General features: G+C 46.9%; 6 protein-coding genes and 1 pseudogene across 6 annotated transcripts; 3 read left to right on the top strand and 4 right to left on the bottom strand.

The window, feature by feature from the left end:
- Nucleotides 1-39,365: 39,365 nt before the first annotated feature.
- LOC136957854 (zinc finger protein 91-like) lies at nucleotides 39,366-48,896 on the bottom strand. Its single transcript, XM_067252069.1, has 3 exons — nucleotides 48,836-48,896; nucleotides 46,698-48,255; nucleotides 39,366-40,728 (listed from the first exon to the last, which is right to left on the bottom strand). The coding sequence occupies exons 2-3, from the start codon at nucleotides 48,015-48,017 to the stop codon at nucleotides 39,595-39,597; spliced, it is 2,454 nt and encodes an 817-aa protein (XP_067108170.1). The 5' UTR covers nucleotides 48,018-48,255; nucleotides 48,836-48,896; the 3' UTR covers nucleotides 39,366-39,594.
- A 4,612-nt stretch (nucleotides 48,897-53,508) lies between these two features.
- Nucleotides 53,509-54,457, top strand: LOC136957844 (collagen alpha-1(X) chain-like). The gene is made up of 5 exons (XM_067252058.1): nucleotides 53,509-53,559; nucleotides 53,652-53,759; nucleotides 53,835-53,981; nucleotides 54,118-54,225; nucleotides 54,327-54,457. The coding sequence occupies exons 2-5, from the start codon at nucleotides 53,666-53,668 to the stop codon at nucleotides 54,440-54,442; spliced, it is 465 nt and encodes a 154-aa protein (XP_067108159.1). The 5' UTR covers nucleotides 53,509-53,559; nucleotides 53,652-53,665; the 3' UTR covers nucleotides 54,443-54,457.
- A 1,617-nt stretch (nucleotides 54,458-56,074) lies between these two features.
- LOC136957865 (zinc finger protein 91-like) lies at nucleotides 56,075-69,158 on the bottom strand (annotated as a pseudogene).
- Nucleotides 63,887-64,818, top strand: LOC136959262 (collagen alpha-1(X) chain-like). The gene is made up of 5 exons (XM_067253548.1): nucleotides 63,887-63,937; nucleotides 64,030-64,137; nucleotides 64,213-64,359; nucleotides 64,496-64,603; nucleotides 64,703-64,818. Exons 2-5 carry the CDS (start codon nucleotides 64,044-64,046, stop codon nucleotides 64,816-64,818), a joined length of 465 nt encoding a protein of 154 aa, XP_067109649.1. The 5' UTR covers nucleotides 63,887-63,937; nucleotides 64,030-64,043.
- A 2,955-nt stretch (nucleotides 69,159-72,113) lies between the features above and the next one.
- Nucleotides 72,114-80,885, bottom strand: ttf2 (transcription termination factor, RNA polymerase II). Its single transcript, XM_067256902.1, has 23 exons — nucleotides 80,810-80,885; nucleotides 80,493-80,601; nucleotides 80,311-80,397; nucleotides 80,040-80,109; nucleotides 78,895-79,821; nucleotides 78,663-78,783; nucleotides 78,347-78,520; nucleotides 78,050-78,207; nucleotides 77,819-77,900; nucleotides 76,645-76,761; nucleotides 76,303-76,453; nucleotides 76,042-76,147; nucleotides 75,663-75,847; nucleotides 75,142-75,295; nucleotides 74,933-75,024; nucleotides 74,718-74,797; nucleotides 74,414-74,547; nucleotides 73,942-74,112; nucleotides 73,762-73,820; nucleotides 73,520-73,673; nucleotides 73,098-73,180; nucleotides 72,884-72,958; nucleotides 72,114-72,631 (listed from the first exon to the last, which is right to left on the bottom strand). Exons 1-23 carry the CDS (start codon nucleotides 80,835-80,837, stop codon nucleotides 72,487-72,489), a joined length of 3,462 nt encoding a protein of 1,153 aa, XP_067113003.1. The 5' UTR covers nucleotides 80,838-80,885; the 3' UTR covers nucleotides 72,114-72,486.
- Nucleotides 80,886-81,350: 465 nt separating this feature from the next.
- On the top strand, nucleotides 81,351-90,176 carry cenpj (centromere protein J). Its single transcript, XM_067256891.1, has 17 exons — nucleotides 81,351-81,421; nucleotides 81,941-82,362; nucleotides 82,497-82,620; nucleotides 82,997-83,179; nucleotides 83,522-83,669; nucleotides 83,757-83,862; nucleotides 83,978-85,523; nucleotides 86,496-86,631; nucleotides 86,928-87,093; nucleotides 87,271-87,528; nucleotides 87,687-87,774; nucleotides 87,860-87,999; nucleotides 88,131-88,220; nucleotides 88,664-88,804; nucleotides 88,922-89,006; nucleotides 89,265-89,385; nucleotides 89,573-90,176. The coding sequence occupies exons 2-17, from the start codon at nucleotides 81,955-81,957 to the stop codon at nucleotides 89,757-89,759; spliced, it is 3,927 nt and encodes a 1,308-aa protein (XP_067112992.1). The 5' UTR covers nucleotides 81,351-81,421; nucleotides 81,941-81,954; the 3' UTR covers nucleotides 89,760-90,176.
- Nucleotides 90,176-107,252, bottom strand: rnf17 (ring finger protein 17). Its single transcript, XM_067254569.1, has 37 exons — nucleotides 107,183-107,252; nucleotides 106,573-106,685; nucleotides 106,336-106,433; nucleotides 106,173-106,242; nucleotides 105,889-105,999; nucleotides 104,532-104,635; nucleotides 104,257-104,425; nucleotides 103,261-103,337; nucleotides 102,741-103,006; nucleotides 102,603-102,638; nucleotides 102,167-102,262; nucleotides 101,900-102,061; nucleotides 100,765-100,936; nucleotides 100,481-100,622; nucleotides 100,190-100,380; nucleotides 99,818-99,968; nucleotides 99,549-99,720; nucleotides 99,082-99,197; nucleotides 97,794-97,914; nucleotides 97,528-97,642; nucleotides 97,132-97,374; nucleotides 96,350-96,497; nucleotides 96,042-96,154; nucleotides 95,292-95,382; nucleotides 94,979-95,100; nucleotides 94,449-94,609; nucleotides 94,197-94,360; nucleotides 93,978-94,097; nucleotides 92,899-92,979; nucleotides 92,634-92,753; nucleotides 92,131-92,184; nucleotides 91,886-91,993; nucleotides 91,683-91,803; nucleotides 91,450-91,585; nucleotides 91,177-91,363; nucleotides 90,498-90,627; nucleotides 90,176-90,275 (listed from the first exon to the last, which is right to left on the bottom strand). The coding sequence occupies exons 1-36, from the start codon at nucleotides 107,250-107,252 to the stop codon at nucleotides 90,532-90,534; spliced, it is 4,617 nt and encodes a 1,538-aa protein (XP_067110670.1). The 3' UTR covers nucleotides 90,176-90,275; nucleotides 90,498-90,531.
- Between the last annotated feature and the right edge of the window lie 35,229 nt (nucleotides 107,253-142,481).

The raw sequence follows: 142,481 nt of genomic DNA, 5'->3' as shown, positions 1-142,481 counted from the left end.
TCTCCACAGCTTCGCTCGTTGTAAACCAACCAATCAGCGTGCAGCTCATCTAAATATTCATATTGCATTAGGGCGCATAGAACAGCACCCGGGCCATTTTGAGCCCAACCAATGTTATATACCCTATTTGGAGACCTTAAGGAACAGTGTGAAATACCCTATAAAATCATTCTATGACCCCTTTAATGTATGCAGTTGTTTATTTAGGTAGGCTAAATTGTTTAATCATATGCGCTGTGACTTCAATGTGTCAGGTTGAATAGATGTTTGGGGTCAGAAAAAAAGTACAGGGTATGTTCGGGGACGGGTCAGAATAAAGGGTAAACGTCCCTTGTGATGACTATGGGGACTTGAGAGCTCCACCTATGATCTCTCTGATGACTCTCAACCACTTGAGAATGGTCCTGGGAGTTATGAATTGAATAGACATGAAGTTGCTTGAGAAGACTAATTCACAGCTACCAGGGACGTTTACCCTGTACTTCTCTTGGCCACGAGAAAATGAACGAATCACTCTCTGAGACTACTCGTTAGGCCAATTAATCTTGTTGAACTAACATTGTTGCCGCCTTTTTTCTACCTGTCTGTGTCAACAAAGTATTTTGATATGGGGTTTGCATTTTTTCGTTTGTTGCGTAGGCTAGGCTATATATTATAATAGTGTAGTCTACAGTAGACTAGTAGCCTAGTAAAATGTAGATTATGGACATAATTTAGATTAGATGTTTTGAGATTCTGTGTTTTGAGATCAAGCAGGACATCCCCAGTTAGCTGGGGTTCTACCTCTCAGATCTGACTCCACAGGTGATCCACCTCAGCAGGGACTCGCCAGCTATGTCTTATATTGATCATATTAAGGATTAAGAAGGTTGTTGTGTGGTTAAAAGTTACATTTGTTCTGTGCTTACTTGCCTCAGTATGTCAATGTGTATGCAGCCAGTATTCATATTGAAACAGGTAACCTATTTCATGCTAATAGATAGATACATCGTCTCAGCCAGGTATTCTGTTATAAATAAAATAATTTCTGTTGACACAACCTGATACAGAGGTGCCATTAACACTGTAAAAGTAGTATTGCCAAATGTTGTTGTCAGACACAATAAGGTGTATGCATAAAATAATCAAAAAGCGACATATTTTTCTAATGTGTTTATTGTACGTTGTGCATAATAATTGATCATGTTCATGCAATGTAACAGGGTTACTTGTCTACTGGGACACAGGCCCCTCATAACTCATATTAAAATATATATTTCAAGCTTGCTGTGTAGGCCTAGCCTGGTCCTAACCAGACTCTCGTACATTTCATTTGTACAGTCTGGGATCGCTCCATTGACAAGCGTTAACTTCCTTGAAGGCGGGTACTCTGTTGAAGTTTAAAACTATTGGATCTACCCAGAGCCACTCTGATCTGCCATAACCAATCACTAGTGTTCGCCTTAGCCAACTCCTTCACCACAACAGAGCTAGCTGCCGTAGCTGGAAAATCAAACTTTTCCCGAACCCCGTGGGGAGGAGGGCCACAACATCATGGCTGCCAACAAAACTCAGCAAAGATTGTTTTTGCTCCGGCTTTTACTTCTGGATATTTGGCAATTAACTTCTTTCTCTTTTTTTCGGACAGCGTGCGTGGTTGCCTGTCGTAGCTTAACACATTTATATTTTATTTATATTTTTATATCAATATATTGGGGGGGGACACACATTTTGACCAGATTTGAATATTGGGGGGATATATATTATGATTACGGCCCTGGATATATATTATGATTACGGCCCTGGTTTAATTCTAAAGGAGGAGGAGTCAGTTGGCTGAGCGGTGAGGGAGTCGGGCTAGTAATCCGAAGGTTGCCAGTTCGATTCCCGGTCATGCCAACTGACGTTGTGTCCTTGGGCAAGGAACTTCACCCTACTTGCCTCGGGGGGAATGTCCCTGTACTTACTGTAAGTCGCTCTGGATAAGAGCGTCTGCTAAATGACTAAATGTAAATGTAAAAAAGATGATTGGTAGGCCTATTACTTAGAAACTTTCTGTCACGATTCCCACGGCGTCAGAGCGCCCTCTGAAGGCGTCTGAGCGCCGAGAAGTTTCAAGACCTCCCCGAGCTCGGAACTGTGTCAAGGCTTCCCCGATCTGCTTCACCTGAATATTAGACGCACCTGTTTTGTATTAGGTTGTTAGGATGACTATGTACGTTGATCTGTTTCTTACCTCGTTGTCAAGTCTTATTCGTTATTTCATTGTCGATGGCCGTGTGGCGTGTAGGCCCTATCCTTAGTTTTGTATTATCCTACGTATATTTATTTCTCAGTAAAGTTTCTCGTGCACTTGCATCTCAAAACGTCGACTCCTCGACTGCTTTGTCACACTTTCTTTAGTTTCATAATGTTTTCTGAGACTAGTAACGCTACCTCAATTCTTACTTGTTTGCCGACACCTGGACTTATGTGGCACTGCAGATATTATAGCAAGCACAGGAGAAGAGCGCGCGGACATGGAATTCTGTGGGCACGAATCAGTTTGTTTTCGATTAAACTGCGTTGATTTCTCAAACGTTGACTTGGATATTGTTTCTTTTGATTATCAATCTACATGAATGCACTGACAAAGTAAATTGTTAAAACTCATAATTGAGAATGTGCTGGGGCAAGATCGGCTATTGGGCAGCGGCATGTCCTGATATGCGCTCTCAATTATAAAAAGTGAAAGTAGTATTTGGATAGCATTAGGTACAGTACGTAGAATCGCTGTACAATTCACATTGTCAACGATTTCCCTTCCTATTTAGTTAAAAAACTTTAGTTTACTTAAAAACATTGCAATTGCACTTTTCTGCCAGAAACGCATTGTTTGGGGAGAGACGCCGCAAGGTCAGGTCAAATTATGACGTCATACGGCATACAGGGATTGTGACGAATTTAACCAAATGATGAATAACTAATCCAAAAAAATCACATCTGTCAGTTATGAAGGAAATGCTCCATAGTCGAGAAACGTTTTATTGAGTTGAAGTGATTTTCTAATTTGTCATCCTTACTGAGTGTAAAAACATGGATGACATCTCAAAACATAAAAAAACTACTAGTATGGAGGCCTAAACAGAAGGTTAGTCTGATTATCTTGAAGTAGCCTAGCTAAAATGATTAAAACACGAAAATATTTGGTTCTTTAGATTATTGAGAATGATTTCTTTATTGGGAGTTTAACAGTTGTGTTTAACACTGACCTAACTTGATAAGTACTGTAGACCTAGTCATATTTCCAAGTTATATTTTTTTAATAAAAAGATTAAACAATTATGTTCAAGGCACCTCTCTCTTGCTGTGTTTCACTGCTAATTGTAACCTCAATCCCACCTACCCCACCTTGTTTGTGTGTGTTTACATGGTGTGTGTGTGTGTCCAGCCTGCGCGTCTCCGTGACACAACTGTATCCCAGTTGCCCCTGCCACCCTGTAGGCCAGAGCCTGGACTGAAGTTTCCTACCCTGCAGCCATCTGACAGGAAGTCCCCAGAACAGCAGAACCTCCTCCAGGTAAGAACAGCTGCCTGGAGAAACTCAACACATTCAATATTATATTCATTTAGCAGTCTCATTTGATCCAAAAAGACATGCTAATAGTATTTCAATAAAGTAAGTGCAGCAGATAATCAATAATCAGAAGTGTAGTGTAGTTGAACAGTATTCCAGTGGTTACAGCCAAGGAATGGCATCTGTATTTGACCAGATAGTGTATTACATTTACATTTAGTCATTTAGCAGACGCTCTTATCCAGAGCGACTTACAGTAAGTACAGGGACATTCAGTATCATTAACATAATCTCAAATACAATATTATATAATTCTGATAATAGTGTTAGTGCTTTGGAAACACATGCCTCACCCATGTGGCACAGAAGAACCAATTTAAGAGTTTTAATCTATGCCTGAGGACTTATCAGAGCATTTTGTGATTGTAAGCAGTTTCACTCTATGGACCTGTAGGTTGGTGGAGGAAGTTGAAGCATACAATCTAAGTATGTTGTTATGGTGATGTAACATCCTCCTTTGCCATTAATATTGTGGTTCTTGTATCAGGACCTGGTGCCAAAGCCTCCTCAATGCACTAAGGCCGGCCGCAACACCAAGGCTGGCAGGAAGGCTGCAGGATCTGACAAAGCTGGAGGGGCTAACAAGGGGCCCCAGGCAGAGTCCTGGAGGGTTGATGTGGGTACTGGAGGCCGTACGCCAGCTGCAAAACAAGGTTCACACCTGGCCCAGAAACTGTCAGGACCAGGCAGGATGGTGAGTAAACGGCCCTCATCCCCTCACTGAGTACTACAGACACCACCTACTTCCCCTCAACTTAATCTACCTCCACGTCTCCAACAACTCTGATAACTTCTCTGTTACTATGCCTTGCTAAGCGCTTGTCTTGCCTACAGGTGATTGGTGGTGCATGTGTGAAGATGCCTCTCATGTCCCAGACCAGCTACTGTGAGTATTGGTTTATTAATGTATCAAAAGTACAACATTCGTGATTGAATGATCACTTTCTATCGAGAGGGATCCACCAATTACACTGTGACTTTCCTCTACATGTAGGTGTTCTTCCACCAATAAGACCATCAGCCTCTGTGCCATTCAGCCCAGAGGAACCCAAGACCCTAAGCTGCAGGTCCACACCAGATGATGGGGAGAGAACAAACTCCTCTCTACCTCCACTTTCATCTCCACCCACATCACCTCCGTCTCCACCTCTAACTCCACGCCGACCTCAGGCTCAGTCTCCACCGTCTTCCCCTCCCACCCTGGATGACCCAGTGACCCGGGAGACCACGCCCCAGCCTCTGTTAGAAGCTATGGCGTCCCATTCGTAAGTGTCCCTGTTAACGTCCTCTTTAGGCTACTGCCCTGATGAACACAATGTTACGATGTCTCGTTAGTTGTCATTGTACTGTAGAGTGTAACACATCCGTTCTTGTTCTTGTTACAGTCAGTGGAGACTCATCAAAAAGGTCCTTTTGAGAAAGGTAGATAAAATAATTCGTTTCAAACTCAAAATATTTTTTTACTCCGCTTGACAATAACTATGTGTATCTGTACGGTGATTTAACTTTAACCCTTTTTTTTTCACGCTGCCTTTCTCTTTCACGTCTCTTTTCCTCTCACCCTTTTTAAAATTCTCTCTCTCTCTCTCTCTTTCTCTCTCTCTCTCTCTCTCTCTTAGAACAAGAACATAGCTGAGCTGGAGAAGCATTCAGAGGAGATGATTGAGTGGGTTCTCCATGTGGTCGATGAGGGGGTGCTGCCCGCTATGGCCCTTTACCAGGTCCATCACCTCAGCCAAGACCCGCTACCTGCCGCTTCCTCCCACAGCAACTGTGTCTCCTTGAGCAGCAGATCTTCTTTGCCAGTCAGGTCTGTAGTGTTGAGTGAGATGATATGTTTCAGCCCTGTGGCTACTCCAGACCTCAGGAGGGAGAGTTCATGCTCTCGTCAGTCCCAGGTCCAGACCTCTTCTCAGGGCTCCGACCAGCCTGATGTCCGCCAGGGTGTTCTAAGAAGCAGGAGGAGCAGTAGCAGCAGCCAGGGAGAGCTGCTGGGAAACATGGTCCAGGGAAGGGAGGAGAAGGAGGCTTGCACACCCTCGTGTCAGGAAAGCCTCCCTCTCTACACCCAGCAGGAGGAGTGCAGCTCTGCCAGCAAGGAGGAGCAGGAGGAAGAGAACCTGCAGAAGGAGGAGACCACTCCTCTCTTCTCCAAGTCAGCCACCAGGAGCCCTAGTCCCAGGAGTGAGGCCAACAGTGTTGCCAGTTGCCACAACCTCAACCTCACTGCTCAAAAAATGCTGGACACCGTTGTGCAGATGGCACACTCAGCCTCCAGATCCGTCTCTGATGACGAAGACTGCGAAAGTGACGAAGGCTCCTCTGTCTCATCCTTCGACCAGGCCGAGTACAACCTGGACCGCCTGCTGGTGTCCCAAAGCACTGGTACAAGGGTGTTGCAGGCGAGGATCGACTGCTTCTCCGAGGAGCTGATTATTCAAATATATCATCTGCTCCTGGAGACACAGATGGGACGATTCCCCTCGGCAAGCCGCTGCCACTCCCAGCCCAACGTCCAGAACCTGGAGGCCAAGCAGTGCCTGGACTGGGAGCTCTTCAGTCCTTTGATGTACAACTTCCTCCACTTGGCATTCAAACAACTGATGGAGAACTTCCTTGGCCTGGTCATCTTTCTTCCGGATGAACGTGTCTCGATGAACGATCACCTCAAATGGATGTGGAAGGAGGACAGGGCCGACTCCGACAGCAATGCATCCTTAGACGACAGTGACAGCAGCGACTCGTCTCTGGACTGGTCCTTCAAGTTTCCGCCGGGCCCCAGCCAAGGGATTGTTGGTAGAAACAGCTCACAGAGCAGGCTGCGGCCATCTTCCTCTGCCAGCCAGGACCAGAGGGGGGCACTAGAGGCCATATCTGAGGTGTTAACCATGAAGGTGGGAGGTGTCCTTCACTGTACCTGCAATGACCCAGAAAAAGCCATGGCCATGGTCAACAAAGGTAGAGACATTTTTTACTCAATCACTATATTGACCCCGAAGGCAATTCAGGTGTTCAGGCAACTAGTAACACTGTGTAACTAGAGTTGTAAGTGTTACAGTACTGCTGAATGACAGTGTAGGTATAGTTAATAACTATAATATTAATGTTAGCGATCAAAGTCAATCACTGTTTAAAGAAAAGTATAGGTAATAGCTATAATAATAATAATAATAGGATACTTAAAAGGGTGAGTGTGTTTTGTTGTGCTAGGCCTTGATGCTGAGGCCATGGCCAGGCTGGCGGATCTCCTTAGCAGCTCCTCTTCTGAAGCCACTGACCAGGAAGGGACAACAGGAAGTCCCAACCCAGAGTTGAGTTTAGGTTTCACCAACCAGGAAGTTTGCCAGTCGGAGAAAGCTGATATCATTGTCCCCAACAACGATACGGTTGGTTACGTTTATGATTTCCACAAAGAGGAAGAAATGTCAGATTGCCTGACCAAAGCCATCAACGTTGCCACGGAAATGAATATCGAGGAAGATGGGAAGGATGATGGAGCTTCAGGTTTCCCTAAGCAGGTCCAGGTGCTTTCCTGGTTGCCCCCAAGGCCCTCTGAGACCCCCTCCCTCCAGCCCGGGGAGGTTCTGATCCAGGAGAAGGTTTGGACACCCTCCGGGCCCAGTGCCCTGCACCACCAGACCCTGCGGGACCTCCTGCACGGGCTGATGGTACGCTTAGCCCTCCAGGAGTCCCCCTCGACCTCCAGCGCCCCCACCCCCTCGAAGCTAGAGGCTACTCTCCTTCAGGAAGTGGGATGGATTCTTTGGACCCAAGACGGGATCAGCCTCATCCTGGATCACCAGCCCCAGAGCCCGTTCTTCAGTGGCACAGACGCCCTTGAGGCCATGTTGGAGGCGGCCTACGCTAAGCTGTCACTCAGCTATAAAAGTAGCAGGGCCCAGCTCCGCTCTGCTCGCCACGGAGAAGCGGGAGCCATTTGCTGCCTGGCCGAGACCATCGCCACGGTGATCTGCCGCCACGCCGAGGACTGGCGCGCTCCTGCTGTGTTGGATGTTACCGTCCATTTTGAAACAGGTTGTGAGGAGAAGGAGAATGCTCAGGACTCTGCTGGCTTGGAAAAGGTCAATGGAAGCTCCAGCTTCAGAAGAAATGTGAGGATCGATGATGGATCTGAGCTATCTGACGATAGCTCCTCATCCGCCTCCACCTCCCGGTTCTGCCACTCCTCCTCTTCCTCCACCTCTGATTTATCCTCCTCCACCTCCCAGTTCTGCCACTCCTCCTCTTCCTCCACCTCTGATGTATTCTCCTCCACCTCCCAGTTCTGTCACTCCTCCTTTTCCTCCACCTCTGATGTATCTTCCTCTTGGCCCTCCCAAACCTCCAACAGCTCCTCCATCTCCAGGAGCTCCATGGCTCTGGTCCCCTGCCCAGATGGGGACAATCTGGGCCATCTTGGAAAGACCAAACCCTCCAGCCTCCAAAGATGGTTCACATTGGTAAGCTGAAAACAACTCCACACACACTGGCACTGGGTAGACCTGATCTGAACTGAGTCTAGGACAAGAAAGGTTTAAAGGTATGCATGTGTAGAATACATTATGTATTAGTTGTAAACAGTAGAAATGATTAGCAGACTTACTGTATTTATTCAAAGCCACACACACAGAGAATTTGAACATCTGACATCTTGATCCACAGCCAAATGCTGTACCACATAGCTACACCCATCCCACCCACATTAGATAGATAGTTACAGTTAATGTTTTTCAGTCAAGACACTCACGTATTATATTTGAGCATTTATTGATAACTACAGACATGGAAATAGATTTGACTTCGGCAGTGTATGTGTCTAGGGGACCCAGTCCCTGCCTCTAGCATTAGCGAGCAACATACATACATAGAATATGAGGCAGGGAGCAAATAGATATATAATCCCCCTGATGAATAGAACATAATTTTTTTTATAATTTAAAGGAATTATGTTTGTCTTTGCTCTCACTTCCATCCCAGATGAGAAAGAAGACCAATGCTGTCACCAAGGGTACACAGAGTACTGCTGCCAAAGGACAGAAGAAGACCAACTCAGTTACTCCCCTCAACTGTGGAAGTGAGATCATGATATATTGTCAGATTATATTTGTTCATTTAGGCTTTCCCACTTTAATTGGCTCTCCCACCATTTCACACACACACACACACACACACACACACACACACACACACACACACACACACACACACACACACACACACACACACACACACACACACACACACACACACACACACACACACACACACACACACATACTATTTTCAAGTAAATGGACAGTGTTGGTTGTGTGTGATGTCATCTTCTGTTGTGTGATGGTGTTTCCTGTCCAGGCCCAGATCCTGTTGAGTCCTCCAGTGTCCTAGGAAAAGAGAAACAGAAGAAGAAGTCCGTTAAAGGCTTCTTCCGCAGGATATCTGCAGCTCTCTCCAAGGCGTTCTGTTGTAGCTGCATGACTCACCAGTAGAGGCAGCCGCCTGCTTCCTGACCTGACTTCCGTGACAGAGAGGACCTGTCCCTTCATCAACCACCGTAGCCATGCCTCTGAAATGCATAACAAAGCTATTCATAATTTTTGTATTAATAAATACAATTAAAAACATTGTCCATTATGTCATACCTCTCTTGTAATTGCTAAGCTGTTTGTGTTTAGGGTTGTGACATCTCCATATCAGGACTGCAGCCACACAAAGGCCAATTATTGTGTGTCACATTAATAGGACACAGCCACTTTACTTCAGTACTTCAGTATAACAATGAGATAAAACACTAGCTTTTCTAAAGTTTTTAGATACATATAGTTTGGTCAAGTTTGTGTTGAGAATGTTAGGAATTTGAGTCAGGTGGCTGAGCGGTTAGGGAATTGGGCTTGTAATCACAAGGTTGCCGGTTTGATTCCGGGCCGTGAAAAATTACGTTGTGTCTTTGGGCAAGGCACTTCACCATGCTTGCCTCGGGGGAATGTCCCTGTACAATCTGGATAAGAGTGTCTGCTAAATGACATGAAACTACTACTAGCCGGTGCATAACCTCAATTACAACACATGGTGTCAGTACAGATCTCTCACCCGAAGACTTTCTGGAATTATTTGATCACAAAATCTGTGCAATCTGGGTAAAACTACAGACTAGTCCTAGACAAATGCATATGAACACCGAATCATCCTCCATACCAACCATGCTGCATGCTGAGGCTTTCCCTCACCTCAACCCTATCTCTATGGAAGCATTCCTCAAGCTAATAGAATCATCCAAACACATCAGCTGCCTCCTCGACCCCCTTCCTAGGTTAACGCCACAGTATATGGTTAGCACATGCATTCAATATGTTATCAACTGGTGGTTAGCAACATAGACATAATAAAGTTAGCAATGTTACATACAGTCTGCAGGTAGGCCCTACCTCCGCGACTACTTCACTCAGAGCAGCTGTCAATCATAGCTGTCAATAATAACATCTCACCCCCTTTTTATATCGTCAAGTAATAGCTTAATTGAAAACAAACTGTTGTTTGACTTTTATCAGACTATGTAAAGGACAGGTATGGAACATCAGTAAAAAGGAAATGTGAACACTATAACTACTTCATACAGGAGAACGTGTAGGCCTACTATTTTACATGTAAAACATGTTGAGAGGGTACCCTGGCTCCGTCTGTGGACTTCCTGCACGGCTAGAGCCCCCTACTGAAGAACGTTATATTGTAGGCCTACCAACCCAGTTGAGAGGGTCCTTGCCGTGGACCACGGAATGGGGCGGGGTCAGATATATAGGAAGGTTCAGACGTCCAACCCTGCCCTGTAATACTTCTGATTGGACTGCCATTCCCTTCACTAAAAAACATTGTTGCTGCCTTTTTTGTAGTGGTCCGTTTCAACAAAGAAGAATATTTTGATACAGGGTTTGCATTTTTGTGTTTGTTGCGTAGGCTTGCCTATATATTATAATAGTGTAGCCTACAGTAGACTAGTAGCCTAGTAGATTATGGACATCATCTCGATTAGGTGTTTTGAGATTCTGTGTTCTGAGATTGAGCAGGTGTGTTCTACCTCTCAGGTCTGACTCCACAGGTGATCCACCTCAGCAGGGACTTGCCAGCTATATATCTTATATTGATCATATTAAGGATTAAGAAGGTTGATGTGTGGTTAAAAGTTACATTTGTTCTGTGCTTACTTACCTCAGTATGTCAATGTGTATGCAGCCAGTATTCATATTGAAACAGGTAACCTATTTCATGCTAATAGATAGATGCATCGTCTCAGCCAGGCATTCTGTTATAAAAATCATTTCTGTTGAGATATCCTGATAAAGTGGTGCCATCACCACTGTAAAAGTAGTATTGCCAAATGTTATCGTCAGACACAATGGTGGATGCATAAAATAATCATAAAGATACCTATTTTTCTACTGTGTTTATTGTATGTTGTGCGTAATTATGGATATTCATGCAATGTAACAGGGGTGTTGTTACTTGTCTACTGGGGCACAGGCCCCTCATTGCTCATATTAAAAATATATATATATATATTTCAAGATGGCTGCGTAGGCCTACATGAAGTGTGAAAAATGAAAAAACTTTCCCTTGCTTAACCCACTATAATTACAGTTCGGGGATGTACGTTTGATATCAGTTTGGGCATATCCTCAATAGTTAGTCCGAGCGTAATAGACCAGACGAGACCATTTTTTTCGCAATAATTTAAATGCTACTGTTTTTTGAGCTTCATGTAATATCACATTTTGGACTCATGTTGTTATTATGCTGAAGTCTAGATAAGATGATTGGTAGGCCTATTACTTATAAACTTTCTTTAGTTTCATTATGTTATCTTTGCCTACCTCAATTCTTATTTTCTTCTTAACTTCTATGTGCATGCTGCAGATATTATAGCAAGCCAGAAGAGCGCGCGGACATGGAAATGTGCGGGCAGAATTTCAGTTAAGCTGCGTTGATTTCACAAGCGTTGATTTGGATACTGTTTCTTTTGATTATCAATCTAAATGAATGCACTGACAAAGTAAATTGTTAAAACTCAAACTTGAGAACTTGCTGGGGCACAGCAGATTTATACTGGGGCGGCTGCCATGTCCTGATGTCCTCGCAATTATAATGCGATAACCAATGAGATGCGATGATGAGATTGACATGCAACCCATGAATGTAAGCGTGCGTGTGTCAATAAAGCCAGTCTTTATATTTTAACTGCAAAGTTGATTCCTCACCGTGTGTTTTTTTTTACGTGAAAGTAGTATTTGGATAGCACTGGGTACAGGACGTAGTAACGCTGTACAATTCACACTGTCAACGATTTTCCTACCTATTTAGTTTAAAAACTTTAAAAACATTGGAATTGCACTTTTCTGTCAACAACGCATTGTTTTGGGAGAGACGCCGCATGGTCAAGTCAAATTATGACGTAATACAAGGATTGTGACGCACTTTACCAAATGATAATAACTAATCCAAAAAAATCACACGTCTGTCAGTAGTAATGAAGGAAATGTTCATTAGGCAAGGAGTCGAAAAACTTTTCATTTTGTTGAAGTGATTTCCTTTTTTGTCATCCTTACTGAGTGTAAAAACATGGATGACATCTCAAAACATAAAAGACTACGAGTATGGAGGCCTAAACAGAAGGTAAGTCTAGTTATCTTTAAGTAGGCCTAGCTAAAACGATTAAAACACAAAAATATTGGGTTCTTTAGATTATTGAGAATTATTTCTTTCTTTCTTTATTGTGAGTTTAACAGTTGTGTTTAACACTGACCTAACTTGATAAGTACCGTAGACCTAGTCATAATTCATATTTCCAAGTTATATTTCTTAATCAAAAGATAAAAACAATTCTGTTCAAGGCACCTCTCTCTCTCTTGTCATGTTTCACTGCTAATTGTAACCTCATTCCCACCTACTCCACCTTTTTTTTGTGTGTGTGTGTGTGTGTGTTTACATGGTGTGTGTGTGTGTGTCCAGCCTTCGCGTCTCTGTGACACAACTGTATCCCAGTTGCCCCTGCCACCCTGTAGGCCAGAGCCTGGACTGAAGTTTCCTACCCTGCAGCCCCATGACAGGAGGTCCCCAGAACAGCAGAACCTCCTCCAGGTAAGAACAGCTGCCTGGAGAAACTCAACACATTTGATATTATATTCATTTAGCAGACTCATTTGATCCAAAACGACATGCAAATAGTAGAATCAGAAGTGTAGTGTAGTTGAACAGTATTCCGGTGGTTACATCCAGGGAATGGCATCTGTATTTGACCAGATAGTGTAACACTAACATCATCTCAAATACAATATCATATAATTCTGATAATAGTGTTAGTGCTTTGGAAACACATGCCTCACCCATGTGGCACAGAAGAACCAATTTAAGAGTTTTGAACTATGCCTGAGGACTTATCAGAGCATTTTGTGATTGTAAGCAGTTTCACTCTATGGACCTGTAGGTTGGTGGAGGAAGTTGAAGCATACAATATAAGTATGTTGTTATGGTGATGTAACATCCGCCTTTGCCATTAATAATGTTGTTGCCTCATCAATGCACTAAGGCCGGCCGCAACACCAAGGCTGGCAGGAAGGCTGCAGGATCTGACAAAGCTGGAGGGGCTAACAAGGGGCCCCAGGCAGAGTCCTGGAGGGTTGATGTGGGCACTGGAGGCCGTAAGCCAGCTGCTGAAAAAGGTTCACACCTGGCCCAGAAACTGTTAAGACCAGGCAGGATGGTGAGTAAACGGCCCTCATCCCCTCACTGAGTACTACAGACACCACGTACTCCCCTCAACTTAATCTACCTCCACGTCTCCAACAACTCTGATAACTTCTCTGTTACTATGCCTTGCTAAGCGTTTTTGTCTTGCCTGCAGGTGATTGGTGGTGCATGTGTGAAGATGCCTCCCATGTCCAAGACCAGCTACTGTGAGTATCGATTTATTAATGTATCAAAAGTACAACATTCATGATTGAATGATCACTTTCTATCAAGAGAGGGATCCACCAATCACACTATGACTTTCCTCTACATGTAGGTGTTCTTCCACCAATAAGACCATCAGCCTCTGAGCCATTCAGCCCAGAGGAACCTAAGGCCCTAAGCTGCAGGTCCACACCAGATGATGGGGAGAGAACAAACTCTTCTCTACCTCCACCTTCATCTCCAACCACATCACCTCCGTCTCCACCTGTAACTCAACGCCGACCTCAGGCTCAGTCTCCACCGTCTTCACCCCCCACCCTGGATGACCCAGTCACCCGGGAGACCACGCCCCAGCCTCTGTTAGAAGCTATGACGTCCCATTCGTAAGTGTCCCTGTTAACGTCCTCTTTAGGCTACTGCCCTGATGAACACAAGGTTACGATGTCTCATTAGTTGTCATTGTACTGTAGAATGTAACACATCCGTTCTTGTTCTTGTTACAGTCAGTGGAGACTCATCAAAAAGGTCCTCTTGAGAAAGGTAGATAAACTCTTTATTTTATAACTCACAATATTTTTTTACTCAGCTTGACAATAACTATGTGTATCTGTACTGCGATTGAATTTTCTCCCCCTTTTTTACTCTGCCTTTCTCTCCTCTCTCTCCACGTCCTTTTCTCTGTCTCTTTTCCTCTCCCCCTTTTCTCTCTCTCTCTCTCTCTCTCTCTCTCAGAACAAGAACATAGCTGAGCTGGAGAAGCATTCAGAGGAGATGATGGAGTGGGTTCTCCATGTGGTCGATGAGGGGGTGCTGCCCGCTATGGCCCTTTACCAGGTCCATCACCTCAGCCAAGACCCGCTGTCTGCCGCTTCCTCCCACAGCAACTGTGTCTCCATGAGCAGCAGATCTTCAGGTCTGCTGTCTCCAGTCCGGTCTGGGGTGTTGAGTGAGAAGATATGTTTCAGCCCTGTGGCTTCTCCAGACCTCAGGAGGGAGAGTTCATGCTCTCGTCAGTCCCAGGTCCGGGCCTCTTCTCAGGGCTCAGACCAACCTGAGGGTGTTCTAAGAAGCAGGAGGAGCAGCAGCAGCAGCCAGGGAGAGCTGCTGGGAAACATGGTCCAGGGAAGGGAGGAGAAGGAGGCTTGCACACCCTCGTGTCAGGAAAGCCTCCCTCTCTACACCCAGCAGGAGGAGTGCAGCTCTGCCAGCAAGGAGGAGCAGGAGGAAGAGAACCTGCAGAAGGAGGAGACCACTCCTCTCTTCTCCAAGTCAGCCACCAGGAGCCCTAGTCCCAGGAGTGAGGCCAACAGTGTTGCCAGTTGCCACAACCTCAACCTCACTGCTCAAAAAATGCTGGACACCGTTGTGCAGATGGCACACTCAGCTTCCAGATCCGTCTCTGATGACGAAGACTGCGAAAGTGACGAAGGCTCCTCTGTCTCATCCTTCGACCAGGCCGAGTACGACCTGGACCGCCTGCTGGTGTCCCAAAGCACTGGTACGAGGGTGTTGCAGGCGAGGATCGACTGCTTCTCCGAGGAGCTGATTATTCAAATATATCATCTGCTCCTGGAGACACAGATGGGACGATTCCCCTCGGCAAGCCGCTGCCACTCCCAGCCCAACGTCCAGAACCTGGAGGCCAAGCAGTGCCTGGACTGGGAGCTCTTCAGTCCTTTGATTTATAAGTTCCTCCACTTGGCATTCAAACAACTGATGGAGAACTTCCTTGGCCTGGTCATCTTTCTTCCGGATGAACGTGTCCCGATGAACGATCACCTCAAATGGATGTGGAAGGAGGACAGGGCCGACTCCGACAGCAATGCATCCTTAGATGACAGTGACAGCAGCGACTCGTCTCTGGACTGGTCCTTCAAGTTTCCGCCGGGCCCCAGCCAAGGGATTGTTGGTAGAAACAGCTCACAGAGCAGGCTGCGGCCATCTTCCTCTGCCAGCCAGGGCCAGAGGGGGGCACTAGAGGCCATATCTGAGGTGTTAACCATGAAAGTGGGAGGTGTCCTTCACTGTACCTGCAATGACCCAGAAAAAGCCATGGCCATGGTCAACAAAGGTAGAGACATTTTTTTACTCAATCCCTATATTGACCCCGAAGGGAATTCAGGTGTTCAGGCAACTAGTAACACTGTGTAACTAGAGTTGTAAGTGTTACAGTACTGCTGAATGACAGTGTAGGTATAGTTGGGTGTGCTCAAGCCTTCGGCGAGAGCACAACCTTTGTTCTCTCACATATATATTATTGGGTGTGCTCAAGCCTTCGGCGAGAGCACAACCTTTGTTCTCTCACATATATATTATTATTATTATTCTTTTTGCCCCCCTAAAACTCAGTCAATATTTGGCCTACATAGACAAAGTAGGTGTCAAAAGTTTCGTCTTCGTAGCGATTGAGTTGCTTCTATTGGAATTTACGTTCCGTTGCATGGTTTAGGCTGAAGTTAAGTTTTTGTGGCGAAAAGTGAAGCTAACGGTGGCTAATTTGCTAGCCACAGTCACTGACGTTACTAACGTCACTAACGTCACGAAAACACGCGTGACTACCTTTGGCAGAACATTCGTTTCGCATCTGTTAACTTGGGGGATAGCTAGGCTAACTATAGCTTTACTGCAAGGCAGCTGCAGGAACGCCACAAGCAAAGAGGCCAGGGTGATAACTATTTACTAATTTTACTTTGTGATATGACACACAATTCGGAAACAGTAGTCTACTATTTCACTGAAGTATTAGCATCATGACATTAGCCTGTGTTGCCCGGGCAACACATACTACAGTGGTCTATGATGTATCTGTTTTCAATCGTTAAAATAAACATTCCTCACATATACATTTTTGTTGTAGGATTTATTCTGACATTAGTAAACGATTTGTTGGTGAAATTACCATTACCTGTGGTTTCAAACCAGTGTAGCTCACTGCAACGCTGTAGCTTACGCGAGACACACTACAAAAACATCTACAGTACACAGCTGTTTAGGAACTCCCCTTACTTAAATCAAAAGTCTATCTAACTACTAACCTGAACTTCATTGCCACAGCCTAAACGTTGTCAATCTGTTCATGAAAATAATTAATTTCAGCCTGAACCGTACAACGGAACGTTAAATCCAATTCAACCAACGCAATCGCTACCAAGACGAACACAGCAGTAGTCTACTAGTACTGTACCGTAGTAGTACAATTTACCGGGGCAGCTTCTCCACACAGGGCTATATCGCACTTGGCGTTGTTACTGACAATGATCGCTACCAGTGAGCTTTTTATGAAAGCGATTTTCCACTAAATAAATGTCAAGCTTATTTACGTTTTTGGGGGCATATTTTCAGTTAGCAGATGGTACTGTTTGAATCGCGATTCCATCTTCTACTGCCGGTAACGTCATAGAATAATCTTCAAAGGGGGTTCTTTATTAATGAATGGATGCAATATGAGTAGGCTAAATGCCTTAAAATATCACGAGAAGGGAAAAACTTAAAAGGATGTTTAAGTCATAGAGATTATGTCAATTTTTACACCGGTCTGCCAAATGTATTCGTTTTGATTCAACGATGAGGCTGCCTCTTGCAGGGGAAATGAGAAGACATCTATTTCATTCTACACTTCACTGGTATTTTCAGTTGTAAATGAGCAGCAAAAAAAACCTTTTAAATCTATGTAATCTTTATAAATAATAAGTATGCATTTTTATATAAAATATACAGAAATATCAGTTGTAAAAATGTCATCCAAAAACGGACCCCTGTGCAACCGAAGCAAGCAAGCACACCCTACAATTTCCCCAGAAATTGTACCCTCTCTAGTTATTATTATTCTTTTTGCCCCCCTAAAACTCAGTCAATATTTGGCCTACATAGACAAAGTAGGTGTCAAAATGTTCGTCTTGGTAGCGATTGAGTTGCTTCTATTGGAATTTACGTTCCGTTGCATGGTTTAGGCTGAAGTTAAGTTTTTGTGGCGAAAAGTGAAGCTAACGGTGGCTAATTTGCTAGCCACAGTCACTGACGTTACTAACGTCACTACGTCACTAACGTCACGAAAACACGCGTGACTACCTTTGGCAGAACATTCGTTTCGCATTGTTAACTTGGGGGATAGCTAGGCTAACTATAGCTTTACTGCAAGGCAGCTGCAGAAACGCCACAAGCAAAGAGGCTAGGGTGATAACTATTTACTCATTTTACTTTGTGATATGACACACAATTGTGATGTGTAATGTACAGTATAAGCTGATATTATTAAGGAAGTACATCTACTTTCGGAAACAGTAGTCTACTATTTCACTGAAGTATTAGCATCATGACATTAGCCTGTGTTGCCCAGGCAACACATACTACAGTGGTCTGTTTTCAATCATTAAAATAAACATTCCTCACATATACATTTTCGTTGTAGGATTTATTCTGACATTAGTAAACGATTTGTTGGTTAAATTACCATTACCTGTGGTTTCAAACCAGTGTAGCTCACTGCAACGCTGTAGCCTACCCTAGACACTAGTGTGAGTAGCTAACAAAAACTCCTCAGCTGTTCAAGTCAAACGGCGACAGAACATGTTCGGCACTCCCCTTACTCAAAAGTCTTTCAATAGTTGAAACAATCTGACTACTAACCTGAACTTCATTGCCACAGCCTAAACGTTGTCAATCTGTTCATGAAAATAATTAATTTCAGCCTAAACCGTACAACGGAACGTTAAATCGAATTCAACCAACGCAATCGCTACTAAGACGAACACAGCAGTAGTCTAGTACTGTACTGTAGTAGTAGAATTTACCGGGGCAGCTTCTCCACACAGGGCTATATTGCATTTTGCGTTGTTACTGACAATGATCGCTACCAGTGAGCTTTTTATGAATGAGCGATTTTCCACTGAATAAATGTCAAGCTTATTTACGTTTTTGGGGGCATATTTTCAGTTAGCAGATGGTACTGTTTGAATCGCGATTCTATCTTCTGCCGGTAAAGTCGTAGAATAATCTTCAAAGGGGGTTCTTTATTAATGAATGAATGCAATATGAGTAGGCTAAATGCCTGAAAATATCACGAGAAGGTACAACTTAAAAGGACGTTTAAATCATAGAGATTAGGTCAATTTTTACACCGGTCTGCCAAATGTATTCGTTTTGATTCAGCCTGTCAGCTGCCTCTTGCAGGGGAAATGAGAAGACATCATATTTCATTCTACACTTCACTCGTATTTTGAGTTGTAAATGAGCAGCAAAAAAAAGATGCTTTTAAATCTATGTAATATTTATAAATAATAAGTAGGCCCGATGCATTTTTATATAAAATATACAGACCCCTGTGCAACCGACGCAAGCAAGCACACCCTACAATTTCCCCAGAAATTGAATCCTCTCTAGTTAATAACTATAATATTAATGTTAGCGATCAAAGTCAATCACTGTTTAAAGAAAAGTATAGGTAATAGCTATAATAATAATAATAATAATAATAGGATACTTAAAAGTGTGAGTGTGTTTTGTTGTGCTAGGCCATGATGCTGAGGCCATGGCCAGGCTGGCGGATCTCCTTAGCAGCTCCTCTTCTGAAGCCACTGACCAGGAAGGGACAACAGGAAGTCCCAAGCCAGAGTTGAGTTTAGGTTTCATCAACCAGGAAGTTTGCCAGTCGGAGAAGGCTGATATCATTGTCCCCAACAACGATACGGTTGGTTACGTTTCTGATTTCCACAAAGAGGAAGAAATGTCAGATTGCCTGACCAAAGCCATCAACGTTGCCACGGAAATGAATATCGAGGAAGATGGGAAGGATGATGGAGCTTCAGGTTTCCCTAAGCAGGTCCAGGTGCTTTCCTGGTTGCCCCCAAGGCCCTCTGAGACCCCCTCCCTCCAGCCCAGGGAGGTTCTGATCCAGGAGAAGGTTTGGACACCCTCCGGGCCCAGTGCCCTGCACCACCAGACCCTGCGGGACCTCCTGCACGGGCTGATGGTACGCTTAGCCCTCCAGGAGTCCCCCTCGACCTCCAGCGCCCCCACCCCCTCGAAGCTAGAGGCTACTCTCCTTCAGGAAGTGGGATGGATTCTTTGGACCCAAGACGGGATCAGCCTCATCCTGGATCACCAGCCCCAGAGCCCGTTCTTCAGTGGCACAGACGCCCTTGAGGCCATGTTGGAGGCGGCCTACGCTAAGCTGTCACTCAGCTATAAAAGTAGCAGGGCCCAGCTCCGCTCTGCTCGCCACGGAGAAGCGGAAGCCATTTGCTGCCTGGCCGAGACCATCGCCACGGTGATCTGCCGCCACGCCGAGGACTGGCGCGCTCCTGCTGTGTTGGATGTTACCGTCCATTTTGAAACAGGTTGTGAGGAGAAGGAGAATGCTCAGGACTCTGCTGGCTTGGAAAAGGTCAATGGAAGCTCCAGCTTCAGAAGAAATGTGAGGATCGATGATGGATCTGAGCTATCTGACGATAGCTCCTCATCCGCCTCCACCTCCCGGTTCTGCCACTCCTCCTCTTCCTCCACCTCTGATTTATCCTCCTCCACCTCCCAGTTCTGCCACTCCTCCTCTTCCTCCACCTCTGATGTATTCTCCTCCACCTCCCAGTTCTGTCACTCCTCGTTTTCCTCCACCTCTCATGTATCTTCCTCTTGGCCCTCCCAAACCTCCAACAGCTCCTCCATCTCCAGGAGCTCCATGGCTCTGGACCCCTGCCCAGATGGGGACAATCTGGGCCATCTTGGAAAGACCAAACCCTCCAGCCTCCAAAGATGGTTCACATTGGTAAGCTGAAAACAACTCCACACACACTGGCACTGGGTAGACCTGATCTGAACTGAGTCTAGGACAAGAAAGGTTTAAAGGTATGCATGTGTAGAATACATTATGTATTAGTTGTAAACAGTAGAAATGATTAGCAGACTTACTGTATTTATTCAAAGCCACACACACAGAGAATTTGAACATCTGACATCTTGATCCACAGCCAAATGCTGTACCACATAGCTACACCCATCCCACCCACATTAGATAGATAGTTACAGTTAATGTTTTTCAGTCAAGACACTCACGTATTATATTTGAGCATTTATTGATAACTACAGACATGGAAATAGATTTGACTTCGGCAGTGTATGTGTCTAGGGGACCCAGTCCCTGCCTCTAGCATTAGCGAGCAACATACATACATAGAATATGAGGCAGGGAGCAAATAGATATATAATCCCCCTGATGAATAGAACATAATTTTTTTTATAATTTAAAGGAATTATGTTTGTCTTTGCTCTCACTTCCATCCCAGATGAGAAAGAAGACCAATGCTGTCACCAAGGGTACACAGAGTACTGCTGCCAAAGGACAGAAGAAGACCAACTCAGTTACTCCCCTCAACTGTGGAAGTGAGATCATGATATATTGTCAGATTATATTTGTTCATTTAGGCTTTCCCACTTTAATTGGCTCTCCCACCATTTCACACACACACACACACACACACACACACACACACACACACACACACACACACACACACACACACACACACACACACACACACACACACACACACACACATACTATTTTCAAGTAAATGGACAGTGTTGGTTGTGTGTGATGTCATCTTCTGTTGTGTGATGGTGTTTCCTGTCCAGGCCCAGATCCTGTTGAGTCCTCCAGTGTCCTAGGAAAAGAGAAACAGAAGAAGAAGTCCGTTAAAGGCTTCTTCCGCAGGATATCTGCAGCTCTCTCCAAGGCATTCTGTTGTAGCTGCATGACTCACCAGTAGAGGCAGCCGCCTGCTTCCTGACCTGACTTCCGTGACAGAGAGGACCTGTCCCTTCATCAACCACCGTAGCCATGCCTCTGAAATGCATAACAAAGCTATTCATAATTTTTGTATTAATAAATACAATTAAAAACATTGTCCATTATGTCATACCTCTCTTGTAATTGCTAAGCTGTTTGTGTTTAGGGTTGTGACATCTCCATATCAGGACTGCAGCCACACAAAGGCCAATTATTGTGTGTCACATTAATAGGACACAGCCACTTTACTTCAGTACTTCAGTATAACAATGAGATAAAACACTAGCTTTTCTAAAGTTTTTAGATACATATAGTTTGGTCAAGTTTGTGTTGAGAATGTTAGGAATTTGAGTCAGGTGGCTGAGCGGTTAGGGAATTGGGCTTGTAATCACAAGGTTGCCGGTTTGATTCCGGGCCGTGAAAAATTACGTTGTGTCTTTGGGCAAGGCACTTCACCATGCTTGCCTCGGGGGAATGTCCCTGTACAATCTGGATAAGAGTGTCTGCTAAATGACATGAAACTACTACTAGCCGGTGCATAACCTCAATTACAACACATGGTGTCAGTACAGATCTCTCACCCGAAGACTTTCTGGAATTATTTGATCACAAAATCTGTGCAATCTGGGTAAAACTACAGACTAGTCCTAGACAAATGCATATGAACACCGAATCATCCTCCATACCAACCATGCTGCATGCTGAGGCTTCCCTCACCTCAACCCTATCTCTATGGAAGCATTCCTCAAGCTAATAGAATCATCCAAACACATCAGCTGCCTCCTCGACCCCCTTCTTAGGTTAACGCCACAGTATATGGTTAGCACATGCATTCAATATGTTATCAACTGGTGGTTAGCAACATAGACATAATAAAGTTAGCAATGTTACATACAGTCTGCAGGTAGGCCCTACCTCCGCGACTACTTCACTCAGAGCAGCTGTCAATCATAGCTGTCAATAATAACATCTCACCCCCTTTTTATATCGTCAAGTAATAGCTTAATTGAAAACAAACTGTTGTTTGACTTTTATCAGACTATGTAAAGGACAGGTATGGAACATCAGTAAAAAGGAAATGTGAACACTATAACTACTTCATACAGGAGAACGTGTAGGCCTACTATTTTACATGTAAAACATGTTGAGAGGGTACCCTGGCTCCGTCTGTGGACTTCCTGCACGGCTAGAGCCCCCTACTGAAGAACGTTATATTGTAGGCCTACCAACCCAGTTGAGAGGGTCCTTGCCGTGGACCACGGAATGGGGCGGGGTCAGATATATAGGAAGGTTCAGACGTACAACCCTGCCCTGTAATACTTCTGATTGGACTGCCATTCCCTTCACTAAAAAACATTGTTGCTGCCTTTTTTGTAGTGGTCCGTTTCAACAAAGAAGAATATTTTGATACAGGGTTTGCATTTTTGTGTTTGTTGCGTAGGCTTGCCTATATATTATAATAGTGTAGCCTACAGTAGACTAGTAGCCTAGTAGATTATGGACATCATCTCGATTAGGTGTTTTGAGATTCTGTGTTCTGAGATTGAGCAGGTGTGTTCTACCTCTCAGGTCTGACTCCACAGGTGATCCACCTCAGCAGGGACTTGCCAGCTATATATCTTATATTGATCATATTAAGGATTAAGAAGGTTGATGTGTGGTTAAAAGTTACATTTGTTCTGTGCTTACTTACCTCAGTATGTCAATGTGTATGCAGCCAGTATTCATATTGAAACAGGTAACCTATTTCATGCTAATAGATAGATGCATCGTCTCAGCCAGGCATTCTGTTATAAAAATCATTTCTGTTGAGATATCCTGATAAAGTGGTGCCATCACCACTGTAAAAGTAGTATTGCCAAATGTTATCGTCAGACACAATGGTGGATGCATAAAATAATCATAAAGATACCTATTTTTCTACTGTGTTTATTGTATGTTGTGCGTAATTATGGATATTCATGCAATGTAACAGGGGTGTTGTTACTTGTCTACTGGGGCACAGGCCCCTCATTGCTCATATTAAAAATATATATATATATATTTCAAGATGGCTGCGTAGGCCTACATGAAGTGTGAAAAATGAAAAAACTTTCCCTTGCTTAACCCACTATAATTACAGTTCGGGGATGTACGTTTGATATCAGTTTAGGCATATCCTCAATAGTTAGTCCGAGCGTAATAGACCAGACGAGACCATTTTTTTCGCAATAATTTAAATGCTACTGTTTTTTGAGCTTCATGTAATATCACATTTTGGACTCATGTTGTTATTATGCTGAAGTCTAGATAAGATGATTGGTAGGCCTATTACTTATAAACTTTCTTTAGTTTCATTATGTTATCTTTGCCTACCTCAATTCTTATTTTCTTCTTAACTTCTATGTGCATGCTGCAGATATTATAGCAAGCCAGAAGAGCGCGCGGACATGGAAATGTGCGGGCAGAATTTCAGTTAAGCTGCGTTGATTTCACAAGCGTTGATTTGGATACTGTTTCTTTTGATTATCAATCTAAATGAATGCACTGACAAAGTAAATTGTTAAAACTCAAACTTGAGAACTTGCTGGGGCACAGCAGATTTATACTGGGGCGGCTGCCATGTCCTGATGTCCTCGCAATTATAATGCGATAACCAATGAGATGCGATGATGAGATTGACATGCAACCCATGAATGTAAGCGTGCGTGTGTCAATAAAGCCAGTCTTTATATTTTAACTGCAAAGTTGATTCCTCACCGTGTGTTTTTTTTTACGTGAAAGTAGTATTTGGATAGCACTGGGTACAGGACGTAGTAACGCTGTACAATTCACACTGTCAACGATTTTCCTACCTATTTAGTTTAAAAACTTTAAAAACATTGGAATTGCACTTTTCTGTCAACAACGCATTGTTTTGGGAGAGACGCCGCATGGTCAAGTCAAATTATGACGTAATACAAGGATTGTGACGCACTTTACCAAATGATAATAACTAATCCAAAAAAATCACACGTCTGTCAGTAGTAATGAAGGAAATGTTCATTAGGCAAGGAGTCGAAAAACTTTTCATTTTGTTGAAGTGATTTCCTTTTTTGTCATCCTTACTGAGTGTAAAAACATGGATGACATCTCAAAACATAAAAGACTACGAGTATGGAGGCCTAAACAGAAGGTAAGTCTAGTTATCTTTAAGTAGGCCTAGCTAAAACGATTAAAACACAAAAATATTGGGTTCTTTAGATTATTGAGAATTATTTCTTTCTTTCTTTATTGTGAGTTTAACAGTTGTGTTTAACACTGACCTAACTTGATAAGTACCGTAGACCTAGTCATAATTCATATTTCCAAGTTATATTTCTTAATCAAAAGATAAAAACAATTCTGTTCAAGGCACCTCTCTCTCTCTTGTCGTGTTTCACTGCTAATTGTAACCTCAATCCCACCTACTCCACCTTTTTTTTGTGTGTGTGTGTGTGTGTGTTTACATGGTGTGTGTGTGTGTGTGTCCAGCCTTCGCGTCTCTGTGACACAACTGTATCCCAGTTGCCCCTGCCACCCTGTAGGCCAGAGCCTGGACTGAAGTTTCCTACCCTGCAGCCCCATGACAGGAGGTCCCCAGAACAGCAGAACCTCCTCCAGGTAAGAACAGCTGCCTGGAGAAACTCAACACATTTGATATTATATTCATTTAGCAGACTCATTTGATCCAAAACGACATGCAAATAGTAGAATCAGAAGTGTAGTGTAGTTGAACAGTATTCCGGTGGTTACATCCAGGGAATGGCATCTGTATTTGACCAGATAGTGTAACACTAACATCATCTCAAATACAATATCATATAATTCTGATAATAGTGTTAGTGCTTTGGAAACACATGCCTCACCCATGTGGCACAGAAGAACCAATTTAAGAGTTTTGAACTATGCCTGAGGACTTATCAGAGCATTTTGTGATTGTAAGCAGTTTCACTCTATGGACCTGTAGGTTGGTGGAGGAAGTTGAAGCATACAATATAAGTATGTTGTTATGGTGATGTAACATCCGCCTTTGCCATTAATAATGTTGTTGCCTCATCAATGCACTAAGGCCGGCCGCAACACCAAGGCTGGCAGGAAGGCTGCAGGATCTGATAAAGCTGGAGGGGCTAACAAGGGGCCCCAGGCAGAGTCCTGGAGGGTTGATGTGGGCACTGGAGGCCGTAAGCCAGCTGCTGAAAAAGGTTCACACCTGGCCCAGAAACTGTTAAGACCAGGCAGGATGGTGAGTAAACGGCCCTCATCCCCTCACTGAGTACTACAGACACCACGTACTCCCCTCAACTTAATCTACCTCCACGTCTCCAACAACTCTGATAACTTCTCTGTTACTATGCCTTGCTAAGCGTTTTTGTCTTGCCTGCAGGTGATTGGTGGTGCATGTGTGAAGATGCCTCCCATGTCCAAGACCAGCTACTGTGAGTATCGATTTATTAATGTATCAAAAGTACAACATTCATGATTGAATGATCACTTTCTATCAAGAGAGGGATCCACCAATCACACTATGACTTTCCTCTACATGTAGGTGTTCTTCCACCAATAAGACCATCAGCCTCTGAGCCATTCAGCCCAGAGGAACCTAAGGCCCTAAGCTGCAGGTCCACACCAGATGATGGGGAGAGAACAAACTCTTCTCTACCTCCACCTTCATCTCCAACCACATCACCTCCGTCTCCACCTGTAACTCAACGCCGACCTCAGGCTCAGTCTCCACCGTCTTCACCCCCCACCCTGGATGACCCAGTCACCCGGGAGACCACGCCCCAGCCTCTGTTAGAAGCTATGACGTCCCATTCGTAAGTGTCCCTGTTAACGTCCTCTTTAGGCTACTGCCCTGATGAACACAAGGTTACGATGTCTCATTAGTTGTCATTGTACTGTAGAATGTAACACATCCGTTCTTGTTCTTGTTACAGTCAGTGGAGACTCATCAAAAAGGTCCTGTTGAGAAAGGTAGATAAACTCTTTATTTTATAACTCACAATATTTTTTTACTCAGCTTGACAATAACTATGTGTATCTGTACTGCGATTGAATTTTCTCCCCCTTTTTTACTCTGCCTTTCTCTCCTCTCTCTCCACGTCCTTTTCTCTGTCTCTTTTCCTCTCCCCCTTTTCTCTCTCTCTCTCTCTCTCTCTCTCTCTCTCTCTCTCTCTCTCTCTCTCTCTCTCTCTCTCAGAACAAGAACATAGCTGAGCTGGAGAAGCATTCAGAGGAGATGATGGAGTGGGTTCTCCATGTGGTCGATGAGGGGGTGCTGCCCGCTATGGCCCTTTACCAGGTCCATCACCTCAGCCAAGACCCGCTGTCTGCCGCTTCCTCCCACAGCAACTGTGTCTCCATGAGCAGCAGATCTTCAGGTCTGCTGTCTCCAGTCCGGTCTGGGGTGTTGAGTGAGAAGATATGTTTCAGCCCTGTGGCTTCTCCAGACCTCAGGAGGGAGAGTTCATGCTCTCGTCAGTCCCAGGTCCGGGCCTCTTCTCAGGGCTCAGACCAACCTGAGGGTGTTCTAAGAAGCAGGAGGAGCAGCAGCAGCAGCCAGGGAGAGCTGCTGGGAAACATGGTCCAGGGAAGGGAGGAGAAGGAGGCTTGCACACCCTCGTGTCAGGAAAGCCTCCCTCTCTACACCCAGCAGGAGGAGTGCAGCTCTGCCAGCAAGGAGGAGCAGGAGGAAGAGAACCTGCAGAAGGAGGAGACCACTCCTCTCTTCTCCAAGTCAGCCACCAGGAGCCCTAGTCCCAGGAGTGAGGCCAACAGTGTTGCCAGTTGCCACAACCTCAACCTCACTGCTCAAAAAATGCTGGACACCGTTGTGCAGATGGCACACTCAGCTTCCAGATCCGTCTCTGATGACGAAGACTGCGAAAGTGACGAAGGCTCCTCTGTCTCATCCTTCGACCAGGCCGAGTACGACCTGGACCGCCTGCTGGTGTCCCAAAGCACTGGTACGAGGGTGTTGCAGGCGAGGATCGACTGCTTCTCCGAGGAGCTGATTATTCAAATATATCATCTGCTCCTGGAGACACAGATGGGACGATTCCCCTCGGCAAGCCGCTGCCACTCCCAGCCCAACGTCCAGAACCTGGAGGCCAAGCAGTGCCTGGACTGGGAGCTCTTCAGTCCTTTGATTTATAAGTTCCTCCACTTGGCATTCAAACAACTGATGGAGAACTTCCTTGGCCTGGTCATCTTTCTTCCGGATGAACGTGTCCCGATGAACGATCACCTCAAATGGATGTGGAAGGAGGACAGGGCCGACTCCGACAGCAATGCATCCTTAGATGACAGTGACAGCAGCGACTCGTCTCTGGACTGGTCCTTCAAGTTTCCGCCGGGCCCCAGCCAAGGGATTGTTGGTAGAAACAGCTCACAGAGCAGGCTGCGGCCATCTTCCTCTGCCAGCCAGGACCAGAGGGGGGCACTAGAGGCCATATCTGAGGTGTTAACCATGAAGGTGGGAGGTGTCCTTCACTGTACCTGCAATGACCCAGAAAAAGCCATGGCCATGGTCAACAAAGGTAGAGACATTTTTTACTCAATCACTATATTGACCCCGAAGGCAATTCAGGTGTTCAGGCAACTAGTAACACTGTGTAACTAGAGTTGTAAGTGTTACAGTACTGCTGAATGACAGTGTAGGTATAGTTAATAACTATAATATTAATGTTAGCGATCAAAGTCAATCACTGTTTAAAGAAAAGTATAGGTAATAGCTATAATAATAATAATAATAGGATACTTAAAAGGGTGAGTGTGTTTTGTTGTGCTAGGCCTTGATGCTGAGGCCATGGCCAGGCTGGCGGATCTCCTTAGCAGCTCCTCTTCTGAAGCCACTGACCAGGAAGGGACAACAGGAAGTCCCAACCCAGAGTTGAGTTTAGGTTTCACCAACCAGGAAGTTTGCCAGTCGGAGAAAGCTGATATCATTGTCCCCAACAACGATACGGTTGGTTACGTTTATGATTTCCACAAAGAGGAAGAAATGTCAGATTGCCTGACCAAAGCCATCAACGTTGCCACGGAAATGAATATCGAGGAAGATGGGAAGGATGATGGAGCTTCAGGTTTCCCTAAGCAGGTCCAGGTGCTTTCCTGGTTGCCCCCAAGGCCCTCTGAGACCCCCTCCCTCCAGCCCGGGGAGGTTCTGATCCAGGAGAAGGTTTGGACACCCTCCGGGCCCAGTGCCCTGCACCACCAGACCCTGCGGGACCTCCTGCACGGGCTGATGGTACGCTTAGCCCTCCAGGAGTCCCCCTCGACCTCCAGCGCCCCCACCCCCTCGAAGCTAGAGGCTACTCTCCTTCAGGAAGTGGGATGGATTCTTTGGACCCAAGACGGGATCAGCCTCATCCTGGATCACCAGCCCCAGAGCCCGTTCTTCAGTGGCACAGACGCCCTTGAGGCCATGTTGGAGGCGGCCTACGCTAAGCTGTCACTCAGCTCTAAAAGTAGCAGGGCCCAGCTCCGCTCTGCTCGCCACGGAGAAGCGGGAGCCATTTGCTGCCTGGCCGAGACCATCGCCACGGTGATCTGCCGCCACGCCGAGGACTGGCGCGCTCCTGCTGTGTCGGATGTTACCGTCCATTTTGAAACAGGTTGTGAGGAGAAGGAGAATGCTCAGGACTCTGCTGGCTTGGAAAAGGTCAATGGAAGCTCCAGCTTCAGAAGAAATGTGAGGATAGATGATGGATCTGAGCTATCTGACGATAGCTCCTCATCCGCCTCCACCTCCCGGTTCTGCCACTCCTTCTCTTCCTCCACCTCTGATGTATCCTCCTCCACCTCCCAGTTCTGCCACTCCTCCTCTTCCTCCACCTCTGATGTATCCTCCTCCACCTCCCAGTTCTGTCACTCCTCCTCTTCCTCCACCTCTGATGTATCTTCCTCTTGGCCCTCCCAAACCTCCAACAGCTCCTCCATCTCCAGGAGCTCCATGGCTCTGGACCCCTGTCCAGATGGGGACAATCTGGGCCATCTTGGAAAGACCAAACCCTCCAGCCTCCAAAGATGGTTCACATTGGTAAGCTGAAAACAACTCCACACACACTGGCACTGGGTAGACCTGATCTGAACTGAGTCTAGGACAAGAAAGGGTTAAAGGTATGCATGTGTAGAATACATTATGTATTAGTAGTAAACAGTAGAAATGATTAGCAGACTTATTTATTCAAAGCCACACACACAGAGAATTTAAACATCTGACATCTTGATCCACAGCCAAATGCTCTACCACATAGCTACACCCATACCACCCACATTAGATAGATAGTTACAGTTAATGTTGTTCAGTCAAGACTGTGGGGAGTCAGTTGGCGTGGGGAGTCAGTTGGCTGAGCGGTGAGTGAGTCGGGCCAGTAATCCGAAGGTTGCCAGTTCGATTCCCGGTCATGCCAACTGACATTGTGTCCTTGGGCAAGGCACTTCACCCTACTTGCCTCGGGGGAATGTCCCTGTACGTACTGTAAGTCGCTCTGGATAAGAGCGTCTGCTAAATGACTAAATGTAAATGTAGGACACTCATGTATTATATTTGAGCATTTATTGATAACTACAGACATGGAAATAGATTTGACTTCGGCAGTGTATGTGTCTAGGGGACCCAGTCCCTGCCTCTAGCATTAGCTAGCAACATACATACATAGAATATGAGGCAGGGAGCAAATAGAGATATAATCTCCCTGATGGATAGAACATAATTTTTTTAATAATTTAAAGGAATTATGTTTGTCTTTGCTCTCACTTCCATCCCAGATGAGAAAGAAGACCAATGCTGTCACCAAGGGTACACAGAGTACTGCTGCCAAAGGACAGAAGAAGACCAACTCAGTTACTCCCCTCAACTGTGGAAGTGAGATCATGATATATTGTCAGATCATATTTGTTCATTTAGGCTTTCCCACTTTAATTGGCTCTCCCACCATTTCAGACACACACACACACACACATACACATACTATTTTCAAGTAAATGGACAGTGTTGGTTATGTGTGATGTCATCTTCTGTTGTGTGATGGTGTTTCCTGTCCAGGCCCAGATCCTGCTGAGTCCTCCAGTGTCCTAGGAAAAGAGAAACAGAAGAAGAAGTCCGTTAAAGGCTTCTTCCGCAGGATCTCTCCAGCTCTCTCCAAGGCGTTCTGTTGTAGCTGCATGACTCACCAGTAGAGGCAGCCGCCTGCTTCCTGACCTGACTTTGGCGACAGAGAGGACCTGTCCCTTCAACAACCACCGTAGCCATTTCCCACTCTGAAATGCATAACAGAGCTATTAATACTTTTTGTATTAATAAATACCATTTAAAAAACATTGGCATTTATTTCATACCTCCCTTGTAATTGCTAAGCTGTTTGTGTTTAGGGTTGTGACATCTCCATATCAGGACTGCAGCCACACAGAGGCCAATTATTGTGTGTCACATTAATAGTACACAGCCACTTTACTTCAGTACCTCAGTATAAAACTGAGATAAAACACTAGCATTTCTAAAGCTTTTAGATACATATAGTTTGGTCAAGTTTGTCTGTAATGAGAATGTTAGATTTTTCAGGATAACTTTTACTGTTTCCCAATTAACATTGTTTACGTGCTTTTGTCATGAGATTTCAAAACACCACCATACTTATTGATTCCAAGTGGTCTCATCTGCTCACACATCTTTGCCCACACACAGGCATGTATTTGTATGCAAAGGTGGTCCTTTTATCAAGAGGAAGATGAGGAAGAGGACAGCAGGAGGGAGAACCAGAAGAAGAAGAGTGCAAGGGAGAAAGGGCAGAATGAGTGATGAGGGGAAGGCAGAGAGAGTGGAAGGAGGGGAGAAACGGGGGATTGTTAAAGGGGGTAAGGGGGTTGTTATCAAACAGTGGTTCTCACACACCATAAATCAACGTAGACTACACCGGTTACACTTGGTTCCGTGACCTTTTTTGGATCATCGGATCAGAACTTCGCCGATCGCCGTGCTTGTAGGACGACCCGCCTGCTTATCTTCTGGTTCCCCACAGCTTCATACATGATGGACTCTCAGATCGGGGATGCTGTCCATGGATTCCCCTGAAAGACTGGCAACGAGCGCTAACTGCTACTTCAATTGGTATTCATAGATGCCATCTACGTCACTTCCAAACAGACCGCCGTCATATGCATGACCAATCTCGCTCAGTATTGCCGCCCACACTGCCGATTTCAATGAGAGAGAGACAGAGATATGTCGAAAAAAATCTATTTTAGGCTCTGATCCTTATTTGTTACCCCCAGTTTTCTTTTGTTTGTCCCTTATTATCTGCCCCACGCTTACCCCAATTGGCTTTCCATGACATACATTTATCTTGTACATAACCCCTCCCCATTAGGGATGGGAAGATTCACCGGTTTGCATCCGTGCATCGGCATAAAAGCTCACAATGCGATTGCCCGGATCAAAAGTGTGCACCAGATACAATGTGGGATAAAATCGCGATGCATCGTTTCCAAATTTTTTGTATAATCCGATGTATTTATAGAATCGTGTGTAGGCGAACACATTTAGTATTTAGAAATGTGACCAATGATTTGTGACCAATAATTTTATATTTTGATAGATTCCTCCTCTCTAACTGTTTCTTAACCCTTGTGTTATCTTCGGGTCATTCTGACCCATCAGTCATTGTGACCCACCGTCGTATTGCGACAAATTTACCTCCTACAAAAACAAAGTGAAGCATTTTCTTTTAACTGTCGGGCTGTCTCAGACCCCCCACATTGCAATGGTTAAAAGAAAATTATTTTTATTTGTTTTTGTATTGGGTAAAATTGGGTAAACACAACAGTGGTTCGTTATGAACCTTTGGGTCATGTGACCCGAAGGCAGCACGAGGGTTAAGCGTGCTCTCATCTCCACTCACTTCTTTCAGTGGCCGATTCTCGTCAAGTCGCCAAGTTTCGCGCGAGTTGGAGGTGTGTTCGGGCGAGTGTTATCATGGCGGAGGAAGAGTTACACGTTCCTACGAATTGCAATAAATCCAAGGTTTGGCAACACTTCGGATTTTACAAGAAAGATGGACAATTTGACAAGACCCATGCAATTGGCAAGATATGTTGTGCTGCTGTAAAGTACGCTACACAGGCAGCACGGCTAATTTACAGGGCTTCCAACTTTTCCAAAAACCTTGGCGTGAGATTTGGTAGCAACCCCAGACCCCCCCCCCCCGGGGCGAGCTATCACGAGCTTCACCCCCCACAACTCCCCCAGGCGAGTTTACACGGCTGTTTGCGCGTCAATGATGCTTCACTCCGTTAAAGATCCTGTAAAGTAAATTCCATGTTTTGCTTCTAAGTACATTATATACGTGTGAAATGAGTTCCTGAAAGCATGTGCAAAGCGCTAAAACTTTGTCGCACTGAAGAGTTAAACCGAAGAACAGTTTCTCTTCCGTTTTTCTGATCAGGTTTTAATTGGCGGAGCCAGAAAATGCCCTATCTACGTCATTTCGCCCTATCTACGTCAGATCACTGAATGGCTCCTCCTGCTGTACTGTTATTGTAGCCTACATCAGCTAGCTAGCTAGCTTCAGGGTGTCTCCCACTAACCGCAACTGCATCTTCCCTGGATGCAAGAACTCCAGCTGCGCTGCAACGCCATTTATGTTCCCTATTGATAATGAAAGGAAAAACAGGTGGATAGATTTTGTGAAGAGCCACGCTGATGGAAAGCTTCGGATAAACTCCAACAGCCGCCTCTGCAGTGGATAAGAGAGTCTGCTAAATGAGTAAATGCAGTGACCATTTCACAGCAGATAGTTTTAACATGGACCAGAGACAGACAGGGTTCGCGGACACACGGCTTCTCTTGCAGCACGGAGCCGTACCAAGCATCGCCCTCCCGGCCGTTCCTCCTCCCGGTCGCACCTGGACAATCCACCGCCACCAGTAGTTCATCACTCTGTTCTGTGTGCTTGTTATAATTATACTAGATAACTTTTCCAGAGGTATCTCTGCTATGAGTTAGTGCAAACCGCTAAATTGATATTAGGCTACTCGGTGTAGAATGATGGTATTTTGGTGAAATGGTAGCTAATGTGTTAGAAGTAGCCTAGTTGGAGAGCTCACTGTCTGCTGTCTCTGGTGTCCATTTTTACTGTTACAGCTCAGGGGAACATTTCATTTATATGCATCTGTATGTTTCACTCATTGAACAAATAAATTCTAATTCTAGCCCATTTGGTTTTGTTCGGTTTGACATAGCGTCTATTATCTGGGTCGGAGGTAGGCACTAGGCAGCGAGGGGCGGAGCTTCAGCTCCTTCAGGCGACACGCCCCCCCCAGTCTCAAGCAGAGAAGACTGCTGATTTTTTCACGATTTCAAAGCCTAATTTAACATACTTGTCGGTGTTATTTTTTTCATTCAAATTTGGATGGGTAGTTAATAACACATTATTCTGTGGTGTGGCGAACTTAAAACTTGTTTTCAGGTCCACTTTACAGGATCTTTAACCTGCACCTCGTCCGTTACTGTCAAGCCCCCACCCCTCACCCCTCGGCTTGAAGCAACGGCCCCGGTGGATGTAGGTGGTATTGCATTTCGTGTTTGACTTCCGACTCTTCCGGTCGTTTTTATTCTATTAACTCCAGTAAACATTTACAAAACTATATCCCCCAATAATTTTTGTTTTCTCGAACCTGGCTCATACTACTAGCTTTTTCATTTTTCCTGATTTTTGCTAAGTTTGAAACCAATCCGAAATGGGTAAACTAGCACCCCATTTATTTGCTTACGTCAATAAAAGTTGCCTGCAAATGTGCTCGCGGATACTAACAGGGCACGAGCACAAAAGTTCACATTGGCCGATAGCCGATTTACCTGGAGCTGAAAGAAATGGCTTGAGTTGCCTGCCCTGTTGTAGCAAGTTTAGCAAATGGTTGTCACACATACATGAAATGTTGTTAATATAGTTTATTCCCGTTATTTAAAAATAAATTTGATTTTTCGTAAAAACGTTCATGACATGATGGCAAATATTATATTATGTTAATCGTGAGCATAGATTGTTGACATGTCTATCTATGTTTAACTGATAACCACAATAGGAAATGATATATATATATATTTAAATAATATTAGTCTTGCCTTCAGAAGCTTTTGTTAAACACACTCATTCTTTTTTTGATCATGTCAAAGCCAGACTGCTTTTGTGGGACAATGAAGGTCCTCAGTGACTCTATGTTTCACCCCCACTTACATCTGATGGAAACGTCTTGTATATAGTTCTGTTAATATTCCCCTTTCAAAGGCACGTTCAATAAAGTAGATTATATTTTAGACACACTTCTCAATTTATTACATTATTACCAAGTCTTGTTAGATCACGTTATATCCATTAATAGGCGTTTGCGTTAGGGTTAACCCTACAAAACCAATTGGTTTTGTAGGTTGAACATATAAAACACAAGCCACATTTCTACACTGATGTTAAATTGAAGGCAGTGTGATTTTCGTGGCATTTCGTTTGAATATAAAGTTGACAGTAAGCTATGGTAAGTCTGCATTATGGAATATTTCTGTTACAAAAATAACTATTAAGCCTTGTGCTGCCTTCGGGTCACAAGACCCAAAGGTTCATAACGAACCATCGTTGTGTTTGCCCAATTTTACCCAATACAAAAACAAATAAAAATATTTTTCTTTTAACCTTCGCAATGTAGGGGGTCTGAGACAGCCCATCAGTTAAAAGAAAATGCTTCACTTTGTTTTTGTATGCGGTAAAGTTGTCGCAATACGATGGTGGGTCGCAATGACTGATGGGTCAGAATGACCCGAAGATAACACAAGGGTTAAGCTTTCTTTGCCTGGCAAGAACAACGACGGAGCTAAGTGTTCATGTTAACAGTTTATTTAATCCAATACAATGTGTTGGAAATCATACTCAAATCACGAAGAAAAAAAACAACATATGTGATGAGTTCCATCTAGAATAGCCCTATATTTAGCCCTATTTCTAAAAAACAAGTGAAAGGAATACTATACAGTAACAGCATACATTTCCGTAAAGTTTGCATCATGCATCTGATTCTTATCGGACTTGTACCCCATTCTGCCACTGCAATGCCTTAGCTCACGCTCGCAACCATATAAATCTATGCTCGCGACTGGTTGTCGCAAAGTATGACGTGTACAGCTAGTTGCAAGCGTGCACGAGGTCTCGGAGCTAGGGGAAAAAAGAGCCACTGTTTAAAGCTAGACCGGAAGAGTCGGAAGTGGAAAGATGGCGCGGTCCAGTTTCGTACTCTCGCTTGCCTCACTGCGCCACTGAGCACTTTTCATAGAAATGAATGGGGACGCCATCTTGGAAGACAAAAGTTGCTTCCTCTAGTTATATTACCTCTATGGTTACTGTTTACAACGTTAGCTTGGCTACTTGTTTGGCGTTGCCTTTTCAGCGTGAGATATACAATGTGTGGCGTGAGAAATGGTTGAAATGCGTGTGTCACACGGCGAAACCATGAGAGTTGGCAGCTCTGAATTTAGGTAGTCACCTGAAGAGGCTACATGGTATTTGTGTGGAGACGTCGGCCTCCCCCTCGGATTCAGCTATGGCTACAGTCAGTGGCTAGCTCCACCGGTACTGTCAGGCCAAAAACTGACCTAGTGCCAAAAACCATGTCTTACGGCGGAGTCTATAACGTCCGCACAGGGCGGCCATCTTGTTACAGTCAACTTGCTCACCAACAACATTGTGTTGGTGCTACATGTACTTTTTAAATAACCATAACTTGCTAAATTTTCAACCGATTTTTTAATGGTTTGGTTTGTTATCAACGTCAGAGATGTCGTTATGCCACCGCTTGCGGTTGTGATGAACATAAGGTCGAAACGCACCTCTTTTCAGCAACAGCTTCATACCAAATCCTGCTTTACATTGTCCCAGGTTTTCAAAACCGTCCTTGGTGAAATGGTTCGAGCAAATGAGGGTCGAACTGCACAGGGATCTTCTACGCTACTGTATAAACAAACATCAGCCATGCCCGTCGAGTGAATGTTGGCTAGACTCTAGCTCATCTGATTTTTATTAACGCTGATTCTGCAAGGAATGCAAGAACAGCTAGATAGCGAAACACCTAGACTGTAGGCATGTAAACTAGTTTAGCTTGCTAACGCAAGACTAGCATAGGTAGGATTTCATGTCCCTGACTGTGTTTCATTCGAATAAATAACCCTGTTGTCATGTAAATCTACAATCCACGATGCATGTTTGTCCAGATCTTTGTCATTTTTATTTTTCAGCAAGATATCTAGCTAACTGAAGCTGAGTTGAATCACGATATAGTTTGGTTTCTGTAACGTTACCCACCTAAGTCGATCCCGTTTGCTTCGACAACAGAAGTGGAAACAACTAACGTTATCATTTCAAAGGATAAGTCGCAAATCCTGGATGCAACGTCAATAGCAATAATGCTAGCCACTTACCTTCATAGCTGTTAGAACTACAACAGAGCTTTGATCAAATACATTAGGTCTCAAAATAAATGTTAAAACGTAGGGAAACGTATTTACGTATGATAAACTACATTGATTTAGAGCTCACGTAACCGTGGATACCAAGGCCGTAGCCATGGAGTCAACATTGGGGGGGACAAATACATTCTTTTATGATAATTTCGGACAGGGTGCGTGGTTGCCTGTAGCACATTTATATTTTTATATCAATATATTGGGGGGGACATTTTATATATATTATGATTACGGCCTTGGTGGATACCAATGACTAAAATACTTTCAAAGTCCATGATACAAACACTCGAGATGCAGTTGCACATTTGAAACACCTGGTGGCACAAGAATTGTAAAAAGGGCTACATGAAGAGAATGGCTTTCTAATTATATAAATATGCGTGATTATTTAAGGAAAATTATTATCAAGAATATTTCAAACAGCAATTTTTACAATAATCTTCTTTTTCAACCACTTTGATTAGCTACAAGATAGAGGAAAACTTACAGCATATCAAGATACATAAGTATGTGGGCAATGTAGAACAGCTGACAGATTATAAATATATCCTTTTGTTTAAAGGTTATGACCATTCTAGTGATAACTACAAAAAGCCGAATCCCCCCCCAAAGAAACTTGCTAGCGCTACTCCTCTCCTTAAAGATCCTGTAAAGTGGAATTGAAAACGAGATTTAAGTTCATCACACCACAGAAGAATGTGTTGTAGGGCTATAGGCCTACCTATCCAAATTCAACAATTTTATGTGTTAGTTACTTTGTCTTTGCATCGTACCAGCTCAGTAACAGAATGCAACCGTCTGTGATCTGACGTAGATAGGTCGCTGTGACGTAGATCGGTCGGGTTTTGGCTCCGCCTACTCAAAACCTGAGCTGAAAACGGAAGAGAAACTGTTCAACTGTGTAACTCCACATTTCAGTGCTACAAATTTTCGCGCTTTGCACATGCCTTCAGGAACTCATTTCACACATATAGCCTATAATGTACTGTAGAATTTATAGGATATTTAACTAAAAAGGCTTTCCTTTTTTCCACCAAACAAATTGGCCAAACAAGTAATAGATATTTAGCTTAATCTATTACTTGTTTGGCCAATTTGTTTAGCTATCTACACTATGCATAGTGTATATAGCTAATGTTTATTTAGCAAGTTTCACATAAATCTGCAAAAAACGAGTACGCTCAGTAGCTGCCTGTCAGTGTCACAAACGCATAAGCACACTGATCGTATAATTTTGTCCAAAACTCACGTTACTCCTACAAACTTGCTTTGTAAATGCTTGGTAAAGTTTAGACCTTTAATTGACAACATATAAACTTTTATTTACTCGAAATGTTGCTTCTGTTTTCAATTTGAATCAGTAAATGTAACACTAGGAATTCTCCCATCCTCTCAGGGCTCCATTTGGCAAAAGATGGATGACGATACATGTAATAATTCACGCCCAGTACCGCCTGAACAAAATTAAATGTGTTCATAATTCATCAATTCATCATTAAAGGTTTAAGACGCACTTGTTCCGAGAGTACAACGGATTTGCTGGACCTGATGCTAGTTTCCTCCAAGATCACAATGACTCGGATTGAGAGACTTGTTGCTCTTGTTGGTTAGTTGTAGTGTGGAATTCTTGTACTTAAAAAAAGTGCAAGAGTGTACCTGTAGAAAAAAGAATCTACAGGTACACTCTTGCAGTTTTTGAGTTTCATGTTGTTTAATTGTAACTTGTTTAACTGCATGCTCTTATGGTTCTTCCCTTTGGCACTTACTTGGTTTTTCACAATGCTTTATGTTTTGGCTGCTCGCAATGTTTGGGACTATCTTGTTCTCTTGTTGCTCTCTCTTGGAAGTCGCTTTGGATAAAAGCGTCTGCTAAATGCATACATGTAAATGTTCATAGCATGCCTGCCGTAGCCTACTCCATCCAAATCCGGCCGAGTGCGACAGATTATTGCCGGTGCGGATTGCGTTGTACTGAAACAAATGGACAAAAGCTCATATCGTGATATTAGCCCACCGTTAACGTTCGTGCTACAAAATTATACAGTGATTACATAAATTTTAGGACATATATGGCTGGGTCTGGGTGGTAGGACTAAGTTTAACACAACTCTGTTCCAGTCTTCATCTTCCAGTGAAGTAAGAGAGAAGGGTGTAAACGCCCTGTTACCAGGCTATCATCTGGTAAATATGACAATAAACCCTTTTGTTTCAGAACCATCCAGTCTCTTGGCCCTTTACTTGCAAATGTAAATTCAGAGAAGTGTGTTGTATTCTTCAACAATGGATAAAGATCAGTGTGCATTGGATGACTGATCATTAAGTTCAAATCAAGTTTATTACAAGCAATGTCACAGAGGGCTTGAAATACGCCCATAGAACTGCCCCTAACCAACCTAAACCCTCTAGAAGGACAAGGAAATTTTGAGAACAAATAGAAAAATCCTTGGGAGGAGCAGTTCAGTGCCCCCCTCCTCCAAAGACAGTTGGTGAAAGAGAGGTGCAGAACACAGGCTGTTCCCTGTCCCTCGCCCGGTTTGCATGTGTGTTCTGTCTTGTGTGTTTGTCTAGTGTTACGGCCTTTCCCCCTAAACAAGGTTTGTAAGACAGGCTAAACATTCTTACATCAATAAAAGTTAGACAACAAAATGGAAGAAACCTTGGGAGGAGCAGTCTAACAACAGAGGATTTTAGATTTTTTAGTTGTAGTTCTTCCAGCTGTGGGTCATACAGAAGTTCTCTCAGGTGGTGACTGCTGGGACAGCTTGGCCCCAGACATCACTGCTTTGGGGGTTTTCTATTGTGGACACGCAGGTGACGCTTCAGATGGCTACTTGTTTTACCTGAATAGTCACAGAGGTCACAGCTGTAGGGCTTCTCTCCAGTGTGGATCCTGCGGTGAGTTCTCAAAGTGGAAGCCTGGCTAAAGGTTTTACCACAGAGGTCACAGTTGTGGGGCTTCTCTCCAGTGTGGATCCTGCTGTGAGCTGTGAAATTGCCAGCATGGCTAAAGGTTTTACCACAGAGGTCACAGCTGTAGGGCTTCTCTCCAGTGTGGATTCTGAGGTGAGTTCTCAAAGTGGAAGCCTGACTAAAGGTTTTACCACAGAGGTCACAGCTGTAGGGCTTCTCTCCAGTGTGGATCCTGCTATGAGCTCTGAAAGGGCCAGCCTGGCTAAAGGTTTTACCACAGAGGTCACAGCTGTAGGGCTTCTCTCCATTGTGGATCCTGCTATGAGCTCTGAAAGGGCCAGCCTGGCTAAAGGTTTTACCACAGACATCACAGCTGTAGGGCTTCTCTCCAGTGTGGATTCTGCGGTGAATTGTGAAACTGCTACCACTGCTAAAGGTTTTACCACAGAGGTCACAGCTGTAGGGCTTCTCTCCAGTGTGGGTTCTGCGGTGAATTGTGAAACTGTTAGCATGGCTAAAGGTTTTACCACAGAGGTCACAGCTGTAGGGCTTCTCTCCAGTGTGGATTCTGCAGTGATCTGTGAAACTGCTAGCACGGCTAAAGGTTTTATCACAGAGGTCACAGCTGTAGGGCTTTTCTCCAGTGTGGATCATGCGGTGAACAGTGAAATGGTTAGCTCTGCTAAAGGTTTTATCACAGAGGTCACAGCTGTAGGGCTTCTCTCCAGTGTGGATCCTGAGGTGATTTCTCAAAGTGGAAGTCTGGCCAAAGGTTTTACCACAGAGGTCACAGCTGTAGGGCTTCTCTCCAGTGTGGATTCTGCGGTGAATTGTGAAACTGCTACCACTGCTAAAGGTTTTATCACAGAGGTCACAGCTGTAGGGCTTCTCTCCAGTGTGGATTCTGCTGTGAATTGTTAAACTGCTAGCACGGCTAAAGGTTTTACCACAGAGGTCACAGCTGTAGGGCTTCTCTCCAGTGTGGATCTTCATGTGCATCTTGAGGCTTCTGGATGAGGAAAGGCTCTTCCCACAGGTATCACAGTGATGTGTCTCCATAACTCAGCTCTCTCTTTGTTCTCTGTCTGGTCTCTCTGGATCCTGTATCTAGTCTCTGGAAGCTTGTTTCTCTCTGGTTGATCCTCTGTCTGGTTACTGCTGTGTCTGGTTGAGTCTCTCTATGGTTGAGTCTCTCTCTGTAGTCTCTCTGATTGAGTCTCTGTAGTCTCTCTGGTTGAGTCTCTCTGTAGTCTCTCTGGTTGCGTCTCTGTAGTCTCTCTGGTTGATCATCTGTCTGGTTAGTGCAGTTTCTGGTTGAGTCTCTCTCTGTAGTCTCTCTGGTTGAGTGGCTGTAGTCTGTCTGGAGCCTTAATGTGTCTTCTCTGTCTCCGCCCATGATCAAGAATGATTGGCCAGTAGGGGATCTGGAAGAAACAGTTCCAAGTTAATGATAACTCAGATTACACATATGAAGGAAACCTTTTGTCTGTCATAATGTCCACTTTGCATATGTAATGTTGATCATTTGGTGAAAAGTGTATGTTTCTCTGATTTATTTTTACTGGAAAAACAAACACAATACTTTGATAAAAATGTAATCTGTGGCATACAACTTGGAACTGTTTTCACAATGTATGCTTCATGTTTTGGCTGCTCGCAATGTTTGGGGCTATCTCGTTGTTATGATCAGTGACCTATGCACTTTTGTAAAGCTCTCTCTTGGAAGTCGCTTTGGATAAAAGCGTCTGCTAAATGCATAAATGTAAACTCCTCATAGTAATTTGGTTTTCTTTAAAATAATAATAGCCTATATGATTAATTTCTACACAATAAGCATGTAAATTAACAATAAAAGGACTTTGGATTGGAATTGCAAAGTTTTAAATCCAACAATATTATTATACTCTATATTGCATGCGTTTCATTTTCTAAAACTGATAGTTACAACATAGAAAATAAATTACGGAATGCTTATGAGCACTCAATTTATATTGGCTCCACAGCAGCAATACAGAACACAGCACACAATATGCTGACCACTAGGGTGGTGTTATGGCAGTTTTTGACATAGTTACAATATCTATGTTTCTTTAAGCGGTAAAAAGTAAGTTCCTTTGTTATAGACAGACGAATGTAAGACACTGAGGCTCTGTGGTGTGGTTTACTCTGTAGAATGGACACTCAGATTGTCTTAAGGTATTTATGATGGGGGTTGGGGGAGATTGTTATCTCAGTTGAGCGAGCTGAACTAACCTTTTGGCCAAGGAGATTGTGTCCTTAACCATCTCCTCATTTAGAGAGGGAGCTGGGACATCAAAGAACTGTGGGACACTTGATGTGGAGTCAAACTGTCACTGAGTAGTGCTGGCCAATCACAGCTATATTGATGGATTGACCATCAGAAGAACCATTTGTTCTAAGTTTATATAAGGCAGGGTTTTAGGGTTGTTCTTCACCACTCTCTCGAACGACCTGTAGGTTACATCTGCATGTCTTTCGTTAGAGTACTCTGTTAATTCTTAAATTGTACAAACTAAATAAATTATATTGAAACCGCCATCTTGACTATTCAGATCTACACAGTGCCACTTGAATTTCCGCCATGTCAGCGGTCAAATTAACGTTCACAAAACTGGAGTAAATACCGTCTGCATCTACATAACATTAAATCCGTACAATCGTACATTTATTTTCAACCACTTTTATTACAAGATTGAGACAACTTAAAGCATATGAAACATACATAATTATGTGGGCAATGTAGAACAGCAGACAGATTTGAAATATATCATTTTGTTAAAAGTTATGACCATTGTAGTGATAAGTAACTCTCTTCTCGCCGGTCTCCCGGCATGCGCAACCCGCCCTCTCCAGAGGATTCAGAACACAGCAACCTGCCTCATCTTCAACCTACCCAGACGGTCCCAATGTTACCCCGCTCTTCATCTCCTTCCACTGGCTACCCATCACGGCCCGCATCAGATTCAAGACTCTGGTACTGACCTTCCGAGCGGTGAACAGGACTGCACCTGACTAAATCCAGTCTCTTGTCCAGCCTTACACCCCCCCCCCCGCCACCTACGGTCTTCTTATGACAACCATCTGGTGGTCCCACCCCTCAAGAGCGCCCGCTCCCAACCCAAGCTCTTCTCCTGTCTGGCCCCCCAATGGTGGAATCATCTCCCCACCTCCATCAGAGATTCTGACTGTCTCTCCACCTTCAAGAAAAGGCTAAAGACACACTTGTTCCGGGAGTACAACGGTACTTAGGAAATATTTGTTGGATCAGATGTTAGTTTATTTCCTCCAGGAACACAATGACACTAATTGAGGGACTTGTTGCACTTGTTAGTTGTAACTGATTTAACTACTTGTAGCCTACTCGCTGTGAATTATATTTTTGTTGCTTGCTTTCATCCAGGTACACTCTAGCACTTTCGAGGATCACGTTGTTTAATTGTAATTTGTTTAACTACATGCTCTTCTGGTTCTACCCACTGCCACTTATTTGCTTTTCACCAGGGGTGATTCTAGGATCAGACCTTTAGGGGTGCTCAGCCCCCAATGAGAATGTGACATGAATACAGTGCCTTGCAAAAGTGTTAAACCCCCTTGCTAATAAATTCCTAATTTCACTGGATAACAATTAATACATTTATGTATTATTATGCAAAATATTGAATGAATGAAAAAACTAAGGATGTCCCTTTCTTCATGAACTACCAGCATCAAATGATAATAAACAATAATAATTTTATTTTTTTGAATTATTATTTTTAGGGGTGCTGAGATGAAATTTAAGGGTGCTCAAGGAGTTTAAATCGCCATTGCTTTTTACAATGTATGCTACCCGCAATGTTTTGAATAAATGTCAATTTAATGTAAGTGGAAAAAAACTGAATCCCCCCCCCCCCAAAAAAAGAGAGCAGCTAGCGCTATGCACCTACACTCCTCTCCATAACTAAAAAGGTTTTACATTTTACCACAATCAAACTGGCCAAACAAGTAGTAGATATTCAGCTTAAGGGGTACATAATGTAGCTAGTTAATGTTTATTTAGCAAGTTTCACATAAATCTGCCAAAAACGAGGCTACAGTTAGGTCCATAAGTATTTGGACATTGACACAATTTTCAGCATTTTGGCTCTGTATACCACCACAATGGATTTGAAATGAAACAATCAAGGTGTGCTTTAAGTGCAGACTTTCAGCTTTAATTTCAGGGTATTTACATCCAAATCAGGTGAACGGTGTAGGAATTACAACACATTTTATATGTGGCCCCCCCCTTTTTAAGGGACCAAAAATAATTGGACAAATTAACATAATCATAAATCTAATTGTCACTTTTAATACTTGGTTGCAAATCCTTTGCAGTCAATGACAGCCTGAAGTCTGGAACCCATAGACATCACCAGACGCTGGGTTTCGTCCCTGGTGATGCTCTGCCAGGCCTCTACTGCAACTGTCTTCAGTTCCTGCTTGTTCTTGGGGCATTTTCCCTTCAGTTTTGTCTTTAGCAAGTGAAATGCATGCTCAATTGGATTTAGATCAGGTGATTGACTTGGCCATTGCAGAACATTCCACTTCTTTGCCTTAAAAAACTCTTTGGTTGCTTTCGCAGTATGCTTCGGGTCATTGTCCATCTGCACTGTGAAGCGCCGTCCTATGAGTTCTGAAGCATTTGGCTGAATCTGAGCAGATAATATTGCCCGAAACACTTCAGAATTCATCCTACTGCTTTTGTCAGCAGTCACATCATCGATAAATACAAGGGAACCAGTTCCATTGGCAGCCATACATGCCCACGCCATAACACTACCTCCACCATGCTTCACTGATGAGGTGGTATGCTTTGGATCATGAGCAGTTCCTTCCCTTCTCCATACTCTTCTCTTCCCATCATTCTGGTACAAGTTGATATTGGTGTCATCTGTCCATAGGATGTTGTTCCAGAACTGTACAGGCTCTTTTAGATGTTTTTTGGCAAACTCTAATCTGGTCTTCCTGTTTTTGAGACTCACCAATGGTTTACATCTTGTGGTGAACCCTCTGTATTTACTCTGGTGAAGTCTTCTCTTAATTGTTGACTTTGACACAGATACGCCTACCTCCTGGAGAGTGTTCTTGATCTGGCCAACTGTTGTGAAGGGGTTTTTCTTCACCAGGGAAAGAATTCTTCTGTCATCCACCACAGTTGTTTTCCGTGGTCTTCCGGGTCTTTTGGTGTTGCTGAGCTCACCAGTGCGTTCTTTCTTTTTAAGAATGTACCAAACAGTTGATTTGGCCACACCTAATGTTTTTGCTATCTCTCTGATAGGTTTGTTTTGATTTTTCAGCCTAACGATGGCTTGCTTCACTGATGGTGACAGCTCTTTGGACTTCATATTGAGAGTTGACAGCAACAGATTCCAAACACAAATACCATACTTGAAATGAACTCTAGACCTTTTATCTGCTCCTTGTCAATGAAATAACAAACTCCCTTTATGAGAGAATAACATACACCTGGCCATGGAACAGCTGAGCTGCCAATTGTCCAATTACTTTTGGTCCCTTAAAAAGGGGGGGGGCCACATATAAAATGTATTGTAATTCCCACACCGTTCACCTGATTTGGATGTAAATACCCTGAAATTAAAGCTGAAAGTCTGCACTTAAAGCACATCTTGATGTTTCATTTCAAATCCATTGTGGTGGTATACAGAGCCAAAATGATGAAAATTGTGTCAATGTCCAAATACTTATGGACCTAACTGTATATAGGCCTACTGCACGGTCAGTAGCTCACTGGTCGTATAATTTTGTCAGAAACTCGCGTTACTCCTACACATGCTTCGTAACTAAAAAGTTTAGACGTTTAATTGATAAAATGGACAACACATATAAAGAAACTGAATTAATGCGACAAACCTGATGTAGCCTACTCGATCTAAACCCGGCCGGTGCGGATTACATTTTATTGAAACAAGTGGACTAAAATGTTTAAGAAAAACTCATATCATGATATATATAGCCTACAGTTACTGTCCCCAGCTACAAAATTATACAATTTTGTAAAATTTAGGACATAGGTCTACCGCCCAGCCCTATGTTTAACACATCTCTGTTCCAGTTTTCATCTTCCAGAGAGGTAGGAGAGAAGGGTGTAAACTGCCCTGTTATCGGGCTATCATCTTGTAAATAGGACAATAAACCCTTTTGTTTCAGAACCATCCAGTCTCTTGACCCTTTACTTCCAAATGTAAATACAGAGAAGTGTGTTGTATTCTTCAACAATGATGAAGATCAGTGTGCATTGGACGACTTATCATCAAATTCAAAATGTCACAGAGGGCTTGACATACCCCCATAGAACTACCCTTAACCAACCTTAAAACGTTTAAAAGACAAGGAAAATTTGAGAACAAATAGAAGAAACCTTGGGAGGAGCAGTTCAGTGCTTCCCTCCTCTTAAGACAGTTGGTGAAAAAGAGGTGCAGAACACAGGCTGTTACCTCCCTCGCCTTGTTTGCATGTGTGTTTGTCAAATGTTACGAACTTCAACCCTAGACAAGGTTCGTAAGTTACAAATCGTAACACATGCTAAACAGTCTTACATCAATAAAAGTTAGACAACAAAATGGAAGAAACCTTAGGAGGAGCAGTCAGACAGCAGAGTTTAGATCTTTTAATTATAGGCCAGTAGTTCTTCCAGCTGTGGGTCATACAGAAGTTCTCTCAGGTGGTGACTGCTGGGACAGCTTGGCCCCAGACATCACTGCTTTGGGGGTTTTTCTATTATGGACACGCAGGTGACTCTTCAGATGGCCATTTGTTTTACCTGAATAGTCACAGAGGTCACAGCTGTAGGGCTTCTCTCCAGTGTGGATCCTGCTGTGAATTGTGAAATTGCTATACCTGCTAAAGGTTTTACCACAGAGTTCACAGCTGTAGCGCCTCTCTCCAGTGTGGATTCTGCGGTGAACTGTTAAACTGCTACCACTGCTAAATGTTTCATCACAGAGGTCACAGCTGTAGGGCTTCTCTCCAGTGTGGGTTCTATGGTGAATTGTGAAACTGCTAGCCTGGCTAAAGGTTTTTGCACAGATATCACAGCTGTAGGGCTTCTCTCCAGTGTGGATTCTGCGGTGAACTGTGAAATTGCTAACACTGCTAAAGGTTTTATCACAGAGGTCACAGCTGTAGGGCTTCTCTCCAGTGTGGATTCTGCGGTGAATTGTGAAACCTTTAGCATGTCTAAAGGTTTTACCACAGAGGTCACAGCTGTAGGGCTTCTCTCCAGTGTGGATTCTGCGGTGAACTGTGAAATTGCTAACACTGCTAAAGGTTTTATCACAGAGGTCACAGCTGTAGGGCTTCTCTCCAGTGTGGATCCTGCTATGAGCTCTGACCTGGCCAGCCTGGCTAAAGGATTTACCACAGACGTCACAGCTGTAGGGCTTCTCTCCAGTGTGGATCTTGCGGTGAACTGTGAAATTGCCAGCGTGCCTAAAGGTTTTACCACAGAGGTCACAGCTGTAGGGCTTCTCTCCAGTGTGGATCCTGCTGTGAATTATGAAATTTCTATACCTGCTAAAGGTTTTATCACAGAGGTCACAGCTGTAGCACTTCTCTCCAGTGTGGATTCTGCGGTGAAATGTGAAACTGTTAGCATGGCTAAAGGTTTTACCACAGAGGTCACAGCTGTAGGGCTTCTCTCCAGTGTGGATTCTGCGGTGAACTGTGAAACTGCTACCACTACTAAAGGTTTTATCACAGAGGTCACAGCTGTAGGGCTTCTCTCCAGTGTGGGTTCTGCTGTGAACTGTGAAACTGCTATTACTGCTAAAGGTTTTACCACAGAGGTCACAGCTGTAGGGCTTCTCTCCAGTGTGGATTCTGCGGTGAACTGTGAAACTGCTATTACTGCTAAAGGTTTTACCACAGAGGTCACAGCTGTAGGGCTTCTCTCCAGTGTGGATTCTGCGGTGATCTGTGACACTGCTAGCACGGCTAAAGGTTTTATCACAGAAGTCACAGCTGTAGGGCTTCTCTCCAGTGTGGATCCTGCTATGAGCTCTGAAATGACCAGCCTGGCTAAAGGTTTTTCCACAGAGGTCACAGCTGTAGGGCTTCTCTCCAGTGTGGATCCTGCGGTGAACTGTGAAATTGGCAGCCTGGCTAAAGGTTTTATCGCAGAGGTCACAGCTGTAGGGCTTCTCTCCAGTGTGGATCTTCATGTGCTTCTTAAGGTTACTGGATGAGGAAAGGCTCTTCCCACATGTATCACAGTGATGTGTCTCCATAACTCAGCTCTCTCTTTGTTCTCTGTCTGGTCACTCTGGATCCCGTATCTAGAGTCTGGAAGCTTGTTTCTCTGGTTGATCCTCTGTGTGGTTACTGCTGTGTCTGGTTGAGTCTCTCTATGGTTGAGTCTATCTCTGTAGTGTCTCTGGTTGAGTCTCTGTAGTCTCTCTGGAGCCTTAAGGTGTCTTCTCTGTCTAGTCTCCGCCCATGATCAAGTATGATTGGCCAGTAGGGGATCTGGAAGAAACAGTTCCAAGTTAACGACAACTCAGCTTTCACATATGAAGGAACTCTTTTGTCTGTCAGTGTCCACTTTGCATATGCAATGCTGATCCTTTGGTGAGAGGTGGAAGTTTCTCTGATTTATCTTTTAATGGAGAAACTCACAACACTGATAAAAACGTAATCTCTGGCATACAACTCTTCATACTAATTTGGTTTTCTTAAAAATAATAATAGCCTATATGATTAATTACTACACAATAAGCATTACATGTAAATTAACAATAAAATGACTTTGGATCGTAATTGCAAAGTTTTAAATCCAATAATATGAATATACTCTATTGCATGTGTGTCATTGTCTATACAAAACGGATAGTTACAACATAGAAAATAAATGACAGAATGTTTATGAGCACTCAACTTATATTGGCTCTACCGCAGCAGTACAGAATCAAATCAAATAAAAATATATTTGTATAGCACTTTTTACACGCAAGCATGTCACAGAGGGCTTCACATACGCCCATAGAACTGCCTCTCAACCAACCTAAACCCTCAAGGAAGACAAGGAAAAACTGCCAGAAAAACTCACTGAAGGAGAAAAAATTGAAGAAACATTGGGAGAAGCAATTCAGTGAGGGATCCCATCCTCCAGAGACGGTTGGTGAAAGAGAGGAGCGGAACACAGGCTTAACATAGTCATACAGCAGGGAAATGTCAATGTATTTTGAAACACCAAAATCCATTGTTCAACTTGGTAGATGTGGGAAGCACACTATCTTTATGCGGTCAAATTGAAGTTCACAAAACTGGAGTAAATACCTTGAGACTCACAAGACTGTCTGCATCTAACGTTACATAACATAAAATCATATTACACACACTTTCCACAACGTACTAACAAATCCCCATTAATAAAGACAAACACTGAGTAGCTAACAACACAATCGAAGTAAAGCTAGGCTAGCTAGAGCTAGCTACTGTAGCACCGAAATTAGTTTAAAAACAAGCACAACGTCGCAAATCCTGGATACAACGCCAAAAGCAATGCATATAATGCTACAGTAGTACTTACATTCATAGCTGTTAAAACTGCAACAGAGCTTAACTTTAGCCTACGTATCTCCATGATAAACTACATTGATTTACTGTAGAGCTCACGTAACCGGGGATACAAACAAAATACTTTAAAGTCAATGATACAAACACTCAAGATGCAGTTGCACATGTCAAACACCAGGTTACACCAGAAAGGTAGAAATGCTATAATGATAGGATTCTTCTCACCAGATCACTGTTGATACAGCCGACAATATCAATATGAATCAGTTTACATTTCATACTGCTTGAAGCTGTTTGCTTGCGGGTCAAGATGGTAGCCTTGGTAACCACATTTGAGAAAAGTTGACCAAATATGTTTCTTACTGCATATGTAGTTGATGTGATGGATGAGCTGGTAAGAGATCAGTCTGATTGCGGGTCATTCAGTTGGTGTTTAGGAACCCATACCCTGTGCTCTGTGATTTCGGAGGGTCTGTACTGCACAGCAGGAGAGCCAGGGGAACCAGAGCAAGATGGAGACCTAGGTCCACCTAGGGGTAGAGGATTCCCAGGTTTCAAAGGTGACTTTTGGTTATTTATTAATTTGTTTGTTGATTGATTCACTTATCTTTCATGCACCTTGTTTAGTAAATGTCATTGATCATATCAATATAGTACAAAGTTAGCTTTTGGCTTCCTGATCTTCCCCATCACAGCATGAGTTCCAAATAAAATTGGGAAAAAATGTACTAATGACTGTCCTCCATTTAGTCTTTTCCTTCCCTGGCCCCCTTTGTGCCCAGTAACCCTGGAGCACCTGGAGAGAAGGGCGATGCCGGAGAACAAGGTAATGTTGCCTAACCACTGTCTTCTCACCGGGGTTGGGGTTGTTTTTTTTAAAATCCAGTAATGAAGAAATGAAGAACATGTATGTGCTCTCTAAGACTCGCTGGTGGGACAGGTCCCCCTGGGTACAGAGGACTTTCTGGACCTGACGGCGCAAAGGGACAGAAAGGAGACTTGGGGCAGGCAGGACCTACTGGAATCAAAGGTATTTTTTGGTAGGGCCAATAGGATTCACTGGACCACTGGGCCTATCAGGACCTAAGGGAGTTCCAGGGCCACCTGGTCCAACTGGATTAACAGGTACCAGAAACAGACAATATGCAAATCCATATTCCTTGTATCTCAACGTTAGTTTTATAGGTGCTGATGGTGGTAACTATATTAGATTGAAAGGATTGTGTCAGTTGTTAATCATTGAGGAAATAGTATTACATGACGTGCATAGTTTGAAGGACTGCCATTGCCCAGGTGAAGCAGGTTTGCCAGGTTACCCGGGGATTAAAGCGGAGTGTGGAGAGAGTGGTGCTACAGGCAGACCTGGATCTCCTGGATCCCCCCTGTGGAGTGTGAAAGCGGGGCCAAAGGCATTGCAGGGGCCCCTGGACCAGTAGGGGACATAGGCCCTCCAGGTAAGTACTGCCTACATGTATGTGTTCATTACAGGCACCTGTGATGAGGAAAAACTATGATTTGGTCTGTTGGCAGGCAGTCAGGTCATTCTGTGTGTGGGTGTATCAGGTTGTGCTGGTGTGAAAGGTGATGTCAGGAGGGGACTCAGGTGTACCAGGAGCTGATGGACAGAAATGTTAGAGAAACAGTATACTGTATGTGTTTCCCAAAGCATGATCCGAGGTAGCTACACACTGTCATTCCCCTCTTAGGGAGTAAGGCCGAATCCCAATACTGTCCCCTACCCCTTAGTTTTGCGCATTCACATGAGATTAAGTGGTGTCCCAATACTCTTTTTGAGCAAGGGGTAGGGCTAAGACGAAGGGGTATACACCCCTTAAAACCAAGTGTTTTCGGGAGCTTACTTGAAACCTAGGGGTATGTGAATCCTGCTCAACCTGCAACAATGGCAGACAAATCATCCAGAGTCCCATAAAAGTAATATTTTCGGCTTAAATAATTGATAAAAAAATTATGACAGTCTTGTTTTTTGCTGTACACAGTCCTGTACATGTATATTTGCAACCATGTTCTTAATTGAAACATTTTTTTAAATTGCTAGTTTTCTACGCTAACATTACATTGCTGATTTGCACAACAGTCTTGCATTTCTCTGATTAGCCTTGAATGGACTCCATGCATGTCTACAGTTTAACTAAACTCCATTAGCAGCTGTGAAGCACGGACAGACTCCAAGAGAGAAGGTACGCCAAAGGGTTTTAATAGCACCCTTTGGTACAAAACAAAAAAACATTAACAAAAACTGAGTTACGTCGGTGTGTTTCTTGTTCTCCCAGGGTCTCTTCCTTCAGCCCTCCTGGCTCATGTGGTTGGTCTCGTTTCTCCTACGGCGAGTCTGTGTCACACAAAACCATGTCTAACCCCATATTGCCCCTGTTTGTCCCCTTTTGTACCCACCAGGTGTGAGGTAGATGAGGAACAGGTGTGCCTCGTTGAGGCTTTGCTCCTGTAACGAGGCCAACGGGCTGCCAGGCCCATGGCTGACAAGGCCCCCTTGTCACACAGCGAAGACATCAATAGACATCGATATACGTACCCAAGTGGTGTCTCATTTCATAGGGCTATGTAGCCCTTACCTCTCAGTTTCGAGGGCTAGGGCTAAACTAAGGGCTAGGGATAAGGGGTAGTGGTAAGACAGCGTATTGGGATTCGGCCTAAGGGTGTTATGGGAAGACAGGGTGAGCCAGGATATACAGGGGTTGGTGGACCCACTGGTGTGGATGCTGGACCTCTTGGGCCATCTGGCTCCTGTGGGCAGCAGGGGGGGACACTGGCCTACCAGGTTTTACAGGCCAGAGGGGCATCACCGGCTTCCCTGGAGAACCTGGAGACCAGGTAGATTTATCTCTGAGGGATCTATAACTGCCTCCTCCCATAGCTCCATCTGGTGAGAAAGGTGATCAAGGAGAACCAGGATTTTCAGGCGCACCAGGGCCCAAAGGGTCGCCTGGCCCTCCAGGATCCATTGGGCCACCTGGTCCTCCAGGTAAGAACATGCATGGGAAAGCCTTGTAGACAGACAGACACACAGTGGCCTGTGGAGCAGCAATGGTGTCCTCACTCCTTTCTCACTGGCAGGTGTCTTCGGACCACCAGGACCAGGGAGGCCGGGGGCCGAGAGCCCCCAAGGAAATCTGGGAGGGCCCGGTCCCAAGGGAGAGCAGGGTCCCCAGAGACTCAAAGTTTTGTTTGAGTAGAATTGAGAAGAGATTTGTTTTTAAATCATATATATACTTTTTTTTTTCAACATTAAAACAACAAATTTTACAAAAGTACAAAGTTGGCCTTGCTGAAATGTTTCTTTTTTTTATGAATTGTTGGTATTGACTGAAAAATATGCCGTACTCTCAAATCAGAAAATGCATTAAACAAAATCAACTCAAAATAGGGAGTCAGATGGCTGAGCGGTGAGGGAGTCGGGCTAGTAATCTGAAGGTTGCCAGTTCGATTCCCAGCCGTGCAAAATGACGTTGTGTCCTTGGGCAAGGCACTTCACCCTACTTGCGTCGGGGGGAATGTCCCTGTACATACTGTCGCTCTGGATAAGAGCGTCTGCTAAATGACTAAATGTAAAAGGCAAAAGCATCAAAGCAATGGAAGCCAACAGACTGAATAAACTTAGATTAGAATGGTCAAGTCAACTGATAAAGAGTTAAGTCTCATACTCATACTTGCTACCAGGTCTCCCAGGGCCGCTGGGCCTACATGGGCTGGATGGGCTGAAGGGTGTGAAGGGAGTTGGAACAAGAGGTAAGTAGGAGGAAAAAGTTGAAAAAAAAATTGTGTAATTTTTTGGGTTGCCCAAAAATATTGAAAACATTTGTGAAAAAGGTTTTGAAAATATATATATTTTTTAAAGTTTGCAAAATCGTTTCTCAAAAATATTTTTTTGTTGTTGAAAAAATAAGGTTACATTATTGATGTGTACTTCTTTACTTTAACTTCAGTAAAAAAGTGTAGTCAATAATTCCAGAGTCTTTTTAAACATGAGTATCTTTACGTGTACTTGAGTGAAGGATGTGTGAACTTCTGCCATCTCTGAGTAGGAGTCTGAAGAAAGGAGAGAATTATATTAAAACTTGGATTGACACCCACACACATATGTTTCAGGACCTGGTGTGCCAGGAACCCCAGGGTATGTGGGGCCAACAGGAGACAAGGGATCCAGAGGCTGTCAAGGCTCCCAGTGGCCAATCCAGTCTGGGCCACTGGGGCCAAAGGGCCAATCAGGATTCACAGGTACAGATATCAAACATATTGGCAACCTAGATGTCTGTGTCTGTAAAGTCGACTTCTGTGACATGGTGTGACAACCGTATCTCCCTGTGCAGGTAGTCCAGGACCTATGGGTGCCACAGGCCAGCCAGGTGTTGACTGTACCAACCCCATTCCAGGGCACTGTGGAGAGGAAGGCTTCCCTGGGCGAGATGGAAACTCTGGTCAGAACTCCCCCCCAACCCACCCTGTACCGTTTTCTTGTCATGCAAAGTTATTATGTTGTTATTTTAATTCAGGACCACCTGGTGACATTGGGCTTGCTCTACCAATGACTGAAGACGAGGGAGCTAATGGTGCACCTGGGTCTCCTGGGCTGAAGGGGGAGAAGGGGTCTCCAGGAGTCTATGGGCTACCTGGCATTGCAGGATTACCTGGCTTCAAAGGTAACCCTTACTCTATAGCCAGCTGGTATTATGTTCGTAATTACTAATCTATTAGTTTAACCTTCATTGCTGTCAAATATATTGATGTTGACATGTGCTGTATCATGTCTAAACATGTGGGTGGCATTTTCCTTAGGTGAGATTGGTAGTCCTGGGTTAATGGGGATTCCCGGACACACAGGCCCCTCTGGAACTTGCGGCCCACCTGGATGTAAGGGGGCCCATGGCCAAAAGGGAGACCCAGGTGAGTTAATGGTGGTTATTTTGAACAATGGACACAACTGTAAACTAACGAAACACTACTAAATCCTCCACTCTGTCTGACTGTTAGTCCTCTATCCACAGGACCAAAAGGAGAAGTATGGGTAGTGATCTCTACGGGGGACGCATTAGCCCCTCCCGGGCCCCCAGGAGCCCCAGGTCTACCAGACAAGAAGGCTTTCCTGGAGCTCCAGGAGTAAATGACAGAGACGGACCTAAAGGTGAGGTCTAAAAACAGAAAGACCATAATCTTCATTATAAGGCATTAAAAGTGGAAGTTTATCATTAAAAGTCTGAGGTCAGAAGAATGTGCCTTTCCCTTCTGCTTCTGTTTATTCTTGCAGCAAGGAGGAGCAGTTCTAAAACAGTACCATAGTGATGTCTGTACGAAGAAGGGCTCTCTGAAAATGACCGGAGCACTCTTTTAAACAGTAGTTTCAGACAGTTACATAATCAGTTCAGTAGTTTATGTCTATCAAAAGAGGAACTCCACAATATGCAAGAAAGCAAAAAGGAAACAGGTTGCAGAACTTTGTTTTTTTACAATCGCTATGACACTTCTTTCAATACCTTTAACAAGTTCCCTAAACTCTTAACACAGTTAGCACAACAGCCGTCTGTGTAGGCTATACAATTAACACATTTCTTGTTGCTTTGACACAAAATGCATAGAGTAAACACAAATTTCAAATGCTTGAACTTCTTTTACACACAAGCTCAACCAAGACCAAAACAATCAATTTTTAGGGACTAATTTACCAATGCTTTCACACTATATGTCAGAACAGATAACATCATGTTCATGATCAACTTATTGGCTAAAGTCAAAGTGAACAGCTGTTCATATTGTGAATTGAAACACAAATATATCCCCTGTATTTTATTCTATTGCTACTGAGAAAAAGCTGGTTGAAGTAATGCAAATACTGTAAATCACAGCTGATTCCCAACTAGGAAACACTCAGATGTTGAGGTTCTTTCAATCACATGACCATATGGTACATATAAAGAGGACCTCTTTGGACTGATCTTGTGTGGAAAAAGAACAATATAGAGCAACACAAAGAAAGTAAGAATACAGTTACTATGCCTGCACGAGGGAGAGGGAGACAATTACCAGGACAAGGGAGAGGAAGACAAGTACCAGGACAAGGGAGAGGAAGACAAGTACCAGGACAAGGGAGAGGAAGACAAGTACCAGGACAAGGGAGAGGAGTTAGAATGTGTGGTGGTGCTCAGAGAAGGGCCAGAGCTAGTGTAATACTGTAAATGGAAGCTATATTGCATATTTCTTGCAGTAATGTCCTGTTGCAAATGAAGCCTTTACTGCAGCAATTATGTTTCTGTCTTTTCTTCAATACAGTAACCGTACATTCTATAAAGCTTCTCTGAGATGGGTCATTCATTTTTTGTTCTGAATTTCTGCATCAAAAGAAACAAAATTCATGCATTTACAAAACAAAAATGTAGAGAGGCTTCAAAAGAAACTGCATTGCAAACACAATCTATAATCCATATACTGTGAGACCTGACACATACCTGCATAAATGAATGCAGTTTCTGTAATTCCATCTGATGTTAGTGGTTTTTATGACATTGTGCTATGATTGACTAAATGTTCCTGTGAAAAGAGAACGTGTGTTAGTGTTTGGTAGACATGGTGTCATGTTTAGTGTATTTTTGTGTTATGACAATTAGTGTTTGAGTTTAGTTTACAATGTGTGATTTTGAGCATGAAATTAATAATTTTGCCAATTGTGTGTGGTAGGTGTGTTGGTGCATTAAGAGTTTAGAAAACTTTATAAAGGTATTGAAAAAACTGTCATAACGATTGTAAAAAAACTGTAATACAGATGTTCAACACTAGAGACGGAGCTTAAGACAAGAAAAGGGAACTTGTGTTGAAGAATCCATGCTATGTGGGCAAAACAACCAGGGTCAAACAGTCTAATTTGTTAGACGTTTGGTCAGCAAGCGGAAACTTAAGCAATACTGTCTTAGGCCAAAAGGTTAATCTAGCTTTACAGAAGTTAAAACTTAAACAAAAAAATGTCTAGGCAAAAGAATATTATAGACATCTTAAAGAAAGTAATTTTCTATTACAACCCCTTTGTTTCAGAACCATCCAGGAGGCAGGAGAGAAGGGTGTAAACTGCTGTTATCAGGCTATCATCTTGTAAATAGGACAATAAACCCTTTTGTTTCAGAACCATGCAGTCTCTTGACCCTTTACTTGCAAATGTAAATACAGAGAAGTGTGTTGTATTCTTCAACAATGGATAAAGATCAGTGTGCATTGGACGACTTATCATCAAATTCAAATCAAGAGAACAAATAGAAGAAACCTTGGGAGGAGCAGTTCAGTGCTCCCCTCCTCCAAAGACAGTTGGTGAACAAAAGGTGCAGAACACAGGCTGTTCCCTGTCCCTCGCCCTGTTTGCATGTGTGTTCTGTCTTGTGTGTTTGTCTAGTTTTACGGTGTTTCCCCCTAGACAAGGTTCCTAACACAGGCTAAAAAGTATTACATCAATAAAAGTTGGACAACAAAATGGAAGAAACCTTGGGAGGAGCAGTCTAACAGCAGAGGATTTTAGATTTTTTAGGTGTAGGCCGGTAGTTCTGTGGGTCATACAGAAGTTCTCTCAGGTGGTGACTGCTGGGACAGCTTGACCCCAGACATCACGGCTTTGGGGTTTTTCTACTGTGGACACGGATGTGACTCTTCAGATGGCCATTTGTTTTACCTGAATAGTCACAGAGGTCACAGCTGTAGGGCTTCTCTCCAGTGTGGATCCTGCTGTGAACTGTGACACTGCTATTACTGCTAAAGGTTTTATCACAGAGGTCACAGCTGTAGGGCTTCTCTCCAGTGTGGATTCTGCGGTGAACTGTGACACTGCTAGCACAGCTAAAGGTTTTATCACAGAGGTCACAGCTGTAGGGCTTCTCTCCAGTGTGGATTTTGCGGTGAACTGTGACACTGCTATTACTTCTAAAGGTTTTATCACAGAGGTCACAGCTGTAGGGCTTCTCTCCAGTGTGGATTCTGCGGTGAACTGTGACACTGCTAGCACAGCTAAAGGTTTTATCACAGAGGTCACAGCTGTAGGGCTTCTCTCCAGTGTGGATCCTGCTATGAGCTCTGACCTGGCCAGCCTGGCTAAAGGATTTACCACAGACGTCACAGCTGTAGGGCTTCTCTCCAGTGTGGATTCTGCGGTGAACTGTGACACTGCTAGCACAGCTAAAGGTTTTATCACAGAGGTCACAGCTGTAGGGCTTCTCTCCAGTGTGGATCCTGCTGTGAACTATGAAACTTCTATACCTGCTAAAGGTTTTATCACAGAGGTAACAACTGTAGCACTTCTCTCCAGTGTGGATCCTGCTGTGAACTATGAAATTTCTATACCTGCTAAAGGTTTTATCACAGAAGTAACAGCTGTAGCACTTCTCTCCAGTGTGGATTCTGCTGTGAACTGTGAAACTGTTAGCATGGCTAAAGGTTTTAGCACAGAGGTCACAGCTGTAGGGCTTCTCTCCAGTGTGGAGTCTGCGGTGAACTGTGACACTGCTAGCACAGCTAAAGGTTTTATCACAGAGGTCACAGCTGTAGGGCTTCTCTCCAGTGTGGATTCTGCGGTGAACTGTGACACTGTTATTACTGCTAAAGGTTTTATCACAGAGGTCACAGCTGTAGGGCTTCTCTCCAGTGTGGATTCTACGGTGAACTGTGAAACTGCTATTACTGCTAAAGGTTTTACCACAGAGGTCACAGCTGTAGGGCTTCTCTCCAGTGTGGATTCTGCGGTGATCTGTGAAATTGCTAGCACGGCTAAAGGTTTTACCACAGAGGTCACAGCTATAGGGCTTCTCTCCAGTGTGGATCCTGCTATGAGCTCTGAAATGACCAGCCTTGCTAAAGGTTTTTCCACAGAGGTCACAGCTGTAGGGCTTCTCTCCAGTGTGGGTCCTGCGGTGAACTGTGAAATTGGCAGCCTGGCTAAAGGTTTTATCACAGAGGTCACAGCTGTAGGGCTTCTCTCCAGTGTGGATTCTGCGGTGAATTGTTAAACTGCTAGCACGGCTAAAGGTTTTACCACAAAGGTCACAGCTGTAGGACTTCTCTCCAGTGTGGATCTTCATGTGCTTCTTAAGGTTACTAGATGAGGAAAGGCTCTTCCCACATGTATCACAGTGATATGTCTCCATAACTCAGCTCTCTCTTTGTTCTCTGTCTGGTCTCTCTGGATCCTGTATCTAGAGTCTGGAAGCTTGTTTCTCTGGTTGATCCTCTGTGTGGTTACTGCTGTGTCTGGTTGAGTCTCTCTATGGTTGAGTCTATCTCTGTAGTCTCTCTGGAGCCTTAAGGTGTCTAGTCTCCGCCCATGATCAAGTATGATTGGCCAGTAGGGGATCTGGAAGAAACAGTTCCAAGTTAATGACAACTCAGCTTTCACATATGTAGGAACTCTTTTGTCTGTCATAATGTCCACTTTGCATATGTAATGTTGATCATTTGGTGAGAGGTGGAAGTTTCTCTGATTTATCTTTTACTGGAGAAACTCACAACACTGATAAAAACGTAATCTCTGGCATACAACTCCTCATACTAATTTGGTTTTCTTCAAAATAATAATAGCCTATTTGATTAATTACTACACAGTAAGGATAACATGTAAATTAACAATAAAATGACTGGATTGTAATTGCAAAGTTTTAAATCCAATAATATTAACATACTATATTGCATGTGTCTCATTTTCTATTTCAAAATGGATAGTTACAACATAGAAAATAAATGACAGAATGTTTATGAGCACTCAACTTATATTGGCCGGGTTTCCCAGATTCGTTAAGAAGCTCTTAACGCTAAGAGCTTCTTAGGAGCGTTCTAACGAATCTGGGAAACCCGGCCATTGGCTCTACCGCAGCAATACAGAATCAAATCAAAATGTATTTGTATAACCCTTTTTACACGCAAGAATGTCACAGAGGGCTTCACATACGCCCATAGAACTGCCCCTCAACCAACCTAAACCCTCCAGGAAGACAAGGAAAAACTCACTGGAGGAGAAAAATTTGAAGAAACATTGGGAGAAGCAATTCAGTGAGGGATCCCCTCCTCCAGAGACGGTTGGTGAAAGAGAGGAGCAGAACACAGGCTTAACATAGTCATACAGCAGGGAAATGTCAATGTGTTTTGAAACACCAAAATCCATTGTTCAACTTGGTTAGATGTGGGAAGGGACCGGGACTGAGAGTAAATACCTTGAGACTCACAAGACTGTCTGCATCTACATAACATAAAATCATATTACACACACTTTCCACAACGTACTAACAAATCCCCATTAATAAAGACAAACACTGAATCTAGCTAACAACACAATCGAAGTAAAGCTAGGCTAGCTAGAGCTAGCTACTGTAGCACCGAAATGAGTTTAAAACCAAGCACAACGTCGCAAATCCTGGATACAACGCCAAAAGCAACGCATATAATGCTACAGTAGCACTTACCTTCATAGCTGTTCAAACAGAGCTTAACTTTAGCCTACGTATCTCCATGATAAACTACATTGATTTAGAGCTCACGTAACCGTGGATACAAACAAAATACTTGCAGTATTTTGTGTTTCAAAGGTGCAGTTGCACCTTTGAAACACCAGGTGACACCATAAAGGTAAAAAGGCTATAATGATAGGATTCTTCTCAATCAGTTTACATTTCATACTGCTTGAAGCTGTTTGCTTGCGGGTCAAGATAGTAGCCTTGGTAACCACATTTGAGAAAAGTTGACCAAATATGTTCATTACTGCTTATGTAGTTGATGTGATGGATGAGCTGGTAAGAGATCAGTCTGATTGCGGGTCATTCAGTTGGTGTTTAGGAACCCATACCCTGTGATTTCGGCGGGTCTGTACTGCACAGCAGGAGAGCCAGGGGAACCAGAGCAAGATGGAGACATAGGTCCACCTAGGGGTAGAGGATTGCCAGGTTACAAAGGTGACTTTTGGTTATTTATTAATTTGTTTGTTGATTGATTCACTTATCTTTCATGCACATTGTTTAGTAAATGTCATTGATCATATAAATATAGTACAAAGTTAGCTTTTGGCTTCCTCATCTTCCCCATCACAGCATGAGTTCCAAATAAAATTGGGAAAAAATGTACTAATGACTGTCCTCCATTTAGTCTTTTCCTTCCCTGGCCCCCTTTGTGCCCAGTAACCCTGGAGCACCTGGAGAGAAGGGCGATGCCGGAGAACAAGGTAATGTTGCCTAACCACTGTCTTCTCACCGGGGTTGGGGTTGTTTTTTTTTTAATCCAGTAATGAAGAAATGAAGAACATGTATGTGCTCTCAAAGACTCGCTGGTGGGACAGGTCCCCCTGGGTACAGAGGACTTTCTGGACCTGACGGCGCAAAGGGACAGAAAGGAGACTTAGGGCAGGCAGGACCTACTGGAATCAAAGGTATTTTTTGGTAGGGCCAATAGGATTCACTGGACCACTGGGCCTATCAGGACCTAAGGGAGTTCCAGGGCCACCTGGTCCAACTGGATTAACAGGTACCAGAAACAGACAATATGCAAATCCATATTCCTTGTATCTCAACGTCAGTTTTATAGGTGCTGATGGTGGTAACTATATTAGATCGAAAGGATTGTGTCAGTTGTTAATCATTGAGGAAATAGTATTACATGACGTGCATAGTTTGAAGGACTGCCATTGCCCAGGTGAAGCAGGTTTGCCAGGTTACCCGGGGATTAAAGGGGAGTGTGGAGAGAGTGGTGCTACAGGCAGACCTGGATCTCCTGGATCCCCCCTGTGGAGTGTGAAAGCGGGGCCAAAGGAATTGCAGGGGCCCCTGGACCAGTAGGGGACATAGGCCCTCCAGGTAAGTACTGCCTACATGTATGTGTTCATTACAGGCACCTGTGATGAGGAAAAACTATGATTTGGTCTGTTGGCAGGCATTCAGGTCATTCTGTGTGTGGGTGTATCAGGTTGTGCTGGTGTGAAAGGGGATGTCAGGAGGGGACTCAGGTGTACCAGGAGCTGATGGACAGAAATGTTAGAGAAACAGTATACTGTATGTGTTTCCCAAAGCATGATCCGAGGTAGCTACACACTGTCATTCCCCTCTTAGGGAGTAAGGCCGAATCCCAATACTGTCTTACCCCTACCCCTTAGTTTTGCGCATTCACATGAGATTAAGTGGTGTCCCAATACTCTTTTTGAGCAAGGGGTAGGGCTAAGACGAAGGGGTATACACCCCTTAAAACCAAGTGTTTTCGGGAGCTTACTTGAAACCTAGGGGTATGTGAATCCTGCTCAACCTGCAACAATGGCAGACAAATCATCCAGAGTCCCATAAAAGTAATATTTTCGGCTTAAATAATTGATTAAAAAATTATGACAGTCTTGTTTTTTGCTGTACACAGTCCTGTACATGTATATTTGCAACCATGTTCTTAATTGAAATTTTTTTTTAAATTGCTAGTTTTCTACGCTAACATTACATTGCTGATTTGCACAACAGTCTTGCATTTCTCTGATTAGCCTTGAATGGACTCCATGCATGTCTACAGTTTAACTAAACTCCATTAGCAGCTGTGAAGCACGGAGACAGACTCCAAGAGAGAAGGTACGCCAAAGGGTTTTAATAGCACCCTTTGGTACAAAACAAAAAAACATTAACAAAAACTGAGTTACGTCGGTGTGTTTCTTGTTCTCCCAGGGTCTCTTCCATCAGCCCTCCTGGCTCATGTGGTTGGTCTCGTTTCTCCTACGGCGAGTCTGTGTCGCACAAAACCATGTCTAACCCCATATTGCCCCTGTTTGTCCCCTTTTGTACCCACCAGGTGTGAGGTAGATGAGGAACAGGTGTGCCTCGTTGAGGCTTTGCTCCTGTAACGAGGCCAACGGGCTGCCAGGCCCATGGCTGACAAGGCCCCCTTGTCACACAGCGAAGACATCAATAGACATCGATATACGTACCCAAGTGGTGTCTCATTTCATAGGGCTATGTAGCCCTTACCTCTCAGTTTCGAGGGCTAGGGCTAAACTAAGGGCTAGGGATAAGGGGTAGTGGTAAGACAGCGTATTGGGATTCGGCCTAAGGGTGTTATGGGAAGACAGGGTGAGCCAGGGGGTTGGTGGACCCACTGGTGTGGATGCTGGACCTCTTGGGCCATCTGGCTCCTGTGGGCAGCAGGGGGGGACACTGGCCTACCAGGTTTTACGGGCCAGAGGGGCATCACCGGCTTCCCTGGAGAACCTGGAGACCAGGTAGATTTATCTCTGAGGGATCTATAACTGCCTCCTCCCATAGCTCCATCTGGTGAGAAAGGTGATCAAGGAAAACCAGGATTTTCAGGCGCACCAGGGCCCAAAGGGTCGCCTGGCCCTCCAGGATCCATTGGGCCACCTGGTCCTCCAGGTAAGAACATGCATGGGAAAGCCTTGTAGACAGACAGACACACAGTGGCCTGTGGAGCAGCAATGGTGTCCTCACTCCTTTCTCACTGGCAGGTGTCTTCGGACCACCAGGACCAGGGAGGCCGGGGGCCGAGAGCCCCCAAGGAAATCTGGGAGGGCCCGGTCCCAAGGGAGAGCAGGGTCCCCAGAGACTCAAAGTTTTGTTTGAGTAGAATTGAGAAGAGATTTGTTTTTAAATCATATATATACTTTTTTTTTTCAACATTAAAACAACAAATTTTACAAAAGTACAAAGTTGGCCTTGCTGAAATGTTTCTTTTTTTTATGAATTGTTGGTATTGACTGAAAAATATGCCGTACTCTCAAATCAGAAAATGCATTAAACAAAATCAACTCAAAATAGGGAGTCAGATGGCTGAGCGGTGAGGGAGTCGGGCTAGTAATCTGAAGGTTGCCAGTTCGATTCCCAGCCGTGCAAAATGACGTTGTGTCCTTGGGCAAGGCACTTCACCCTACTTGCGTCGGGGGGAATGTCCCTGTACATACTGTCGCTCTGGATAAGAGCGTCTGCTAAATGACTAAATGTAAAAGGCAAAAGCATCAAAGCAATGGAAGCCAACAGACTGAATAAACTTAGATTAGAATGGTCAAGTCAACTGATAAAGAGTTAAATCTCATACTCATACTTGCTACCAGGTCTCCCAGGGCCGCTGGGCCTACATGGGCTGGATGGGCTGAAGGGTGTGAAGGGAGTTGGAACAAGAGGTAAGTAGGAGGAAAAAGTTGAAAAAAAAATTGTGTAATTTTTTTGGTTGCCCAAAAATATTGAAAACATTTGTGAAAAAGGTTTTGAAAATATATATATTTTTTAAAGTTTGCAAAATCGTTTCTCAAAAATATTTTTTTGTTGTTGAAAAAATAAGGTTACATTATTGATGTGTACTTCTTTACTTTAACTTCAGTAAAAAAGTGTAGTCAATAATTCCAGAGTCTTTTTAAACATGAGTATCTTTACGTGTACTTGAGTGAAGGATGTGTGAACTTCTGCCATCTCTGAGTAGGAGTCTGAAGAAAGGAGAGAATTATATTAAAACTTGGATTGACACCCACACACATATGTTTCAGGACCTGGTGTGCCAGGAACCCCAGGGTATGTGGGGCCAACAGGAGACAAGGGATCCAGAGGCTGTCAAGGCTCCCAGTGGCCAATCCAGTCTGGGCCACTGGGGCCAAAGGGCCAATCAGGATTCACAGGTACAGATATCAAACATATTGGCAACCTAGATGTCTGTGTCTGTAAAGTCGACTTCTGTGACATGGTGTGACAACCGTATCTCCCTGTGCAGGTAGTCCAGGACCTATGGGTGCCACAGGCCAGCCAGGTGTTGACTGTACCAACCCCATTCCAGGGCACTGTGGAGAGGAAGGCTTCCCTGGGCGAGATGGAAACTCTGGTCAGAACTCCCCCCCAACCCACCCTGTACCGTTTTCTTGTCATGCAAAGTTATTATGTTGTTATTTTAATTCAGGACCACCTGGTGACATTGGGCTTGCTCTACCAATGACTGAAGACGAGGGAGCTAATGGTGCACCTGGGTCTCCTGGGCTGAAGGGGGAGAAGGGGTCTCCAGGAGTCTATGGGCTACCTGGCATTGCAGGATTACCTGGCTTCAAAGGTAACCCTTACTCTATAGCCAGCTGGTATTATGTTCGTAATTACTAATCTATTAGTTTAACCTTCATTGCTGTCAAATATATTGATGTTGACATGTGCTGTATCATGTCTAAACATGTGGGTGGCATTTTCCTTAGGTGAGATTGGTAGTCCTGGGTTAATGGGGATTCCCGGACACACAGGCCCCTCTGGAACTTGCGGCCCACCTGGATGTAAGGGGGCCCATGGCCAAAAGGGAGACCCAGGTGAGTTAATGGTGGTTATTTTGAACAATGGACACAACTGTAAACTAACGAAACACTACTACCTCCTCCACTCTGTCTGACTTAGTCCTCTATCCACAGGACCAAAAGGAGAAGTATGGGTAGTGATCTCTACGGGGGACGCATTAGCCCCTCCCGGGCCCCCAGGAGCCCCAGGTCTACCAGACAAGAAGGCTTTCCTGGAGCTCCAGGAGTAAATGACAGAGACGGACCTAAAGGTGAGGTCTAAAAACAGAAAGACCATAATCTTCATTATAAGGCATTAAAAGACTGCATGCACCGATTTGCATAATACTCTTGCAGGGAGGAATGGACCTTTGGGGTCCCCAAGTTTTCCTGGGCCAGATGGTCTTCCAGGTCCAGGTGGGACCCCTTTGAATCAGAATCAGAATGTGATTTATTCGCCATGAAAGTTTGCACAGACAAGGAATTTGCTTTGGCAGGAAGGTGCATACAATAAACATATACCTAAAATTTAAATATGTGGACTAACTATACTAAGGGTACATAAACTAACAGTATTAAGTGGGATTAGAATAGAATTAAATATACAATAAAATAAAATATAAATTTCCGTAAATTACATTATAAAGATACAAAAATACAAATATTACAAAAAATGTACAAAAAATTTAATGCAGTGCAAAAAGCAGTGTGTTTTAAGCAAGAAGTCATTAGAGTCAGTGTGGTCCCTTGGCCTTGTTGAAGAGGCCAACAGCGGAAGGGAAGAAACTGTTTTTGTGGCGTGAGGTATTGGTCCTGATGGACCGCAGCCTTCTGCCGGAGGGGAGTGACTGAAACAGGGAGTGTCCAGGGTGGGAGGAGTCGGCCACAATCTTCCTCGCTCGCCTCAGGGTCCTCGAGGTGTGCAGGTCCTCGAGGGTAGGCAGATTGCAGCCAATCACCTTCTCAGCAGTACGGATGATACGCTGCAGTCTGCTCTTGTCCTTGGCAGTGGCAGCAGCGTACCAGACGGTGATGGAGGAGGTGAGGATGGACTCAATGATGGCTGAGTAGAAGTGCACCATCATTGTCTTTGGCAGGTTGAACTTCTTCAGCTGCCGAAGGAAGTACATCCTCTGTTGTGCTTTCTTGATGAGGGAGCTGATGTTCAGTTCCCACTTGAGGTCCTGGGAGAGGATAGTGCCCAGGAAGCGGAAGGACTCCACAGTGTTGACTGGGGAGTCACACAGGGTGATGGGGTTGAGTGGGGCTGTGTTCCTCCTGAAGTCCACAACCATCTCCACTGTCTTAAGAGCATTGAGCTCTAAGTTGTTCTGGCTGCACCAGGTCACCAGGTTGGCCACTTCCCACCTATAATCAGACTCGTCTCCACCAGAGATGAGCCCAATAAGGGTGGTGTCGTCCGCAAACTTCAGGAGTTTGACGGACGGATAGAAGTATGGGTAGTGATCTCTACGGGGAACGCATTAGCCCCTCCCGGGCCCCCAGGAGCCCCAGGTCTACCAGCCAAGAAGGCTTTCCTGGAGCTCCAGGAGTAAATGACAGAGACGGAGACAGAGGAGCTCAGGGAGATAGGGGGGTCTTGGGTCTACAGGGTGAGTCACAACTTCCGACGTTTACAGAGACTTAAAGGTTGGTTAGAATTGTCAAATGTGTATTGTAGAGCAACATATTTGTTACCACTACCTTACTACAAATATTGAACAAAGTTTTATTCTGATCCCATAAAAGTACTGTTGAAAGCTATAAGTTAGCTCTTCTTCCTTGGTAAAGCACTGCAGAAAAATTCCATTCATGCGACAAACCTGATTTAGCCTAGTCCATCCAAACCCGGCAGAGTGCAGCAGATTATGTCCGGTGAGGATTGCATTCTATTGAAACAAATGGACTAAAAAATTTAAGAAAAACGTACATATCGTGATATATAGCCTACCGTTACCGTCCGTGCTATAACGTAAATCTTAGGACATAGGGCTACTGCCCAGCACATATCTGTTCCAGTCTTCATCTTGCAGTGAGGTAGGAGAGAAGGGTGTAAACTGCCCTGTTATAAGGCTATCATCTGGTAAATAGGACAATAAACCCTCTGGTGGAATTTTATCATTAAAAGTCTGAGGTCAGAAGAATGTGCCTTTGCCTTCTGCTTCTGTTTATTCTTGCAGCAAGGAGGAGCAGTTCTAAAACAGTACCATAGTGATGTCTGTACAAAGAAGGGCTCTCTGAAAATTACCTGAGCACTCTTTTAAACAGTAGTTCCAGACAGTTACATAATCAGTTCAGTAGTTTATGTCTATCAAAAGAGGAACTCCACAATATGCAAGAAAGCAAAAAGGAAACAGGTTGCAGAACTTAATACAGATGTTCAACACTAGAGACAAGCTTAAGAGCTTAAGACAAGAAAAAGGAACTTGTGTTGAAGAATCCATGCTGTGTGGACAAAACAACCAGGGTCAAACAGTCTAATTTGTTAGACGTTTGGTCAGCAAGCGGAAACTTGAGCAATACTGTCTTAGGCCAAAAGGTTAATCTAGCTTTACAGAAGTTAAAACTTAAACAAAAAATGTCTAGGCAAAAGAATAGTATAGACATCTTTTTCATCATAATTTTCTATTACAACCCTTTTATTTCAGAACCATCCAGGAGGCAGGAGAGAAGGGTGTAAACTGCTGTTATCAGGCTATCATCTTGTAAATAGGACAATAAACCCTTTTGTTTCAGAACCATCCAGTCTCTTGACCCTTTACTTGCAAATGTAAATACAGAGAAGTGTGTTGTATTCTTCAACAATGGATAAAGATCAGTGTGCATTGGACGACTTATCATCAAATTCAAATCAAGTTTATTTGTATAGCCATTTTTACAAGCAATGTCACAGAGGGCTTGACATAAGCCCATAGAACTACCCCTAACCAACCGTAACCCTTTAGAAAGACAAGGAAAATTTGAGAACAAATAGAAGAAACCTTGCGAGGAGCAGTTCAGTGCTCCCCTCCTCCAAAGACAGTTGGTGAACAAAAGGTGCAGAACACAGGTTGTTCCCTGTCCCTCGCCCTGTTTGCATGTGTGTTCTGTCTTGTGTGTTTGTCTAGTGTTACAGCGTTTCTCCCTAGACAAGGTTCCTAACACAGGCTAAAAAGTATTACATCAATAAAAGTTGATCAACAAAATGGAAGAAACCTTGGGAGGAGCAGTCTAACAGCAGAGGATTTTCGATTTTTTAGTTGTAGGCCGGTTGTTCTTCCAGCTGTGGGTCATACAGAAGTTCTCTCAGGTGGTGACTGCTGGGACAGTTTGGCCCTAGACATCACTGCTTTGGGGGTTTTCTATTGTGGACACGCAGGTGACACTTCAGATGGCTACTTGTTTTACCTGAATAGTCACAGAGGTCACAGCTGTAGGGCTTCTCTCCAGTGTGGATCCTGCTGTGAACTGTTAAATTGCCAGCACGGCTAAAGGTTTTACCACAGAGGTCACAGCTGTGGGGCTTCTCTCCAGTGTGGATTCTGAGGTGAGTTCTCAAAGTGGAAGCCTGACTAAAGGTTTTACCACAGAGGTCACAGCTGTAGGGCTTCTCTCCAGTGTGGATCCTGCTATGAGCTCTGAAAGGGCCAGCCTGGCTAAAGGTTTTACCACAGAGGTCACAGCTGTAGAGATTCTCTCCAGTGTGGATTCTGCGGTGAATTGTTAAACTGCTAGCACGGCTAAAGGTTTTACCACAGAGGTCCAGCTGTAGGGATTCTCTCCAGTGTGGATTCTGCGGTGAATTGTTAAACTGCTAGCACGGCTAAAGGTTTTACCACAGAGGTCACAGCTGTAGGGCTTCTCTCCAGTGTGGGTTCTGCGGTGATCTGTGAAACTGTTAGCATGGCTAAAGGTTTTACCACAGAGGTCACAGCTGTAGGGCTTCTCTCCAGTGTGGATTCTGCAGTGATCTGTGAAACTGCTAGCACTGCTAAAGGTTTTACCACAGAGGTCACAGCTGTAGGGCTTCTCTCCAGTGTGGGTTCTGCGGTGAATTGTGAAACTGTTAACACGGCTAAAGGTTTTATCACAGAGGTCACAGCTGTAGGGCTTCTCTCCAGTGTGGATCCTGAGGTGATTTCTCAAAGTGGAAGTCTGGCCAAAGGTTTTACCACAGAGGTCACAGCTGTAGGGCTTCTCTCCAGTGTGGATTCTGCGGTGAATTGTTAAACTGCTAGCACGGCTAAAGGTTTTACCACAGAGGTCACAGCTGTAGGGCTTCTCTCCAGTGTGGATCTTCATGTGCATCTTGAGGCTTCTGGATGAGGAAAGGCTCTGTCTGGTCTCTCTGGATCCTGTATCTAGTCTCTGGAAGCTTGTTTCTCTCTGGTTGATCCTCTGTCTGGTTACTGCTGTTTCTGGTTGAGTCTCTGTATGGTTGAGTCTCTCTCTGTAGTCTCTCTGGTCGAGTCTCTGTAGTCTCTCTGGAGCCTTAAGGTGTCTTCTCTGTCAAGTCTCCGCCCATGATCAAGTATGATTGGCCAGTAGGGGATCTGGAAGAAACAGTTCCAAGTTAGAGAACTCAGATTTTACATTTGAAGAAACTCTTTTGTCTGTCGTAATGTTCACTTTGCATATGTAATGTTGATCATTTGGTGAGAGGTGTATGTTTCTCTGATTTATTTTTACTGGAGAAACGCAGAACACTCGTAGATAAAAACGTTATCTCTGGCATACAACTCCTCATAGTAATTTGGTTTTCTTCAAAATAATAATAGCCTATATGATTAATTACTACACAATAAGCATTACATCTAAATTAACAATAAAATGACTTTGGATTGGAATTGCAAAGTTTTAAATCCAAAAATATTAATATACTCTATTGCATGTGTCTTATTTACTATTTAAATAAGGAAAGTTACAACATAGAAAATAAATTACGGAGTGTTTATGAGCACTCAACCAGAGCCTGTTTAAGGAGAGCCTGTCCACTCCACTGTACCTAATTGTGTTGCAGTTCCACCATAGTTCCACTGGGGGTGATCGCGAGCGACTTGTCATGACATGCTTCGATAGCCAAACAAATGTCCTGGTGCACGTAACTCTGTCAGACTATTGCATTTTGTACTTCTGTCGATCAATTTCTTGTTAGTTACTGCATCCATTCATTAACGAAGTGTAGTACCAACCCTTTCCGTTTTGAGTTAATGTAATGTGTTTTTGAGTTCATGTAAGGTTGTTTCCCATTTGGGGGAGCGTGTCCTTGTATTGGGGGGAGGTGAGCAAGTCATCCTATTTGGGGGGAGTTGACTGGTATTTGGGGGGAGTGTTTTCATTTAGGGGCTGCACTCATGTTAGTGGGTGTGATTTGCATTTCAGGGCCACCGTAAGAAGTCCATTAAAGGCTTCTTCCGCAGGATCTCTGCAGCTCTCTCCAAGGCGTTCTGTTGTAGCTGCATGACTCACCAGTAGAGGCAGCCGCCTGCTTCCTGACCTGACTTCGGCGACAGAGAGAACCTGTCCCTTCAACAACCACCGTAGCCATTTCCCACTCTAAAATGCATAGAGCTAGTAATACTTCTAATGTTTTAATAAAGAAAAAAAACATTGGCATTTATTTCATACCTCCCTTGTAATTGCTAAGCTGTTTGTGTTTAGGGTTGTGACATCTCCATATCAGGACTACAGCCACACAGAGGCCAATTATTGTGTGTCACATTAATAGTACACATCCACTTTACTTTAGCATTTATAAAGTTTTTAGACACATATAGTTTGGTCAAGTTTGTCTGTGTTGAGATTGTTAGGTATTTCAGGATAACTTACTTACTTAACTTACTGTTTCACAATTAACATTGTTTACGTATTTTTGTCATTAGATTTCTTATTGATCCCCAGTGGTCTCATCTGCTCACACATCTTTGCCCACACACAGGTGTGTTTGTATGCAAGGGGGGTGCTTGTCTTATTCTTTTATCAAAGAGGAAGATGAGGGAGGGAGAAGCAGAAGAGTGCAGGGGAGAAAAGGGCAGAATGAAGAATGAGGAGAGAGTGGAAGAAGGAGGAGAGAGGAGGGGAGAAACAGGGGATTGTAGGAGGGGAATGGGGGTGTTATCAAACAGTGGTTCTCACACGCCATAAATCAATATCACCAGGGAATCATGAGTTTCTTCACAAAGGTGAAGAAACGTTACAATTGAATTAACATATCCATGAAGATAAATATACATTTGTCTCAATGTGCTCCTGTATGCTTCAGCAAATGACATGGATAACAGATAACCTTATGAGACGCACACTACTTCCTGCTTTGCCCTGGAGATGCTGCCAACAGTGAGAATGGTCCATCCCTACCAGGTTCTGGGGCCAAAGTCCTGAGGAGCAGGTCCACCTTCTCTGGAGCAGCTCAGGTTCAGGGCAATCATCTTTCTGTGCTTGACTGCCAGGGCCTCCCCAGCTGTCTGCATCTCCTGTCAAATGATCCATATGTAAAGACATCCCTGTCGTATTTCCTTACGATGTCACAAAGGTGTCTGAGAACCAGGGGCCGGTTGCACAAAACACCATGAGTTTTCCCCTTTGGTGTTCATGTACTCCATGTGTATGTACACACTGTACTGTGTGTTTAAGCAGGTGTGTGCATGCATAAGTGTGTGATATACATAGTGACAAGAGATCTTCCTGGAACTCGACTGTTACAGGAAGTGTAAGTCTAACAGGAAGTGTGTTACAGGAAGTGTTATAGTTGTCCTGGACTCTCCTGTCCAGCCCTGGGCGTTCCATATCGAGCCCCTGCTCTCCTCTCCCTCACCCAGATTGCTTTGATTCTTCCATTCACCCATTCCAAACAGAGTGCACCATTCTCCCCTCTTAGCCAGGCTATTACGGCGTGAGAGAGCGCTGTAATGAAAGACGAGATGGCGAAGAGAGGAGAGGACCATTTCTACACAGGATTGCCCTTAAATCTTAGTCTTGATTCAACTGTTTCAACTAGGCTACATGAGGCACCCACATCCCTATTATCCTACCTCTTGCTCTAAGGAAAATAAGAACCCTGTTTCATTCTACACATTCACAGTTTTTAAGTGTAAATAAGCAGCAACAAATGTATGGTGTATGCTTATAGATCTATGCTATCTTAGTAAGTATGCAATAGCAAGTATGCGTACACTTATGAAAACTTTTGTCTATTCTGGTTGGACGTTCGATATTAGTTCAAACAATAAGTCTGAAGGTGATATAGTAAAAATAACATGGCCCCAGCTGCAGTGGTTGCAAGCACACCTCACAATTTCCCCAGATATTGTGCCCTTTCTAGTTTAATAAGTTATACTTATTTAACATCTTTATTTGAATATGGCAAAAGTTTCTTTTAGCTTAAGATTTCTTCCCATTCCAACTTTTACTGCTATTTAGGAGAACTTTTAGTGGTAAGACAAAATGTTCTGAATGTGGCCCCATATCATAAACTAAGTTGTAACCATTTTGTCTACCTACTTTGAGCTTGTTTTGCTTGCCTTGCCCCCCCCTAAATATGTAAATATTACAAATGGTAAGGTTTTTGTAATAGTAGATCATGTTTGTTTTATTCTATCAACATTACATAACCAAGAATAATTTGACACTGATAAAAGGAACATGCATTGGAAGGTCGAAGGAGCAAACATGTCTGATCCGCACAAACATAAACAAGTACAATAAATAAACATTTAGTAACATGATAAAGCAGGCTCTTTTAAGTATCCGTCAACAACCAAGGCATCATGGAAAGTGCTGACCAAATTCTGTAGAAGCAGTAACGGTAGTAAACTTTAATAGTTTAACACTGGTATGTAGTTAACATATTATTAAAGCTCTTGTAGGTAAAACAGCTGCTCACAGTGGAGTGTGTGGCTCTGTACAGGTATGAGACAGCAGCAGTCCTGACCTCCAGGTGCTCAGACCCCAAAGATGACCCTCAGGTCGGCCAGGGAGAGCTTGGTGAAGGAGCCTCCAGTCCCAGAGAGGACCTTCTGGGCCAGCTCCTTCTTCTTCTCCTGCAAGGTGGAGATCTTGTCCTCCACTGTGCCTTCACACACAAACCTGGACCAGGAGCCACTATGTCAATATCAGGTTGACACTGTTATCCTATACACTCCTGCTGGAGCCCTGCCCTCACCTCTATCAGACCTGTCCACTCCTGCTATATCCCTGCCCTCACCTCCATCAGCCCTGTCCACTCCTGCTATATCCCTGCCCTCACCTCCATCAGCCCGTGCCCATGCTGCTATATCCCTGCCCTCACCTCCATCAGCCCTGTCCACTCCTGCTATATCCCTGCCTTCACCTCCTCACCTGTGGATAGTAACGTCTCTGTGCTGGCCCACTCTGTAGATGCGGTCACACGCCTGGTCCTCCAGAGCCGGGTTCCTAGCAGAAGTCACACCCGACCAGGGGTCAAAGGTCGGAGCCCTACAAAACATTGACCCCCCCCCCCCCCCCTAAAAAACAACACACTCGAAAATATGCAGCCCCAGAATCAGGGAGGGCAGGTGTGTGTGTGCCTCACCAGTGCATGTCCATAAGGAAGAGGTGATTTCCACCGATCAAGTTGATGCCCACTCCTCCAGCACACAGGGACACCAGCATCACCTACAACACAGGGAGTCAGGTGGCTGAGCGGTTAGGGAAGCAGGCTAGTAATCTGAAGGTTGCCAGTTCGATTCCCGTCCGTGCAAAATGACGTTGTGTCCTTGGGCAAGGCACTTCACCCATCTTGCCTCGGGGGAATGTCCCTGTACTTACTGTAAGTCGCTCTGGATAAGAGCGTCTGCTAAATTACTAAATGTAAACACAAGTTAACATCACTCACACAAACCCAGTCGCCTGCACTGTAAGACAGACAGACACACAGGTCTATTTGTTACACAGTAACACCCCCCCCCCCAGCAGGCTGTGGTCTAGTGCTGTGCTCAGGGTCATGTCTAGTACCTGTGCTCCTTTAGGGTTGGTGTTGAACTCCTCCACCAGGTCCATGCGGCGCTTCGGGTTGACGGTGCCGTCAATGACAGCGAAGCGCAAGCCCATCGCCCTGAGATGCACTGCCACGATGTGGAGCATGCTGGTCCACTGGGACACGATCACACTGTGGCGCACAGAGGCACACTTTAAGTTTTCATGTCCACAGAGACGCGTGTATGCAGCACCGGGGTGTGAGGTTCAGGTGGAGTGACCTTTTCTGATCGTCGCTCCTCCTCCGGATCTCCTTCAGCTCGGTGAGGATGGCGGAGATCTAAAACCCAACACAACACGGATACCATGGGACCGCATACAAATAAGACACCTTAAGACACACTAAAAGCAGCCTTCTCAGTCATCAGAGCCCTAGCGTCTGGGCTGCCGGGCCTCGTCACCTTGGTGCTCTCCGTCGTGTCCTCAAACAGCCGGGAGGCGAAGCGGCTGCCGTTGAGGGACACAGTGTCTTCGGGGTCGTGAGCGGAGGGTTCGGCCAGACACAGGGCGCTCAGCTGCTCCTCCAGGGACAGACTGACGCCGTCCCCCTGCAGCTCTGTCTGGTCCAGGGTCTGGGGGGGCGGATACGCACACACACACGTACCAATTACTAATAGAGCTCAGTGAGATCCAGTCTTTGGGCCATTGCAGAAGCGTCACTTGCTTTGCATAAAAGGAAGCTGTGTGTGTTTATCAAGTGAGACCCTCAGTAAATATGTATCTGCATGTAACCGATGGAAAGATGGAAACATATGTGTGCAGCAGTGTAAGAGTTTGTGTACCTGTTGGTATTGTGAGTGCGAGTCAGAGCGTATGCATGTGTGTGTACGTGTAGCTGTGTGTGTGTGAACGCGTGCTGGGCTGTGTGCGAACCTTCTTCAGCAGGGACAGGTGGCAGCAGCACTGTCGGAGGCGCAGCAGCAGAGACAGGATGTGGACGGTGCTGGAGGCCTGGGGCTGCTGGGAGGACAGGGGCTCTGTCTGGGACAGGCCAAATTCCTGCGCCACTGGACACAGACACGTACACACCAACTCATGTTCAAATTCAGAGAGCAGAGGGCAGACACATACTAGTCTAAGGCCACACATCCTTGCCTAAGGACAACAGATATCAGACACTTTATCCGACACTGATATAAACAGGTATCAGGCAGCGAGGATGGGCTTGACCCCTGACCTTTATTAAAGGGATTGGAGTTGCTCCCCTTCTTGACCTCTCCTCCCTCGTGTCTCTTCAGATAGTTCTGCAGCGTAGATCTAGGATAACAGAGCAGCTTTAAACCTGCTACCAGAGGCTGGCATGGTGTTTGCTGTCTGAGAAACTATGTTTGCTGTAGCAGGGAAATCTGAACAGTCTGCCATCACTCTGTCTAAAGTAAGATTAGTTGTTACCTAGAACGTGCAAACACCACGTCATAAACAGACTGCTCCTCTTCTGACAGCTTTAGTCGATGCACCTGGCAGGTCCTGTCAGGGAGAGACACCTGCAGCACGGAGAGATTCCAGAAAGTGTGTGTGTTAGCTTGTTTTTTGGAATGTGTGCGTGTTTATTAGTGTGAGTCTATGTGTATATTGGGGTGTGTGTAGCGATGCGTGTGTACCAGAGGTTTGCCGGCGGAGTCCCGCTGGTCCTTGGTGCGTCGGAGCAGCAGAGCCCTGGTCAGGAGGTTGAGTCTCTCTCCTCCTCGCTTGGAGCCGTTGTCCACCTGAGCCTTCCACAGCTTGAACTCATCAAAGGGAGAGCAGCGCAGGAACCTGCAACACAGTACAGCTCATTGCACACGCTCAGAGCAGCACAGCTCACTGGACACGCTCAGAGCAGCACAGCTCCCTGCACACTCTCAGAGCAGCACAGCTCACTGCACACGCTCAGAGCAGCACAGCTCCCTGCACACGCTCAGAGCAGCACAGCTCACTGCACACGCTCAGAGCAGCACAGCTCACTGCACACGCTCAGAGCAGCACAGCTCCCTGCACACGCTCAGAGCAGCACAGCTCACTGCACACGCTCAGAGCAGCACAGCTCACTGCACACGCTCAGAGCAGCAGAGCTCCCTGCACACGCTCAGAGAGAGCAACACAACTTTGGACATGACCGAGGCTGCATGATGAGGTGGCTTACTTGAGCAGGGAGTACATGTCCAGCAGGTTGTTCTGGATGGGCGTCCCTGTGACGGCCCACCGTGCCCGGGCCCTCAGCTTACACACTGCCAGGGAGGTCTGGACCTTGGGGTTCTTGATGTTGTGGGCCTCGTCCAGAACCACACGGGCCCAGGACACACGCATCAGGGGGGCGTGGTCAGAATGCTGGGGGGCGGGAACAGAATGTGAGTGGCAGTTGACATGTCTGGGTACTACACCAGTCCCTCCTAGCCTAGAGTTATGACCACTGATGTCCTACCCCAGCCCCGCCTCTCAGTTAAAACCATCCCCAGTCCCACCTTTATGTTAGAGCCAACCCCGGTCTTACACCCCTGTCTGGTGTGTGAACAGGTGCGTACCACATGGTCAGCATCAGCGCTAGGCTTCTCTGCATCCTCCTTCTGGACCGGGATCTCCTTGGAGACCAGACTGTAGGTGGTCACCACGATGTCATGCTCAGCAAGCCTGGTGGAAATAGGAGAGCAACATAAGTGTGTTGGCGAATTAAGCTGATTCTGGTTGTGTGCGTGTGTGTGTGTGAATATGCATTGCTGTGTGTGCGTATATGCATTGCTGTGTGTGTGTGTGTGCGCGCTTGTGAGCAATAGCTTGGGTCTCACACGCTGGCCCTCCTCTGGCGGTTGGGTCCGTGGTACAGACACACACTCAGCTTCCCGCTCTTCACGTGTCTCGTGACCTCGTTCTTCCAGTGGTGCACCAGGGAGGCGGGGCAGATGATCAGGGTGCCCTGGGACACCACCTGGGTGGAGTCTGACACACACACAAACACACATATATGATATCTAGCATACATATGACCTTTACTATACAGACTAATAAATACTGTAGCCTACAGTATTAGAATACTGGAACACTGGTAGTAACATATGACAGTTGATAATGAACAGATAAATCATGCCATATTGCTACTGATAGAGTATGTGACACAGGGTTACAGTTACCGTTCTTGGAGAGCCAAGCATCTGGTTTAGTCTCCTCCTCGTCTCCTTTCTTCTTTTTCTTCTGGGCCAGTATGAGGGCGATCATCGTGAGGGTCTTCCCCAGACCCATGTCATCCGCTAGGGGAAACAAGGCATGCATAAAGCTTCTTCTGACTCTCCATACAAGAGCAGCTGGAGATCTAGGGGACCAAGGTGGTCGTTACACCACTGCTGTCGTCCGAAATATCTAGACTGCGGTGCCCCCTTGTGGATAATAGTGATACTACACTTCAAACTCCTGCACAAACGACCTCACAGAACAAACAATGCGTTATCCTCAAAATCAAAGCCCTAAAAACACGTTAAGGAGTAAGCATACGTTGTGGCGTGAATTGATTGACGTTATGTACTAAAAACTAAAGTGACGGGATGTCCATAAACAGTGGAAAGGGCCGAGCTCTACGTGTCATTATTTAATGGGTTGTACTTTGTCTTAAACAGTCAGAATCAGAAAGGGATTTATTCGCCATGAAAGTTTGCACAGACAAGGAATTTGCTTTGGCAGGAAGGTGCATACAATAAACATATACCTAAAATTTAAATATGTGGACTAACTATACTAAGGGTACATAAACTAGCAGTACTAAGTGGGATTAGAATAGAATTAAATATACAATAAAATATAAGTTGCAGTCTCATGAGAAGTGGCGACTGAATGGGAAAACCCCATATTCTCAGGGGATAGAAAAGAGGCGTATTGCCAGAGTTTAGTAGGAGAAACCATAGAACGGAAGCCAGGAAAAGGAGCTAGTTCTCCTTTTTCAGTATACATGACCCCCAGAGGAGGAGAAAAGGGAACAGAAAGCAGGTCGAGCTGACCTTAGACTGATAACGAGCAGGTACCCATGACTGCATCATGAAAAGGTAAATGACCTGTGAGAAAGTGTGGGATAATATTGAGAAAGTTGTATGTAGGGAGGGGGAATTTCCTCATTCTTCCTATAAATATGTGCTTGATCTTAGAAGTCTGTAGCGTTTTTGTATTCCTGTATCTACTGCTGCTTTGCTGAATAAACCGTCAAGCTGCCTTGATTTTGAAAGACATTCCACTCCGAGTTTTTCTTTTGACCCAAAACCCTTCTGATGAATGAAAATATCCAACAAATATAGAAACAGGAAGCTATGAGATGATTACCCAGAATTCCTCCGCCGGGCATCTGAGTCTCTCTCCAGAGCAGCCAGGCCAGCGCCCTCTTCTGGTGGGGCAGCAGAGGCACCTGGCCATGGAGAATAGACATGAAACACCTCACTGCAACATTATACAGGTTACCTCAACATTAACACTGCGGGGTTTGTCAAAGAGTATCTTTATGCCCTGTGTATCTGTGGTGGTACCAGCTTGCTGTGTGTGTTTCTGGGTCGGTACCTTGATGCCGCGTGGGTCGGGGACCTCAGCGTTGGGCCCGGGGCAGGACTCCAGAGAGCTGTGCAGGTGGTCGATAGCCTCGCAGGTAGCGTTCTTTACCGCCAGCAGACGGTTGTCCGTCATCCTGCCTCCATAGAACGCCTGGTTCTGGGGCGTGGCTATACGCATGGAGACAGGGCAGAACTCGTTCCAGAACCAGCTGTTTGTTTGTGATACCTACGGCAGGCGATGCAAAGAAACATGCTGGAGAGGCCCCATGACGGGTGTGGCCTGCCTCCATGTTGAGTGTGGCCCTACCTCCATGCGGGTTGTGGCCCTGGTTGAGTTCTAGCCCCAAGGCTCCTCCTGAGGCCTGGTGCTGGGGGGGTGGAGGGCCGCCGGGCAGAAACACTGTGCCACCCTTGCGGCCGAACGGGTTGGACTGGCTGGCAGCGGGTGTTGGCTGGGCCTCACCCTGTCCTCTCTGAGGCTCTGAACGCAAACACAACAATGAATAGACAACGTCCTCATGAGTCATTTTCCATGGGGCTGGAAGCATAGTTTGTGTTGTTTTTGTTTGGGGGGGGGGGGGGGGGGGGTCACTGAGAGCTGCTGCTAAGGGCTAGGGTCTCACCTGGCTGGGAGGCAGTGACCAGACTCAGGGACTCCAGAGCATCCTCCAGGTCCTTGACCTGAGTCTTCAGCCTCTCTCCTTTATCTGGGAGGGCAGACACATTCACCACTGATAGAGTGGCCTAGGGAGGGAGGGAGGGATGGAGAGAGAGAAAAGAAGGAAACGGAGAGTACGTGTTAGAGATGAAGAGTTTCATGGCCTGCAGGGTTAGTGTGAGTGTATTGTGCTTTACCTTCTTTTGTTTGAGCTGGGCCGTGAGCTGGCTATGGAGGGCATGGGGGTCGTCTGGCTGACCCGTGACCTGAGAGGCAGACTGGAACCCTGCAAAGGATGTCAGGGTTTTCTGGACCAGAGCCACTGGAGGGGTCTGCTGTGGGCCAGGTTTCACCGACACAAACTGGACATCATCATCATCGCTTTGTGACTCGGCCTTGCTCTGTCGAGGGGTGCAGCTCCTCTCTGCTCTCCCAGATCTCGTTGGATCTTCTCTTGTTTGAGCGGAGAAAGGCTTGTCACATGGTGGGGTGGCAGTGTTCTCTGCATCACCAACGGAGTGTCGGTCTTTGGAGGAAGTGGCGTTCCGGTCAGGAAAAACTGTTTTCCTCTCACCCGAGCATGGCTTTTTCCCAGCATGCTTGTCAGTACCTTTGAGCACATCAATAGTTGGAGAGTCTTCATCTTGACTGTCTAAGGCAGAGTGTGTGTCGTTAGTCGGCTGATTCTCGTCGCTAGAAATTGCTTCTTCACCTCCTCTCAGGTCTCCTCTGTTGGAACCATGCTCTTTCACTTCTGCTGCCGTTTCCTGAGGTGGTGTTCTGTCTTTCTTCTCTTCATCAGAGACCCTCTTCTTTATCTTCATTCCTGCTGGAAGCTGTGTACCTCTCCAGGTTTCCGATGGACTCGACTTCCCGCTTTCCTTATCCCGTCCTTTCCCCTCGACACCTCGACTTTCCACACTCTCTTTATCCCTACTTCTCTGATGCATTATCTTCTCTGCTTTCCTGTCATCCCCCTTCCCCTGGTCCTTCCCGTTCTGGAGTGTTCTCCACTCCGAGGTGGAGTCTGGCTGGCTGGGGGCCTTGAAGGGGTTCCTGACGTGAGCCAGGCTGGGAGGCTGCAGCAGGGGGTCAGACACGGGGCTCCGCTTCTCCTTCTCTGGCTGCAGAAATAGGACACACGTCAAACACCAATGACACTTACAACAAAGATGTTATAAAAGGTTGTCTCGTTTCTCTAAATGCACACATAAGGGATATCTTGTCATGCGTGTTCCCTTAATAAAATATACTTGATGTACTGGGGACAGTGGTGGCCTGATCGTTTCCAGGTTAAAGTGAGTGATCAAGACTTTCAATAGTAACAATAGGAAGGGCTTACCATGGTCCAGGGAATATTCCCGCACCATTTCTGCCCTGCAGTCTTCCCCTCCACACAGCGATAATACAACCTGACAGCAGAGGCAACAAAACACACCTTTTTACTTCATCACATAATAGAGCAAAGCATGATGGGAGTGAAAGACACACACATGGAGAGGGACAGAAACATGGGGACAGACACAAAGACACCCAGAGAGACAGGCACAGACAGAGGGACACACTGAGAAACGCTCCTTCAGAAAGACATGCACAGACAGACAGAGACAAACCTGTAGCATTGTTGCTGCTGGATGGGTATGAGGGTTTGTAGATCCACAATAGAACTCTCGTGATTCAGACAGTGTGATGGAGGGATGCTGAGGGTTGTATACAACATTTTGTCATTCCAAGTACATCATAGTTTCTATGTATTTCTGTGAGACTAAAATAAACTGCAGCGCAGAGCCCTTACCTGGCTTCTTGAATGAAAGCACACGTGCCTTGTCGCTCGCTGCACATGTAAAAACTCTTGCCCTTATTGGGTCCATCCTTCACCCCGGTCTTCAGCATGCACATTCTATCTGGCAGAGGAGAATATGCATTCAGTAACATTCTTTACTTACTAACGAGTGGGTGTCGCTTAAGTGGGAAGAAGCCCAACATGAACACTTGGATTTTCATTATCATCCTTTGGCCTTCTAAAGACATCGCTCGTTTGAAAATGATGTGTCAATATACATAAAATCTATCTATTTAATGTTGAATGGAATACATAGGTAGCCTACTTACTGTGGACAGTGCATTTAACCTTCTCCATTCTCCCGAAAAGTTTATACTGTAATCCGCTGAAGTGAAAACGAGCTAGTGCATTGAATTTGTATAAACCAATAGAATGTAAGCACAGCCAATCATTACCGGGTCACGCTAACGTATGCCACAATAAAATTAAAATATTGTGTTGTTTTTCACTGTGAAACTGTTCTTATTCACGTCATATTAAAGATGTATTCTGCACAAGGTTTCTATGTGTTACACATGACACATGTCAAAGACATGTCTTTTATTTATTTTTTAATTGAACCAAGAAGGACGAAAATATTCGTTTTCGACTAATTATTAAGATAATATAAGTGGTATATAAGTAATTGTAATATTATTTTATTATTATAAACATGGAAAACCATACTATAGCGCGTTAAATGTATATGCTGTAATTTGACAAAATCGAAATACAATTACGTCCTGAAACTACGTTACCCAGAATGCGCGGTACTGTCTTTACTCTTTCCTCGCGGGCTTTGTTTTGATATGGCGGTATGCTTCAAAACTACCACTTGTTAACTATCGTTCTTTAAACATAAATTTAAAATACATGGAATTGGATTTGTCGGCTTAACCAAGGTAACTTCCGTCTATTTGGCATAATTTATAGTATTATATAGACATTCAGGTATCGTTTTTTCGCTTGGTAATTAAAAATGCAATGCTACAGGGTAAAACTAAAGTTGGGCGTTGAAAAGTCTGATGTGAGTCAAGTCATCAGGTAGTTAGCTAGTTAGACTAGCTCTAGCTCAGAAGCAAAAAAGCTTCAAAACGTTATCTTTAGGCCAAAACAATGGTTCAGCTATTTTATATTCTATACATGATCACGGGACGTACTAAAAACTCAAACTTTGTGTATATGTTGTCACTTTAGCGATAAGTGTGGAGCTAAGTGCCCGGGCTGCAGAAGCCCTAGCTATTTAGCTAGTTGAGTTTATGATGTGTTGCCACCAACAACAAACAGTCTATTTAAACGGTCGACCCAATATAATGAGATCTCATACTAACTCTATCCCTAACATTGAAGCCATTAAACTTGTTGCTAAACACTTTCTTACTGTCATGACCTGTCTCTAAAATCTGTCTAATCCGGTTTAGTTCCGAGCCCCATCATGTCCTCTCCAGCTGGGCTCCAGCAGTCCCAGACTAACTTTCTCGCCCAATGGATGCCGAGCAGCTCACGAGCCGGCGTGATTCTCAACCCGTCCCCGGACCTGGCCGAGTCTCTCCGGTACAGCTCAACCTGGGATTCGCGGGATACGGAGGACTCGTTCTCCTCTCATTTCGCTCCGCTCCCGGCCTCCAGAAGCAGCAGCTGCCTTAGTGTCCACGCCATAGACTCAGAAGAATCTGTGACGGATTTTAATCATCTGAACCACCGACCACAAGAAAAGATTTCGTCCGACAAACAGGCTTCAGGTCCGCACGGTGCATCTCTGAGGTTAGCTGGAGAGACGCATAGCATGGATGAGATGATCAGCCAGTCTCAGGAGCTACCTTTGACACTCAAACTTGACCAGGTGAGACGTTAGACTGGTCTGTGACTGTCCACAGTTACAGGTAGGCCAACATGGCAGCGTAGATCAATCTGCATGTATTGTGTTGTTAATGGATGACCTGTGCAGCTGTAAGGTGTGTTGCCCCTGTGTTGCAGCTGAGGCAGTGGCAGAAGCACATGCAGGAGCAGCTGAAAGCCCAGCAGCTGGAGGAGCTGCTGCGTCTGCAGGAGGAGCAGCAGAGGCTGCTGGGCCTGGCGCAGGGTGGCAGGGAGGGGCCAGGTATGCCAACACTCCCAGCTACACACACACACACACACACTCAGCTACACCCACACACACTCAGCTACACCCACACACACTCAGCTGCACACACACACACACTCAGCTGCACACACACACTACCAGCTACACACACACACACTCCCAGGTTCACGCACACACTCAGCTATACACGTGGGAGGGGGAAGCAGGTATGCTAGCACTGCACTACACAGCTTCTGTTTCACTGCCTACCTGTAGGCCACAATCACTGAAGTCTGGTGTAGTTATCAGCCACCAGTACTTATGTAATCATTTTAGACACTTTTATTTTGTATTTTTAAATAATATTTGAATAGCTTGAGTATGTGTTTATGTAAATGGTTATGCACGACAGACTGCACAGGGAGTCCCAGTTTGACTGAAGCAGACTGGGGTGAGAGCTCTCTCCAAACTCAAGAGACCCCAGCCCCCAAGAGCCCCCCTCTGAATGGCCCCCTGGCCCCTGCTAATTGGAGGCAGGGGAACAGCCTCCAGGGAGCGCCACCGGACCAGAAGCAAGTAGGGCCGGATACACTAGGTGAGGCTGGTAGAGGCTATAACAGGATACACTAGGTGAGGCTGGTAGAGGCTATAGCTGGATACACTAGGTGAGGCTGGTAGAGGCTATAGCTGGATACACTAGGTGAGGCTGGTAGAGGCTATAACAGGATACACTAGGTGAGGCTATAACAGGATACACTAGGGGAGGCTGGAAGAGGCTATAACAGGATACACTAGGTGAGGCTGGTAGATGCTATAACAGGATACACTAGGTGAGGCTGGTAGAGGCTATAACAGGATACACTAGGTGAGGCTGGAGGCTGGTAGGATCTTTAACTGGTATGTTAAAAGACTAAAGCACTGATTGTTTATCCTGCAGGGACACAGACATGGAACTATAGAGACCAACAGCAGAGTGTTGATGAGAGCTGTGAGGAGCAGGATGCCACTGCCCAAGCTGCCTCCTCCATGAGCGAAGACCTCTCTGTGTGTGAAGCACACGAGACCGAAGCAGACCCAGAGAACAGGTAACCATCCACACGTCCTTCAGGTGAATACTGCAGAATGACGGGTCCGACCTGCCTGTTTACAAGGCGTGTGTTTGTCTTGTGTAGACCAATCAAACCTGGGATTGGAGGTCAGAAGCGAACGTTTGAGGAGCTCCTGGAGGAGCAGCTGAGGCTGGAGGATCAGAAACTGAGGGCCAGTCAGCCGCAGCAGGTCAGCACCACCCAGACCCCACCTACACTCACCTCACACACCTGACCACACCTACACTCACCTCAGATAACACACCTGATGCTAAGAATAGCTGAGTATTGCATGCTTCTCCTAGCAGAGCCCAGAGTCAACTGATGGGATGAGAGCCAATCCAAAAAGAGCCTTCCTGAAGCGAGGGGAGGGCCTCTCCAGGTTCACCAACCAAAACAAAGCCACCGTACCAAACAGAGGCAGTAAGAAACACCCCAAACCTCAACCCCAGGTCAAAGTGAATGTTCCCCGGAGCTCTGAGTCCAGGACCCTCCAGAAGGCTGGTGTGAACCAGCGGCCCCCGGTGCAGAGGAAGACCGCCGTGCTGAACAAGGAGAACCGTCCCAGAATCCCCCTCTCCACTCCCCAGGAGCCCAGGGCCCCCCAGCCAGCTGCAGCCAGGGTCCTGGGTGCTCACCAGAGGCAGAACACAGACCCCCCTGACACAGCGCAACCCCCTCCCACTAGGAGACTCAGTCAGAGAGTGCCTCTAAAGGAAGCGAGCAACATGAAGCTGATGCAGTCCTCTCAGCCGGTGACTGTAAACAAGCCGAGCGGGCCCCTCCCGCGGTTGGTAACCAAGCAGGTGGGCCTGAGAGAAGGTCCCGGAACGTCAGACAAAGGAGCCGTTTCCTCAGCGAGAGACACGGCCAAAGGAAACCCGGCCTCGGTTAGGATTCCGGAAGATTCCTTTGAGCTTTCGTTCCAGGAGAGGCTGCGGCGCTGGGAGTCGGAGCGGCAGACAGAGAGCGTGGAGCTGGGGGAGTTTGAGCTGCTGGAGCAGGCTGCCGAGGAGCTCTCCTTCTCCTCCAACTCCTCCTTCGTTACCAAGGTGCTGCAGCTGGACCGGCAGCAACACAGACACCTGCAGAGCAGCAGGGGGGGCCACCCGCGCAGACTCTCCTCCACGCCCATCAAGTCCCCTAAAGGGCCAGAGGGCGGGGAGGGCGAGAGGAGATCCTATGGATGTGGAGCTCCGGCTGAAACCGGGGAGGATCTTCTGAGGAGCGCCGCAAGAGCTGGTGAAGACCATGACGCTGAAGATGATGACGAGGACACAGAAAGCAAGCCAGAAGCGTCCGACATCTCGTCAACCAGCAGCTCGGAATTCGGCGATGAGGTTGTTGCTGGCTCGTCGCATGTGCCTACGTTTCCCAGTAGCCTCTGCTTCTCCACGTCCAATCCCCCGTACGACAAGAGGTCGTATCAGGACCAAGGAAGGGTGGAGGACTCTGGCCAGGGCGGGGAGGAGGACGACCACAGCATGGTCAGCAGCGACCCTGACGACTCCACTCTGCTGGAGGACAAAGAGGACCACCAGGGTCACCTGGTGTTTGATGACGACGACACCTGGAACGACCTGGAAGAGACAGGAGGCGCCCATGCCGAGAGCCTGGTTCCTGCGGCAATGGTGAACGACCTCACCTCACCGGAGAGGATGTTGACAAGGAAGACTGCCATGGTAAAAGGGGTGGTGCCAGATAGGGGTGGAGCTATGGGCACAGCCAATCAGGACCCAGATCCTCCCCCCACCTCTCAGCTGATGACCAGGCTGTTTCCCACTCTGAAGCCCAAGGCCCATATAGCCCCGCCCCCTCCTGTAGAGGCCAGGCACACAGAGCAGGGAGCAGGTGAGACACACTGGACACCTACACCATACTCATCACTACACTACAGTAGACCAGTCCTCACTACCTACACCATACTCATAACTACACTACAGTAGACTAGTCCTCACTACCTACACCATACTCATAACTACACTACAGTAGACCAGTCCTCACTACCTACACCATACTCATAACTACACTACAGTAGACTAGTCCTCACTACCTACACCATACTCATAACTACACTACAGTAGACTAGTCCTCCCTACCTACACCATACTCATAACTACACTACAGTAGACTAGTCCTCACTACCTACACCATACTCATAACTACACTACAGTAGACTAGTCCTCACTACCTACACCATACTCATAACTACACTACAGTAGACCAGTCCTCACTACCTACACCATACTCATAACTACACTACAGTAGACTAGTCCTCACTAACTACACCACTCATAGCTACACTACAGTAGACTAGTCCTCACTACCTACACCATACTCATAACGACACTACAGTAGACTAGTCCTCACTACCTACACCATACTCATAACGACACTACAGTAGACTAGTCCTCACTAACTACACCATACTCATAGCTACACTACAGTAGACTAGTCCTCACTACCTACACCATACTCATAGCTACACTACAGTAGACTAGTCCTCACTACCTACACCATACTCATAACTACACTACAGTAGACCAGTCCTCACTACCTACACCATACTCATAACTACACTACAGTAGACCAGTCCTCACTACCTACACCATACTCATCACTACACTACAGTAGACCAGTCCTCACTACCTACACCATACTCATAACTACACTACAGTAGACCAGTCCTCACTACCTACACCATACTCATCACTACACTACAGTAGACCAGTCCTACCTCATAACTATACATGACTCTAGATCTCCAGCTCCCAGGGATGAAGAGCCGTCGTTTAGCAGTTGTTTGTGTGCTTGCACCCCCAGGCCAGCAGGGGCAGCAATCCAGGCAGCTGAGGGAGAGACTGGTGGAGTTGGAGTTGGAGATTGAGCGCTTTAGGAAGGAGAACACAGCCCTCGCCAAGCTACGGCAGGAGAACGAACAGAGCCAGGAGAGCCTCCGGTAAGTTGCTACTGGATGGTTCTGTCTGGTCTCATCATCGTTTGTCAGGTCCTGTCTGGTCCTATCTGGTCTCTTCTCGTTGAATCTGATTTCACCTCTACTCTCCATTAGTCTGAGTGTAATCTGTATTCTGAGTGCAGAATACAGATTAGGTCAAACATTTGATGGCTGATAAACAAAAAATACCGTTCATTGGCACAGCACCCCACAGGCAATACTATCCCCAGAAAGAGTAAAACAGGAAATAAAAGACTTGTTCCAAAGCACCGTCTTAAATGTGTGTTGTGTCTTGTCAGGAAGGAGAGGGCTGAGTTTGAGCAGCGGAAGGCAGAGGAGCTAGCCAGGTTTGAGGAGTTCAGGAAGGAGGAGACCAGGAGACTGCAGAAGGAGCGTCAGGTGTTTGAGAAGCACGCCTCTGCAGCCAGGGCCATCCCTGACAAGAAGGAGCGGCAGGAGATCCAGGTAGGACCCACACAGATTCAGACGCACTCATACACTAACACACACACATATACACACTCATAATCAAACACAATCATACACACACTTGTCCCAGACTCACACACATTGATACCCTCGCACACACTCATACTCCTACACTTCCACACACTAACACCCACCGCCCGCCCCCCCCTCCAGTCCCTGAAGCAGCAGCTGAGCTCCCTGCAGGAAGAGCTGAGGAGGAGGGAGAGCCGCTGGTCCACCACACACAGCCGCCTCCGCCAGCAGGTGGAGGCCCTCGGCACCGACAACGGCGCCCTCAGGGAGGAAGTGCGCACTTTGGAGAGACTCCGCCTCAGCACCTGGAAGAGCAGCCACGCAGACACCGACAAGGAGAGGAAAGACAAGCCTGGTTTCTTCGAGAGCAGCAGTGGGACCAAAACGGTGAAATTTGCTGTGAGTCCAGTCCGGTCTCCATCCGGTGTGCCTTAACAAGGCTTGTGTTTGACATGTTTTCCTTTGTTTTTGCCTTGTTGTGTGTGCTGACAGAGTTTGACGTCCCTGGTTGTGTGTTCAGTGTTTAATTCTTCTTGGTTGTGTGTGTGTGTGTTCAGAGTCCACCGGAGAGCATGAGGAGCAGCCCTCCTCAGATCAGCCACACCACTAGGGGGAGCCCTGGAGGCAGCAGCCCTCCCTCTGCAGGTAGTGGGGCATCTTCATGAGTTCACACAGATCTGTGGATGAACCCCAACACGTCATGTCTGAGTTCTGATGGTTGTGTCTCCAGGCGGGATCAGAAGTAGTCTCAAGAGGTCCAGCCCTGCTCCATCTCCAGAGGCGTTAGCAGGCCGGGGGGGCAGCCCCAGGGCTGGTAGCACGAGCCAGGAAACCACCCTGAACCAGGAACACTCTCTCAACCTCTCACCTGTGGGTACCACACACACACACACACACACAACCTCCCACCTGTGGGTACCACACATGGAACCTCTCATCTGAGGGTACCACACACACACTGCTCGTAATGGCGCTCTATCAAGGATGTGGCATGTGTCCAGCAGAGGGCAGGAGACCAGCAGACTGAGGAGACCAGCGAGGTGGAGGAGCAGCAGCCCAGCCAGGAGGTCCTCACACACCCTGATGGGAAGGTAAAACTGGTACCAAAGCATTGTGGGTTATGGTGTTCTGACCAACTCCGTGTTCTAGTTCCATATAGTGCCCTATACAGGCTTCTTAACCACATCAGCTGGTTTGTGAAATGATCAGGGTGTCTTTAGAAAGGCAGGAGTCCCAGAACATTGACTACCATGTCTAACACATAACCTTCATGTGGGTAGAAGGGTTCTTTCTGCATGTGAACATGGAATGAAAAGGCCCATCTAATCCTGCGCATGGCTGTGTGGGGTCTTCTCCCTGGCTGGGGGCGTGTCCTCCCTGGCTGGGGGCGTGTCCTCCGTGACTGGGGGAGTGTCCTCCCTGATTGGCAGTGTCCTCCCTGACTGAGGGCGTGTCCTCCCTGGCTGGGGGCGTGTCCTCCGTGACTGTGGGAGTGTCCTCCCTGACTGAGGGCGTGTCCTCTATGTCCTCCCAGACGGAGAGGCTGCTGCCCTGTGGAGGGAGGCTCATCCTCTTCCCCAACGGGACCAGGAAGGAGGTGTCTGCGGACGGCCAGACAGCCAAGGTCACTTTCTTCAACGGGGACATCAAGCAGGTGTTGGGCGACCAGCGAGTGGTAAGATATGAACGCTGACCGTGCAAGGTCAGCGTTCATGTAAAGTAAGACACTGTTGATCAGAGGGTTTTTTGGATGATTGATGCATTACTAATCTCCCTTACAATGTCCTGATAGGTGTATTATTATGCTGAAGCCCAGACCACACACACAACCTATCCAGATGGCATGGAGGTCCTGCAGTTCCCTAACAACCAGACAGGTGAGGCTCCTCTCTGGCCCCAGTCTACACACATCAGATACAACTAGGGAGTGCTGCTCCTTTTAGAGGACATACGGGTGCACAATAAAAAAGACCATGATCACCTCTAGTGTTAATTCTACTTCTGAGAGGCAGAGCTTGTATCTCTGGACATGTGGGTGAATTGCATGTAATAAGGGCAACTCTATTGAAGTCAGACTTGATACAATGTACTCTATGCTGTGATTCAGTCTCTGAAGGAGGTTGTTGTCTCTGCAGAGAAACATTTCAGTGACGGGCGTAAGGAGATCACGTTCCCCGACCAGACCATCAAGAACCTGTTTCCAGACGGCAAGGAGGAGAGTGTGCTGACGGACGGCACAGTCGTACAGGTCAACCCGTAAGTCTCCCAGCATGCAACACATGCTTACGTGTTGGTGCGGCGGCAGCTTTGGTTGGCACTTCCCTCTTCCCCCATCAACTTGATCAGCGTGCTGTGTATTGATCTTAACCTCCCCTTCTCACTCTTCACATTCTCTCCCTCCTTTCCCCTCTTCTGCCCCCCCCCCCCCCCCCCCCCCCTTCAGGGACGGCACTAAGGTGATCCAGTTCATTACGGGCCAGAGGGAGGTTCACACGGCAGAGTACAAGCGCAGGGAGTACCCCGACGGCACAGTCAAGACCGTCTTCACAGACGGACGCCAGGAGACTCGCTACCCCACCGGCCGCGTCCGGGCCAAAGATAAGGACGGCAACGTCGTCATGGACAACTAGAACCCCTGTTGAGCGCTCTGCGGGCTTCAGGCCAGCCAGGGCCCTTTCGTCATCTCCTCCTCAGGGAACTGCTCCTCCTGTGTGTGTTTAGTAGTGTGTCTGACTGGAGTGCTGTGTGTGTGTGTGTGTGTGTGTGTGAATATCAGTTATTTTATTTGTACAAATGTCTAATACATATTTATTTTCTTAGCTGATTGTACATTTTTTTTGTAAAATAAAAACATCAAATCGTCTGCGGTATACCTTTGTGTTGAGGGTGTTGTGTAAGCACACAGACCAGCAGTTGAACATTCTGGAACAGTTTAATTTCCCTGTACACCTCGTCCAGTAACAATTAAATATAACTTAAAATATTTTGAAAATACAATCAATCCTTGGATTAATTTCAGATGCTAACACAGAATATAAAACTACCAAACCTCTTAAATGAAATACTGTTCGTGTCACACAAAACAAAACACTGGAATCAAAGGCAACATAATCTCACTGTGGAACTCTTAAGAACGTTCTGGAACTCTGGGAACACAAAAGTTAAAGGATCACATGATGCTGAAGGGCATCCACGAGATCAAGAACATTGGTCTCATCATTTGCAAATAGAGGATACCGCATAAGCCACTGGGGCAGTGAAGTTGCGTGGATTCAGTGTGAGGTTAGCCACTGACAGTATTCTCCATCTCTTAGCCAACAGTAACATGCTAAGAATCCTACGTCAGCAGGTTTACTGCTTAAACTCACTTGTCTCCCTGGTGAGAGCCAAGCACAGCTGCTGTCAGTTGTAGTCAGCCAGGCCTTTGTTCAGAAGGGGAAGGTGCACCAGGGCCCCGTTTTCGTCATACAGGAACACTGACAGCTCTGGCTCCGTGGCCTGGGGGAGGGGAATGGCACCTGTTACCATGGATACCGGGGTCTGTTCACCTTGCTGGACCTGCTCAAGTCTTGACCCATCACTACGACTGCTACCATGGGCACGTCACATGGACAAGGTGGATGCAGGTTTGCTTTACACTGTGTGTGTGTGTGTGTGAGAGAGAAAGTCAAATGCCAGAATTAAAACTGAGTGTTAGAAAGACAGACACTGGGAGGGAGAGTGAGAGTACAAGACGGGCAGGGTTCACATACTTTCTAAAAAATCCTAAGGACTTTCCAGACCTCATTCTCTCAAATTCAAGGATCCAACGTGACAGTTTGAGACACATTTCACAAATTTCTTGCATAAAATTGTGTATTTGTGTCCATTTTGTGTCCAACTCAAGGTCTTGATCTCCCCCCTTCAATTCAGCAACTTTCACGAATTTCAAGGACCCGTGGGAACTCTGGACAGAGTCATATAGGAGTCAGAGATAGAGCGTCATAGAGCATCAGAGTCAGAGATAGAGCGTCAGAAAGAGTCAGATAGAGTCAGAGCATGCCAGACCGTGACGGAGGCGGTGATGTTGCCGTGCAGCAGGTCGATCATCTCCAGCGCTGCCTTCATGCTCCACTTGGGACTGTAGGACAGGCACTCCAGCTCCCTGCGCACCCTGGGGGGCTGGAACCCCGCCAGGCGCACCTTCAGGGCCTTGCAGGGGAACAACAGCAGGTGGGGGGGGATCTGACGCAGCCTGGAGAGGGGGCAGAGACGGGTCAAAGGGACAGGGACACTAGTCTGTATATGTGATATGCCAGTGGTGTACAGGGGTTGCAGTACTTGTTGATGGGCAGGGTGTCGTCGGAGCCGTAGTCCACGTGACGGACCAGGACCTCCAAGGGGTTCAGGCCAGCGAAGCCCAGCACCTTGGCACGGTAGTACAAGCCATCACTGTACTCCACGAGACATGGAGCCTCTGGGGGAACACACACACACACAATGATGGTCGGCCAGCCAATAACAGTCGCAGGTGGTTGCATGCCCAAGTGTAGCTAACAGGTGTTGGTCGCTACCTAGAGGAAAGTCAGTGAGAGGTGCCAGGGTCTCCCTGTGGTCATTGACCGTGTTTAGAGCCTCCTCCAGGCTCTCTCCATCCACCTTCAAAATCCCCTGTTCCAGAGGGGACAGGAACACCTGGACACACACACACAGGTTAACCCCTGTGAACGAGGTGAGGAGAATCCCCCCACCCTCGCCAGGTGTGGGCTGAAAGTACCTCGTTGGGGGTGCGCAGGTGCTTGATCGTGACCCGGAAGCGCTCCCCCTCATCAGGCAGGGAGGGGTTGGAGAACCCCCCCAGCACCGTCTCCATGGCTTCCAGGCCCTGCAAGACCACAACCTTGCTACAGCAGAGGAAATATCTCCCAGCACCACCAGCAGAACCTCCCCGTAGCAGGCAAGCTGGAACATCACAGTGTGTTAAGTACAGAGAAGGAGAGCTCGACTCAGAACGTGGCTTACCTCCGTGTCTATATCCCAGTCGTCCAGGTCTGGGAAACCTTGCTCCACGTGTTCCTACACACACACACACACACACACACACACACACACACACAGTTCTCTCACATGTTTGTCGGAGCAGATTTACAATGTCTATGACCACATGAGTTCAGGCTCACACCAGAGTTCCTCAAACACTCTTGCTTGTATCCATTCATCAGAGCCTTTTATCCAAAGCAGCAGATGAACAGATCATACAGGAAGTACAGTTCCTATGGCACTCGGCAGCGTCAGAGCACTCAGAACCACCACACGTCGAGACACTGGCACTGACTGTCATCGTCAGGTACTATAATGGCTCTATAATAAACTGGTTTGGGTTGTCTACCCTCTAGACCTCGGGGGAAAAACATCCTGGACTGAAACGCGTTGTAACCTATATTGCTTTTTGAAAACTCAAACCGGTCTGTTCCGGCGGTCCGAGTGCTGAGAACACACCGCTCAGCCCCCACACACACCTGAACGTCAGCAGAGGCAAGCTGGTCCATGAAGGCGTGCTGGTGATGCACCATGATCCTGCTCAGGGTCAAGCCCTGCAGGAACACCTGCACCATCAGGCAGCCCCGGGGGTCCTCAGGCTGGTCCTGACACACACACACAGGTCGGAACAGTGTGTGTTTATATCTTATGTGTACTGTACGAGGTCGCTCATGTATGAATGGATAGTGTGTATGTGGACCATTTCTGAATGGGGTGTGTGTGTGTGCTGTCAGATGTGTGCCACGCTACCATGAGCTGCATGTCCACACAGCGGTTGAGGAGCAGCTCCTTCAGAAGAGCCACAGCATCCAACTGCCACACCTTCCCCACCTGGGAGAGGAGGGGGGAGAGAGAGAGGGGGGAGAGAGAGGGGGGGAGACAGAGAGCGGACAGTAGAAGTGAAAGAGAGGGAATTTTATTATATTTTTATAAGTGTTATTTGTCTCTACTGCTGGCAGTTCATGTCATTAATATACAACAATGAATCTCACGAGTGCATGTGACACGTCTCTGTGGTCCAGACTGGCTATATTGTACTAGTATGGTGAGGTGAGGGTGTGTGGCACTAGTGTGGTGAGGTGTGGGTGTATTGTACTAGTATGGTGAGGGTGTATGGCACTAGTATGTGAGGTGTGGGTGTATTGTACTAGCATAGTGAGGTGTAGGTGTGTGGTACTAGTATAGTGAGGTGTAGGTGTGTGGTACTAGTATGGTGAGGTCTGGGTATATTGTACTAGCATGGTGAGGTGTAGGTGTGTGGTACTAGTATGGTGAGGTGTAGGTGTGTGGTACTAGTATGGTGAGGTCTGGGTATATTGTACTAGCATGGTGAGGTGTAGGTGTGTGGTACTAGTATGGTGAGGTCTGGGTATATTGTACTAGCATGGTGAGGTGTAGGTGTGTGGTACTAGTATGGTGAGGTCTGGGTATATTGTACTAGCATGGTGAGGTGTAGGTGTGTGGTACTAGTATGGTGTGGTGTAGGTGTGTGGTACTAGCATGGTGAGGTGTAGGTGTGTGGTACTAGTATGGTGTGGTGTAGGTGTGTGGTACTAGCATGGTGAGGTGTAGGTGTGTGGTACTAGTATGGTGTGGTGTAGGTGTGTGGTACTAGTCTGGTGTGGTGTAGGTGTGTGGTACTAGCATGTGAGGTGTGGGTATATTGTACTAGCATGGTGAGGTGTAGGTGTGTGGTACTAGTATGTGAGGTGTGGGTATATTGTACTAGCATGGTGAGGTGTAGGTGTGTGGTACTAGTATGGTGTGGTGTAGGTGTGTGGTACTAGTATGGTGTGGTGTAGGTGTGTGGTACTAGCATGTGAGGGTACCGGGATGACTCCGTGCAGCTGGCAGGGTACACACAGCTGGGGCACGTCGTCACACAGCAGGGCAGGGTACACATGACACACCGGGATGTTCTCAACCAGACCCTGGTCCACGTAGCGCACCTGCCACCCCAACACACACACACACACACACAACATTATACAGATCGGGAGACAACTCTCCCCATGTCCTTGTCGAAACAGGCCGGATGCGTGTCTGACCTTGACGTGTCCTCCGATGACCTCCAGCACTTGTCCTCTGTACCAGAGCATGTCGGGGCCCATGACAGCACAGCCCAGCACGCTCTTCCAGGTGTAGGGCTTCTGTCTGGGCAGAGTCTTCATGTGCTGCTGCAGACGCTCACGCAGCTGCTCAAACTGGCGCTCTGACACACACACACCCCAATGGACAGCATGAGAATGGAAGTTTCAGAGGGAGAAGGTGACAGAGTGAGAGGGTGATGGACAGCGCACCAGCCTGGAGCGTCATGGCGTAGATGATGCCGTCCTCCCCCACTGCAGACACGCTCATCTGGGCGTGTCCACAGAGCGGCAGCTCGGGCGGCTGGTACAGCTGGGTCTGGATCTTCTCCCGTACGGGGGTGGTGCGGGGGGTAGGTCTGGGGGCCGGGGAAGGAGAGCAGGAGAGGTCGGAGGGGCACGCGTCGCCCTGCGTCTCCTCAGGAAGCTCCTCTAGAGTGGGCATGGAGGGGGGAGAGGGACTAGGGGGGCTGTGGGGGGGAGGAATGGAAGGAGGGTTTCTAAATGAACAGCTCTTTGCATCCTGTCTCTCTTCTATAAACAATTAGTCATTTAGCAGACGCTCTTGTCCAGAGCGTCTAAACAAACACATCTTTACTGATCCCTCAGCTGAACTTTGTACATTCGAAATGGACAGCAAAATGTCAAATGGACTGGTCTCCATGGATTCCACACTGGGTATAACGCTCCTCCTGTGTGTATCAGACAGTATTTTAACGTGTGTTGGTCTGTCTGGGACCCACCTTGGTTTTCTCTCCTTGAGGGCGAGGCCCTCGCTGACCAGGAAGTCTGCTATGCTGACTTCCTGCCCGGCCCTGTTGGAGCAGAGTAGACACACAGGCACAGGTCCCTTCTCTGTCTTCTCCTGCAGGAGTGGAGGATGGAGGAGGAGGAGAAATGAGGTGGAGGAGTAAGGAAGGAGAGAAGAAGGAAGAAACAGAGGGATGAAGAGAGGAGATAGTGAAACATTCCTTCACCCCTACCTCGTCTACTGTCACCCTTAGTTCGACCCCCGCCCCGTCCATCCCCAGTGATGTTGCCATGGCAGCGTGCTACCTGGATGGTAATGGTGGCCGTGACCCCGGTCAGGTGTTCGGAGATGAAGTCGCAGGCGGTGGCTGTCCAGGAGGAGCGCCCCCCCGCTGGCCTGGGGGGGAGGGATGGAGAGAGCAGGAAAGAGGGATGGAGAGAGCAGGAGGGAGGGATGGAGAGAGCAGGAAGGAGGGATGGAGAGAGCAGGAGGGAGGGATGGAGAGAGCAGGAAGGAGGGATGGAGAGAGCAGGAGGGAGGGATGGAGAGAGCAGGAGGGAGGGATGGAGAGAGCAGGAAGGAGGGATGGAGAGAGCAGGAGGGATGGAGAGAGCAGGAGGGAAGGAGAGAGCAGGAGGGAGGGATGGAGCAGGAGGGAGGGATGGAGAGAGCAGGAGGGATGGAGAGAGCAGGAGGGATGGAGAGAGCAGGAGGGAGGGAGAGAGCAGGAGGGATGGAGCGAGCAGGAGGAAGGGAGAGAGCAGGAGGGATGGAGAGAGCAGGAGGGAGGGATGGAGAGAGCAGGAGGGAGGGATGGAGAGAGCAGGAGGGAAGGAGAGAGCAGGAGGGAGGGATGGAGCAGGAGGGAGGGAGACAGCAGGATGGAGGGATGGAGAGAGCAGGAGGAAGGGAGAGAGCAGGAGGGATGGGTAGAGCATAAGACAGAACGTTAAAGAGTACTGAATACATTTCAGACATTTGGCAAGGCAACCTTGTTGGTCAATTGAAAGTCAGTCAATGAATTGATTGAGCAACACATGTGTGTGTGTGTATACCTGACGTTGGTGAGGGTGCACTCGAGCGCCAGGGAGCCCTCCAGGTGGGGCAGCAGGGGCCTAAGGTTGGTCACGTGCAGCTTCACCTTGTTCCCAAAGTCACAGCGCAGCACCTGGCACCAGCAGCAGGGGGGGACACAGCAGGAGGTCAACCATTATGCTCATCAGTGCTCAAACAGTTCAGCACAGACCTCCAGCTATTCATGTCAAATGGTTGATTTATACATCTTTGTGTATGGTATGGTGTGTATATTATGTATTGTGTGTGTTATGTATTGTGTGTGTTATGTATTGTGTGTGTGTTGCACCTCTGCCATGCTGCTGGAGGGTACAGCACTGCACAGCTGGGCTCTCTCCCACACCCCGTTGTTGTAGGCAGCACAGAACATGCCTGCCTGCCACTCCACCTCGCTGGGCTCTGAACGAGCGTACTTCTGCTTCAGCACTTCGTACAGCCTGACACACACACACACACAACTGACTGAATAATGATTGTGCTTGTTCCTCCATGTATCGTTATCTCATGTATATACTGCGGGATCATTAGTCTCCTATACATGTTACAGTCCATATACAGCAGCGTATAGCTGCCTGCATGCATGTCATCTCCAGAGCCCCGCAGGGTGAGGGCTGCATTGTGAGGGCAGCTGTGTGAGGGCTGCATTTTGAGGGCTGCTGTGTGAGGGCTGCATTGTGAGGGCTGCTGTGTGAGGGCTGCTGTGTGAGGGCTGCTGTGTGAGGGCTGCTGTGTGAGGGCAGTGCCCCGCAGGGTGAGGGCTGCTGGCTGAGGGCAGAGCCCCGCAGGGTGAGGGCTGCTGTGTGAGGGCTGCTGTGTGAGGGCAGCTGTGTGAGGGCTGCTGTGTGAGGGCTGCGCCCCGCAGGGTGAGGGCTGCTGGGTGAGGGCAGAGCCCCGCAGGGTGAGGGCTGCTGTGTGAGGGCTGCATTGTGAGGGCAGCTGTGTGAGGGCTGCTGTGTGAGGGCTGCTGTGTGAGGGCAGCTGTGTGAGGGCTGCTGTGTGAGGGCTGCTGTGTGAGGGCAGTGCCCCGCAGGGTGAGGGCTGCAGTGTGAGGGCTGCAGTGTGAGGGCTGACCTCTTCATCTGGCCGTCGCACCAGGCCAGCTGGACGTGGAAGCTCCCGGGGGAGGACACGTGGGTGACCCTGACCCGCAGGTCTTTCAGGCTGGGCGGCAGCACCAGGCGGGGCTGCAGCTCCTGGGCCTCGTCCCCCGCCCGCTCTGGGGGCTCGCTCCCCCCTTCCCCTAGCAGAGCCTCGAAAGGAGGGTCCCACACCACCACGTCTCCCACGGGGTCCTGGGGGGCACTGGGTCTCACTCTGGGAGGGGGGGGAAGAATGTGGAGAAGGAAAACACGGAGGATGACCAAAAATCTGTGAAGAGCTAGTTGTGTGTCCATGGAGTTGTGTCTCCATGGTAATGTGTCACCGTAAAGGTGTGTGTCTCCATGGTGATGGGCCAGCCTCTCTCACCCCTGGTTGAAGCGGGCCAGTTCCTCGGTGACCAACAGGTCTGCTATGCAGCTGTTGCCTGACTTGCTGCTCAGGAACAGACGCACCGGCAGAGCCTTGCTCCTGGGAACCTCCTCTGAGGACGGGAGCAAACACACACTGTCATAACACACACACACGCTGATGTTTACACACGCAGTCATACGCACACACACACACACACACACATAAACCCACTAATGCACCACCACAGTTGCACTCGCACACACACAGAGTGTAAGTCTTACTGGTGGCTACGGCGGTGACCAGCTTGTGGTTGAGCAGAGTGATGAAGCGCTCAGTGCTGGCCTCGCTCCAGCCCTGCTGCTGCTCCAGAGGAAGCACGTCTGCCAGGCAGCACCTGAGGGCCTGGGGGGGGGGGGCGTTCATCAAAACACTCATTAGCTTTTTATTTTCATTGACAATCGTTTTTTGAGGGGGGAATGTTTACCCTAGGTGATGGTAGACCAGGGGCCCGTTCTCCGTACGTCGCTTATTACATCCAAGATCAAATGACACATCCAAGATGACATCATCGTGCTAATCATGATCTGGCTAATTCGTTTTTTTCAACACCCTTGCGCTGGTCTAAAAGGGGGTATGTATCGATAGTAGAAACCTTGATCAGCAATGCTGCTATTGGCTGCTCACATAAGTCTATGGGCTTCTCACCATGACCAAGAAGAGCGCCCCGTGTTTTCCGCAACAGAGCGGTTACTCCAAATTGGAAGATTTTATCAGAACGCCAGGGAACATCTCAAAGTCTGCAAAATCCAAGAAAGAGGGCTGGCAAAGAGTAGCAGACCAAATTAAATGTAGAGGAGTGACCACACGTTTTATCGCTTATTACAGTAAGCTAGGCCTATGTTTTTTTAGATCTATCAAGCAATGAGCAATTAATTCGGTTTCATGTTAAATTCTGCAAATTATTGTTGCATCTTCTGCAACAGGTTCCTGTAGTAAAAACGGAAAAGACATGTCTGTGACAGACTTCCTGTATCACCTCTGCTTGTAAAGCCTCAATCTAATCATGTTTACATAAAATAAACCTGCTCTCGAGCAGGTTTAAGCTAAAGGACTTGTTGCTATGACAGCAAGTCCAGGATGAGCTTCGAAGAACCAAACAATCCAAGATAATGACAAATCGTCAACAATCAAATCCAGCTAACTGATTAGCGACTTACAGAGAACGGGCCCCAGGCTTAACGGGCCCCATCCGTTAATCAACGGATCCCAACATTGGGATCCGTTGATTAACGGGAAGAGGGGGGCACCTTTACACACTGCACCGTTTTATAAAAAATGGCATTTAAGTGGTGTAAGCTTTCTTTTGTGCATACGCAACGTTTCTAAACGAGGCTCCAGGGGTGAGAGGTCAGGTATGGGAGGTCAGGTGTGAGAGGTCAGGTGTGGGAGGTCAGGTGTGGGAGGTCAGGTGTGAGAGGTCAGGTGTGGGAGGTCAGGTGTGAGAGGTCAGGTGTGGGAGGTCAGGGGTGGGAAGTCAGGGGTGGTGCAGGGCACAGAGAGATGGCTCACCATGGCTGGAAGGGCGAAGAACTCATCCTTTATCTTCCTCAGGTGGTTCACAGACAGGACCTTCTTATTGCCGAAGTCCACAAAGCTAACCTCCACCTGCCTGCCTCCTGGATGGCCTACACACACACACACACACACACACACACACACACACACACACACACACACACACACACACACACACACACACACACACACACCTTATGAAACATCTCAACAAACTTCTGACGGGGGTCAGATGGCTGAGCGGTTAGGGAATCGGTCTATTAATCAGGTTTCCGGTTCAATTCCAGGCTGTGACAACTGACGTGTTTTTGGGCAAGGCACTTCACCCTACTTGCCTCGGGGGAATGTCCCTGTACTTACTGTAAGTCGCTCTGGATAAGAGCGTCTGCTAAAATGTTTATGTAAAACACACAATCAAAGCCTAAAACAGTAGAAGAGATGCACTCCAGCTGGGTTCTGACCTATGACCGTGGCCCGGTACCACGTCTTGTCATCAGACACAGCCACGCAGGCCTGGTCCAGGACGGGGCAGTACAGTTCCAGACCCTTCTCCTCCCGGACGCCCTCCAGGGACGCTCCCCCGTAGAACTCCTGCAGCTTGGCAGTCAGAAGCCAGAACTCCATGTTGTCCACCTGGGAGAGGAGTGGACAGACCCGTCAGAGAGAGAGAGCGAGCGAGCAAGAAAGAGGAGACATACACATACAGAGGGAGACACACATGGCTCCATACCAGCTGGATATAGAAGTGGGAGGGGTCGTTGATGTGGGACACCATGGCGTTGAGCTCCAGGTGGGTGCTGGGGTAGATCGGAGGGTAGTACTGCAGTGGCTTGCGGCCACATGGCATCGTACGGGCGTTCCAAGCCACGGGAGAGTAAAACCTGCAGACGGGCGAAGGAGAGAGCGACAGACAGACGTTACGGTTATGAACACCATCTGCAGCACTTCAGCAATCAGGCTTACTTGATCAGTGTGTGCGCTCACGAGCATCTATACTATAAAGCTTATACCCCATCGGTGTGGGGTTTGTGTGTGTGTGTGTCAGTCATACTGGTGTGTGTGTGAACACATCTCCGCTAGCGTCTGGAGGGGGTGTGTGTACTTGGCCACATCCAGGAACACCAGGTACTCCTGGAGGGAGAGGGGCACGTTGATGGTGCTGCAGTCCATCGGCGCCTTCTTCAGGTCCACCAGCAGGAAGTCCTGGTCCTGGGCAAACACGTGCATCTCCACCGCCGACAAGCTCACCACACGACGGAACTCGTCCGTGGCCTCCACGGTCCAGCCCTTCACCTGGACACACACACACACACAAAACTTGTTCACACACAGACGGTCAGACTCCCCTTGGCGCCTCCTTCGTCTGTGAAGGCACAACGCTGTTGTGTGTTACCTGGTCTGCAGGGACGATGTCCTTCAGAGAGCACTTGATGGCCTGGGGAGGCCAGCGGCGCAGCTCGGACTGGAAGGCCACGTCCACCTTCCTCAGACAGTTGTTCAGCCCACTGATGAACAAGTCTGGGCTCTCCTCATCCCTGAGTGACGTAGAGAGAGAGGACGTTTTAGAAATGTAGCGCATTTGTGTGTTTTTGCAGGGTTAGTGTGTGTGTACCTTGCAGAGTTTGTGTGTGTGTGTATACCCCTGCAGGGTTAGTTTGTGTGTGTGTGTGTATATACCCCTGTAGGGACAGGTTCTTGGAGAAGCCATAGTCCTGGTAGTAGACCCTGATGCGGGACAGCTGGGGGGCGGGGCAGCTGGTCACAGTGTCCAGGCAACCACGCTTGAACATCTCTGTCACAACTGCCCGACACCACGCATCCTCCTTCCACTTCACAAACACCAAAGAGCCTGGACACACACACACAGACTCCAATCACATGGAAACACACAGGCATGTGTATGGATGTGATGAAGGAATGCACAATGCATGCGGGGGGGGGGGGGGGGGGGGGTGGTCTCAATAGCTCAGCACTAACTAGGGTGTAGTGGCATGCACAGAAATTCAACTAAATTTGAAATCTAGTTGTTTTAACAAAGATCATGCTGAAAGATGTGTTGTCTTAACTACAGTACCAGTCAAAAGTTACATTTAAAGACCCTGTAAAGCAAATTCCATGATTTGCTTCTAAGTACATTATATACGTGTGAAATGAGTTCCTGAAAGCATGTGCAAAGCGCGAAAACTTTGTCACACTGAAATGTGGAGTTAGATCGTTGAGCAGTTTCTCTTCCGTTTTCAGCTCAGGTTTTGTATAGGCGGGGCACAAACCCAACCGATCTACGTCACAGCCACCTATCTACGTCAGATCACATTTGCGGTTGCATTCTGTTGTTCAGCTGGTACGATGCAAAGACGAAGTAATTAATACATAAAACACTCAGAGACTGCAGGTGGATTTGTTCTGATATCTGCAATTGATTTAGCTTGTGTTGCTGTTGTTGCTAAATTCAATAAATTCAAGGGGGCGGAGATTCAGCTCCTTCAGGCGACACGCCCCCCCCAGTCTCAAGCAGAGAAGACTGCTGATTTTATCACGATTTCAAAGCCTAGTTTAACATACTTTTTTCATTCGAATTTGGATGGGTAATTAACAACACATTGTTCTGTGGTGTGATGAACTTAAAACTCATTTTCAAGTCCACTTTACAGGATCTACAAGTTCCCTGTTATACACTAACATTAAATGTCGCAACGGTCCAGTTTAATCCTATTAATTCCAGTAAATTCCCATGGAAAGTTTCCAACTTTGAAAACTCCCTGAATATTGCCACCCTACCCCAGACTGCCTCTTCCACACACGGAGTCCGTACCTGTCTTCAGAACGTCTCTGGTGGTGAACAGGCAGCGCTCCCCTGAGCTCACAGAGTTGATCTTCTTGCTCAGCATCACAGCGCTCTTCTTCTCCGCCACGTGACGTACGTAGAAGTGATTTGGATTTTCCACATGAGTCACCAGGACCCACTCCTGCAGCACTAGATACACACACAATCTTCCTAAAACATTCCCGTTCACTGTGTCGCCAACTGTCCTACATGCTGTGCACTTCTGCATCTCAACAGGTTAAATCCTCCCCCTACCTTTCCCTCGATTGGCAGGGATGACGTCCAATGGGATCACCTTCTTCCACTCTGGCTTTTGTCTATCGTTGGGCTGGTGCAGCTCTGGCCCAATCACTGCCAGCATAAAACAGCTTTGTCATCTCTTATCCAATCACCAAACAGCTGTCATCTCTTGTTTAATCACCAAACAAGTTTTCTATAGAATCACTTACCCAATCACCAAACAGTTATACATAAATATATATACAAATTTTCTATAAGGATAGAGGTGAGTGTGTAAGACGCCGGGTGAGTTTGTAACAATCGTGGGTGAGGGGGAGGGGGGGGTGACCCAGGAGGGTGGGGGGGCAGGTGTGACCCAGCAGTGGCCTCGTTGTGCTGGGTTGGTGAGGACGGGGTTCATCTGAGCTGTGGCTGAATGTCAGTGGTCAGGTGATTCTGGAGCAGCACTCACCTGGGGATTCCTCACGTCCTGCCCTGCGAGCAGCGCCTGCAGGAGGAGGGGGAACCACATCTGTTTAACCTCCATCTCCCCCCTCACACCCTCACCCCCCAGCCCAACATGCTAACTCCTTAAGTCTCTCCCATCTACCTGGCCCTCCCTCCATCTCTGTTCCCTGGTCCTCCTCAATGATCTCCTCTATGATGACGTTCGGGGTGGAGTCAGGGCTGGGGTCGTAGCTGGGGGGGGGGCCCAGAGCAGGCTGGCCCATCCTCTGGCTCTCCTCCTCCTGCTGGGAGCGCATGGGCCCCCTGTGGCTAAGAGACCTGCCCTCCCCTGGGGGGGTGTGGCTGCGCCTGAATGGCTTCCGGTTGACCCTCCCCTGCAGCTGGGTTCTTGGAGGGGAATGGTCCAGCCTGGGGGGAGGCAGTACAGCATCAACACCTCAGAACTACAGTACAATACAGTACCACCACAGGAGATAACGGCAGGCTCAGGCACAACTCAGTACTCACAACCTGATTTTCCCCGAATTGATCTTCAGACACGTCTTCAGACCCTGCATTAGACCATCATGCTGGAGGGCCCAACTAGACCACAAACACACCACAGCTGTTTGATGTAAGAACCACCCACACACAGGCTGTACTCAGAATGTGTTACTACTCACCTCAACCCAGAGCCCTGAGACAGACAGTACATTTCAAAGGACTGAACATCTACTGGAGCCTGTAGGGTCTCCAGCACCTGGACACACACACACACACACACACACACACACACACACACACACACACACACACACACACACACACACACACACACACACACACACACACACACACACACACACACACACACACACACACACACACACACACACACACACACACACACACACACACACACACACACACACACACACACACACACACACACACACACACACACACACACACACACACACACACACACACACACACACACACACACACACACACACACACACACACACACACACACACACACACACACACACACACACACACACACGCATGGAAGGAAAACACACATAAGCAGCAGATGCACTGTCTTGCTCCTGGCAGGTGTAGTGACAGTTGTGTGTGTGTGTTAGAGTGTGCACATGTTTAACAAGTATTTAAATAATTAATCTGTTGATTTAAAATCTAAATTAAAATGATTCAGATTTTATTTCCATAGTTGTATTCAAAATACTGTTATTCCAAATTGTCTGCATGTGGGTCTGAGAGTGTGTGTGAGAGAGTGCATGTGGGTGTGTGTGTGAGAGAGTGTGCATGTGGGTTTGAGAGTGTGTGAGAGTGTGCATGTGGGTCTGAGAGTGTGCATGTGGGTCTGAGAGTGTGTGTGAGAGAGTGTGCATGTGGGTTTGAGAGTGTGTGAGAGAGTGTGCATGTGGGTCTGAGTGTGTGTGTGAGAGAGTGCATGTGGGTGTGTGTGTGAGAGAGTGTGCATGTGGGTTTGAGAGTGTGTGAGAGTGTGCATGTGGGTCTGAGAGTGTGTGTGAGAGTGTGCATGTGGGTTTGAGAGTGTGTGAGAGTGTGCATGTGGGTCTGAGTGTGTGTGTGAGAGAGTGTGCATGTGGGTCTGAGAGTGTGTGTGAGAGAGTGTGCATGTGTGCCCATACGCTGTCCAGGTGGCAGTAGCTCTCCAGGGAGGGGAACTGATGGACCTGCTTGGCCCTCTGCATGGCTGTCTCCAGGGCGCTCATCCTTTCCTCCACCTTGCCCATCACACGCCTGCTGAAGGGGAAGTGCTGCTCCATGTGGGTCAGCTCAGACAACAGCACCACCTTCCTGTGGGGAGTTTACACACATCAGCTCAACCAAGGTCAGAAACACAGGGCACCCAGAGGGTTCATGGGTGAGGCATTCTAAAACATGAAGTAGATGTTAGTGTTACCTGTGATGGAGGATGTTATAGGCCTCGTCCATAGCTTGGTCTAACTCCTTCTGCAGTCTGGCCTTTTCCTTCTTCACCTGCAAACTCAGCCCCTTCACCAAAGTCTGGAGAGCAGATAAAACCCACACAGATGTTTCCATGCCAACACACCCCTCATACAGCTAGCTACTTGCAGACATCCTAGACACAGCCCTCATACAGCCAGCTGCATGCAGACACACCCCTGATACATCTAGCTACATGCAGACACACCCCTGATACATCTAGCTACATGCAGACACACCCCTGATACATCTAGCTACATGCAGACACACCCCTGATACATCTAGCTACATGCAGACACACCCCTGATACATCTAGCTACATGCAGACACACCCCCTGATACATCTAGCTACATGCAGACACACCCCTGATACATCTAGCTACATGCAGACACCCCCCCTGATACATCTAGCTACATGTAGACACACCCCTTATCAGGGCTTGAAATTAACTTTTATGCTTGGTAGCACTGGTGCTCCCAACTTACCAACAAAAAATTATGAGCACAAAATGAACCTGTTCATTTAGTATTTTCAGCTCTTCCACGTTACCGGTAACTTGCTTGTTGGACTCGCTAGCTTGTTATGTTAATTTAGCCTATTCAGCCTCCCAGGTATGTTCTTTATTCGGGGTTGTCAAGCCTCACGCATTGACCGTGAGACACGCATTTCAGCCTGTTCACACGCTCTCACGCCACACCTAGCATTTCTCACGCTGAGAAGGCAACGCCAGCCAAGTTGTCCTGCTAACGTTGTATTCGCACGAGTGAAGGTTCTCGGCGACCGTACGTTCGTTACTAGGTAAGCAACAAGAGACGCGAACACACGTGAAAGCTCGTCTCAGGGGAGGGGGGGGGGAATCTCACTCCAAGCTTTTGATAAAACTTGACAACCCTGTCTTCATGCTATTGTGTAGCTGAATAACTGTTAATGTGTCACGTTAACATACCGGACACCTATATTCAGCCTGTTGTTCTGTGTGCTATTGTGTAGTTGAATAACTTGCCTTTCCAGATTAAATGTCTGTTCTTGGTCTTGGATTTTGTGAAATACATTTCTAAATAAATGCGACTCATAGTCCAGTGCGACTTATATATGATTTTTTTCCTTTTTGACTGATGCGACTTATACTCCGGAGCGACTTATAGTCCGAAAAATACGGTAATAGCGAGTGTTTTGTGAAATTAAAACAGGTCGCATCATAACGATAATTTGCACTCGTACAAATGCTCCCAAATGTATTTTGCGGTCGACCAAAATGGTCGCAATTTCGAGCCCTGTCTTATACTAGAACTCTGAGGAGAGATGATGTCACCTGGTGGATGTCCCGCAGCTGGGCCATGCTCTTTGAGGCTTGCAAGAGGGCGTCCTCCATCACCCCCTCTGTAACCTTAATATCAGAGGCCCGCACGCAGGCACGCAGGCACGCAGGCACGCAGGCACGCAGGCACGCAGGCACGCAGGCACGCAGGCACGCACACACACACACACACAATTTGATGAAACCCATTAGACCTCAGACGCAAATGTATTCTGGCTGCAAGCATTGGCCAGCCCCCCTGGGTGACACACCTGTGCAGAGGGAGCCACGTGCGGTACCTCTGTGCTGTTCTCCTGGACGGGTGACGAGGGCTTGACTTTGTGTATCCTCTGTCGGTCAATGCGAGAGCTAACAAGCGAAACACGCTTGTCAACGCCAAATAAAGCAAGAAACTTCAAATGAGTTGTCAATATCACAGACAGCGCTTGAGGAGCACCTCACCTCCTTGTCTTGTTCATCTTAGCAGTGTAGATGAGACCAATGACTCTGCTGTCAACCTGTAGGCCCTCCACACCCCCCTCTGGGAGAGTGGACTCGACCTGCAACGACACCCAGCATGATTAAACACACCATGGATGCTCTTGAGGTAGGACAGAAATAACCATAAGCTACTGGATATTCAATGGTACATTAATAGTATAATTGCTGTTTGCTGAGGTTTTGATGGAGCAGCGTTACCTTGCAATCGGGACAAATAATGACGTTGATGAACTCTAGAGAGCGCAGGCAGGCTGCGCAGAAGATGTGCCCGCACAACAGCAAATGGGGCAGGTTACCCACGACATCATCCTCTGGTGATTAAATATATTAAAATACATGTTTTACTTCACCATATAATAAAAGTCAGGCTGTTACAGTACACTTATTCTTGATTAATTGAGACTGGTGAAGCCGAAACGCTAGCACGCGAGAGCCTTGGGAGAAAATGTCTGCGTGCTGCCACCTGCACCTGCGCCTCACAACGCCGAAGTCATTAGCTTGCTAATTTAGCAAGGTGAAAGACGCATTTTATTACATTTTTAATACAAAGTCGCACGTCTCTACTTACTGCATAAAAGTTATCAAAAATAGTATACTACTACTAATAGTTCTTATTAAGTGCTATCGCCTAACTTGCATGGCCAGCACTTGAACGCTGTAGTCGGCATCCCTTGCGCAGTAGGAGCAACAGGCCATGTGTTCGGTTTGACGGTTGACAAAGTAATTTGTTTAGCCTTTGTCGGTTCTGAAAGATAATCCCAGGAAATAGAGAGGATTGAACGCGGTCAGGACAGCAAAGATAATTTACCTGGTAAAATATAAGCAGTGCCACATATTTTGCAAAAAACGGAGTTGGAATTGTCCCCTCTGTCAGACATCTTCAGAAATGTTCATCAGTCCTCAAATGCAACACATAATGACGCGGCTTCCCCTCCTGCAATCATGTCACGTGATCAATAAATACAATCCAATTCACTATAATGACCACGAAGGAAATTGAAGACATTAAAGCCAAATTATTGTGACAGTCACAAGTCAACTTCTAGAGGGTTAATTTATGAGGCAAAGGCCTAAAACTTGAACCCCAATCTTTATTACAGATTGGGCAAGGCGTGTACAGAGTGCATGTTGTGGTATCGATTAAGGAACTGTTGACATTACACCTGCACGTGTCACCAGGTTAGGTTGGATGATTAGACTGAGCATTGACTTGGTCGCATGGTGGCGCTACAGTACTGCATTTCTCATAATTAACCTACTATTGCTGCTAAGGTTACGATGATAATAACAGTTTATTAAACTAAAACACAAATCTAAACATGTTAGGGTACTAGGTCATCCCACATCCCACCACGGTTCTTATTTGAAACATAGCTATTTATTTTAATCCCACAAATGCATAACTTGAACAGCCTACATACATCCACAGATTTTGTCATTTTACATTTGCCATCCCTCCCCTCCTTCCCTCCTTCCCTCCTTCCCTCCTCTACGGTGAGGCCCAAACTCAGCGGCGATTAAGACAGCCCTTCGATCGCTGCACAGCTGCCGAGGTCGGTGCCTGAGGACAGCGCGCGCCGCTCAACCGAGCGAAATCATCCAAAGTGACAGGGAGTAGAGAGCCGAGCAGGAAGACGGCAGAGGTGGGTGGGCTAATACACCACGTACACTGCCAAATACAACAACTTTGACCTTCAGTCTCCGTCCAAACATTCCTCTCGCCTGAGAGAGTAAATGTGAGAGGTGAGATCCTCAACAGGCTTGACAGAATTACGCCCAGAGAACAGTGTGAAATACACACGTTGTAACAATAGCTTCCCACCTCTGCTGGAATGTCAAAAGCATTCAACCAAATTGGAACAAGACCACCTTGGTGAAGAGGTTGCGTTGCCCGCAGGTCTGAGGTACACCTGCTCCCACGTATGAGGTTTAGAAGACCCCCTGAGAGAACGGGTAACACTCACATTCACCCCAGAGGGATTTCACTCACCACCATACCATGTTCTAGTCTAAAGAGACTAAGAGACTATCTACATCCATCTACAGCAGATGAGAGCAGATTATCCATCTTTCTAAAACATGAATAGATTGGACACGGGAGTAAGGACGTTAGCAGCACTTGAGGTTGTTAGTCATTTATTAGATGCTCTTATCCAGAGCGACTTACAGTAAGTACAGAGACATGGTCAAAAGCATCGTTCTAGAACCTAGAGCAGGTTCTAGAACCCACAGCAGGTTTTGTGTCGTTGTGTCCCTTTATTTTGTATCTTACATCGTCACTGTTAGTGGATCTTTTCCCATCTTTAATGCACACGTAACTGTACCTAAACAGATCAAAGAAATGACATCCATCTGAATGAAAATCACCCCAAAAAATTTAAACCTTCAAAGACCAAAGAAAGTTGCGTTCTCGTCTGCGCAGGCAGATGGGGGACGGTTTGTTTGTCTGGATGAGATCAGGGAATCAATGAAGGAATCTGGCCTATACCGTGTTTACCCTGGCTGGCGGAAGCCAGACCGGCAGTGAAGGGGGGTTTAGACTGGGGGTGGGGGTGTTTACGGTGTGTAATGAACCGAGAGGTAGGCAGGCCATGGGGGTTGGGGGTGACACGGGAAAGCCCCCCATCTTTCCCCCTCAAATGTGGGTCACTATTCCTCCTCGGGGGATACCCCCATGTTCCATACCGACAATACCTCGCCCCACCCCCAAAACAGCTACATCCTACCCCATACACTTACCCCGCCCCTCTCTCCTCCCGCCCCCCCCCCCCCCCCACCCTAATGAAGCTTAATTGAGCTCTGGAGTCTCATCGCTGCAGTCCTTTGCTTACAGTGAGCAATACCGCCGCTCTCTTCATAGCCCCGACCCCCTGGATGCATCACCGCTCGTCACAGGATGCTGTCCCTGATGAACGATGATATTCTGTCTGAAGTCTTGGGTTTTGTTTGTTGTTCAGTGCCCCCCCCCCCCCCACCCCCTCAGGTACCCCAGGCAGAGGAGGTGGTAACTGTATTGCATTGCCAGGATAGTGTACCAACAGCCTCTCCCTCCTGTTCTCTGAAAGGTCATCAGACAGCACAGGGCTGGGCTGCTAAGTGTTCGCCTCCAGGGGGGATTCGGACTCTGCTTGAAAAGAGCAACGGGGTCGAGGTCGACGAAACCGCTTTTTACCTCTTCCAGCCTCTTTGAGGGATTAGAAAGCCTCTGGCCACAGACACGCAGGGCCGGGGCAGTTGGCAGGTTTGTATCGGAGCTAAGTCAAAGCGACGATCCTTTCGATGTTTTTATTGCTCAAATTTTTTTCATTTCAGTGTTGGATTTAGCTGTGTGCTGTGTAAATGATTTGTTTTGTGTAAATATTTTTATTTTCCTTGCCTGATGAATGGTGGGTTTAATTTAATCCAGGTCAACTGACACAGACAGACTGTATTGCTTTATTCTCCGGTGAAAGACATGCATCAATGAGCATATTAGATGAAAGGTAGAGGGTATGGGGGTATGATGCATTATCTTCATCATACAATGTATCAAAAATTGGCTTTCTAATCCGATAAAGAAAGCCTTGAATGACCTGGAAGAATTGACTTCCTCCAGACAGATATATGTTTATTTCTGTCAGGGTTGCATGTAAGGCATCAATAGCCCTCGTTAAAAACAGATGTATAGTTTGGGAAAGTAAACCTAAACACATTATCTTTTCCTCTCTCTTTTCTGCCTCCTGCTCTCACTCTCTCTGTATGTTAATGTCTTGACATCCTTTCCCATTCACTCACTCACTCATTCACACACTCGCTCGCTCACTCACTCACTCACTCACTCACATGATTACTTACACACTACACACTTAGACACTCACACACACGCACACTCTCTCACCCTCCCTCTACTTAATCTCTCTCAGTGTCTCTCTCACGCCTTTTTTCACCCCTGTCCCCTCTCCCTCACCCCTGCCCCCCTCCACACTCCACCACCCCCCTCTTCAAAGGCGGCCCAGGGAGTGTGTGTGTGGTGGAGGTACCAGTTGGACCTAGACAGGGAGCTCTCTAAGCCCGCCGGGTGCCCGAATAGCCGGTGACACAGATCCACATCAAGGGAAGATCGACCCCCCTCGTTAGCCCTGGTGCTAATCACTCCATCGCTAAGCATCCCAGGACCTGTCAATCACAGGACGAGGATCTGCCCCCTTGTCCCTCCGCAAATCGGAGTCCACATCCTATGAAAAAGGGCTTTTTTGGAACGGTGTGTGGGCCAGTGGAGGGTGGGATCTCTGGGTGGGGGGGTTGGTGGGGGGGTGGAGGGGGGGGGGGGGAACCCATGAGGCATCTGGGTAAATCACAGTGTGGCAATTATCTCACTTTGCTGCACTCTTAGAATGCTTGACCTGCTTCTCAGTGTTGATAGGCACATTCTCAGGAAGGGGGTCGGCACCAGGCTCCATGGTGTGTGGGAGGCTGTGTAGTTTTAGCATGTGAGAGAGAAGGATAGTGTGTGTGTGTGTGTGTGTGCATGATGGAGGGTGAGAGTTTGTGTGTCAGATGGTGAGAGAGAGCATGTGTGTGTTTTTCAAATAGAGTCTTTAAAACTGTGTGTGATAGGGGAGAGAGTGTATGTTTGTGGAGGAAGTATGGTGTTTTGGGTCTGGGTCTTGAGTCAAATATCATTTGTGAAGTTCTTTTTCCCTAGATCATCTCGTATGATTTTTCCTTGATCATCTTGTATGATTCTTTGTCATTACGTTATTCTTTTTGGTATTCTTGCTGCCAGTGTTGTAAACAAATGATTTATGCCACTACTTAGCTGATGCTTGTCATGTCACTGGTCCAGAATGACCTTGTGTTGCACTGTGCATGTGACAATAAATCTTTTTTACTTGACTTGAGATGTCCCACACAGGCTACCCTTACTCACAGCTCAGCATGAATCACATCCTTTAACACACCCTCCTGTAAATGTTCACCCCAACAGCTTTTGAGAATGCTCATCCTGGTATCCTTATTAAACAAACTCACTCTCTCTCCCTCTGTCTTTCTGAAAAAACAGTCTTGTATTTCATACTGTACACAAATTCACACACACACAGATAGACAGACCATTCCGCTGGCCATCTTCAGAATCCTCTCGTCTTGTTCTGAGTCGTTCTATATCAAAATAGAACGACTCACCGGACCTGATGTTCCCTCCAGGATCACAATGACTCGTATTGAGAGACTTGTTGCTCTTGTTGGTTAGTTGTAACGGTTTCAAATTCTTGTACTCGCTGTGAAATATTTTACTGTTGATTGTTTTTTCTACAGGTACACTCTTGCACTCTTGTTTCATGTTGTTCAATTGTAACTTGTTTAACTGCATGCTCTTATGGTTCTTCCCTTTGGCACTTATTTGGTTTTCCACAATGTATGCTTCATGTTTTGGCTGCTCGCAATGTTTGGGGCTATCTCGTTGTTATGATCAGTGACCTATGCTCTTTTGTAAAGCTCTCTCTTGGAAGTCGCTTTGGATAAAAGCGTCTGCTAAATGCATAAATGTAAATGACTCACGACTGGTTCGATTCCCGGCCATGCCAAATGACGTTGTATCCTTGGGCAAGGCACTTCACCCTACTTGCCTCGAGTGGAATGTCCCTGTACTTACTGTAAGTCGCTCTGGATAAGAGCGTCTGCTAAATGACTACATGTAAATGTAAATATCACCCGGGTAACAGGAGGGAATGCAGAGAAACAGCATTACCTGTGGGGTCACAAACACTGTCACTGCCATTGTCTACAACACGTCCATCCCCAACCACACACCTACAAGACACGCCTCCTGTCCGTCATTCACAACAGAGAACACGCCTCCTGTCACTCAACCAGGTGTCCTCTGGGCGAAACTTATTTTCTCTGGCATGTCTGTCTGAAAGACGTGTCTCTAGACGACAATCAGCAAGCGTGGCACCATGCCACAGATGATATCACGCCTGGTAACATCAACATGACCAGCAATATATTCAATCTGTCATGTCAGGTTCCTGCATCGCTCCACACTCCGTCATGCTAGATGTTAATATTCTGCTGTCATCCGCCAGGAAGGAGCTGCCATGTTGTCAGTGATGCACAGCTTCCTGGTATGCAGGAAGGGTCCATCCCCTTCTCTCAGTCCACCGAAGTCATGGCAGTCTACCCGTCAGGGGAACTTAGTAATATCTCCCGGAAACAAAGACCTTCCATTGTACGGCAGCAGCAGTTACCGTGAGGTGTTTTGCGTGAGATGGATATCACACATGGCAGTGTTAGGAGGAGAACAAGCCTGTCGCTGTGTTGTGTGGTGTCTCAGGGGTCAGTGTGGTGTGTCATGTGACCGTAGAGCTGCAACCCCGGTGCTGTGTTTCTAGTTGTGGGGTTGTGCAGTTGCTGGTGGCACAGCTGTGAGACATAAGGCTCTGCATCCACACACAGCCTTGTTTGTTTGTCTTCTGAGGAGATTGACATCCATATCTGGAAGGGACTTTTCTCAGTGCTCGTGTGTTCCACCCGGTGATGATGTGGCTGTGGCGCTATTCCAGGAGGGCTGGAGAGCTCCTTCTCTTGGACTGCTGTTCTTACCTCCCTGGCCTCCCCCATGTCTCGCTCTCTCCCTCCCCCTGGCCTCCCTCTCACTCCCCGGCTGCTCCTCTCCAGCCACGTGTCATATGTTCCCTTAAACGGTCCTGTAGCAGACTAGCGTTAGCTCTGCCGCTAACTCCGCTAGCTCTCCCATAGACGTCCCCTTGTGTTACTTCAGGGTGAGCTAGGCTGCGTCTGCCGGGCTCCAGGCCCTGCATGTGTCTCCTAATGAGAGAGGACACTGCCCTGGGTAGTGCTAGCTGGATTAGCATGATCCCTCATGCGAGCAGGGAGGCCTTGACTCACCCTGACTCAGAGGGATGAATGTCTCTTTAATAAAAAGATCAACACTGAGATACTTGATACTGTCTGTTTGCTGTCTGACGGAGTGCATGTCATCCTCACATCTGCAGGGTGTAAAGGATGCTCAGCGCAGTGTCTGAGGTGATGAACTGAACTTCATGTCTCTCAGGATTGACACAGAGCAGAGTTAGCCTCTAATAGTCTAACAGCCTCTAAAGTGTTACTGGTGAGGATGGAGTGTGTTGTGTTTCTGACTGGAGTGTTTTGTGTGCGCTCTTCGAGATTTCATTTTCATCCTCTCCCTCTCCTTTCTTCTCTTCTCCCTCTCCTCTCCTCTGATGTCAGTCTCCAGCTGAGTTTCAGTTGTTTACATATGGAACCAATCAGTTCATGCCAAGGACCTCGCCCACCATCTTGTAAAACAATCTGTCTCCTTGACAACAAAGTCCCTTTAAGCATTCCTAGTTCATAAGGAAGGAGGGCTTGATTACCGGTGACCAATCACAGTTGAGAAGAGCCAGGAATAGCTGAAGTGAAACGATTAGTATTAGTTCAGCCTCTGAACGGGATGTAAAGATACACCGCAGTGTCCACTGCTGAGGTCCTTGTGTTTCTGTGGCCCGTGTGGGGAATCCATATGTGTCTTTGTAAAGGGTAGAACGTCTATATGTATAGAGGGAGAGATGTGTGGAGGTACGAGCTTTCTCTGTTAAGGTGCAGTGTACTTAAGACATAAAAACTACATTAACCCTTGTGTTATCTTCGGGTCATTCTGACCCATCAGTCATTGTGACCCACCGTCGTATTGCGACAAATTTACCTCATACAAAAACAAAGTGAAGCATTTTCTTTTAACTGTCGAGCTGTCTCAGACCCCCCACATTGGAATGGTTAAAAGAAAATTATTTTTATTTGTTTTTGTATTGGTAAAATTGGGTAAACACAACGATGGTTCGTTATGAACCTTTGGGTCATGTGACCCGAAGGCAGCACGAGGGTTAAAAAAAGAAGCTGGAAAAAGTTGGTGGGCAGTTATAAAACCACTGTAAGCCTCCTGGTGTTATGATCCCGGCTGCCCGGGGAGTGACAGGTGAACCCAAATGCAACACTCAGATGCTGTTGTGATATGAACCAGGTTTATTGTAGCCACACAATGCCAGACAGGAGGGAGTGAGGATGGAGCTGTAGGGTGTGGATGGTGGTGTCTGTAGCACACAGGGACAGAGGCAGGTTAGTAAAGCCAAGGCGCAAGGCAAGGCGCAAGGCAAGGCGCAAGGCAAGGCGCAAGGCAAGGCGAAAGGCAAGGCGAAAGGCAAGGCGAAAGGCAAGGCGAAAGGCAAGGCGAAAGGCAAAGCGAAAGGCAAGGCCAAACTACCGTCAAAGTAGCAAAGTTGAACTGGCAACGAGTCTGTGGGAAGCCAGGGTAGATGAACTGTGCAGGTAATGATGGATGGGTAACAGGTGTGTCTGGTTTGGAAGGTGAACTGGAAGATGTGGACTGGAGTGTTGGGGTATGTGACCTGGAACATAGACTGGACAGACACACACAATACCAGGACTGGACAAGACAGAAAATAACACCTGGCGGAGTCTGTCCCAGACTGGATTCGAGTCATAGCTGCCTGTCGCAGCTCTTGACCAGAGTCAGAGCTAAGTCTGTCCCAGCCCAGTACAGTCAGACTGTAAATATTTGAATGTAGCAATCTTCTCTGTGTGTCTTTGCTTCATTTGACAGTTTGGGCCGACAGTAGACTGCAGAGACCCAGTGCTTGGTATCACCGGTACCGTCTGAGAATGAATGTAGGTCAGTGGAGAAGGAGTGGAGACGGAGCGTCCATACCAACATGTTCCCATGACGCCCACATAGCACAATGCTCACGTTGGTGTCAATGTTGTGTCGTAACTGGGTGGTGCTGATAAAGCCATCGTGTGCCTGCTGCCTGTTGGCTGCAGGCACACGATGGCTTTATCAGCACAAATATCTGAAATGGTCTAGAGACAAAGACTTCTCAACCTGTTACAGTTTGGCTGTCAATTTCCTCCCTATTCATTGTGTGTGTGTGTGTGTGTGTGTGTGTGTGTATATATATATTTCACAGCAATGCAGAAATCATATTTGAGAGGTTCTTGACTTTGGCCCCAGGCCTGTTGTGGAGAATGTTCAGTGTCAAAAGTTCTGTCCCTCGATGTTGATAGGTGAGGACATACACATACCAAATCAATGTGAACACAATAGCCTGACTGGCTCTGTCAACTTGTGTGTTTAATGTTTAACTCTGCTGTAAATAACAGAAATCAATAGGATGTTTGAGGGAAGGGTGAGGCTACGGGCAAGGCTGACGCTGGGGGTAGGTATGGGGTAGAGGACCAGGGTGAGGGTGAGGTTAAGGATCCAGGGTGAGGTTAAGGATGAGGCTGGGAGTAGGTACGGGGTAGGGGCCCACCATGGGCCAGGGCTACTGGACCGGCACAGATTGTTTCCGGGCCTGAGTACCAGTGCCCAGACCCTGGGTAATTAACTAGGATGACTTGTGCTGGAACACAGACCAGATCGGACATGGGCCAAAACAACAGCCTCCCTCAGAGCTAGGGCTGACCCTGCACCTCCCTCCCTCCCTCCCTCCCTCCCTCCCTCCCTCCCTCCCTCCCTCCCTCCCTCCCTCCCTCCCTCCCTGCTTCCATCCTTCCATCCTTCCTCCACCTTCCTATCAAGAAAACATATTCCCCGAGATTGACTTTGACTCTTCCGAACTTCTTAATTGCAAGCTTCCCAATACAACATGGTGCTCCTACAACATGTGTGTTTGTAGGAAACCTCGTCCTTTGTTGGTCTATAATACTAAACGGTAAATATGTTGCCATGGCTTGGTCTCTCTGTGTAGCATGTGAGGAACACCTGGATGGAACCAGGTAAGACCTCACACGACAACTGACTCATCTAGAGGCCAGGTCATCTCTGATTTGCAGAGCGAGCGCAGGTGTCCATTTGAACAAAGACATGTTTGGTAAACAGTCTCAAGGTGTGTTTGCTGTCAACAATCTCCACTTTAATAAATGTATTCACGTGGAGATCCTTAGTAAATAGGAGTCTGGGTTCCCATGCAAAGGCAAACACACATATGCACACTCTCACGCACACTCTCAGGCACACACACAAGAGCACGCACACACACTCGGACACACTCCTCTCTCAGCTTCTGTTCTAGCCTTCCCCATTGGACGAATCTTCCGTCCAATAGTGTGCTGGAGCACAGGTGCAGTGTGTCCAGGCTTTGGCTCCATTTAACGCTTCCTGACTCAAACCTTCCCTATTAGCAGATGCTGCCCTGCTTATCCTACATACACTCGAACACTGACACGCACACACACACCTCTCCCCAGGCCCTCTCTGATTACAGACTCTCCTGTGTGTTTGGATGAGCTCACTGCAAGATGATGTCTGCAAAGCTTCCACACAGTTCATCCTCCCCCAGCCTCCCCCAGCCTCCCTCCAGCCTCCCCCAGCCTCCCTCCAGCCCCCCCCAGCCTCACTCCAGCCTCCCTCCAGCCCCCCCCAGCCTCACTCCAGCCTCCCTCCAGCCTCATTCCAGCCTCCCCCAGCCTCCCTCCAGCCTCCTCCAGCCTCAAACCAGCCTCCCCCAGCCTCCCTCCAGCCTCCTGCAGCCTCAAACCAGCCTCCCCCAGCCTCCCTCCAGCCTCCCCCAGCCTCACTCCAGCCTCCCCCAGCCTTACTCCAGCCTCCCCCAGCCTCCTCCAGCCTCCCTCCCAGTCTCTCTCCCAGCATCCCTGCCAGCCTCTCCCCCAGCATCCCCCAGCCTCCCCCAGCCTCACTCCAGCCTCCCCCAGCCTCCTCCAGCCTCTCCCCCAGCATCCCCCAGCCTCCTCCAGGCCATGCTCCAGCCTGCCTCCCAGCCTCCCCACAGCATCCCCTAGCTTTAGAGGAGGTGTGTGTTTGTGTATGTGAAAGAGGTGTGTTTGAAGTTAATAAATGTGTGTTAATGAGTTCTGACAGCTTGTGAAACATTTTTAAAGAGGACGTCACCCTGCAGCAATGTTTGTATGTGTGTGTGAGTTTGTGCGTGTGTGTGTGCATCAAACAAGGTTATGGTGTTTTATTACAGTTGACATGCATTCCCTTACTCAAGCAAACATGCTTGTACAAACACACTGTGTTCCACGAAATGTACTGTACATGTGAGTGCGCGTGCACACACACACACACACACACACACACACTGCTCTGCACTCATGAGGAGTGACATCCTGTTGACATTGATGAACTTGGTGCTTCAGGTCATTTCTCAGTGAAATTCAAATAAGGGTACATTGGAGGCAACATGTAAGATGTGAAACAAGCTGTAGAGTTTCAAACACATGGAAGGTACATGAAATGAGGCCAAGCTGAATTCTCTCGGTCCAAATCCCCCAAAAAAATTCTAACTGATGAATTCAAGAGAGCTTAATTTACTCATTTGGTGCCTTTGCATGTGCTGTATGCTTTACATTTGCTATCTCTTTACTTTCTTTGACAAAATTAAGCAGATCACAGGGTTGATTAGGTTAAATGCTCTTGCTCGGAAGATTGGTTTTAAACTTGTGACATGTTGAATACAGCCACACTCCAGTCACCCTGGAGGATCCTGAGCTTACTGTAACTGGGCCAGGGTGTCTAAAACAGAACATCACACATCAGTCTGTCGGTGTGTCTGTGTGTGTGCGTGCATGTGTGGGTGTTCCCTCCCCACAACTCCACACACACCCTGAGTTGTGTATGTGTCGCAGATGGTGCATAAAGCAGAGATACATCTGTAAATAGCTCAGATTGTAAATAAAATACCAAATTCAAGCCTGATGTTAGTGGATTGCTTCATAACATTCATAACATCCTCTTACAACACAACCATTTCCTTAATGTGTTTAGGACGTGATCTAGTGCTATCTTTAAATGTGTCATGAAAGTGTGTCTTGGTGTGTTTCTGGCAGTGATGTCTGTTTGCACGTCTGTTTGTGTGTACCTGTTTGTGTATGTTGAGAATGTTTCTGGTGATGGTTTGTTGCCCTCCACCCCTGTGTAAGGCAGCTTCCTGGAATTCAGCTGTAAACAGAATCCTGGTAGTTAGATACATGTAAGTTAGTTCTCTGTGGTAACATTACTAGTGTTCCAGTACCTGTCCCACTAGGCTGTAGCAGACTCTTTTATCCAAAGTAACATGTATCTCTGAGCTCTTCATCTGCCATCAAATGCCCTACCATTGAGCTATATCTATCTCCATCCTTCATCACTCAGACTAGGCTGATAGTAGTTCATCTCTAAAGCAGACTCGTCTGATAACAGTCCAGTCCATCTCAAATGCAGACTAGTGTGATAACAGTCCAGTCCATCTAAAATGCAGACTAGTGTGATAACAGTCCAGTCCATCTCAAATGCAGACTAGTCTGATAGCAGTCCAGTCCATCTCAAATGCAGACTAGTCTGATAGCAGTCCAGTCCATCTCAAATGCAGACTAGTCTGATAGCAGTCCAGTCCATCTCAAATGCAGACTAGTGTGATAACAGTCCAGTCCATCTCAAATGCAGACTAGTCTGATAACAGTCCAGTCCATCTCAAATGCAGACTAGTCTGATAACAGTCCAGTCCATCTCAAATGCAGACTAGTCTGATAACAGTCCAGTCCATCTCAAATGCAGACTAGTCTGATAACAGTCCAGTCCATCTCAAATGCAGCTTGTTTGATAACAGAGGGTGGAGCTGCACTTATGTAACCATCTCTTTACTGCTGGAGGAAATCCCTGCGTACAAACATGCCTCTGGGCTGATTGGAGAGATCCCATTGGAGAGAGTGTGTGTGTGTATATGTGCACCCATATGGCTGTGTGTGTGTGAATGTGGCTGTGTGTGTGTGTCAGTGTTTTCACACGTTTCATGCATCCATGTCTGAATCTAATCATGACACACAAACCATGGATCTTTCAAATATGTGTGTGTATATTTGTGTATGTTTGTGTGTTTACTCTTCAACCGCCCTGAACAGGATTGATTCTCAGACTCGTTGGAGTGATCTCATGGAGTATCACGGTCAGTGAGACAGGCAGGCTGCTCTATCTGGATCAACATCAGACAGATATGATAATTTCCTCTAATCAGTCCCGTTTCTCAGTAATGAGAGCCTGACAGTCACTTAGCCTCTCCCGGCTGTTTGTTCACACAGACAGCCCCTGACTTCAGATCGTGTCGAAGGGAGTTTTGCCCTTTTGGCTTCAAGTAAATGTGAAACATCGCTGACCTAAATAATGTCATCAGCCATCTGGAGATAACAAACAAACTGAGCGCTAAGCGAAAATTCTGTTTCTCCAGGAGAGACAGAACAGAACATGTCTAACTGTTCTTAGGTTTTCTCTGACCGGAATTAATGCCTTTGTGTCTGTGCATTGTAGACTTAGTCGTGTTTGTTTGTGTTTCCATGTGCACCTGAGTGTCAACGTGTGTGTGTCTGTGTAGGTTTGTGTTTGAGGGGGGGTGGTGAGTGAATGTTTCCGGCTGGGTCCAGCTGCTTCCAGTCAGAGATATTCTGTTTGTTCTCCTGGTTGTTTAAAACAGCACAACTTAGTTACCTGAGGATAAACCCAGATCTTAATTATTTCTTTAGACTCTCTCACCTTCTCACTTCCTGAGAAGTTTGGGAAAGGGGGGACAGAAGGTGACTTACAAACTTCTCAGGAAGTGAGAAGATGAGAGAGACTACAGAGAGGGAAAGAATTAAGCCCTGGTTCATCCTCAGGTATACACTGGCCTGTATTCTCTCTATCTTAGTTCAACACAATCCTTTCAATCACAAACAGACACACGCACGCACACAAACACAGACGCACACCACATCACTAGTACAGAGCTGTCAAGTGGTCCAGCAGTCAAACCGGTCAACTCAGGACGGCTGCCATGTGAGTTGAGAGAAGATCGGTTCTGTCTAACCGCTGTCTGAGGCTGAAGAATGTGTTTTGTTTGCCGTCCAGGGCCCTGCAAGGCAAGGTTGTGTAAGAGAACTTCACAGGCTAGTAACAGAGCAGAGAGCAGACATTGTCCTGTACATGCAATGAGCCGGGATGATTGCCAATACACCTCTCTCCTGCCTTATCCCTCTTGTTATCTGCTAATCCCTGATTTTAGCAGGGTCAACAGCAGATTAGGATATTGATATGTTTATAAAGACAGGTAGGTGTCTGATTGTGATGTTTTAAAAAGCACGATAACCACACAGGAATGAAAATAATTCTGTGCTGTACAAGACCCACAAAGAAGTGGATTTTAGCTGTGGCAGGTGATGATCAGCTGAAGCTGGCGGAGGTTACCTGAGGCAGCTGAGGCAGCAGAAGCAGCAGAGGCAGCAAAGGCAGATGGAGGTTAGCTGAGGCAAGTGGAAATGAGTTTAGGCAGGTGAAGGTTAGCTGAAGCAAGTGGAAGTTAGCTGAGGCTGGTGGAGGTTAGCTGAGGCAGCTGAGGCAGGTGAAGGTTAGCTGAGGCAGGTGGAGGTAATCTGAGGCAGCTGAGGCAGGTGAAGGTTAGCTGAGGCAGGTGGAGGTTAGCTGAGGCTGGTGGAGGTTAGCTGAAGCTAAGGCCTGGCCGTAGGCTGGATCAGCCTCAGATCTCTGGCATTTAGAATTAATTTAGAGAAGGAAGGAAAAGTGTTTCAGTAGGAGGTCAAGGTTCTCAGCTACCTGTCTGTCTTCAGCTACCTGTCTGTCTTCAGCTACCTGTCTGTCTTCAGCTACCTGTCTGTCTCCAGCTACCAGTTTTTCTTCAGCTACCAGTCTGTCTTCAGCTACCAAACTGTCCTCAGCTACCTGTCTGTCTTCAGCTACCTGTCTGTCTTCAGCTACCGGCTGTCTTCAGCTACCTGTCTGTCTTCAGCCCACTTGTGTAACAATCAAGATGCCTCTGACTGGGTTTCCCTTCCTACCATGTATGGCAGGGCCTGTGATGCTAGCTTTTACATAATGGCGAGAGACTGAGACAGGAAGAGAGATGGAGTGAGAGAGAGAGAGAGAGAGAGAGAGAGAGAGAGAGAGAGAGAGAGAGAGAGAGAAAGAGAGAGAGAGAGAGAGAAAGAGAGAGAGAAAGAAAGAAAGAGGGAGATGAAGAGGTCAGGAGGAAGAGAGAGAAGAAGAAAGTCAGGGTGTGAGAGAGATAGGGAGGGAGAGAGTGAGAAAAGGAGAAGGAAGGAGAAGGAAGGAGAAAAATTGTGAGAAAGGGAGGGAGAGACGGAGAGGGAAAGACAGTGCGATGGAGAGGGAGAGGGAGAGAGAGAGAGAGAGAGAGAGAGAGAGAGAGAGGAAGAGGGAGAGGAAGGGAGGGAGGGAGAAAGAAAGAAAGAAAGAGGAAGAGAGAGGGAGAGGAAGGGAGATAGAGGGAGACCTGGGAAAGGGAGAGGGAGAGAGGGAGAGGGAGGAAGAGAGGGAGATAGAAAGAGATACAGGAAGAGAGAGAGGGTGTGTGCGAGGCTCCAGGGCCTGTGTGCTAGGTGCTTCTCCTGGGGACTGAGGGGACGTGGCTGGAAGAGATTGTGGAGGAGTCGTTAACACGTTGGGTTGTCCTTTCTTTGCTTGGATACAAAACAACACAACCACGCACGTACATACTGTACTACACTCACAGGTCCTATACATCCACTCTCTGAAAAACAGTACCAGTCAAAAGTTTGAATGGGAGCATTTGTCCAAACTTTTGACTGGTACTGTATACACGTGTCCTTGTGGCTGTGCCAAGACAATACTTAAATCAAATGAAATCAAATTTATTTGTATAGCCCTTTTTACACGCAAGCATGTCACAGAGGGCTTCACATATGCCCATAGAACTGCCCCTCAACCAACCTAAACCCTCAAGGAAGACAAGGAAAAACTCCCAAAAAACTCTCAACAGGAGAAAAAAATTGAAGAAACCTTGGGAGGAGCAATTCAGAGAGGGATCCCCTCCTCCAGAGACGGTTGGTGACGGTTGGTACTTAAGGAGTGTGGGAGCAGGGAGGGGACGTGCTTTCATCTTCAGGCTCTGGCATTCTGGGAAAAGAACACAGCCTTTCAGACTTCCACTACTAAACGATCCCCCATCCCATGTTTTATTGCTGCTTCCTGTTTAGACCACAGCATACAAACAAGAAACACACACGCTCATGCACACGCACAGCGCTATATATGGAAAGAGAGGCTCACATGTGCCAGCAGATGGTATTTGTGTGGCTTGTGACAGCGCAAAGGAACACCTTCTCCAGTCTAATGGAGCTGGTCTAGTGGACCAGTCAAGTGGACCAGTCTTATTCACAGCAGACTCCTCCCACTATTCTGCAAACCAATCAGGAGGAAGTTACTGGTTACCCTTTGACCCAATCCGGTTACTCTCTTACCAAATCAGAGGGCTGATTCTGGTTACTTTCGGACCCAATCAGAGGGCTGTTTCTGGTTACTTTCTGACCCAATCAGAGGGTTGTTTCTGTAGCCACCACAAGTGGGGGTTTCCTGGTGCAGCTTGGGGCTGTGGTGGAGTTGATTAGTGGCCTTACTATGTGGGTCTATATATACTCCACAACACACCCAGAATACAGGCTGGTCTGGAGCGGAGGCAAAAGAAAAACACACAACATACCTCAGATAGTTGTGCACCCATGGTGCCTTGCTGCAGTCTGCCTGACTGCAGGCCACTCATTTGGTGCCACTCTCTCATGACGTGGAAGTTAGTCTGTTCATTCTGCCATTCTTCAGTCTTTTTACTGTTTAATACGAATATTTGGGGTGATGTGCTTAGCTTCAATTTACCAAGCCCCCCTCCTCCCAATGCTCATTTTATAGTGGGCAGACAGGAACTCCTTATGGCCATTCAGCTGTCAGCATATCATATCATATCACTATAACACTGTGACTTGTTTACAACAGTACTGTCCTCCTAGTATTGGTGGACTAATCTACCCTTCTGTCCTCCTGGTTTGGTTGGACTCATCTGCACTCTACTGTCCTGGCCTGGTGAATGCCAGCCAACATTTCTCCTCAGATATTTCAAGTAACAGTCTGGACCCTTCCAGGAAATGGGGAAATATATTTTAAAAACATCTGATGCTCCGACATCCCTGACCGGCACACTGAAGTGGACTTAACTGGGGGGGGGAATGGCCTGTGAACACTGTCACGGTTAGGTGGCTGTCCATCGGAGCAAGCATGACTGATGTTCCAGCGTGGTTGTTTTCTGGTGTTGTTAATGGAGGAGAGCCAGGGTGTTGTTGCTAGTCTTATTGGAGGAGGAGGGCTTGGTGGTGTGGTCCTGCAGGCATTCCTGGGCTTTGCCCAGCGCGGGGCTGCCAGCAAGGATTGGTATCTACTTCTGCTAACTACATCCAGATTGTGGAGCTGAGGGTTTGATTGGCTGTGTGTGGGACTTGGCTACAGGAGGGGTCCCGGTCAAAATACCCCCTGATCAAATCAGAGGCTAATAGTGTGTGTGTGTATGTGTGAATGCATGTGTGTACACATTTGTGTATATAATACCCTGAGATCAGTCAAATCCAATGGACTGTAGTGCATTTAGCTTCTGTTATAAAATCATTTAGACCGAGAACACATTCATTATTACAAAGCACAGCAATACCCTGAGAGAGAGAAAGAGAGAGAAGGGGAGGGGGAACGACAGGAAGAGAGAGAGAGAGAGAGAGAGAGAGAGAAAGAGAGAGAGAGGGAGAGTGAGAGAGAGTGAGAGAGAGTGAGACAGAGAGATTGTGAAAAGCTGTGTAATGACAGAAAACACTCCTGCTACAGAGGTGATGTTTTTATGACCATATTTGGAAAAGCCTTCTGAACCTCATCTAAGTAAACAGATCAATGTTTGGATGATGCTTTGTTTTTAAATTGGTCAGCATACACATATCCACACAGGCTCACACACACACACACACACACACACACACACACACACACACACACACACACACACACACACACACACACACACACACACACACACACACACACACACACACACACACACACAAGTAAGCATTAGACACAAATCCGGTGAAACTCAAAGGAATTTAGTGTGTTTATCTTCATTAATAACATCATGAGCGAAACCAATGATTGTAGGAATGTAGGAGCAGGCTGAACAGTCTGCTGTGTCTCCCTGACTCTCCTCATGGTTGCTGGCTTCACTCTGCACTGGCACAGACATGCTGTGTGAGGATTCAGTTCACACACAGATCATATGGGGAAGCAATATCATCCACTCATAATTGACACTCTTTGTCATTTGCAGGTAAAAGTATACGTTCACAAGTTCAAAGTATAGTTTGACCATACTTTGAATCTGCATCAAGAGATAAGCTGTCACTTAAAAGCGGTCTCTATTCACCTGTGGCCTCCATGCAGATCTTGTGGCACATTCCACCTGGGACCCTAAAGCAATTTCCAAAAAACAGCTGTTTTGGAAAGATACGATCTTGTCAAATTACCCCTGTACCCTCTCCTGCTGCCTCTCTCAAGCTTCAGACACACAAGGTGCTACCTGTTAGATTTAGGGGTGATTTGCAGTAGAACATGCCTGTCTGGATTTGACCCCTACAGGAACCCAGTGGCCTACATTCCAGCAGGTCATCCCTCTCTCCCTGAAACCTCCACCCAGCCCAACTCTCCGTCAAGCCTGGTGCATTTCCTCCTCTCCCTGCACAAACACGTGTCATCATTTAATGGTGAATCAACTGAAAAAAACATGAGTTTATTTGGTTTCCATCTCCAAGTTTATGTTCTGCTGTCCGACAGAGAGTGCTCCAGTGAGGACCTGGGGGGGGGGGGGGGGGGGCGTGGGCGGGAGGGGGGGCGTGGGCGGGAGGGGGGGGGGGGGGGGTGTTGACTCATCATCTTCATGTTTATCATTACCGTCATCATCATCACTCGCTTCTTACACTTTCAGAGTCTGCTCTGTGGACGGGAAAATGTTAGCTACAAGTCATTTAGTGCAAACCTCAGAAGGATCACTGTACAGGACACATACATTCACTTACATCACGTATATATTTCTGTGGTAAATATTTAGGGTGACAAATAGCATGATTCCTGTGAGAGCACGGGACCCTCCAGCGCTCCGTCTGACAGCAGTGCATGGGTTTCATTCCTGATATCTCCTCAGTGAATTGAAGTAAGTCTGCCAGATGCCAGAAGCCTTTGTGTGCTCATTCTTTAGCAAGACCTGGGTATGAACACTGTTTGTTTTCTTTATCATTCTTTAAGGTATGTTTGATTTATTTCGACTCTGCGACACGACCAATGGAATCCTTTCACAAGTGCCAACGACACTTAATCAGGGTGCCAAGCAAGAAATCCAAGCCCAAGTACAGGCTTGTTTTCTCAACCATCACTTGGTTTGGCAGTCCATAGCACATAAAATAATAGAGCACCCTATGCCCTACCTATCTCCTTATGCATCGTTATGATAGATAACCCCTACCTATCTCCTTATGCATCCTTATGATAGCTAACGCTAATGACAGCTGTGTAACCTTTGACCTTGGCCATGCTCTCAACGGCGAATCAAGTCCTCTTTGACACTCATCCCTTTCCTTTGGCCAATCCCTGACGATCACGGGACGTTAGCACGCAGAGCCCCATCAGCTGTTAACACTGGCTGTTTTGGAACGCAGTCTCTCTCCCGGGCTCCAGTGCAGATGAATGAGCCTCATTAGTGGGTGAGGCTAGCCCAGTTAGCAAAGGTCGCTAATTCTCTGTTAGCACTGAGCCCAGGGAGCGCGCCGGCTGACTGCAGAGGTTGGGGTGAGCTCGTTCACTGCGTGATGATCACTGTTATAAATTAGATTAATGAGACCCCTCGATCATATGTCAGCCAGGAAGGCTATTGGGTCCAGAAAGGATGCATCTGAAGCGTGAAACTGGGTCAGCAGCACACTAGCTAGCAGCAAAGAGGAACTAGGCCCGAGTATGATGATGATGACTTTAGCATGGATAAAACCCAACAAGAACCAATGGAAAGTGAAACGGTGGAGAGACGGTGGAGAGATCCAGAAGGATTTAGGTGTTTTGAGTTATTGGATGCTGATGCGTTTTTACGATGGAGCATCACATGCTGCTCACATGAATCTGTGCTCTGTTCCTTTCAAAACGCTGTATGCTGGAGGGCACGCTGTGCTTGCAGGAGAGAGGGTAGTTTGGTGGGGGGTGAGAAAGATGTCTGTGTGTGTCTTTGTGTGAGGGAGAGAGAGTCCCTCAAGTGTATGCTGGTTGTTCTCAAGAAGGCAAACAAGTTTACCCTTAAATGCTCTCTTTTATTCCTCCAAGTTCTTCCGTTCTGAATAGATGACTATAGGATAGAGAAGTCTCTTGTTTTTCATTCTCCCTCTCACTCTCCGTCTCTCTCAGAGGGAGAAGAGGGAGAGAATGGAGAGGAGGATTTGGAGGAAGGAGGGGAGGAGGTAGAGGGGGGATCGTTTGACGAGAAGGGAGAAGAGGAAGGCGAGGAGATATTTATTGTCTGTACGTCGGTGTGAGTCCTAACAGTCGAGACTCCACTGACCTGGTTTCTGCTCTGACTGTGAACTCTTAACTCCACACTACTTACAAGAGTAGGGAAGTTTGTTTTTGCCTTCGTGTGTGAGTATGTCTGTGTATATACGTGTGTGTGTGTGTGTGTGCACGTGTGTTTTCTAGCAAACCTAAAAAGCTCAATATTTGTTTGTATGAGGGGAGATAAGAGTTGAGGCCCAGATTACAGATGAAGAAAGCCAGGCTACTGAGACACCAACTTTGACTTCTCACTCTTCAGGAATTCTACCTGGCACTGATGAAAAAATGTCCAGTATGTCTGAAACCAGTCCAGATCTTAGTGGTGTGTATTCATACAGGAATATTGAGACAGGTGTCACACTCACTGCAGCTAAGTTATATTCCTGTTGGGACTCATAACCCAGCCCTCCACACTCCAGCTTGCGTGGTTGTTCATGCATGCTAACACTCTGAATAGGCGTAGCAGGTTTAACAAGTCGTTCCTCAGAGCACATTTATGATGTAATGCTTTTTCTTTTTTCTATGGAGTCAGTGTGATTTCTGTCTCTATGGAGTCCTGTCCCTGTGCACTAGTTACCCCACTTTTTAACAGTTTTTTGTAATAGGAGCTGGTATCATTATCAGGGGTAACCATAAACATGCACAGCTACAGGGATATAAATACATGATTGACAACATACCTGACTAGTTCACTACACACCACACTCCCGCCCCCCTCCCCCTTCTCCCCCAATCAGAACTCAGCAAGGCCCTTGGAGGTCAGGGCCCTGTCAGAGGTAATAGGCAGCTCCATTGTTCTCGTCCACCAATAGGAAGCCGGCGATGTGGTACGGGGGTGTGGATTTGTGGACGGCGTGGGTCTGTCCGACGGCCGTGTTTAGCCGGCTGGAGCCGTCCCCTGCCGTGACACACAGGCACTCTTTCTCCTGGTGTTTACCCTCGTTTGACCTTGGGTTCAGAGCAATTTCACTAAATTGCCCCCCTGGGTCCTCCACCCCCCCCACCCCCTACTCTCTGAGATGAGGAGGTCCCGAAGGCACTAAATGCTGCCTCTCAGGAGCGGTAAAGACCGTTCTGTTGTGGAGAACGGTGTCTCTGTGGAGCAGTCAGCAGCAGAGAGGCAGGTCAGACTCTAGCTTGTTCTGGCAAGCCGGGACTGGGGAGGGGGGGCTGATGAGGGGGGGGGGGGGGAGGCCAGGAAACACCAGGTGAGGACAGGAATCTTTCAGTCAAAGACTTAACATACTTCTCCTGTTTGAAAAGATGACACCGCTAGTGTGTGTGTGTGTGTGTGTGTGTGTGTGTGTGTGTGTGTGTGTGTGTGTGTGTGTGTGTGTGTGTGTGGGGGGGGGGGATTCGGGCTGTAATGCAATAAAGTAAAAACATATGACTAGTACACACGCACTTGCACATTCGCACACCAAAACACACACTCACAGAAAAACACTCACACAAACACACATTTACACACACACACGTACATACCTGTAATCCATCCATCTCTTTCCCGTACACACACGTGCACGCAGGCACACACACACCTGAACACTTTAGTTCTGAGGGGGTTAAGAAGAGGTGAGGGCTGATTTCTACACGTTGTAACTCTTGTAAAATTGCTTTATCGTTTATAAATTAATATACGACTAGAGACCTACTCTGAAAGTCTCAAATAAGTGAAAGAGAGGATACATCTACACCCTGCTAGCATCAGAACACCCTCATAGCTGGGGGGCGTCCTTCCACTGGAGACAGCCATTAACCTCACTCCCTCCCCTGCTGTGATAATTAGCTTGTCTGGCGTGCTATGCTAACCTAGAGCGCTGTGCTAACAATCCCCATTTTTGTCCTGGGGCCCACTCATTTCACATTCATGTGGTTGGGTTGGCATCAGCTGTCATAGATGCTAATTGCTACTATTCTTGTTCTCCTTCCAAGAATTGAGTTAGCCTAGCTTATTGGAATTTTGGAAAGAGACAATTATTGGAAGAGAGATTGGTTGTTTTTTTAATCTATTGATTAGGCAAACCATGAGATATGTATTTTTTGTTTTCTTCCAAAAATATTCTTCTATTCATTTCCCACTCCAGCCTGGTTGGCATGCAAATGTGTGTTCATCTAAAAATGCTGACCTTAGATTTGAACTTTGAACCTTAGAAATCTTTCTGGAAGGGTAATGTATTGTTTACATTTAAATTCTCTGTATCAACTTGCTGAGCCCTGTCTTGATGAACAACTGCTCAGGGTAAACAGATACATGTGCTTTTCCAATGTGAGACGGTGGAGTAATCCTAACATATACACATGCATCAGCTTAAAACTCTCATAGAAACTGGAGCACCATCTCAAAATAAACACGAGACATAAGACATGCTAGCATCGAGTTCAGGAAGTTCCCAGTTCCTACGCCCAGCGCAGCACACTGGCTGTTCCACTGTTTCACCTGCCCCGACACTACACGCGTTTTGCGAGTGTTCTTCTTGCCAGGCCAATTTAAAAATAGCCTGTTTGGGATTAGAGAGGGTAAAAATTAAATCTCCTAATCTGACAATGTAAATATTTAAAAAATATCTACCCTGTGATGGCGGTTAACCTTCACCTTCGGTTCTGGAAGACTCGGTTTAAAGGAGAGAAAGAACAACTGTTCTTATCAAACGCTCCCCATTGTGTCGTGTTTGTCAGAGAAACCTGTCTCAAAAGAAACATGTCATTACGTGGTAATCTGAGTGTATTTCTCTGTAATTGATACACATGCACAATCACACGTGTGCATAAGGTAAGCTTTTCATTGTTGGATCCTATACCCAGTAATGTCTAGCACCAGGCCCAGGTCGCAACACTCAGACTGTCTGGGGTGAAGTGTCTTCTTTGTCTATCTGGCTGTGAGGTGAGTGACAGAGCAGCCTCTATCACACGTCTGATTGCATGTTTGCATACACGCTCTCAACTGCATCTCAGAACACACAAAGAAGACTGAGGATAGAAGAAGAAAGCGAGGAGGTAGTGATAGACGAGGGAGAGTCAGTGAGAGAGAGACGGCAGGGAGATCGTCTGAGAGGACAGTTTCCTGTGTCTTTGTTGTTGTTTCCACGCTCAAACCTCCGTGACCATGAGAGACTGCCATGTGGACGTGGTGGGATGTGTAAACCTGAACTCTGACAGACAGCGCACACAGGAAGGGCTTATGACTGTGTTTGTGTGCCAGCACACATTCCACCTATGTGTTCAATAAGCCATTGCCTGCCTGCCTGCCTGCCTGCCTGCCTGCCTGCCTGCCTGCCTGTCTGTCTGTCTGTCTGTCTGTGTCTGTCTGCCTTGCTGTCTGTCTGACTGTCTGTCTGTCTGACACTATCTGGTCTTAATACTGTAGACAGTGTCATTGTCTGTCTGTCTGTCTGTCTGTCTGTCTGTCTGTCTGTCTGACACTATCTGGTCCTAATACTGGAGACAGTGTGGTTGTCTGCCTGTCTGTCTGTCTGTCTGACACTATCTGGTCCTAATACTGGAGACAGTGTGGTTGTCTGCCTGTCTGTTAGTGCTGGTTTGTCTGTTAGACTACAGTATATAGTCTGGAGCTCAATAAAGAGGCTTATAAGCAATCATCTGTCTCTTCTCTCTCCTCTCCTCTCCATCTGTAAGTCAGAGTATCACATAGAGGCACCTGCTCTCTGACAGGAAAAGTAATAGAAAAGTTTCATGTAGATTCTAGCAGGAAATACTGTAAAATGTTGCCATGTGAGACACACTAGCTCCCCCGCCACCACGGAACAAGTCCACAATTTTTTTCCACGCTTTCCAACACACAATCTGTCTGGCAAAGTGAGGTAACCCCCCGCCCCCTCCACTCTATTCTTCTGAACCTCTCCCCCCCCCTGTCCCTCTCAGCCTCTCCCCCGCCCCCTGCACTCCTCACTCTCCTCAGCCTCTCCCCCCTGTCCCTCATCCCTCACAGCCTCATCCCACCCCTCCTCCTGGCCTCCCTGGCCCCTCCCCACAGCCTGTCTTCCCCCTGACTGGTCAGTGAGTGAGGGGAACAGACGTTCTCAGGCGAGGGGGAAGCATAGCAGCCTGGGTCACGCAGAGATAGGCCAGCGCTTGGCCAGCACTGCACAGCAACACGGCTAGCTAGCCACACAGCAACAGCAGGTTCGGTCAGCTGGCCTGACGCAGACACACACACACACAGACTGACAGAAACATAGACACCCACACAGACTGACAGAAACATAGACACCCACACAGACTGACAGAAACATAGACACCCACACAGACTGACAGAAACACAGACACAGCTGTGCAATGCCGGTGGGTCAGAAGCCCTTCGACGCTGAACTCTCTGTGAGGATGGAGGGTAACTGTGGCGACCCCAGAAGGAGCAGAGCGGGGAGTTGTGTGGAGTTCCACCAGGTCAAAGTGAGTGCTGCTGCTTGTTTTCTTCCGCTTGGTAACACCCTTGATTGCTCTTCTTCTGTCTACTTGACTGGAGGATTCCTGGAAATTGAGAGAGAAACTAAGAGAAATTGTATTTTCAGGAGATAAGAGAGAGATTTACAGTGACGGACACTTGTTGATCCAAAACTGTTCAGTGGGGAGTTTAGTTGTGGATTGTTTATTCTGGAACTTAAAATATGATTGACAATAGTATGACTAGGTGTGTATCGTTGTCTTTGCCAACTTCAAACTTAGGAGATGGGCAGAAAGCTGGAGGTGTGTAGAGGAGAGGAAGAGGGCAAATAGATATGTGGAGATGAAGAGGAAGTAGATGACGGAATGTACACATTCCATCATCGAAGAGGAGGAGGGGGGGAGGAGATGGTGGTGTGTAGAGGAGAGGAGGAGGTAGATGGTGTTGTGAGGAGGAGGGGAGGAGGAGGAGGGGGGGAGGAGATGGTGGTCTGTAGAGGAGAAGGTAGATGGTGTTGTGAGGAGGGGAAGAGGAGGAGGGGGGGAGGAGATGGTGGTGTGTAGAGGAGAGGAGGAGGAAGATGGTGTTGTGAGGAGGAGGGGAGGAGGAAGAGGGGGGGGAGGAGATGGTGGTCTGTAGAGGAGAGGAGGAGGTAGATGGTGTTGTGAGGAGGGGAAGAGGAGGAGGGGGGGAGGAGATGGTGGTGTGTAGAGGAGAGGAGGAGGTAGATGGTGTTGTGAGGAGGAGGGGAAGAGGAGGAGGGGGGGAGGAGATGGTGGTGTGTAGAGGAGAGGAGGAGGTAGATGGTGTTGTGAGGAGGGGAAGAGGAGGAGGGGGGGAGGAGATGGTGGTGTGTAGAGGAGAGGAGGAGGAAGATGGTGTTGTGAGGAGGAGGGGAGGAGGAGGAGGGGGGGGAGGAGATGGTGGTCTGTAGAGGAGAGGAGGAGGTAGATGGTGTTGTGAGGAGGGGAAGAGGAGGAGGGGGGGAGGAGATGGTGGTGTGTAGAGGAGAGGAGGAGGTAGATGGTGTTGTGAGGAGGAGGGGAGGAGGAGGGGGGGGGAGATGGTGGTGTGTAGAGGAGAGGAGGAGGTAGATGGTGTTGTGAAGAGGGGAGGAGGAGGAGGGGGGGGGAGATGGTGGTGTGTAGAGGAGGGAAGGTGGAGAAGGTGGAGGGGGGGGGGGTAGATGGTATTGTGAGGAGGAGGAGGGGGGCAAATATGGTGGTGTGTAGAGGAGAGGAGGAGGGGGAGGTAGATGGTGGTGTGTAGAGGAGGGAAGGTGGAGGAGGAGGAGCCGGAGGGGTAGATGGTGGCGTGTATAGAGGGTAGGAGGAGGGGGAGGTAGATGGTGTTGTGTAGACGAGGAGGGGGAGGTAGATGGTGGTGTGTAGAGGAGGGAAGGCGGAGGAAGAGAGGAGGTGGATGGTGATGATGTGTGACAGGTTACTTGCTTCTGGGGTTCCTTCAGGTGGAAGAGAGAGCTGTGATGATGGACCTGTTGTACCTGTTGAGCAACTGTTGACTTGCTGCAATGTTCTTAATTATTGGTCTGAAATTGATTTATTTAGACACAGACATTTTTACTGGTTCGTTTAATAGTGGAGCCTGTGAACTCATTGTTCAGTGAATCAAGGATAGATAACCTCAAGTGACCTTATAGTGTAGGTGACCATGACTGTGTGTACATGTGTGTGTGTGTCAGGCACCAGGATCTTGGTGTTCCCAGGGACCCGTTTCTGAGCTTCTCTATAATGAGAACAGGAGTCTGGTCACGAGGGCCTCACCTGCTCGGGGGCTAGGAGAGTCTAGGAGAGGCTGGGAGAGGCTAAGAGAGGGTGGGAGAGTCTAGGAGAGGCTGGGAGAGGCCGGAAAAACCCATAAGAACCGGCATTAAGTGGTCAGCGTAGGCTAGGAGAGGCCAGGGAGAAGCTAGCATAGGCTAGGAAAGGCTAGGAGAGGCAGAGAGGCCGGGAGAGTACAGGAGTAGCAGAAGCACACAGGAAAGTGTGTCATCGTGTCCTGGTGTTCCCCAGCTGAGCACGGGAGGGGGAGGCTGAGCACGGGAGGGGAAGGCTGAGCACGGGAGGGGGAGGCTGAGCACGGGAGGGGGAGGCTGAGCATGGGAGGGGGAGGCTGAGCACGGGAGGGGGAGGCTGAGCACGGGAGGGGGAGGCTGAGCACGGGAGGGGGAGGCTGAGCACGGGGAGGGGGAGGCTGAGCACGGGAGGGGGAGGCTGAGCACGGGAAGGGGGAGGCTGAGCACGGGAAGGGGGAGGCTGAGCACGGGAGGGGGAGGCTGAGCACGGGAAGGGGGAGGCTGAGCACGGGAGGGGGAGGCTGAGCACGGGAGGGGGAGGCTGAGCACGGGAGGGGGAGGCTGAGCACGGGAAGGGGGAGGCTGAGCACGGGAAGGGGGAGGCTGAGCACGGGAAGGGGGAGGCTGAGCACGGGAGGGGGAGGCTGAGCACGGGAGGGGGAGATTTGTGGGCGTGTTACGATCCCCATCATCTGCCGCTGATGCAGGCAGCGGCCTCTCTTCTTCTCAGTCATCATCTGAAATAAGGAGGGGATTTGGTTTAGACGTTCCAGATGAATATGCAGGATTACACCGTCACACTGTGTTGTGAGCCATTGCTGTAGCAGAATGGGAGACGTTCAGAACTCGGATTAACAGTGAGTGTTTGTGGAGTAAGTCTGCTCAGATGGCCGTCTGTGTGAATGCTGTGGAATGCCAGTGAGATGAACGAGGTCAGAGGGGGTGTGTGGGGAGGTGGGGGAGTGTTGTGTGTGTGGGGGGGTGCCAGGGTTGCGTGTGTGTGTCTGGGTTTGGGGGGGGGGGGTTGGAGGAGTGGGGTTGGTCCTGTATCTGCACTCTATGGAAAGACTGATATGATGAAGTTTGTTGCTGAAGAAACACACACACACACACATCCAAAGCAACCACAAACTCACGTGTGCACAAACTCACGTGTGAGAGACAGACAGACAGAGAGGTGGGTCAGAGTGTCAGGAGGCCACAGGAACACACAGCAGGCAGTCATTAAAGTTATCATCTCCATCTGCAGGGGCATCATTACAAAATACCTGCTGCCCCTCATGGCTGGCTGACTGACTGAATATATATTTAAACTAGATAACTAGTGTATATATTCAACTTTTAGGCGCCCATACAGAATATGAGCTGCTGGTTTGTGTGTGTGTGGAGAGAGACAGTTCACATCTCTCCCTGTGTTTATCCCTGAGCGCCGGCCATGTTGGATCTGAGAGCTGATCCCTCCACCAGCTGACCAGGTGCATGCTGGGAGCCCCGGGGTGCATGCAGAGGGCCCCCGGACGCTGGGCCGTCTCGGTGACACGGCAGGCTGTTAGCTCTCAGACGCTGGGGTGGCGGCGGCAGGTATTAGGGCCTGAGCTGGACGGAGGATTATGTCTGGATGACCCCACCATCCTAGACGAGGAAGGAGGGAGGGAGACGAGGGGAGAAGGGCATAGTTTATGGAGAGGCGGTGGGCTCCCCTGAACACTTTGAGGAGGACAAGCGAAGGAGCAGACAAGCTCCCCCTGCTGATTCCCCCAGGAACTACGTCCTGTCAAGACTCCCTTCAACCCCTCCTCCCCCTCCTCCCCCTCCAACCCCTCATCCACCTCCTCCCTTCTTCCTCCTCCTTCTCCACCTCCTTCTCCGTCTCCTCTGCCTCCTCTTTTTCTTCCGCCTCCTCCACCTCCTCCTCCCCTTCCTCCACCTCTTCCCCCTCCGTAAACCTCCTCCCCCTCTCCCCCTCCTCCCCCTCCTTCACCTCTCTCCCTGCCCTTCATCCTCACTGACTTTCAGATCTCCCCTAATTAGCTGAAGAAGAACGAGCTGCCCCCCCCTCCCCACACGGAGGGCAGAGGGGATCAGGGCATGGTGTGTGTGTGTGTGGGCGGCGGGGGGTGGGGGGGGGTTTAATAGGAGGGGTTGTCGGGTTTGTTTTGGTCTGAGTAGAGGGATATTCCTGGATAACTGGAGGCCCACTAATCTAAGAGCAACATGACAACAAGATGAACCATGAAGCACCCAGAACCATATGACCCCATGGAACCATGGCTCCTGTCATGTCAGGGAAATATGTGGTTTTGAAGCATTGTTATGGTTCACTTCTTGGATGCAGTGTCTCAACTCAAAATGAACCCTGTCAGACTTTTTCATGATTGAAACATCATATTTCTACCTGTTACAGCATCAACATGAATGCTAAAGGATTACAGTAAAACAGTCAGCAACACACTTTGTGTTTCGTTATTCACCAGTTCAAACACGATTAGCAAGATTTGTTCAACACAAAGCAAACAGGAGGTCAGCCATGTTGTTTGCAGGTGGATATGCTGCTCACTGTGTCTGCAGAAGCTCACTGAGACTCGATCAGACAGACAGACCAGGCAGACTGGAAACTTCACTGATGCATGATGTGACAGATGGTCTGAGCTGATTGATAGATAGATAGATAGATGGATAGATAGATAGACACACAGACAGATAGACAGATAGACAGATAGATACATAGACAGACAGACAGGCGGATAGACAGGCGGATAGACAGACAGATAGACAGACATACAGACATACAGATATACAAACATACAGACAGATAACAGACAGACAGACACAGATAGACAGATAGAGTTTGCAAAGGGACTGAGAGAAAGAGAGAGACAGACAGACAGAGCAAAATAGAGAGATTGAAAGAGTGTAGCGTCAGAGAGATGGGGGCAAATGTAAATATAGATTGTGGTTGGGGGAGCCACTCCTCTGTGCCCTTGTTTCTCTGTGGTGTCCTCTCTGATGTCGGTCGCACCATCTGAGGAGCTGCAGGTCCAGCCTCTCATTTCCTTCTATCTGATCTGAGGACTTTGAGGAATGCAAGTACTGCGAAGTTTATCTGCATCAGATAGGGTGTGCACAGGGACAGAGAGTACTGTCTTCATGCACACTATCTTCAAATACTGCTACAAGTGTGTCTGTGTTGACAGAGAGAGAAAGAGAGAGCGAGAGAGAGAGAGCGAGAGAGAGAGAGACAGAGAGAGAGAGAGAGAGAGAGAGAGAGAGAGAGAGAGAGAGAGAGAGAGAGAGAGAGAGAGAGAGAGAGAGAGAGATGGGAATGGAGAGGGAGAGTAAGGAAAGAGTTAGAAAAAAAGAGAGGTGAAAGATTGGGAGTCAGGTGGCTGAGCGGTTAGGGAAGCGGGCTAGTAATCCGAAGGTTGCCAGTTCGATTCCCGGTCATGCCAACTGAAGTTGTGTCCTTGGGCAAGGCACTTCACCCTACTTGCCTCGGGGAGAATGTCCCTGTACTTACTGTAAGTCGCTCTGGATAAGAGCGTCTGCTAAATGACTAAATGTAAATGTAAATGTAAGATTGAGAGTGATAGAGAGAGGGAGAGAGAGTTATATATAGCAGCTGAACACTGGTCATGTGACTCCATTATTCCTCCTCACTAATTGTTCCCCTGCTATGGCAACAACGGCTTTAATCACTTAAGTGGTTATTTAAAACATGGCAGAGAGTGTGTGTGTGCGTGCCTATGTGGGTGTGTATGTGTGGGTGTGTATGTGTGAGTGTGTATGTGTGAGTGTGTATGTTTGGGTGTGTGAGTGTGTATGTGTGGGTGTGTATGTGTGGGTGTGTAAGTGTGGGTGTGTATGTGTGAGTGTGTCTGTGTGGGTGTGTATGTGTGGGTGTGTAAGTGTGGGTGTGTATGTGTGAGTGTGTCTATGTATGTGTGGGTGTGTATGGGGAGTCAGGTGGCTGAGCGGTGAGGGAGTCGGGCTAGTAATCCGAAGGTTGCCAGTTCGATTCCCGGTCATGCCAAATGACGTTGTGTCTTTGGGCAAGACACTTCACCCTACTTGCCTCGGGGGAATGTCCCTGTACTTACTGTAAGTCGCTCTGGATAAGAGCGTCTGCTAAATGTAAATGTAATGTAATGTATGTGTGAGTGTGTATGTGTGGGTGTGTGAGTGTGTATGTGTGGGTGTGTATGTGTATGTGTGAGTGTGTATGTGTGAGTGTGTCTGTGTATGTGTGGGTGTGTATGTGTGGGTGGGTGGGTGTGTAAGTGTGGGTGTGTATGTGTGAGTGTGTCTGTGTATGTGTGTATGTGTATGTGTGAGTGTGTATGTGTGAGTGTGTATGTGTGGGTGTGTATGTGTGGGTGTTGGTGTGTATGTGTGAGTGTGTAAGTGTGGGTGTGTAAGTGTGTATGTGTGAGTGTGTAAGTGTGGGTGTGTATGTGTGGGTGTTGGTGTCCACCCACATGTCTACTGTAAGTCTTTGTTGGCATGAGCGCTTGTAATGAAAATAATTGTCAGTCCCCCCCATCTGACCGTCTTCAAAGCATCCACCCCACACACACACACACTTATACACACACCCACACGCACACTCTTACACACGCATGCAACCACACACACAGAATCAGAAGGGTGTAAAGGTGAGATTCCTTCTCACGTAAAGGCTGTGTAGTTAACACTGTCAGACAGCTGGGATTACAGCTGTCTGATTCAGATCATTATTATGAAGTCAAGAGTCAAACACCTCACCACACACACGTCTACACACTCGCCACACACACAATCACACGCTATGCACACGCACACATATAAACCTTTCACAATTACTTTGGAAGATATGATTCAGTCTGTCTCACTCTCTTTTTTACTGTAACTAGTAAAGCAGTGATTTCACAACCACAATTTCTCTTTTCCAAGTGACTATTGTTCTCTCTTTCTCTTACACGTACTGTACACACATCGTCTCTCTCGCTCTCACACACACACACACACACACACACACACACACACACACACACACACACACACACACACACACACACACACACACACACACACACGCTGAACAAAGATGATGGCAAAGATGAAAAGTCTTGAATAAGGTTGAATAAGTCAATGAGTGACTTGAGTTGACTTTTGGGCTGTGAATAGGGCTTCTGTTGAATATGATGAAATATTGATGATGATCAATGAGGCATGACACAGACGTCCATGGCTGCTCTCTTCAAATCTACACACTCACAAACGCATGCACACATGCACACACACGCCTGTAAGTGTACAGAGCGCTGATCCAGTCATGACCCCTCTCTCAACTTTGCCTCCAAATCAAGACGCCAGACTCATGAGAAGTCCGATTTTCCCCAATCGCTCACACTCACACACACACATACACACACGCTCACACACACGCTCACACACACACTCAAACACACGCTCATACTCCTTTAAACTCCCTCTTACATCAAACCCACGTACATCACATACTGTATGTTTACAAACTTTTCATCTCATGTTCTTATAATGTAATGACCTTATAATGTACTATTCCGAGTGGCCTGTTGATCCACCTGAACCAGGATAGGGCTGCATTCACACATTTTACATGATCTGCAGAATAAGCAGGTCAGCACAAGCATGTCACACAACAACATAGTGTACTGAGATGGTGTAAACAAGCATTCAGACCCCTGAGTTATCTGCCACAAAGGGAGGATTTCACTGTAAGGGTGAAGTTTCTGGAAGCAGGATATACTCTCTACTAAAGATAGAAGAACCCTGTGTGTGTGTGTGTTCCTGTGTGTTTGTGTGTGCGTGTAGGGAAATAGGAGTTTGGTTGTGGGGCGGATGATGGAAAATTGTGAACGTAGTAATTCTGGTCCTGACTTATTTCTGTCACTGGAGAGGAAGACTGTCTGAGGACATTCATTAAAGCACACACATGCACACACACTCTCTCTCACACACACACACACACACACACACACTCTCACACACACACACTCTCACACATACTCAATTTCACACATGCACACACTCTCACATGTGCACACACACACGCAAGTACACACACATGTACACTCTTACTTTCTCTCTCTCTCTCGCACACACACACACTCACTTCCACACACACATCTTTTAATAGTATCCAGACCCCCCCCTTGCTGGTTAACTAAGCCGCAATGAAGGAAGGCTTTGCTTGATTACAGCTCTCTATGGCCTCTGCTGACAGCCATGTTTACACTCACCATTCCACTCACCAATGTAAACCTTACGTCTCCAGTATGTCCTGAATATACATTTTTAACATCGTTTTTTAACATTTCTAGTTTATGTTTCCCCAAACTATGCTAATGATGTGAGCTAAATGTGCCCTCCAGTTAGCTGGCGCCTGGTCTGACTCGTATCAAGTTCACGAGAACCTGGCCTGACCCCTGGTCACCTTATGCGTTGTCACGGCAACGCCTGCTCGCCGGGATGAACCAGAGCGCAAGCAGAGAGTGATGGTTGAGTTATCTAAGATGGCATAGCATGACCACGTTGCCATGACAATAAGCTCAAGCAGTTTCCTGTCTTGAGGAGGAGGTAGCTCGGTTGAACACCTCCGGACACTTAACCTCCTCTGAACTGTCACTCACCACCTCTGTTGTTTGTGTGTGTGTTTGTAGAATATGAGAGTTTTTAGCTTGAGTGTGTAAAGACTTCTGAAGAACTGTATCTTACCTCTTGGACAGTGACTACACATCCCGAAGTCCCTAACATGTCCACACATAGGATTCACTGGCCCATGACCTTCCTCTAATAATGCTGACCTCAGATGGAATGCAGGGCAAGGCGCTTGACCTCTGACCCCTAAGAGGCTGATATGAACCCTTTGACCCTGATAGCAACACACACACTGATCTGGTTCTGGTGTATTCCTGGTCCTGGTCAGATCTATTCTTGATCGGGTCCTGGTCCTGGTCTGGTCCTGGTCTGGTCCTGGCCTGGATTGTCTTATGGTCTGGTCTGCTCTAGTCTGCTTTAGTCTAGTCTGGTCTGGTCCTGGTCCTGATCTGGTCTGAGTTGCGAGTAGAGACAGCAGACTACCATTGGAACACCACATCCTCACAGCAGTTAGTCTCATCCACATATCACACACAAACACACACACACACACACATACTCACAGTCTACCCTCAGCCATGGTGAGTGATTAAAATACCCAGCTCTGTAGATAGGCCGGCTAATCAGATTAGCATGGGGGTCTGTGTGTATGTGTGTGTGCGTAAGAGAGTGTGTGTGTGGAGGGGGGTGTCCACAACAGAACAGACAGGCTAACTCTAGCCTCTTTTCCCACAGCCTGTTTGAGTCAGGGATGTTGTGCCTTTATGCTGCCTCGCAGTACTGAATAAAAGGTACAAACACGGAATTGGGGGTCATCATTGCCCCGGCATTAACGCGGCCACAGAGGTAGTCACAGAGCCAAACAGACGTCTGTGTAAAAGGGAGAGCTGGCATAGCAGGACTACACATAGAGGCCAACGTCAGAATCACACATGGAGCGGCCTTACGCTGCCTTAGTTTGGTTCAGTGTAAACAAACAAAGCCTCCGTAAAGAGGGGCCTTTTTAACAGCAATGTCTCTAAGTAAAAAGGTCTCCTTTCTGACTCCCTCGATTGTGTTTCTCTGCTCTAACTCGTCTGTCTGTCTCTGTCTGTCTGTCTGTCTGTCTCTCTGTCTGTCTCTCTCTCTCTGTCTTACGACCCTTGTTCCTCCCTCTTCGTTTCTCTCCATTTTTCTCTCTCTCAGACGATAATATTAACACTGGCTCCACCAACAGTTGTTGCATTTATGTTTCGTCTCTGCATTTATCTCTGTGTTCCTCATCAAGTCTTTCAAACAGTGTTCAGGTACCACCTATCCTAAGAGTGTTTAGACTGACATGACTCGGATACAGACACAGACAGGACTGTGGAAGAGACAGATCTTGTGACCCTTGTCTTTGCCCCTGTGGGCTTCACAGTCGTGGCGAGGATATAAGGACAGGGGAAGGAAAGGACAGGGGAAGGAGGAAAGGATGAAGAGAGGAGGAGGAGAGCAGCGGCTCCTATTTTTGGGGCAGCTACGTGGACGTTTGCTAAAATGCAAGGTTCCCATAGCAGCAGTGTCTCCATTGAGGCAATGTCCCTGCAGTGTCTTCACAGCAACAGTGTCCCAGCAGTGTCTCCATAGCAACAGTGTCTCCATAGCAACAGTGTCCCTGCAGTGTCTCCATAGCAACAGTGTCTCCTGCTTCACCATATCTTCCTAACCCTCTCATCCCCCCTCCACCAGCCTGGCCTCACACATGCTCCCACTGGGTGTGGTTGTGTGTGTCTATTTGGGTATGTGTGTGTGTATTCTTAGTTTCATTTTTTGATTTAGTTAGATTTTTTTCGATAGATATAAGGGTTAGGGTAAATGATGTGCATCTGATAAGGTAATAAATAGATATACATTTACAATGTCTGATGTGCAGCAATGTCAGTCATCGGGACTTTTGACAATAATGTTTTTTTTTCTCTTGTACTTTTTGTAGGTGATTGTTTACTTCAATACCTTCTCAGTTTATGCATTCAGATTGTAGGTGGGACCAAGAATATGGGCTTTCTGACACACTCAGTAAATGTCAAATATCCATGAAGACACATATTGATTCATTTTCTTTCAGGGGAGAATACCTAATGCTATTAAACTTACTTGCACATGACTTGCAGCAGGGACGGACGAGGACCACGACAAGTTATTACTACTTATTGGCTCTAGTCGGCTCGAAGATCTCTCCAGGAACAGCCGTTGTTAGTCAAGCAGGCAGCTCACATTCATTGAAGCGCAGATTGTTTGCTGCCTGATTTAAACGGGCTGTGTGGAAAAGAGGGAAAGGCATTCCATAGCTCAACATGGTCAGACACCGGCGACTACAACCGCATTTCAGTCACACCCGGCCCGTGTTGTTTCGGTTGAGCCAACCAAACTGGCTATTTGGGGAAGTTCGGAAAAAAAACACATAGGTTACTTCATTTCGGAAAATTTCATTTTTAACTGTCATTTCCAACACAATACACTGCTGTAATTTTGCTGTGGTAACAAACACGAATTGTTTATAGGCTATTTGATCAGTGAGTGTCATAGGCTATTTGTCCAGTTTAAAGTTATCTTGAAGCATAGGCCCTATTCGCCGCCACGACTCGTGACGTGATCAAAGTAAAGAACTCAACTCACGCTATCAGGCCTTATCACCCTGTCGCGTGCCGTGTTGTGAGGGGAGACAGCGAGGTAGATGCTCTGCAATCCTCACATACCTGACTGACTGGTAGCACCTAAAGTATCTCTTAAATTCAACATCATGATGTTTTTCCACAGGTAGGCCTACTTGAAATGGTCATAAACAACACGATTTATGTTTACACATGGGCAATTGT

Source organism: Osmerus mordax, chromosome 2, assembly GCF_038355195.1.
Source record: "Osmerus mordax isolate fOsmMor3 chromosome 2, fOsmMor3.pri, whole genome shotgun sequence".
Taxonomy (NCBI): Eukaryota; Metazoa; Chordata; class Actinopteri; order Osmeriformes; family Osmeridae; genus Osmerus; species Osmerus mordax.
Note: the sequence above shows the minus strand (reverse complement) of the source record. Positions and strands in the feature narration are given on the sequence as shown.

Coding starts and splice junctions, on each gene's coding strand:
- LOC136957854 (XM_067252069.1), bottom strand. CDS start 48,017: ATGGAGACACATCACTGTGATACATGTGGGAAGAGCCTTTCCTCATCC. Junction 40,729..46,697: donor GCAGTGGTAGCAGTTTAACA/GTTCACCGCAGA, acceptor AGAAGCCTCAAG/ATGCACATGAAGATCCACAC.
- LOC136959262 (XM_067253548.1), top strand. CDS start 64,044: ATGGGTGCCACAGGCCAGCCAGGTGTTGACTGTACCAACCCCATTCCA. Junction 64,138..64,212: donor TGGGCGAGATGGAAACTCTG/GTCAGAACTCCC, acceptor ATTTTAATTCAG/GACCACCTGGTGACATTGGG. Junction 64,360..64,495: donor AGGATTACCTGGCTTCAAAG/GTAACCCTTACT, acceptor CATTTTCCTTAG/GTGAGATTGGTAGTCCTGGG.
- cenpj (XM_067256891.1), top strand. CDS start 81,955: ATGTCCTCTCCAGCTGGGCTCCAGCAGTCCCAGACTAACTTTCTCGCC. Junction 88,805..88,921: donor TGTTGGGCGACCAGCGAGTG/GTAAGATATGAA, acceptor ATGTCCTGATAG/GTGTATTATTATGCTGAAGC. Junction 89,007..89,264: donor GTTCCCTAACAACCAGACAG/GTGAGGCTCCTC, acceptor TTGTCTCTGCAG/AGAAACATTTCAGTGACGGG.
- ttf2 (XM_067256902.1), bottom strand. CDS start 80,837: ATGGAGAAGGTTAAATGCACTGTCCACA. Junction 76,148..76,302: donor CGCCAGAGGAGGGCCAGCGT/GTGAGACCCAAG, acceptor TATTTCCACCAG/GCTTGCTGAGCATGACATCG. Junction 73,181..73,519: donor CCAACCCTAAAGGAGCACAG/GTACTAGACATG, acceptor CCTGTGTTGTAG/GTGATGCTGGTGTCCCTGTG.
- rnf17 (XM_067254569.1), bottom strand. CDS start 107,252: ATGTCTGACAGAGGGGACAATTCCAACTCCGTTTTTTGCAAAATATGT. Junction 106,243..106,335: donor AAGATGAACAAGACAAGGAG/GTGAGGTGCTCC, acceptor TTCGCTTGTTAG/CTCTCGCATTGACCGACAGA. Junction 91,586..91,682: donor TCTCACTGACTTTCCTCTAG/GTAGCGACCAAC, acceptor GTGTTCCCCCAG/AGGCTCCATGTCTCGTGGAG.
- LOC136957844 (XM_067252058.1), top strand. CDS start 53,666: ATGGGTGCCACAGGCCAGCCAGGTGTTGACTGTACCAACCCCATTCCA. Junction 53,982..54,117: donor AGGATTACCTGGCTTCAAAG/GTAACCCTTACT, acceptor CATTTTCCTTAG/GTGAGATTGGTAGTCCTGGG. Junction 54,226..54,326: donor TGGCCAAAAGGGAGACCCAG/GTGAGTTAATGG, acceptor CTCTATCCACAG/GACCAAAAGGAGAAGTATGG.